At 38.9% G+C, this 144,179-nt stretch overlaps 2 protein-coding genes across 4 annotated transcripts; both read left to right on the top strand.

Moving 5' to 3' along the window:
• Positions 1-9,026: 9,026 nt before the first annotated feature.
• On the top strand, positions 9,027-18,849 carry E2F6 (E2F transcription factor 6). The gene is made up of 7 exons (XM_059835444.1): positions 9,027-9,173; positions 12,302-12,350; positions 13,835-14,051; positions 14,365-14,523; positions 15,585-15,699; positions 17,221-17,368; positions 18,100-18,849. The coding sequence occupies exons 1-7, from the start codon at positions 9,108-9,110 to the stop codon at positions 18,135-18,137; spliced, it is 792 nt and encodes a 263-aa protein (XP_059691427.1). The 5' UTR covers positions 9,027-9,107; the 3' UTR covers positions 18,138-18,849.
• Positions 18,850-36,469: 17,620 nt separating this feature from the next.
• ROCK2 (Rho associated coiled-coil containing protein kinase 2) lies at positions 36,470-143,268 on the top strand. Of its 3 annotated transcripts, XM_059835863.1 has the most exons (33): positions 36,470-36,587; positions 77,942-78,023; positions 89,474-89,574; positions 96,255-96,392; positions 99,699-99,959; positions 106,213-106,357; positions 111,887-112,025; positions 113,720-113,811; positions 114,617-114,776; positions 115,367-115,430; positions 115,588-115,599; positions 117,229-117,308; positions 117,670-117,718; positions 118,470-118,605; positions 118,735-118,826; positions 119,083-119,329; positions 119,660-119,766; positions 120,438-120,597; positions 121,640-121,800; positions 122,222-122,406; positions 123,657-123,726; positions 126,185-126,288; positions 126,446-126,632; positions 126,966-127,059; positions 127,179-127,273; positions 127,941-128,120; positions 128,354-128,522; positions 131,589-131,659; positions 132,631-132,719; positions 133,459-133,537; positions 133,752-134,013; positions 134,644-134,857; positions 141,199-143,268. In XM_059835863.1, the coding sequence occupies exons 1-33, from the start codon at positions 36,510-36,512 to the stop codon at positions 141,200-141,202; spliced, it is 4,107 nt and encodes a 1,368-aa protein (XP_059691846.1). In that variant the 5' UTR covers positions 36,470-36,509; the 3' UTR covers positions 141,203-143,268. The 3 variants fall into 3 exon arrangements, with proteins under 3 accessions (XP_059691846.1, XP_059691848.1, XP_059691847.1); XM_059835865.1 differs by lacking the exon at positions 115,588-115,599 and having other exon boundaries at positions 36,483-36,587; XM_059835864.1 differs by lacking the exon at positions 115,588-115,599 and having other exon boundaries at positions 36,483-36,587; positions 131,574-131,659.
• The last annotated feature ends 911 nt before the right edge of the window (positions 143,269-144,179 follow it).

Here is a 144,179-nt window from a genome sequence, read left to right as displayed (position 1 = left end):
ATGAAGTTGAGAATAACATGGAAAAAGTGAACTGAAAAGCAGTTCTTCCAATTTCTTATAACACAAGAATTACAGAGCACCCAATGGCATGATTAGGGACCATATATGAAACAAAATTAATTTGTTTTTTCAAACAACTTATAATTAAATTGTAGGACTCACTGCTGCAGAATGTAACAGCAGTCAAAACTATCAAAGGGTTCAGAATTAATTCAGTGAATACATGGAGTTTGGTCCATCAGTGGGCAGCTCAGATGCAGGATATCTGCAGGACAGGAATTCTCCAAACTGTTTATTACAAATGGATACTCCAGAGAGGGCACTACGTTACACTTCTGTTTCTTAAACTCTTCCTGAAACTGGATGTTCCTACTGTCCATTGTCAGGAACAGAATACAACCAACATACTTTGGTACCACATATTCTTAGGAAGCAAAGTTTTCTGTTTACTCTCCTGTGTCCTTTTAGTAAAACACATTTCTAGCAATTTTCTTAGTAAAGTGAGATGAAAAATCACATACATAAGATATCAATGCTGTAATTCAGTAGAGGCAACCAAATTTCATAAAGATTTCACAGAATCACAGAATGATAGGGGTTGGAAAGAACCCCTGGAGATCATCTAGTCCAAGCCCTCCGCCAGAGCAGGTTCACCTAAAGCAGGTTGCACAGGATGCTAAATATTTTAAAACAGTACATCACATAACATTTAAAGATACAATAATGTAGTGAATTTTTGTTTATTATACCCTGAGGTAGCCATAACATAAAGTCTTCAAATATCTATGCATTTTCATCAACCATGTTTAGCACGAGTCTTCTACCTCAAACGCTTCTAATAATCTCCACTGCTTCTTCATAGGACGTTTGTAAATCATATACCACTGCAAAGATGTAATAAATGGCATTGGTGTGGTGCTAGATCAAAAGTATCCAAGTTCTCAATGGAGTTAAATTAGCAAATAAATGGTATTTTCCCTCAAGGCTGACTGTTCCTTTCAACTTCCAATGATAGACAACCAAAGCAGGTTCTTGGCTTTGCTAGAACAGCTACACTATGAACACCAGAAGCAAAAGACAATGATTGCCTGTCCAACCTAAACAGCAGAATCAGATTTTTGGCAGAAGCCCAGGTTTCTGAGCAGAGCCTACAGCTCTGTGGAACAGCCCAAGGGCTGTCATGGCAGCCATGAGTTAGTCCAGAAGACTCATTCTCTGCATGAACCGAGCAAGTGCCTGCTTTACACATCTAACACCAACCAGGAGCCATATCATTCCAGCTTAGGCATCGATTTTAGCACAGGATTTCAATTCAGCTATAACCACTAAGCCACAGCATTCTCCTGTTTTATGCAAAATATACAGAAGCTTTTTCTAAAAGTTTACAGATACTCAGTGTGATTAAAATGTTCAAACAAAAGGCAAGTCTGCCTTCAAGAATTCACTTTCTGTATGAATCAATATTTATTTTGCATTATTGATCATAAGTAATCATTTTAGGTGCCTATCGCCTATTTTTTAATTCATATCTGACCGGGCCTCCAGTCTTCTTAAGCCTCTTAATAAACTAGCAAGAAAATTCTGTTACTCATGTTACAAACATTACCTGAGGTAATATAAATTATATAAGCAATAACATTTAAAAGAAAAATACTAAATATCCAATATATCCTTGACAGATAAAGAAAGAGTATCTTGGGGATGGGTTTCTGTGAATAGTGAGATATTTAGGTCGCTACAATTGGAAATGAAAAAAATCTGCATGGTGTATTCTGAAGTTAGCACTGGACTTAATCACAAACTATAAACCATGGAATCATAGAATTGGTTAGGTTGGAAAAGACCTTTAAGATCATCAAGTCCAACCATAAGCCATGACACTAAGCATCAGATTCTTAGTAAACGACGAAGTTTACCACCACTTAATCACCACCTTCCTAATTACAACAAAACTCAGTTTATGTTGAAATGCTAAGAACTAAGCCATCTTTGACACCCTTACAGAAACCATGCAAGACACTTCACAGCTGTTTCAAACATTCTAGTCATTATCAGAGGAAAGAAATCCTGTCCAGTTTTTATGTCTAGATGTTGCATGAAATTTCTAACTTGTCTCTTCAGAATCACTCTTTTTAATCATATGAATCCCAGGTACTCAATATACAGTCTACAGAGTGACCCACCCTAGCAGAACAATTAATTTGGCCCATAGCCTTTTCTTTCCCTCTCTTTCTAGGATACAGAGTTTTGCCCACTCCTCATCTGGAATAGCACTCATAACCAAAGAGCAGTTGTTTTCTAGTGCAGGATGGGTACACATTCAATCACTTCTAAAAAAAAAACCAAAACAACCAAAAAAACCAGCAACAACAGTCACCATAATATTTCACTGTGACAGTACAAAAATTAACGTCTTAATCATTTTCAGTCATATGGCATGCTTATTACATGGCCAAAATACAGGCATCCCCATGCATGTGACTAAAGGTAACCAAAACTTAAAGCACATGCCTGCATTTTAGTTAGGTAACATGCCAGTCTGATTATTCCTGGAAAAAGGTCATTAAATAAAGCTGTAAATCAATGTGTCTAAGAAACTGAGTGTGTCACCTCAGCTAGAACGATGGTTACAAGTAGCAGAAATTACCAGCTGTTCCAGAGTCAAGTTCAAAGACATAGTGTCAGACTACAAAGTCAAGGCAAACTTGTAAAGAGAGATAACATCTTTGTTAGATCAAGAAATGTAGTTAAAAAAACAGATTTTTTTTTTTTTGTGAAATGAGAGGAATGGGATTATGGTAATTCCATTTGGTGCAATAAAGAAGATACCTCTCCACTTTTTTTTTGGTTTTTTGCTTTGCTAGGATTTATCTTTAGAGAAACGTGACACTTACAATTAAATAATTTATTATTATTTATTAGAATTTGCATTTTGATCAGAACCACCTCAAGGTTCCTCAGTATTGTAGGCAAAACTGAATTTTGCCATTCCACAGTCAGCAATTATTTTGTTCTACCAGTGGTAATAGCTACTTTTTATTTTGCTTGTGGTGGCAAAGCGAGAGGAAGGGAAGGATAAGAAGAGGGTAGAAATGTCAGTTTAGCTTTAATGCTGTGGGGATGGAGGTGATCTAAACTTGCTGGAGAGCTGGGACCTGTTTACGAGGGGTGTTACTCCCCACTAACGGCGAAACACGGAAGCACTGGGGCTGGACAAGCACAGCACAAATGGTTGGAACGCAGGTGCCTCCAGAATGGAAATGACAACCTGAGTTTTTCCAGTGTTTTCTGGTTTTCCAGCATCCTCCTACAGTATGCCTCCCAGTGGCGGGTAACCCACCTTCCCAGAATCTCTTTCTCCCCTACCCTTCCCTCAGCACAGAACAGGTGCCCCAACATTTCTCAGCCATTTCATGTTCTCACTGCTATAAGGCAGAGTGAGAGAGAGGAAGAAAGGATGGCAATGGCCAACCCAAACACTCCCCCATTAGGCTAGAATGACTTTTATGCACCCAGAGACAACCCCGCCATCAGTGAATGTGCTAGATTATAAGCCTCAGTGCACACATAAGAGCAAGTTAGTCCAATTTCAAGTAGGTGTTATAGGACACTGCTTTATATTATGAAATAAAAATAAATAATAATATAAATTTTAAATAATACAAAAACTGCAATGGGGAATTCTTCACCTAAAGTAAAAAAAGTAACTTCAAAGATATTTTGAAAATCAAGATACAAAGCTAACCATCTTACGAGGACATATTTCAACTTTTCCATTCATTTAAAACTGACAAAATGAAATACATCAGGCAATTCTGTACCTCCTCTGCAACTCAAGACACAAACAAGAAATATAATAATGCCCTTTTGCAATAGGAATCTTCTTCTCTTTATAAACTCCTTAGCATGGATGCAAATTTCCAGCAAGCTCTGTTAAGACCTTTGCCTAGAAACCCTGAGACTCTTTCAGATGGGAAACGGCTTGCTGCCAGGTTTCAAAACCTTACCAAGAACATAATATTCACTGAACCTTTTCAATATAATGCACCAGTGTTCATATGCAGCAAGCACTTGTTATTTACATAACCCTAATATCACCTTAAGTGTACTTTTTCCATATACATAATTTCTTTTCTGGATTACAGGTACAAAAAGTAGGGGCTTCAGTTTATATCATGTCCTAATACCTATGTCTCCAACATGATACATCTATGACTTTTAATTTTATTTCAGGTGTCCAATTCAGGACATCACAAAAGAGAATGCTGTTTAGCACTGCACTGTTGAGATCTGATTAACTGAGTCGATCCTTCTCATACTCATAAAACAAAGTGAAGAAATAAAAGATTTGCCTTCTTAAATTAATAGATGATTATTCACCGTGTATACATGAACAATTTTTTTCAGTCAGGTTAAGCTGAGCACAGGTACTATTACCAGAAACAGATTTAAATCATTACATTTTACAGCATAAAAATCACATAGTTGTGTTCCACAACTTTATGCCTAATTGTTATGCAGTGGTGAGAACCTTAGTAGGACCTTAGGGAGGCTAGGAAGTTTGTACAGACAGACATATTAATATCATTCTATGAATCTATGCAGTTTAAACAGATACTTACAGCTATTTCTGTCTTTCATGATTTGGTACTTCTGCAGCTTTGCAGGAAAATATTTCCTCTGGCTCATTTTTGCAACAATACTTATGCACCTAATGGAAGACACAGTTATGAGATTATTATCATTAAGGGGAAGATTGCATTTGATACAGAATTGTACAGATCTTTACAGAAGGTGGCCTTGGCTTTAAATGCAGTGTGTTGGAAAGACTATGCACATAAATAAAATAAATACATATCATATAAGGATATAAAGGTACATATCAGGTGATATAATTCCCAAATTCAGGATTACGTATATAGGCTAGCAAATATTAACAGGACATTAGTGTAATAAAAAAAAATAAGAATAGGAAAGTAACGGCATTCAAAACAAAATTTAAAACATTACAATGGCAAAATAAAAACCACAAAAAATCCTATTTTGCATGAAATCCAAACTTTGCACCATTACAGTGTTGCATGAGGTTCACCAGTAAAAACTGTTACAAAGCAGTCTAATTTCAGCTGCTCAAAATAAAACCTACATGCCTAAGTAGTGCAGAGTAAAATATTAAAATATTAACATAATTGGCATTAAATTACGCAAGTGAAGCATTTCTAAGAAAATTATGTTTTGACTTCCACATAGAGTCCCTCAACAATTTTAACGAAACCGCTGTTCTAGTATGTGTTAAGGGTAAAAGATCAGATTTAGGCAATGGAATTATTGCCCCCTGGTGGCCGATTAAGAATCAATGCCACCGACGAAAACAATTTCCGCTAAATAAGCAGATCTTTCATTTTAAGAATCATCTTTAATTTTAAGAATCATGTCTTGTACGATTAATGTCTGGAGGTACTAAAAAAAATGCACAGCCATTTTCATATGCGATAAGATAAGAGTAAATGGGGTATAATTTACATTTTAATCTACAAGAGTAATGAAGACTGTGGGAGAAATTTAATTATCAGCTGTATAAAATGTAGATAATAACACACTAGAATCAAACTCTTTGATCAACAGGTTGCCACAGCCGAAACTCCTGATAGTCCAGTCAGTTACTTCAAAACCTTATTTGCATTTAAAAAAAGAATTAGGCTTCCTGAATCTGAATCCACGTGGGGCTTTTCTTTGCTCAGTTAGATACATCAGCAGCCAAGGACAGAGAAGCACAGGAACAACAGAATTTGGTCTTACGACTGGCTAGAAAAACAGCATAGTTAAATGTTGATGCAATGGTTTCCACGTGGGTTAATACAGAAATTCATGTATCCTAATCCTCAAATTACAATTCGTTAGCCTCCCTCCTAACATCTGACTACCCAACAACCATCAAAATCCTATTCAATGATTTTTTTACTGCATGGCACGTTCCATACATCATCCCAAACTAAGGCGGCTCAAGACATCTATTCCAAACCATTTTGCTGTTCCAGCTCAAAAAGTCCTGCTTTATCACAGTGGGTTTATACGATCTGTGATTACAATGGTAAGATACAACTTCCATTGTTGGGTTGGAGTGATCCAAGTTGGGACGGAGTGTTGATCTGCTTGAGGGTAGGAAGGTTCTGCAGAGGGATCTGGACAGGCTGGATCGATGGGCCCAGGCCAATTGTATGAGGTTCAACAAGGCCAAGTGCCGGGTCCTGCACTTGGGTCACAACAACCCCATGCAACGCTACAGGCTTGGGGATGAGTGGCTGGAAAACTGCCCTGCAGAAAAGGACCTGGGGGTGTTGATTGACAGCCGGCTGAAGATGAGCCAGCAGTGTGCCCAGGTGGCCAAGAAGGCCAACGGCATCCTGGCCTGTATCAGAAATGGTGTGGTCAGCAGGAGTAGGGAGGGGATCGTGCCCCTGTACCCGGTGCTGGTGAGGCCGCACCTCGAATCCTGTGTTCAGTTTTGGGCCCCTCTCTACAAGAAGGACATTGAGGTGCTGGAGCGTGTCCAGAGAAGGGCGACGAAGCTGGTGAGGGGTCTGGAGCACAAGTCTTATGAGGAGCGGCTGAGGGAGCTGGGGTTGTTTAGCCTGGAGAAGAGGAGGCTGAGGGGAGACCTTATCGCTCTCTACAGTTACCTGAAAGGGGGTTGCAGAGAGGTGGGTGTTGGTCTCTTCTCCCAAGTGACTAGTGACAGGACTAGAGGAAATGGCCTCAAGTTGCACCAGGGGAGATACAGACTGGATATTAGGAAAAAATTCTTTACTGAGAGAGTGGTGAAACACTGGAACAGGCTGCCCAGGGAGGTGGTGGAGTCACCCTTACTGGAAGTGTTCAAGGAACATGTGGACATGGCACTGTGGGGCATGGTTTAGTGGGCATGGTGGTGTTGGTTGATGGTTGGACTTGATGATCTTACAGGTCTTTTCCAACCTTAATGATTCTGTGATTCTGTGATTCCAGTTAAAAGTACAACAAAGGGGGAGAAATACTCATTCCTTATGGGACTGCATTTATCACCATGGAGTAGTTAGCAAGGGTCATGTTGCGCATACAAAAATGAGCATTTTTACATTTCAGTGATGTGTTGTTGCTTCCATGACAGGAACACCTTTTGCATCTGCAGCAGTCTAAGCTCTCCTTAAAATACTGACAAGCAACATTTGCACGACATCTTTAACTGCGCAACTCAAGGCTTCATGTCTCCTGAAACACAGACATCATGCCTTCGAGCAGCTGTAACATTTTCCCCCCTTTTTTTCTTATAAATTGATTAGAGCATGAGAATAACCCACCTTAGTTCTACACACCTCTACAAGGACAATTATTACCATGCAAGTAATTGATTGAAAATTGTTTACTATGAAGAAAACTCCATCCTCTATCAAGGCAGCTAATGCATCAGTGGTGACATAAGCTACTCCAAAGGCATGTCCAACCTGAAGGGATATGAAACAGCTGGTAAATTAAAATGAATTCAGTATTTTTTCAAGATAATAGAGTGTTATTTGACCTGTCCAGTCTGGCCTATTAGAAGATGAATGAAGTTCTTCATGGCTTTGAATTCCTCATACCAGAGTGGCAGTTTTACATAATGTCCTATGAAATTCACATTTCTTCAGAGCACCTGCCTTGAAGGCGGGGAAAGGAAGCGACTGGAAATTTCACCTAAAGTGTAGGTGGGGGAAGCAAAATAGTTCACAAATTCTTTAAGAACTCCGTAACAGACTTTAACCTTAAGACGGTAGAGGACTGTTAACTGCCATAAAGAGCAATCAATCAACAGATCAGCTATCTAACAAGGAGTTGTGTTTTAAAGAAACATTTTTGTCTGACAAACAGAAGTTACCTACTAAATGGGAAATTTTGAGACTACTGCTGATGCTGACAAATGAGCAAGGCAACAGTCAGTGCTTGTAAAAGGTTATCAGAGGTGTGGAAGAAAGGGCAGGAGCAATGGAGTTGGGATTTGGGAAAGGATCTGGGACCTCTTGCTGGGGGGTAAACGGACAGCCTTTGTTCAGACAAGCCACATTTGTTGGCTCCTCTCTGGCACTAGAGCCCTTCACCCACAAACCCCTCATAATTAACTTATTCTTGACATGGGCATGGGATCCTGGTCTCCCCAGTGAGTGACGTACTTCTCATACTAGCAAGCCATGACAGAAGCAGGTTATTTGACAAGAAAGCAAATACGAAGTATTCTCACACCTATTTACACGACGGTGCTTGGGCAGGGCGCTCTCTCCTTGCTCACGCTGTACACCGAAGGAAGAAAAACCTCCCTCCCTTGCAGTAACCACAGTGGTGAGAACTTCCCCGTTTTAACCCGCTTTAGCCCACTGCAGTGCTTAAGGGAGCTCCCCTCGCCGACAGCACCCCCCGGCAAGACAAGGAGGGCGGGGGCGAGCAAACCCTTTTCTCCGCCGCCCTGGGAGGGGGATGAGAGCGGAGGAAACGCCAGTCCGCGCGATACCCGGAGAAGTCTCCCTCCTCCCGGCGTTCAGAGGGGAGGACTCCCCTGAAGAGACACCTGCCCGCCGCGCCGAGGGGATGGAAGGGCGGCCGTGCCCCTTCCCCAGCGGCCGCTGACCGGCGGGCGGGAAAGCCGGGATGGGCGGGGCGGCAGCGGCGCGAGCGCGCCGCAGGGGCCGGTGGGTACGGGAAGCGGCCGCCCCGCCACCCGCGGGAGGAAGGTTCGTCGTCGTCACCTTCGCTCGCGCCGCAGCTCTGGCGGGAGGGTGGGACACGCGCGCGCGCGTGCGCACGGGCTGGGGCGGGGCGGGGCGGGGGTTCCGCTCTCCCGCCCAACCGTCCGCTCGCGGCGGGGGGGAGGGGAGAGGCGGCCATAACGGACTGCGGTGAGGGCGGGAGGGCCCCTGCCGCCCCCTCCTCCCGGAGGTGGGGTGGGGATGGCGGCGCCTTCTTCCGACATGGACTCGCAGGCCCGTCGCGAAGGCCTCTGAGCGTCCTCCCTCCGCCGCCTCGCTTTAGGGCGAGAGAGGCCTCCCGCCGCGCTAGGCCGCGGCTGGGCGGCCGGAGGAAGGAGGAGGGGCCGGGCAAACATGGCCAGCCCTGCCAAGTGGGAGCGTCTGAGGCCGCTGCGGCCGGACACGCTGCGTGTGAGTGAGGTACACGGCGGGCGGGGAAGGGAGGTGCTGCCTGTGAATGGGGAAAGGGCGGGACGGCACTGCAACGCTTTGCTCCCAGCGCGGGAGGTTTTGAGGGGATTCCCTAAAGTCATTCCTCTTGCCTGTCCGGCAGGAGATCCCCGAGTTGGAAAGATGTGGCAGGCCGAGCAGAGTGGCGCACGAAAGGGGCGTTGTGATGCTTCTCTCTTTCGCATTTTAGCCGGCAGCCCGGGAAAGGAAAATGTAGTGATGTTAGTTATAGTGCAAAGGGATGATTTTCAGAGCTGTGTTAGCTGTAGCCTCTTAATCGAGTTAAATAGGTTGTAGCTATGTTTGAGAAAATCAGACTACAGCTGCGTATTCTGTTCTGTGAGCATCTGTGATGTTTAGGCAGTCTTCTTACATGCAGGTTCCACTGCTACTTTTAGTAATATTATGAGGTAGGTATCAGAAAACAGGCCTACTTTTAATTCTGTGAAACTTCTTGAAAATGCTTATTTTAATTAACCTTGACTGTTGGGCTAAATGTTACTTGGTAGTATTGTCTTAAAGCCATGGAGAAGTTTACGTGAGTTTTTACACTGGTAATTGGAATTTTCATATTATTGGAGATGATCATTGTAAGAAACAAAGGGTGTTGGGCACAGCTTCTTATGTAGGTGTTTAGATGAGTCAACCAGGGGTGATGCTTTCCTGAATCTGCTTCTCATAAACAGGGAAGTCAAGGATGTGGTAGTCATTAGCAGCTTTGGCTGTAATGGCCATGGAATAGTGGAGTTCAAGACCCCGGGTGTAGCGAGGAAGGCAAGTAGCAGAGTACAGAACCTAGATTCCAGCTTATTCAGGCAACAGGTAGCTGAGATTTTAAGGGAGGTAGCTTTGAAAGTTGGAGGAGCTAAAGAGGTGGAGGTCTGTAAGGACGTGGTACAAGCACAGGGCCATTCCATCCTGATAGTCATGAAGACAAGTAAATGTGCTGAGGGATGGGCATATGCCTGCACTCTAGGGGTGAGGTGCAAGAAGAACATATGCAGGAGGTGGAAGCGAGGACAGGCTATAAAGGAGAAGGATAAATAAAAAATGTTGCCTGGACATGTAGGTATGATGCTAGGAAAGCCAAAGTTCTAGTGTTGAAACTAGCAAGGAATGTCTGGAGTGAAAAGAAGAACTTTTACTGCTACATTAGTGGTAAAGGGGGGAGCGTGGACATGCTGCTAAATGGGGCAGGTGATTTAGGAAGAGCAGACACAAATAAGGCTGAAGTACTTGGCCTTCTTGCGTGGGTCTTCAGAACTGATATCCCCTAGGCTTTGTGTCTAAGAGACAGGATTCAAGGAGAGGAACAACCAACAATGTGAAAGTGTCAAGTTAGGAATCTCTTGAGAAATCTCAACCCATATAAGTCCATAGGACCCAGCTGGGGTACATCCTGAGAGGGCTGAGAGCTGGCTGATGTCATGGTGAGGTTGCTCTCTTATCATCTTTGAGAGGTTGTGGAGGTCAGCTACAGCTTAGTCAGCCTCACTTCAGTCCCTTGGGAAATCATGAAGTAAGTTCTCTTGAAAGCTTTTTCTAGGCACATGATGGAGAAGGTGATTGGGAATAGCCAACATGACTATACTTGCAAACTGATTACCTTTGGTGATGAAATGACTAGAGCTGTAGATGCAAAGCCTTGGATGTCATCTACATTAGCTTTAACAGGACTTTTGAAACAGTCTCCTTCAGCATCCTCCTCTTTGAGTTGGGATGTTACAGATTGTGAAGTACTAGATGAGTAAAAAATACTGGCTGGATCGTCGGGCTCAAATAGGAGTGGTTAGTGGTCCATACTTTACCTGAAAGTGGATTAGAAGTGGAGTTCCTCAGGGGTCTATCCTGGGACCTGTCCTGTGGCTAGGAGGAGGATGTGGGATGCATCCTCATGATGTTTATGGGTGGGGAAGGTGCCATAGACAGCTAGGAATAGGTTGGAGGAATGGGTCGTCAGACACCTCAAACTTCAACCAAGGAAGCTGAAAATTCAAGTGTGAAGTCCTGTGCCTGGGCCTGTATGTTGCAGCGGTACAGGCTGGCGGACCACCATGCTGAAAGGACCTGGGGGGTCCTGATGGACAGTGGGCACCCAGGCATTGAGGCATATGAGGCTGTATTAGCAGGAGCATAGCCAGCAAATCAAGGGAAGTGATTCTCCTTCTCTACTTGGCATGTATTAGGCTGCTCCTGGAATGCTGTGTCCCATTTTAGGTCCACCAGTACAGGAAGGCTGTTGATAAACTGCTGAGGGAGCTTGTTAAGCCACAGCAGCCCTTCAGTACTTGCAAGGAAGTTAACAAGAAGCTGGTGCCAGACACTTCACAGCCATGCATGGTGGGAGGCTGAAAGGAAATAGCCATGAATTGAAACAAAAGAAGCAAGAGAAGTTGCAACTTGACATAAACTTTTTCACTGTGAGGATGGGCAAGCAGTGGAATGGGATGATCGGAGAGGTGTAGCCTCCATCCCTTGAAATTTTCAAGACCCACTTGGATAAAGCCTTGAGTAAGCTGCTCTTGATCTAATGGCTATTCCTGTTTGGAGTTGGAGGTTGGACCAGAGACCTTGTCAGGTCTCTTCCAACTGGAATGAGCCTGAATTTGAAAATATTCCTTTTGTTAAATTGGCATGAGGGATGGAATGAAGTACCTACTTAGACTCATCATGTCAGTTTCTTGACCAGAGCAGACTCTGCTGCCAGTCTGGAAGTCTACTACAAAATAATTGTAATGCTATGTAATAGCAGTGTATCTTTTGTATGTGAGCTGTTACATGGACTAGCTGAAGCTTGTATTTGCAGAGTTTACACAGGTATCTGTTTGTGTTATGACCTCTGCCTGGGCATTAGGGAGTCTGGTGGTGTTTCCTGCTTTCCAGGACAGAGAGAGATTTAAGAGCTGAAAATTCTGATAGGAATTAATGAGCATGTATCCCTTCTGTCCAGTGACACTGCTCCACCATAATATCTGTTGACTTGTCAGCACTCTGATGGCTGTAGCCATCTAGAGTTGATTTGGGGATTTCTTCTGAAGAAGATTCCTGTGTAGACAGCATTTTATGTCAGTTATATTTTTTTTTTTGTTTTTTCCCAGCCACCAATGATCAACCTGAACGTGGACGATGACGTACAGTTTGTGAGAAGTAAGTTGCTGTGTTCCATGTTGAAGATTATTCTTTAAGTATTTCATGCTTTTTTTACAATGCTGAGTACATGCTGTAAACAAATGAGAAATGTTTATATATCTAATGTAGGCAGAACAGGAGGAATGCTGCACACTAAATGAAATAACAGATATGAATTAATATATTCTTCATAGTTTTTCCTCTTTAAATGTGCTGCAAGTACACCTTCCCACTGCTATAAAGAAAACAACTGGCAAACATTGGTTTTCAACTGGTATTAACAAATGTAAATACAAGCTTGAGGGAATTTGCGTTCATTTTTCTTGGGTTTTTTTCTCACCAATTGCATAGTCTCACACATCTCACAGTCCAAAACTGAGTTGTTGAACCTGTCACTTCATGTTAAAGAGTGCACAATCTTGCAGCCGTGGAATGGGTGTGATACACTATGAGTAAAAGTGCATGTCTTATTCATCCTGGGAAAAATACTGAAGTCTGAAGTAGAGTGTTTCCTAGGGAAGTTTCCTTACACACGTACCCATGTGCACGAACACACACACACACATTCTCTTGAAGCATTAGACTGGAACATTACTCAGTGACAGAGTTTGATCAGATACGAAATACCTGGTTTGGTTTGCAGGAGAAAAGACAAATAACAGCAGGATTTGAGTCTTTCATTGACTGTAGCATCAGATGTGTACTGTGTCTTTTTTGTGCTTTAAAAAGACATACTTTTTCATGCTTTATGCATACATAAGTAACAATCTAAACTAAAACAAGCTGTTCATCAGTAACTTTTCTGCTGTTTCTACGAATATGCTGGTAATGGATACACATAGCACAGGGATCTCTCTTAAATCTGTGGTGTCCTGGTGTCTGTAGATCTTTGTTGCATTAGTAAATTAAACAATGGCATCACCAGTTCTTTTGACCTGAGGCCAAATAGTACAGCCAGAGTTTGTCCATATATTAAGTTCTCAAACTCCAGAACAGATCGGTCATGTCCAGGCTGAAATAGTCCCTGAAACCAGGCTAACTCCTGAACCATGCCTGAATGTTATCTGGGAGACCTACTGGTTAATCTGGGCCAAAAGGGTGTGAAAAAACATTTTAACAGTGTCATGGAGCAATTGATAGAGCTGCAGTTTTCTGGCAGTGCCCTGACACTATCTATAGTTAACCGGAGGTTTCATTGGTATTCATTCTGAGCTCCTACAGAATGTGCAGTTGCATAACTATTAGTGTCTACACTAGCAGTCTGAAGTCATGAACGTTGAAAACATGAAGATGCATGTTTGCTATTAAAATACAATCTTTGCAAACAAATGAAGGTATATGTAGTTAACAGATTTTATATGATGCCATTGCAATGTCAGTGTTAATAATGACAGTCTTTTCAGTCTTTTATCTTCATTGCTACTTCATCACTATCGTTTTTCTAAGGAACACTTCATACTCGTATAGTAGTTTATCCTAAATATTCTATCAAAACTTTACAGGAACTCTGAAAGTCAAAAAACCTCGATTTGATGCGTCGTTGGTTTACTTGACCCGAAAATTCATGGATCTTGTCAAAACAGCTCCAGACGGTGTCCTTGATTTAAATGAAGTAGCAACAACGCTTGGAGTACGAAAACGAAGAGTGTATGACATCACCAATGTGTTGGATGGAATCCACTTAATTCAGAAAAGATCTAAGAATCTTATCCAGTGGGTGTGAGTTGGCTTTGAAACTTCTAATTCCTGAAACAATAAAACCCAACAATGTTGAGTAATGTTTATAACTTTGAGAGTATTTTTAAGCATATTGAATTACTTTTAATAGATGAAAATATTTTAAGTTCTTCTATATCCTTAGGCTGTCTGAATTACTATATTAACAAGTATCAATTGCAAAAGCACAATGAAGCATATTTCAGCAGAGTAAAGGATGCCAGAGTTCCTTGTTGTTTTCTATTATTATACTTTGTGTTCAATAAACAGGGTCTTATTTATATAAACATACTAGACAACTTTCATATTCTTCTAGAGGTTCTAATCTTGACCAAGTTGTTGGAAAAGCACCAGAGCAGCAAAACCTTAAAGATGAACTTTCTGACTTGTCAGCCATGGAAGAAGCTCTGGATGAATTAATCAAGGATTGTGCTCATCAGTTATTTGAACTAACAGATGACAAAGAAAACGCAAAATATCCTTTTTAACTCTTGCATTACTTTAACACATGGTTTTGGTTGCAAGTACTCAGGTATCTAGTAATAGGTGTAGGCCGATAGCACAGGTATGCAGTAATAATTGATAACGAGTTTTATAATAGAAAGCTTATTGGTTATTTTATATTCTTATATACTAGTCATGTGCCCTGCTTTGCAGTATCATGCGCAATCTAGCCTGTTCTCAGAGGAGTGCTACTTGTGTGACCTTTCCACTGCAGAAGAACGAAGTGGGGAAATAGTCTTAGTAGCCTGACCATCACCTTGTTCTCTCCATTATAGAGTAAAGTTGTCTCAGGGGCAGGTCTTGATCTACCTGTGAGATTGAGTTGCTTAGTGAGATGAGAAAGAGGACCCAAACCAGAGTCCCAGTGGCCTGTTGCCAAGAAGATGCAATGGTACGTTGGTTGTGTCCTAACACTGTTCTGTCTCTTGGGAGAGGTTCCAATGCAGTCTTATCTTTCAGATGGGTTTTGATAACAGAAAAGGGATTTCTTTTAATGTGACATAAAGATTGGATTTTGGCTTTGGTTACAATAAAATATTACTTAGCTCCCTTGTCTGGCAGAATGTTAAGGTCTGTGCTCAAGTGAAATGGGCTCGTTTTCTGTATGATATCAGGAAAACTTTTCATTACACCTCACCTGTTCTGGTTAAGAAAATAATTCCATAGTTTTTCAGGAAATTATTTACATGCAGATTTATTACAAAACAAAGTAGTTTCTCAAGGGCAGCATTCTTTCTGCTTTGTAGACTTATGACAACATCTGTGAAAACTGTTAATCAAATGTGTTTGGTTTTTTGATATTGAATATCTCAAATTTTTTTTAAGCTTTTTTCCTTCCTAGAAATAAAGAAAAAAAGGTTTTCCACTTGTTAGCTAATGCTTAATCTTACAAAGTTAGTATTAAAGTAACCTCAGTTGGTAACTCATTTAAAGTAACCTAAGTTGGTATTCTGCTTCAACATATCTTAACATCATACTCTTTGCTTCTGCCCATTAGCAAATTACTTTACAGAATCCTTGACCAATGTATACACTAGCTTATGTGACATATCAAGATATCCGTAACATTCAGGCATTTCAAGAACAGATTGTGATTGCAATCAAAGCTCCAGAGGAAACCAAATTGGAAATACCAATTCCTAAAGAAGTAAGTTTTATACATTTCTGTCCTAAGGGAACGAAAGTTCTCAAATTTGATTTTTGCAGCAGCAATCATTAATTGACTTCCAGTTTCTTTGTCATGTATAGCAAATATTGGTACTTTATTGTTCTTCTGTTCCACTAAACAATGCTGTAGGGATAACAGTCTAAGAAACTTATTTTCAGTATTTTTTTTTGGTTTAGGTAAACTATTAAACAACAAACATGTCTGAGCTTTAGTTATTTGGTTTTGCTAGAGAGAATGGAACAGCTGTAATAAATGTTACTTATTTCCAGTATCAGTTTGATAATTACTAGGATTATGAAACTTGCAAGGGGCTGTTACTGTTTGTATACGAAAATCTACAAAAATTGTAAATCTAACCAAACAAAGCAATAAGCATGATTTGATAATGATCTTAACAGCATGTAAATGCTGTATTACTGCTTAATGAGTAGACAGATATTGTTACTATAATATTAAAGTATGAAACACACAGTATGGTTGACAAAAGAAAATGTTTTCGTACTCTAGTTGATTGTGTCAAGATGGATTTTTCATGGAGGTGGGGGGCTGTGCCCTGTCCTCACCTCATGGTACAGCACGCATCCCCCCCATTCGGGTCACTCAGAAGAGCTGTAGCTTTGCCCTCTGCACCCAGTCACATTGCACCTGGGCCTGTGTACTGGGAACCCACTGTTTAAAGTAGCGCTGTGAAAGAGGGGAAATACTGGAAGTAAGATTAAGATAACCAATGGAGCTTTAATTCTGTTTTCCTTTTGGGTGTGCATTTTTTATAATGTTCTTAATTGTGTAGTTGTGAAATTTGCCTTGCTGTGCACACGGAAAGGGCAGTGGTATCGTAGGAAAAGGAGATACAAATCAATAGAACCAGCACACTTAGATCCATTGCATAGATCTCCAGTGGTTTCACTGGTAAAAGGAGCTGGCTGTCATCCTGTGGAGATGAAAAAGATACGATTGCAGAGGCTTCCTGAAGCAAAAGGTGGCAGTATTTAAAAAGCTGTATTTTAGAGAGAACAGAATCTTCTTTCCATTGTCCATTAAATTTGATTTGCTCTGTGCCTTGCAATGTGATGTCTGCTGAAGGAAAGCAGTAAAAGTAATACGGTTTAGTTGCTTTGCCATATTATTAAAGCTGCTGTGTGCTCTGATTTGTTTTCTGATCCATGGCATTGACTTGTCAAGTTTTAAATTTTGTTATTCTTCCTAAACATATAGTAAATCTTGGTCGTATATCTAAAGGTCAGTAAAAAGACTAAACAAAGATTCGTTAAGTGCATGTTCATCAAAAATGAAACCTTGTTAGCGTAATGGTGCTTAATAATTGGCCTACAAATCTATGTAATAGTCATAATTTATGTAGAACTAGTAACACAATTTTAAATAGTTATGTCATTCCTGTGTTTGTTCTGTTCTTAATCTATTGGCTTTAAAATATGTACAAAAAAGGATAACTCGTGTAAGATTTGTTCTTTGGTTTATATGCAAGTCGCTGTTTTATAGGATTGCGTAGAAGTACATGTGAAGAGCACAAAAGGACCCATTGATGTCTACCTATGTGAGGTGGAACAAGAGAAGCCAGGTGGCAAAACTTTTGAAGATATGGATACTGTCACTTCTGAAACTGAGCCATCAGTTCCTCCTGATGAAGGTACCGTCTTCCATTTACATTTTTATCCCCATGTAGTATTTTTTTAAAGACGTTCATATCCTTCTGATAAAGTTGAAAACTGTACTGTACAAGTATAACTTTACAGGCATAGTTTGTAGTCCAAGATGTGTGGGAGTGTAGGAAATGCCTGAAAGAGAAGTCTATGCTGTTGTGTTACCTCACAACAGCAGGAGGTCAGAGAGTCAGGCACGTGCGCACACAGTGAGGCACTCTTGTTCCCTGACCCTTTCCTTCCTTTGCTCGTTACTGGTTTCCTGTCAGAGCTGTGCTCTGCGGATGGAACAGTGTGTCAGTTCTCAGCTGCCTCACTGCAGAGTCGGGCAGCTCAACTGAAATAGTTGTCATAAGAGTTAAGACGCTGCTTCAGACAAGAGGGTGTGCTGCTCTTGCTCATTACTGCCCTGCCTACGGGAGGACAGACAGAAGAGGGAATGTAGTATTTTCATCTCCTAAAACAAGATTGGCTGGAGTATAGCCTCTCAAGAGGCCCAGTGCTGCAGGATGTTGTGGTTTAAAAATAAATGTGGCGGGAATTGCAGTAGCTCAGAACACAAAAGATAATTATTTTTAGCGGTGCTGCTTTATAGTTGAGGGGAAGAGTTGACTTTTTAATCTTAGGCTTTTTTTTTATTTTGCTTGTGAAATGACTCAGAAGTCTATTTCCTACAATGACAGTAAGCATATTCTTTTTTTTTACTTCCTTTTCAAAGTGAGATCTCCGGGGGAAGAAGAAAAACAAACCACCTGAAATGACAGATTAATTACAACTCAAATCTAATACAGAATGTAAATATCTGTGCTATAGAGCTTTTCCAAAGCCGCTTGGATCCGCAAACTTACTAACCTGAAATGTTCCAAAGTGTTTTAAATTTAAAACAGCAGTGGGTTGGTTGAGTGCTTTCACAGGATTGCTTACCTTCCCAAGTCAAAAGACGACAGTTCTTAGAGTTGCTTTTAGGAGCTTTGTTTTCATAATTGCATGTGATCTGCAGAGCTTTGGGAAAATGGTATTTTAGCTTTATAAAGTAATTTTAATTGACAGAAAACATAAGCAATTAATTACTTCTAAAAATGAAGATTTGTAAACTTATTTCTGGAACGACCCACAATCCTTATGAGAATGTATATAATAAAGAAATGCACTTTTCAGTTCTGAGGCTGCACTACTACTAAGCAGGATTGTCAAATACGAGTGTAACAAAGAACTGGTGTATCAGAAGCCTTCACAATAAGGAACAAGATGTAAATATCGTGAGAGTTATGCCTTACACTGTGTAGATGCTGTTTGCATTGTTTGCATCCAGCTCTGCATGAACTATGGTATCAACACTGAAGTTAAATAATTGGGCTTTTTGTATATATCTGTATCATGTCTAGGTAGTTACTGATGTAGATTTATTGAGTTGGTTTGCATTTCTGCCTTTGTACAGCAAAGAAATAAAATAAGCTTATAAAAATATATTAAATAGTCTAATTGGTCAGTCTAATGTAACATGTTGGTTTGTCTTTGTTGGAATTCACTGGGTAACTACAAACATTAAAACTGATGTGAAAATTTTAAATCTGTTCTATGTGGTGCTGGCAGCTAGCAGTTAGATCTGATTCCTGCAATGCCACAATACCGTAGCAATTTTCAGAAGAAATATGATTATCAATAACTACTTAAACTGGTCCCTTCCCATTTCTAGAGTTCACATACGGCCTAGCTTTAGCCTAGTACCATGATCTCTTTGTAGCTTTAGCTTGCAAAAATACATAAAATACTTCAGAACTACATCTGTATTCATCCTTCTTTAGTATCTGTAAAATGAAGGTTCAGAATTTTGATACTGGCTTTTCTGAGTGAAGTAACTCACTGCATAAATGCCATACTTAGGGTCATTTCACTCCAGTACTGAAAAGACTACTTCATAGTTTTTTGTGTGGGGAGGGGTGGGTTGGTTGGTTTGTTTTTAAATCAGAACTCCAGGTCCTCGTTTTCCCAATCACACAGTATCAACAACCATCCATCTACTCATAAGTGAGAACAACAAAGCTAATAAACCCCTGAACATTTTAACCAGCAACTCTTACGGCTATTTTGGACAGATGCTGTGAAATTAAATGCCCTATGTTCTACTAATAAATACAAATAAGGTAGGGCAGTTGATACTGAAGAGTTTAAATATACCTAAATACAGATTGAGTGTTAATCCAGTTTTCTACAAAGTTGACTAGTTCTGTGAAATGCTTAGTAGTATACTATGCAAATTGGGAAATACACTGAGTACAAACTTGTGTCAGAAAGTAATCTTGACTTCTTGTGTGCGTGCTACCAACTTCCAGCTCCAGAACATAGGACTTCAGTGTTGGATACTATTTTTCTGCATCTCTATAAAATGCAAACTACAGGTTGAGCTGTTACAATAATAAATAAAAGCAAAGTGAAAGCACACTTCACATGTAGATCACAGTAAAAATGGGGAAGGTGCTCCTCTAGTGAAGCTGGGGGTGGGGGTTAAAATTAAGAAATATTTTCCACAGAAAGCTTGTCCTTTTCCTTCACTGGCTGGCTTCTTTCCAGATGGCAAACTTGCTACTTGATTTTTTACATGGCTGTTCTGTTTTGGTGGGTAGAGCGGCCTGTGCCTAAGAGAAGTACTGATCCCCCTATGCTGGTCCAACAACTTGGGATAACGTTTGCTGTGAAACGTGTAAAAATTTCCAGCACCAACAACTAATCCTGAATGCTATGCATTGGGTGGGATTTTGTTATGTGGTGATACACTGTTTTGAACTGTGGAGTAAGGAAGTATACTTTTACAAAATAACCATCTTATGTTATGAACTCTGTCTTCAAAAGCAGAACATACTTTATTTAACTGAAACATTAGGATTTTTCATTTTTAGTACATCTCTAGTGATTCTGGTTTTCCTCCCTCCTTTGTGAGGGTTTTCTAGCTGTAGAATTCACTTTTTAAATTCAAGCTACACAATTATCAGAGTGAAATGGGAGAAGCTGTAATATGACAGTTATACTATAATTATTTTCTTAAATACATTTACTAATAGTGCACTTTCAGTGGAACAAATAGACTTTCGAAGATGAAACCACTTTGTTATTACTACTTGGATACTCACAGTATTATCTACTTGCGATACTGGAAAACAATGTACTGTATAAGCTCTGCACGCTAACTAGCTGAAAGGATTAGACTTGGACTTGAGGAAAAGTTTGTGAGTGATGCTGAACCTAAATACAAGTTACAAGCTCACTTAAAAAGTAAATGTGATAGGACCTTACTCTAAATTTGTATAATAATGCTTGATTTTTTTCTGAAAGGTTATTAAGATGAAAGTGTTTTTGTTGAGTCCGTATCTGTCCATTTTCAACATATTTGTACGTGTAAGCACTTCCCTCGGCTATTTGAGGACTCTGCCTGGAATAAATTAAAAATCTCTAATAACGTTTTTGTCTTTCCTTCAATAAGAATGGCTGAGCATCTAAATGCATTAATCAGCAATAGCAACAGCCAGCATCCGTAATTATAAAATGGCCTGCTTTTGCTGACACTAACTGGAACGAATGCTGCAAGTCGCCAGTTCAGCCCTCGTTTGGTACGGGAAATTGCTCATCAGAGTTTTCAGATGTGAATTGTAGTTTTTAAATAATGTGATTTGTAAAGAAGATTGCTTTAAATTACTGTCTTTTGGAAAGCACTTAAAAGACAGCAAATTCCTTCATTTTGAATGATCTTTTTGCTGTGTGTGAAGAGCCTCATTTATAAGCCTAATTAAATTACGGTGATTTCACTTTGCCCCTTGTAACTTTCAGTGGTGAAGTTAGCTTGCTTGCGAGACCGTCGGCTGGCCCTGAGTAGCTGGAGTTGACTGCAAGCTTTAAACCCTTGGGTGTTCCGCGATCTCGCTGTCTAGGCTGGCTCTGGCATGGTGCTGGGACTGAAGTAACTGCTGAAGTGTTTATCCGGAGCAGTAATCTGCTATTTTTGGTTCCACTTCTGATCTGGCAATGGTAATTTGTGAGAAGTGTCTTGAGGCTGAAGTCACATAAATTATACGTGGTTGTGGACAGTTTATATAAATCTACACAAAGCTTCTCACATAAATGTTTACTGAAGGATTGGGATACTCGTTTGTAAAAAAACACGGTATATATTTGGAAGGAAATCTTAATGATGTTTGGAGAGAAAGAAGCCTGGTTCTCTCTGTGTATCTCACAGGTGGTTCCTTCCTTTCCTTTCATCCCACTGCAGTCTGATGGTGGGCTACCTGAGGGCCTGTAGCTGTGCTGTCTGCACACCCACCACGTATACGTGGTCTTACGGTAGCTGCTCACAACATGATCCATGAATGAGGCAGTGTTTGTAATTGCCCCTGGATTAAGTGATGGGGCTGCAGGAGACCATCCTAGAAGTTGTAACAGCAAATTCGAAAGATGCAAGCTCAAGACATCGCTAGCCTTTTATTGGCTTTCATTAGGCCTCTAAATAGCATCCTTCAAAAGGAAAATTTGGCACTTCAAATGAAAACTTAAGGAATCTTAAAAATCTGCAAGAAGCTATTCAACTTCCTGGAACAGTTTTGCTTTCTGTCTGTCTTTTGTAGACTCTAATGCAAATCCTGCACAGAACTGCTTTCGGATAATGCAATATTCTTTTCCAGACAGACAAGCAATTTTGATGTTGCAGCTGTCATTTCCTAAGGAATTCTTTTCCTTTTTCCTTTTTTTCCATCTATAACCATAAAAATTTCACAAGCAGGTTACAGCAGTAGTTGTTGCTTCTCTAACATGCAGCCAAAGCGCGTCGTGAAAAATGAAACAAAAATTGATTTGTTTCAAAATCAATTTGGTTTTTTTTCAAAATCAATTTGTTTCAAAATCAATGTTTCAAAATTTTCAAAACAAAAACCAAGTTCTCCTTGCAAATTAGGAAGGTGTCAGATCAGATACAAAGTTTCTGCAAGCTCAGAAAGGGAAAACCTGGTTTTATATATATCTTAATTACAGGCACACAAATTCTTAAGAGGCTTGCTGGCTCCTAAACCTAGGATAACATTTGTGTGCACAAACTGTGACCTCAACATTAAAAAGAGCTCATTTTCACATGATGAAAATAAAAGTTATCTGTCAGAAGAAAAGTTCAAAGTCCAGTAAAAACATTTCAGAATTTATTTGGATAATAAAGTTTTAAAGGGGACTGAAATTAGAGATGGGCCCAGACCTTTAAGCACAACTTAAGAAGCAAATACCTGCAAACTTGAAGAGTAAAACAAGGTCAACAGGCCCCATGTTTATTATACCAGTCATTAACGGTGAAAGTTGAAGCTAGACACAGACTTCGCTAAAGATCAGGATTTCTGGCTGAGATTTAGCGTGACCAAAATATTTGTGAGACAGCTGGGATTCCAACAGAAGAGTTCTGGATCTGGAAACATCAGCAAAGGGGGAATTTCCCTCCATTATTTGCAGCAGTAGCTGTTTGTAGGCAGTTACCTACCTCTTTATTTTCTTTACAAGCAGGCAAAAAGATGTTTTTGAACATGGTACCTGTATGAAACATGTCCTACTAAGTACTGCAAGTGGTAAAATTTTAGCATCGCATCTGGAACAAGGGAAGGCATTAATGCGATTTTGAAAAGGAGGACACACAGTCGGTATCTAAAGCTGTTATTGGTAAGATCCATCTTTCTGCAAACTGTCATGAGACTGTCTTCTGACGCTCTCATCTGCTAGGTGGTACTCTGCCTGTGTCCTTGTTCAGAAGCATCCAGAAAATAAATTGCATGCAGAATGAACGAATGAATGACTGAGCTGTTTTCCCCTGGTGAGACTCATGAACATTGAGACCATTTCTTCCTGACCATACAGCAGTGTGAAAGTATTCTGAGTAGTACCAGACACCGGGCACTCAAGGATCGAACCAAACTTCCCAATAGTTACTTGTGATGGTAGAACTTCCTCTTCACAATTCCCAAAACATGTTCAAAACCAGAGGACAATACCCACATGCTGCCTCCATCCTTTATGCTAAAGCAGGTTGCACAGAATTTGTAGTTGGAACAGAGAACTGTAATTTACTTGATAATGCCACTCCCCACAAATAGTCAAAGAACCTTTCTACCAAGCAATGTTCTCATCACCAACACAAGTAATACTTTAGGTTTGTGTAAGAAACAATTTCTTGTTGCAAAAATCCCCCTGGTATTAGAGACAGATTCAACCTTAACTGCCCAGCAATGTGTGCAAGGCCTTCAAACTGGTGAGAACCTACCAGAGATCATGATTTCTGTCCTTACTCAGCTGGAGGTAAAACAAACACCTGTGACATGATACAAATGATTCCATCCTGGGAGAATATTCAAGAGGGAAATACAGAGATTTGCCTCAAGAACTGCAGGATCAATTTTTCCTGTGATCAGAGGCTCAAAAATAAAAGCAAAACACTGTGAAAACATTAGTGTTGCTTCTCTTTTGAGATCAAATTGGTCTTAATTGCAGATTTTTCTTGGAGAACTGAAGGGATAAATACAAATGTCAGTCTTTGAATCGCCAAAGTTGACACATAAGTTTGCAGTCTCAGTGCACAGATCACTGGTTTTGATTTGTTTGGAAAGTATTGAAAACACTGGCAGCCCTGGGCCATTAAATAGCACAAAAGGAAAATACGGATTACTGTATATTTATTAACTAATTGTGTTTTTCTTGCAGTCTGAAAGACTCCAGACTGTATTAAAATTTACTGCAGATTGAAGCTCAGGAATTTACTTCTTTTTAAAAAGGAATTGAATTTGTGACATTAAATGCTCACTTCATAGATTCTTAAAAACAAGTATCTTCCACATGAATGTATCTTTTATTCCTGATCTGTAAAATACTGTTCCTTTATAAATGGAGACAATATAGACTGTTACAGTTGGACGGAAGGGGCTGGAAGGCTGTGCAGATATTGTCTGTATGCTATGTATGTGTCTCTGAGGATCTGTTGCCTAGAAATGAAAACAAGACAACAATAATTGTTTACATAGATGTTGCCTGAAAACGTCTCAGGCATTTATGCTCTCTCTGCTGGCTTTAAGCCAATCGACCATTTCTTAAATTGACAAGTGGGAGCTATTTTTGTGAGATAGGGAGGGAAGTCTGCAAAACGGCGTTTATGATTTGGAAAGAAAATGAGACAGCTGTAGAGGGAAAAAAAATCCTCTCAACACCACTTCAAAAGGTTTTTATCACCTTTGAAATCAAACCTGATCAGGATGGTGTCTGTTCATTCAATTAATCACTTCTGATCAGTTTAACAAAATCGAGGTTCAACTAGAAATAGACATTCAGCCGTGTGCTTTATTGACAGCAAACGGTGGCTTTGAAAAGGGCATGAGTAAGCTGAATAAATTATACTTGGAACTGAATTGTTACGCTTCCATATTTTATATAGGTAATTCTCAGTTTAAAAGCAATAATGGATTCACAATGGTAATGCTGGTAGTGCTGACAAATTACTGAGATACAGAACTATGATTATGAGAAGGATGGTATTTGGGGTTTCTGTTTCCATACAGAGAGAATCTCGGTGTGGACTGTCCTCTAAGGACAGTTTTACTTATATACAAACCCATACATCCTTTCACCACCACATCATGCTGCCATCAGGCAACTTGCTGCCTCTGGACAAATCACTCCTCTGTGCTGTGCCCATTTGCAAAAAAGGGGTGACTGCTTTGATCTCCGGTGCAAACTCCTATCAGTTCTGCTCTGCAATGACTCCTAAGAGCGAACCAGCTTCCCCAGGACCTGCCACAGGATGCTTGCCCTAAAAAGCCCAGCACCAACAAGGGCAATCCTTGGACTTCTGTTGTGCTTCGTGAAGCAATCACGGTCAGTGCTAGGTCCTCCCAGATGGCCCAGGAAGAGCATCCTCTCTGAACACAGCACTGGAAAGCTCCCTACTATCGTGAAAGATGCTGCCCCAGGGCTTATGGATACTCTCAGTCTTTACTGCATGTCCTTTAAGAAATTAAATGGCAAAATAAATTCAATGTTCCAAACACATAATCAAAATTAGCATCTTGTTGACAATTTCAATTGAGAAGCCAAAATGTACGAATGCACAAATAAATGTTTCTTATGTTTATTTTACATACAGTGGGGTTTTTTTTTCCTTTAGTATCCTCTGAGTCTTGTATTATGAGACAGGAAAATCTGAAACATCTGATTAATCTTCAGTATAACTTGCATTTTTTTCAATGATGACAAAATTGTTCCCTCTCTAGGTTAAATAATCTGACATTTAAAAAAGCTTAGAGATAGGATGAACCCTTTCCTCACCCCTTTTTCATCTCCCAGGACATCTTTTTTACAGTGGCCAGAGAGGAACTGAAATGGGTATGTCCTTCCAGCATCGTGGCTTGCGTGCAATAAACACTCTGAACAGCCTGAACTGGTGCGGAGTTTCAAGGGCAACTTTGATGAAAGGGAAAAGAGGGAGAAATTACCCACTATTTCTTACCCAGTTACATCAGACAGGTCCTAAGCCCCATGCTGACTGAAGCGCACAGCGTGCAAAGACCCAACCCAAAGGCCCGCGTCCATGCTGTGCCTGGGTAGGGCCAGAGCTGCTGGCCGGCTTCCCAAAGGCTGCGGGGCCACTAGAGGGATGTCTACAACCATCCTTCCACCCGCCTCCGAGTCGCCAAACCACCACTGCACATTTCTGGCCAGCTGCAAATTACACTCAGCAACAAACAGTAATTGAAAATGCTGTAAAGACTGTATCAGAGGGCTGCTCACCATGGCCTAGGGAAAGTATTTGGGAACTACCGATCTGGAAAGATGCGACACAACGCCGGTGTGCCACAAGGACCATGTGAGCTGATCAGAAATCTTCTGGTTGAAAAATTTTCCACCATAGAACTCCAATTCGGTGGAAAGCAAATGGCTTCCCCCTAGATCCCTAGCTGCTGCTTTCCTTCCAGCACATCAGACACCATCCACCCAAGTCTTTTTGACAGCCCAAGTTCAAGGGCTTCCAGGTCTTGGAAGATCAGGGGGTCTGGGCTGTGGCAGTACCAGCTGACTGACTCTGCAGGCTACGCAGCTGCCTGCCCGCCTGCCTGGGATGTCTGTTGGGGGGAATCTTGGACAGCTGCTTGGAAAATTCTGAAAAAGCCAAATTTTGTTCCTTTCTGTAGTGAAATCTCTCCTCTTACTACCACTCTGCAGGCAGTGTCACATCCAGCACTTGGTTCTGAGATGGAATTCTGGTTTACTGTAACATTTCCTACACTTTTATCAATTACAGCTAGTTATATCCTTTTTGTTTGTTTGTTTCCTATGGTGTAGCTTGTACTTTGTGGCATGGCATAATCTATTTAAACTATCAGCAAGTTAGCAGTATGCTCAGTGACAAAAGTACTTCTTTTTATTTTTTTAGTTCTAAACTAGTTAACTAGAAAAGGATGAAAATTTAATAGCAAAGAGTCCCGCCTCCTACAGCGAGCAGCAGTTGGAACTGACTGGATGAAAGGGGCTGCAAAGAGAGGAAAAAATTAGTAAGTTGAAGACATAAGCATTAGTTGTAAATGATATAACAGGCCTCATGTGCCCCAGAACAGCATAATTAATGAGCCCTAATTTATTACTCTGACTGGGTAGATGGGTCAAACTCTTATACTTACGAAAAGATAAAAATGTGTTTTAATTTAGGTGGAAAAGAAGCAGCATAGATTTTAAAAGTGGTAATAGTTAGAGTTGGATGATTTATTTATTTAATAATTAATTCCCCAGAAAATGCGGTTTCAGTCACGTCTAAACTATTTGCTTCAAATTTGCTGAATAGTTTTGGCTGAAAAAAAAACAAAGGAGGGGATAAACTCTGTTGGAGGAAAGTCCCCAATTACCCAACAGCTCAATGATCAGAGCACTTGCTAAGGTAGCAGAGACCCCTTAGCAGAGGCTGTTTTGAGGCAGGCTACGCTCAATCCTTCCTGTTACCACTTTGATTTTGTCCAGATGGGGAGGGATGGGGACACACCTCCCAGGGGAGCACGCTGGTTCCCAGGGTGGGAAGCCATGATTCTCAGGCTCCTCCTCTCTGACCCAACGAACTCAGTGCCTTTGTGCAGGGCAACAGCTTCAATACCAGGAAGAATTGAATTTTCCCTTTCTCCCACTTCAGGGATCCCCAGTCCTTTGACAGCTTCCTAAGATGTAGAATTCTGCTTCAAATTCCCTTGGACAAAAGTAGGATTTCCTTATCCTAAGTATCTCCACACTATGAGATAAAAAAGACACGACCTCTCTTTTTTCAAGCATCGAGAGCAAATATTCTGTATCGGATCAAACAGAACGGATCAAACAGAATGGTCCATGCAAAGAAATACCTTCAGGTTATTCTCTTTCAGCAAGGAAAACCAGCCAATTTGGTTATGTCCAAACAGTGCTGTTTTTTATTATATTCCATTATTATATTCAATTATATTTTTATTATATTCACTGTTTGTTATATTCACTGCTGGTTTTTATTATATTCAACCTCCGGAAAGTCTTTAACTGGTCGTGAAATAGTTTGGTTTCACTTTCATCCAGGCTGCACTACGTTTCTTACAAACTATTATGTCTGCAGCCACAGAAACAAAGAACTGAAAACGACATTGAGGGCTCCTGACTACCCCCCCTACGATGCCAGTCACCACATCGTACAACCCCTTCAAAATTACTGATCATGCTGCAGGTAGTTTTTTTCTTGCTGCCTTTACGTGGATGAAGGTAGCACCAAAGCCCCATCATTTATAGCTAGAAACTTTCTTATTTCCAATCTAAGTCTATTCATGGCCAGTTTACATGCATACGTTCTTCTGCCAGCATTGTTCTGTGACCTAAACAGCTTGTAGTCTCCTTGGTGTTGACTTCTTTGGTGTATCTACAAACACCACCATATTCTCAGTCAGCCCACTGCTGGACTTAGCAAATTGAGTTATTCAAGTCACCTCACACAAAGCAGGCTGCTTTCTTCCTTTATCTCTGCCCAATTCTCAATTTCGGTTCCTCTCCTTCAATACAGATGAATGGAACTATTTATGTCCCAGCAGTGTTTTCACTTGCTCTTGCCCTTACCCTATCTGACTTGAATATCTTTGTTACATTTTACAATACCATTTACCCTTTTTAATTGCACATTTCCATCCACTAATACAGCCTGAAGTCTTTCTCCTGAGCTGTTTCCAAACAATAAGTTCCCAAGTTATATCAGAATTTCTTACTAGTCTCCAAGGGCACATCCCTCTATAGACTGTACCATTTAATTACATCCTATTTCTATCATTCCCGTCATTGAGATGATCCGGATCTTCCGAGTAATATCCCAACCCTCAACCCTCTACTGATGTTTTCTTCTGACTCTGTGCAAACAGCCAGCATCATCAGCACACTCCTTGATTTCATGCTGGTAAACAAAAAGGTTCTAATTTCAAAATGTTAAACAAGACAGACCGAGACTGGTCCTTGCAATTCCTACCAATCCAAATCTTCAAGGATTCAACTAATATCCTCCTATTTCACCCCATAAGGCACTGCTGTCCTACCTACAGTCAGTTCTTTGTAGTTTAGGAATAGTATGTTACCCTCCAGAATGTTTTATGGATGGATCTCCTTCCTACAAAGAAGGTACATGAAAAGTTCCCTTAATAATTCCCATTAACTCCAGCCTCACCGTATCAAATTATTTACTGAAGACAAGGTAAATGAGATCAGCTGGACTTTTTTTTGCCATTATTTTATAGCTGTCATTAGTCCGGTACGATGTACATTTAGACTGTTTCCTATTTTCTTCCGTATCTTTGTTATTTGCTAGAAATGTGCTTTTAAACATTGTATGCTACTGAGGCCACAGAAGGAGTTTGGTAACTGTTCTATTTGTCTCCTTTTAAGATACAGATCTATACTTACTATTTTCAATCATATGGCATCATCCTGGCAATAGTAATTTATTTGAAAATCACCTGTTATTGAAATTGAGATGTAGTTTTAGTAATTCGAGAATTCTGATGCTTATCTGATACCAAATTTATTAAAATCTTCAACGTTTTTCTTCCAATTTCATTGTAATTACCACTTTTATGGCAATTTTCATTTTTATACCTTAATTCTGCTTACGCACATAGTGTTTTGTTTTAACATCACTACCCGTCACTAAAGCCTAGATGAAGTATTCATTTGGATTGGGGCAAAACTGAGATCATTTCTACGCTAGCCTCTTCACACAGCCATCCCATTTACTATTTGAGAGTCAAGTCGAGTAGTAACAGTTGTTAAACAAGACTGTCCTTCTTGCTGGACAAACTGAGGAGAAATAGGAAAATGGTATTTTTTCCAAACGGGAAGAAAAAAACCAGGGTTCCTGGATATTCTTTTTCTTTCTTTCTTTCTTTCCCTCCCACTCTGTGCTGAGTGTTTACTTTGCTGCTCGCCTCTGGTGTTGTTTAAATACAAAATGACGTAATTTCTCCAAAAGTGTAAACCCTTATCTGCAAAGCTATGTCTTCACTAGTGCACTCACGATTGTTCTTATTCCTATTTTACAGCCCCTGCAAGTTCCCCAAGAGTAGGCACAGCAACCATAGTTGTTTACACCCCAGTATCATCTAGACTGGCTTGTTTTCCCCACAATTAACAGCAGCTAAGTCTTGATGAAAAACAGATCATAGGAATGACAGTGCTAATACGGAGACACATAATGTGGGTATTCAGAGATGCACAGAGAACCACAGCAATAATCATCTTTATTTAGCCCATTCTATACCAGCCATCTTCTACTGGCATTTCCCCCTAATTGCAGGGAGTGTTCGGTGCCCAGGGTTTTACTGTCACTTTCCAAGCCAGTTCCTGCATACTTATGGCTAAAGGCCAGATCAAAAGAAGGATTTATTAGGAGCCTACAATGGTTCTTACACCAAAGTCCAAGATCGCAATCCAAAAATACTCTTCTCAATAGCCAGCTAACTGTGAAGGTTGCTAAGTTTGCTATCTACCTTTCTGCCTCCACCCTGCTGAGCACTCTCATCAGTAGGCTAGACAGCCTTTTCTTCCTGGCCTCTTTATCTTCTCATTAATGCATTTTTACTACATAAAGACTGCTTCAGCAGAATGCATCCTTAAAGAGGCAAAACCACACACAAACCTGCTAGATAGTGGCTAGGAAGTTTATTTGGAGGTGGAATACGCAGCATGAATTGACACAGGATGGAGAAACGAGAATACGTACATGGGGTTCCATTCTGCTAAAGAATTCCAGAGTGGATCAGGATGGCCATGCTGGTTCAGATTACATATCACCTGGGAAAACATAGGACTTTGGGCACACTTCTTATAACAAGTTCTGTTCATAACAACGTTCTGTTCTGTTCAGTTCTGGGCACTCCTTTCTAAAATGTCTGATTCTCCTCAGGTTTTCTATAAGGAACCTGTTTGTCCAATTGTGGGCTTTGGGTTCCATTTTGGGAAGCAGGTATTTAAATGTTTGACCTTAAATCCAGAATAAACTAGCATCAGAAATGCTTCTGTTCATCTGGGTTCACTGGAAGAGATGACAAGCATGCAAGTGGCGGGACTGAATTGATCCTTAGTACCCTTGTCAGAAATAAAAGGGGGCAGAAATGGCTTTGAGAAGCTCTGGCCAGCACTTCTGAGGGACTGCACGCTTCCAATTTTGCAACCTTTACAACACGTCATGCAAAGGAAGTGCTGGAGATAATGCTCACAGCAGAAATAAGAGCGGCAGAAACCCTCTTCTGCTCCAAGGTACTGTGAGGTATAAGCAGTCTACTGACAGCATGATGGGGAGGATTTCATAAATCAGAGCAGCCCCTCAAACGGCTGTGACTTATGCCTACGGGCCACAGAGCCCTACACTTCACCTAAGTGCAGAAAGCAGCAAAGGAAAACTTGAGGTCACTTTGTCCTTACTCTCCAAGCTACGCTCACTGCAAGTTTCCTCCTGAGACTTACAGCAGAGAATCCAGCACATCAGCATCACGTAAGCATTTCAATTAACCTAGATTCACAGTTTCACTTCTGTCTTCCCAATGCATCCAAGAAACTACGAAACTACCTTATTAACAAAAGCAATGTTAGTTAGCTGGGGAGAATTATGTAACCAATTAAAAGACAAACAGGCAGAGACCAAGTCCTGCATTATCAGGACACACCCAGGCATTATGCAGCCACTTTTGTTTCACACCTCCTTTTCTTGATCTGCTGGTATTTCTGTTTAAGATACTGAATTCAACACAGCACAGACAGCAGCAACTAATATTTCTGCATTTATCAGCTATAAATGCTGTTTGAAAGAGTGGGAAGCAATGATACCGGGCATACCTATCGGAGACAAAGATGTATTCCTTCCCAAGAAGAAATGGTAGATGTAGGCCTTTACCTATAAAGTTCACCATATGAAGATATTTTCTTTACCATTTGCTTGATTACTTTGGTTTGCATTTAATTATACAGATGGCTGAGTGGTTTTGTAATTTTATAGCTGGCCTGTGCTAGTGATTGATGTGGTAGTGTCATTCTTACTGAGGGCTGGTTTGGAAATACATGGGGTTTCAAAAGCTGCTTGTATTTAAAGCCGCTAGTTGCAATGCAACAGATGCTGTACCATGAATTAAATGAAAGAATGTTAAAATATGGTTTTTTGTGGCCTTTACATAACTATAATATTTGCACCAAGACAACACTGGAATCAGAAAATCAGCAACGATGATTGTGGCTGACTTTGTGACTCCTTTAAAAACATGTGCTTTCATATCTCCCATTTACAGAAGTCACACACCTTTCTTACCGTCTGTTTGCATTAACCTAAAATGAAGAAAAAGGGGTTTTCTTTTTAATCCACAAAAATAATTTATTAATAATTTATTAACCTTTAGAGTGATTAAACACTAGCATGTGAGAAAGGAAAATTAAAAAAACCGCAATCCCAATACACTTACATTCCTTTCTGTCCCTATTTCATATTTATGAATCTAAAAATAAAGAAACCCTTATGCTAGCGAAGTAAATGTATATTAGTTTTTGGAGGTAGAATGACAATCTTTAGCTACAACCTCCAAAGTCCAAAGACCTCATTATCTAAAAAAACACCTCTTGTCCCATTTCCATCACAACAATGATCAACTGTGATGTTCAAACTGTCAGTGCAGCGTCCTGGACCCCCCAGCGGGGAAGGACGATAGTTATGCACCTTTGCCCGTAGCAGTTTGACATGGCTGAATTTTGGCAGCTTTCAAAGACTGTATTTGCTGAGACTATTTGTTTTCTTGTCCTTTTTACTCTTTTGTCACAATTTGGTTCTCACTCAGGATGAGAGTCAATGTATGTCTCTAGGCAGAGATAGTCCATGAGTTCACTGACTTAACTTTTCTATGCATCTGTTATCCCATATGCAAAACACAGAAATGGACTAGACCCACGTGAGATGCTAAACCTGAATTTTAGGGACCCTACCAATTAGTAGAATCGACTCCCCCGCCAGTAGTGCTCTCTATACAATACCTGCAGAGAGTAGGAGCCTAAGAACAGGATTTGCAGAAGCCTTAACTAGCCAGCAGCAAGTGCTAAAAACATAGCAGCCCCTTCTCCTAAAACAGATGCACAAATGGGTAGTTTGTCTCCTTTTTCTTCTTTTGCAACAGCTAGTAGCAAAAGCATGCCTGAGGTCCAGAGCCAAATCCCTCTTCTTCCTGAGCAGGCTTGATCCCTATGTCATACCGTAAAGGAACGACCTGAAGCTGATGACTTTCAACCAATAAGCCCAGTTTACCAACTTCTTACAAATCTGCTCATAAAAATGCATCCAAGTCCTGAAAATGGTCAACAGCAAATTCCCGACACCTAAGACATATTTGGAATGTAGACACCTAAAGAGTTAAATGGCATTTCAGGGAGTAGAGAGGTGAAGGATCCAACTGTGGACTCATAGGCTTAACGCTGCAGCATGCATGCTGGAAGGCTTGGACTTTGCCTTACAAAACATGGTAAATAACATTCAACGATTCACTTCATCGGACTTCAAAACTACCATACGCAGATCAAGTAAAAACAGTTTTTCCTTAGATGGTCATTGTTAGGGATAGATATTATCCTAAGAGATATTTGCCACTATAGGCAGAAAAGGTAGAACTGTAAAAAGACCGCAGAAGGTGGTGTTATTTTTCCTTTAGGACATGTTAAAAGTGTTTTTCGCAAATACTAAGGCAAGGATCTGACTTTCTGGGTATTCTTTTTGCCACTTAATCACTTATAACCAGCAGTAAAGCTTCTGCTGATGATTTTGTTGAGGATTTGTGTCGTACAAAGGAATTCAGCTGACTCTGCCCTTGTCAATTTGCCCCTGTAACAGAGTAAAACTTGTTTGTCAGTAAACAGGTATGTCCTGAAGGCTGGAGGAACAGATCTCTTGGGCAAGAATTTCAAGAAGGTACTGTTTCTACACACTTGCTTTTGAAGTCACAATCACACTTTTTTTGTATGCAAAAAGGGCTGTTATGCTTATTTAAGAATTTCTTTGTTACCTTTGTTTAAATAGCACCCTGAACAATGTCACTAAATCATATAAGCTAGATAAAGTAAAGATTAGTTTTTACAAAGCTTATTTTATAGACAAGAAAAATGAGGAAAAGCAGCAGCTTGCCTATAGCCAAGGGGAAACTGTGAAGAGAGCTTAGATCTTCACATCACCGTGTGCTCTACTCAAACCTCATTGAAATACCCCCAAAATTGCTGCTGACATTAGCAAAACCCAGCATCAGCTCCACGTTGATCACTGCAGACACATTCCCCACATGTGGTCACTTGTCATTTTAAATCCCTTCTTAAAAAACCCAAAACACTTCTGCTGCGCTGCTTACAAGAAATTAGCCAATGAGTAGGCTGTACATGAAGAAATCATGTTTCTTTTAGGTAATTTAGAGCTTTTAATGGTTGACATGTAACTTCATGATCCTACTAGTACCCATGTCCTAATCCTACTAGCAACCCTACTAGCTGTTGCACCTACATGGGTTTTTTTGTTGGTGTTGCTGTAAAGCAGATCTTAATCTGTTCTGTGGATTAAGTAGTCCTACGATATAAATAAACAGTGCCTCTCCCAAACAGATTTTCACCAATTCCTTCAGAAAACTCACAAACTCAATGTGGCTCACTGAGAGAAGCGTGAGTCACGACAGCCAATTTGACTTTTCAAAACGTTCACATGTCAGGTTTGGGGATTTTGATTCAATGGACTGTAAAACAGAATCCAGTTATGGGGTTTGGGTTGGTATTCAGATCTGACCTTCTCTTGAGTTGCGGGTTTTTCAGCACCAGGGCCCTGACTCAGAATATCACAGAGAGTGATCTCACTCAAAACCATGCAAGTGACTCATGTATTTACTTCTCTTTGACTCCCTCTCCTCTTCCTTTCAAGTTAAAATATTGGCCCATTTTTCTGACATCAGCTCACTGACACCCAGCTATCAGCTGAAAGTCAACATAATAAAACAAAAATGTTAACCTTTCCTCCCTGAGGTCCCTCCACCTCTGTCAATAGCACTTCCATGGTCTCTGTCGCTCAGCCCAGTGACACTGGCCTCATCTCCGGGCTGCTGGAACCACAGTTTGGCCACAACCTCACCACATCATCCCATGGAGCATCCCTGCTCTCCAACTCGCCTCCTCCATCCCCGCAGCCACAACTCAAGCCATCAGTGTCACTCTCCCTGCTACAGCCTGCTCTTGCTTGGGTCTGATAAACAGCACCCTGCCTCCCTCGAAATGTCCGCCGAGCGCGGAAAGGTGGCCGTGACCACATCTGGCATAAAGCGTGTAGGTTTGTCTTCCTCAGGGTGAATGAGGGAGGTCTGCATCTTCCCTGACACAGCCCCTCACCTTCCAGCTCTCCATCCTCCCTCTTGTACGTACCCTGAGCACTCCTGCTCTACCTGTAACGCTGCTCACCCACCTTCTCAAGCATTTACTATTTTTTTGGTGTGTTTTACGCTACACGGGCAGGATGAGGTCTCAGCCAAAATTCACCCAGTCACCACACAGCCCTTTCTCTCTCTGGCTGCTGTGTCCAGGCCAGGCCCCTCCGCCGGGCCTTGCCCGCAGCGGCTGCCTCGGGGGCCGGCGACGCGGGAGGTCACCTTGGCGCTGCGGCCGGGCGGCGGGCTGAGCACGCCGCGGCGGCCCCGGCCCCGGCCCCGGCCCCGGCCCCGGGCCTCCCCTCCCAGCCGCGGGGCGCTGAGCTCAGGGTTATAGTTAGGCGGTGAGTGAGCGCTGAGCTATGCGCCGCCGCTCGCAGCGGGGCCTTGTGGGTAAGGGAGGCCGCCTCCGCGGCGCGGGGCCGGGGGAGGAGGAGGCCGGGCCGGGCCGAGCCGGGCAGGGGGCGGGCGGCGCGCGCAGCGGCAGCAGCAGCAGCGCTCCGCGGGCGGGCGGCGGCCGCACTATGGAGTGAGCGGCGGAGGCGGCCCGGAGGGCGAGCGGCGAGGCGAGGCGAGGCGAAGCGAGGCGAGGCCGGCGGCGATCGCAGCTCCCGCCCGAGCAGCAGGCGAGGCGGAGGAGAGGGAGACAAGAGTCCGCGGCGGCCGTTTGCCCCTTCCCTCTCCGCCTCCCTCCGCCCGCAGAGCGGGCGCTCGGCCGGCGCGATGGCCCGGCCGGCGGCGGGCAGCGGGCAGTGAGCCGGGGCCCGCTGAGGGACGCCCCGAGCAGGGGGAGAGGCGGGGGCACGGCGGGAAGCGCTCCCTCCCTCCCACCTCTCCCCTCCCTCTCCCCGCGCCCGGGCGGAGCAGCGGCCGCTTCCCCGCGCCCTTCATGCCCGGGCGGCCGCGAGGCGGCCAACGGCGGCGCGCTGCCCTCTGCTCCCGCCTCGCTGCCCAGGCCCGGCCCGCCGCGGCCGCCCTTCCCCCGGCCTCTCCGCCGCGCTAGGCCCCGAGCCGGTCGCCGGGCGACCCCGCTCAGTCCCCTCCTCCCCGGCAGCGGGAGACGGTCTCCCGCCGCCGCTAGGCGGGCCGGAGGATGAGCCAGCAGCCGGCCGTGAAGATGTCGGCGGCTCCCCTCACGGCGGAGGCGCTGCAGTCGGCGGCGGGGATGCTCGAGGGCCGCCAGAGGAAGCTGGAGTCCATGATCCGCGACCCGCGCTCCCCGGTCAACGTGGAGAGCCTGCTGGTGAGGGGGGCGGCCGGGCCGCGCCGCGCCGCGCCGCGGGGGGAAGCGCTTGGCGGGGTAACAAAGGGAGCGCTGCCCTCGCCTCGGGCGGGCGGGCGGGCGGGAGGGAGAAGGAAGGAAGGAAGGAAGGAAAGGGCTCCCGCGTCCTGGAGGAGCTTTCCTGGGGGAGGTCGAAGGCTCCTTCCCGGGGGTGGGGGGGCGGCGCCTCTGCACGCCCGCGGCCGGGCCGCCGGCGAGGGGCGCCTGGCCACCTGAGGGGAGGGCCCTGCCGGGCGGGGGGTGGCGGGGAACGGGCCCTCGCCCCCCGGGGCTGTTTTCGGCGGGGGGGTAGGCGGGAGACTGCGCTGTGAGCCGAGAGCGAGCGCTCTCCGTTTAGGTGCAGCTTATTTTGGGGAAAGTGAGAGAGAAATGCCTCTGTAAAGATCTGACCTGAGGAGGAAAGCGCCTTTTTTTTCCCTCCCAGCATAGTTTACACCGTTTACTTTCTCGCCTCGTAGTCATAGCGTGTCCGTTCCCAAAGTACTTGCCTTTGTGTGCGCTGCCAGGCACCCAGTACCCATCCTCTCAACCGCCCTGCAAAACGGTCCTCTGGTGAGGGTTTGCTGTGCGATGTGGAAATAATTCAGGAAAAGGACACGCCTAAGGGAGAAATGTAACTGGGGGGTCCTGCGGGGTCACGTTTATTTTCCATTGGGGCAAATTGATTCGTCAGTCTCCTATTTCAAATAGCATTTTTCTGTGTGAATGTATGAAATATAATTTCCTTTAGTAAGAAATCCATGCCCTCAGGAAGGAGTGGGAAGGGAGTTATATTTCCCCATTTAAAACATCCAAACCCTGGAAAGGCAGTGAGAGGGAGTCTTGATTATTAATACTGTTTTTTTTAACTGAACTTAGGGGTCTTCAAACCTTATATTTCCAGTCTGTCCTAAGATTTCCAATGTGTCCCAGTTATGAGGAACAGGAAAGGGGGAGAAAAAATCCCAGTCCTTCCAAGAGTTGCTCAAGGCACTTACACTGTGTCCTTTTTTTTTTTCTGCTTTCAAATGACTCAGTTCTGTTTGGCCAAAAATACAGGAACTGACTGAACAGTATGTATGCCTGTGCTGTGTGGAGAATATAGGAATTTCCTATAACATCTGAAAAATGTTCTTCTCAAGGCTGTAGTACTGTATTACTTGTCTCATAGATGTTTAGAGGCACAGTGACACCCATAGTAGTCAATGAAGGAGAGTGGGAAACAGTGCTACATATCTAACTGGATTCAGATAAGTTTTCACCTAGGCCAAAGCAACGAGCTGCCTCTGGGCTTCGCTCCCAGCATTTTCACTTTGGTATTTTGCTAGGAAAACTTTGACCTGTGGCCAAAAAAGAGCAGTTAAAAATAGTACAGTCGTTCTGAAAAATGCATCAGGTTAATACTTACCCCAGTAGACTTTTTTCACACTCTCTGATTTTATACTCAACAGCATGTTTCTTTTATTCTCTTGCCTCCCCTGCCTTGACACAGATTAGATACACTAAAATCTGTTTATGTTTCTAAAGAGAAATTCTAATTGCAAAATTGAGACTGGGCTGCTTACCACTTGATTTTTTTTTTTTTTTTAATGCTTTGTATGCTTACAATGTAGGCCACTTCATGTAATACATAAGACAAATTAGCAAACCATGGGAGAGTGTTAGCTGGTGTGTAAATGCATATTTTTTATGGTAAAGGTCATCACTTTGCTTTCTGCACTCTCTGCAAGTATTGTTTGAGAAATGAACAGCAAGTAAAATATAATGCTAATCAATCAAATTTCCTAGCTTGTGCATTTGACATGCCTAGGTATGAAATAATGAACTATTTCAGGTTTATTTATTTATTTGTTTATTATTCTTATGTAGGAAATCTGCAACAGATTTCCTGTAAAAGCCTTTTCTTTTGGGCTTTGGTATTGTTGCTTTATGCTATTTGACATTAATTTTGTATTGGCATTCTGCTAGGCAGTCTGAGTACGAAAACATACTCAAATTGCAAAATATACTTGTTTACTAAACAGCTCGCTTTCAGTGTAAATTATCATAAGTGGAAATGTGTTTTCAGTTAAAAGTAGAAATACAGCAACAGAAACTAGAAGTCAGGGAAAACATCTTAAAAAGACTAGCTGGAATGCCACTATTTTATCCTCCAAAAATAACATAACCAAGACTAAATATGTGGAATGGAATTCAAAACGGAATTCATTTCCTTACACTGTAAAAAGTCATAAACAGCTGCTATTCTGCATTTTGTGTGCATGCTTTATTTTTGGGAAGCTGTAAAAAGCGAAAAAGTAACTGTTAATCTACAACACATGGTGCAAATTTGAAAGATGTGAAAAGCTGAGGTAATAAGCTGTCTTTCTCTAGATACCAGTTCCACTGCCTATCAAGAGATAATTTATTCAGTGTCTCTAAATGAAGAGACTTCCTTTGTGTACCTTGTTGACCACATCCATCTATTTCTTTAGCAGGAGAATCTATGAAACCAAATACGTTGATTATTTTCCTCCCATCCCCCTTTAGGGCTCAGGAGAAACTGTTAGATTTTCTAATGTGTTTTTTGCTATACCGTACGCCTTAACAGTTGTGTATTTATGCCTGTGTTGAGCATAACCATTTGTGTTTGATTAAAATATATGTTAGAAAAAGACATGCAGTCTCAATTCAGAGGCTTAGTTTGTCCTGGTAGTTAGTTATGAAGGCAAAATTTTTAAAAAATGCAAACTGAAATGTGTGGCCTGGTTATCACTATCTTTTTTCTGCTAAATTAAAAAAAACCCTACTGTTATAGAGGACTCTCTACTCATTAGCATGGTTCAAATGCATAGCCTTCACTTGGTGGGTTTCTTCTGGTTTTGGTCTGATAAACAGATGAAAATGGGAATGCTATAACTGTTCCATGATAGGTTTTGGCAAAGACATCTACAAAGGGAAGTAGTTTTTGCAACCTCCTTTAGACAACCACTGAGTGCACTTTTTCTCATTGTATCATGTTGAAAGCCTGCGTTACGTTGCCTGTGCTAAGATAACTGACTTCTTTATTTGTCACAGCTTTCTATGATACGGTCTCTTACTCTTTTTGGTTGTGTAACACTGCATTAGTGGTTATGAAAACCTGTTTTGTGTATTATGTTTAGATTGTGCAGATCGCTTCGTAAAACTACTGTATTCTTATTATTTGTTCTTCTGCCAGTCTGTGTCATGCACTAATTTAATGAAGTGACATTTTTATGTGTACTACATGTACACATTAATGATAGCACTAAATGGTATTTGACCTTGGGTGATCTATAAGAAACCCTTCTATAAATACATTCCTACCGAATGGTTACTCATTGACAGCTACGTTTAAGAAGAGCTTAACCGTTCTCAAATACATTTATGTATTTTTCCTTTTGCATATATGCTCTGTCTACATTATTAACTGAGTTGTTTTATATAGTACTAAATACATGTTATTTAAGGGTGCGTTGGTAAGTGTTAGCTGAACACTTAATGTCTTCTAAAACTGGAGCAGATAGGTCAATGTAGGCTGTGTAAAACTAATCCAGATCTCCACTTCCTTGCCATGTGTAATTGTATCACTTCAGCACATGTTGAACTTGACTTTAGAGTTTTATGGTGGTGACGAACAGCTCTGATAAATCTTATCATCCTCCTCCCTGCAGTTGTCTGCCAGGTCCTTTTGCTGGAGCTGCAGTCAAATGCAGTTGGCTAGAGAAAGGAGCTGATGTCCGCCCTTGGTTTCGTTCAGTGCAAGCCTTAGGATTTTAGTGTTAAGCTTAAACCTTGACATAACACTAGAGATGTAAAGTGTTGAGTATCTTCTGCCTGTTCCGCTATGGTTCTGTCAGACTTTGAGAGAAGGAGTTCTTAAAACTGTTAGGCAGTGCAGCAGTGAAATTGTGAGCACAGTGCTGGGCTACACTGGGAACGCGTTCATGGTGGACTAAGAAATGGGGAGATGATTAGAAGGAGAGTGCTTAAGTGTCTTGGAATATTCATGCCTTAAAACTTAAAAAAAAAACCCAAAAAAACAACCAACCCCAAAACCAAAATCAAACTAATTTGCTATTCATTTCTTCATTAAAATAAAGCTGACAGGTAAACTGTGTATTTATACTAGTTTGAACATGAATAGATGTTAATCTAAATTGATCCTTGCCATTGAGACCCTAGAATTTTACTCTTAATGAAAAGTGGGTTGCAGATACAGCTGTGACTGATCCTTTCAATAGGTGCATCTGTCCACAGCAATCTCATCAACTGGATGGATACCAACTTTATACCAGAGTGTTAATTTAGCAGATCATTAGGCTGAGCTCTGTTAATACAGGGTCTCCATGTCATCATGGCTGACACACATATATCCCTTCGCAGGGTTTTGGCCTTATGGGCTTTCAAGGTGTTTCATATTTAATATGAAAGTTGCACATTTAATATGAAAGTTCTCTCATTTTCCTAAATTTATTGCCACATAATTTTGAATCAGTAAGAACAACCTGTTTTGTTAATTTGAACGAGTGTGCATAGGGAAGAGCTGAAAACGTAGCAGTTAGCAGGATCTGATCTGAAATTCATTGCCCACTAAGTAGTCAAAAGGCCAAATTATTCTCTGTTCTTGAGGAAATAATTTTTTTCTTGTTTGTTATAGTTCTTGTGCTGTTATTTCTCTCTTAGCTTCTGATTCTTTCTATAAATTTTCTATTTTTGATCTGTAATTTCAGAACATCTACTGCAGAGTTGAAAATGATGAGCTTGAAAGAAACAGAATTGTCTTTTGTTCATTGTTCCTGTGTGATGGATTTATATATAGCCATCTAGTTAACTGGAAAAGGACAGTTCTATTTTCTGACAGTTTTACATGTTCTTATATTCTTTTTTATTCCACACTAGGATTAAAGCATTTCACTTTTAGTTTAAGAAAGGAAAAAAGCCAGTTTGCTTAGCTTCAGTACTTTTATTGCCACACATTAGATGCATGCAGGTTTTGTGTGTGTATTCACAAGAGGAATGTTCACTCCCAGTATTTCACCTGTATTGATTAGATTGCAGAGTGTGTCATTAGTATCCTTTAGTTGTTCAGCCTCTGTAACAACTTAAGGGGAAAAAAAGAAAGACAGCCACACTATCAAATTAGCACAGTTCTCTTATCAAATCAGCACAGTTCTCTTCTGCTTTATATGTGGTGGAATAAAAATTCAGGAACTCTTCACTTTTCCAAATATTAGTAGCCTCAGTGTCGGTGAATGTGTGCAAATGCTGATTAAAACCTGTTTTTTTAAGTATGTTTTCAACTAATGGCAGAGCAATGCCAAAGCATTTGGCTATTTGTCTAGTAATGCAATCCATAACAAAAGCTGCCTAATTAAAAAAAAAATGCTACCACAGTAACCAGTCTCTCTGCAGCTATCAACTGATGATTTCTTGCCAGAGTTTGATCTATAAAATATGACTGGAATTGTATCACTACCACAGAGGAACTAACCTTGGATTTTAAGGATGAAGATGATTGAAACTTGGTAGTAGAGTTTTATAAAACGAAAGAATATAAAATTTTTTTAAAAAATATATATGTTTTTATGACCCATAAGGATGTGGGGGTTTTGCGGGGGAGGATGCTATATTGTGTCCGAGGTTGTTCTAAACTGTTATATTGAAAAGCACCAAATGTTTCTGGTAACATAAAATACTTTTTTCTTGGTACATCCCATTGGTTAAGAACAAGAATACTATGTTTATATTGGCAGCCTTTGCTAGTAATAAACTTACTTTAATGAGAATTTCGCTATGTAAACAGAGTGTTGAATGTAGTGCTGAGTTCCAAAGCCATACCTACTGTGCATGAAGCTTTTGTTGCTACAGTAGTGAAACTTCAAAACACTCCCCTTAACTGCCAGCAGCAGTGCATCTTCACAGCCAGCGACATTTAAGCTTCTTTAGTGCAGGTGAAGTGTCACTTGCATCCTTATTTTGGAATGTTATATTAATTACCTGCTAAGAAGTTTTAAGACCGTATGCTTAAAACGGTGGTTTGGCCACCCGCTAATGTGCAGAGGCTCTATATTTGGAAGATTGTGATTCTGCGTATTTTGTCCAAATTTCGCTAGGTTGGATAGTCTCAATCAGTAACAGCTGCTTATGTGGTGTGGACTTAGCTTCTTCTTTTTTTTGTATTCATGTGCTACGGTTACCGCTTTTGAGAGAGGGGCCTTTTTTTTCTTCTCTGAAGTGGGAGTTTAGTTGTTTTGTGTCACATGAAGGGATGGACGCAAATTTCTTTATCGGCTTCTGAAGCATCCCTCCTGTTCAATCTCTGCTTCAGTTGTTGTAGGATCTGGAAGGTGATAGACATGAGAAGAAAAACGATCTCGGTGCCACATGCAAGTGGTTTTTCATTATACTTGCCTTTCATTAATTTTGTTTTATGTAGAACGACTTACCTAAGTCAAATCTTTTGCAAACGGTCACCAATCACATATTTTGTGTTTTCTCTGTGCCCAGATGGAGACTACTGGGTTTTGATGTTAATGTGCAGTATTGCTGCTTTAATGCCATAGTCATATCATTGTTCATTTTTGTTAGTAGGTTGGTGTCTTTGAGGCAGTTCAGGCAGAGGGATAAATAAAAAGGATGGTGTGCAGGAGGGTATGAACCCTAATCTAGTGCTGGCACTGCATGTCATCACACAAATCTTTCTTCATTTCCAACACTATGAAATGGAGATGATGAAGCTTTTTTTTTTTTAAACCTGTACTGGAGAAGAATTTAATATTTAGAATGAACTTATGTGATAGAAAAAAGGAGATCACAAGGAAACTTTATGTCAAAGTGTTTAATTCTGAACTTCGCAGATTCAGATAACTGAATGGTTGCTTTATGGCCTCTTGACTGTTCTAAATCATGGGTACTGATTTTATTAGTCTGTATTTAAAGTACAGAATAACAGGATCCTGCATGAAGCAGGATAAAGTTTGGGTGACTCATCCAAACAGAAGAATTTTTTTTATAGTTTTCTTCAGGAGGAGATGAAGAGGAGGTCACATACAGACGTGAAAGAAGGTTTGAACCATGATGAAAGAAGAAAAGCTAATCTTTACCAAATATTCTTTTTATTTTTTTTTAATCTCAAAACAAATAATGTTGACTGTTACTATTACCAAATAAATAAATAACTAGAAGGAAAAAATGCTGAAGTTCCACACTTTCTTCCAAATGGTATTTAAAGTTTAACTAAAATCCTGATTACTATTTAAAGTCTGTAATGCATCATTGTTCTTTGTCCATGTCTGTCACTGCTGTTATAGGTAGTTGTCCAAAGTCTGTAGCCTAGTTGTTGATTAAATATCAAACATTGCTCTCTCTGAACAGCATAGATTTACCCTAGTATGGTATAGATACAGAGAAATACCTTTGGGTGTTACTTGGAAATTACTTTTTATTGAATGTGCTGTGAATTTGGAAAACTTAGTCTTCTTGTGTTTGTTGCTACTGTACAACTTGATTGACCCTCTGTATTTTTCTTTTGTTCAAAATGAAGAGTATTGCATCGATAAATTCACTGTAGTGTGTATGTACGGATCTTCAAAGAGATTATGCTCTAAAAACTATAATGGCACAGGTTTTGAGCGAGGGGTGTACAATCATTTGGCTTGCCTATGCTATGAAAATGTTCTATTTCATGCAGAAACTAGTTTTAAACTGGTTTTCCCTGTGGTTTCTGAAACTGGTTTGTTCTGGTCTCCATTTTCGGTTTAGCGCTGATTATGTTGAGTGCAAGATTAGGGAGACAAGCCTTGTCGTTTGTTGCATGTATAGGACACAGGTTTTTATTTGTAAATGACTTTTAGCACCATCTGGTATACAGGGAAGTGTATGTTGTGGTAGACTTCTAATATGTGCAGCTAAAGCCATTTGGAGCAAGCTGTAGTAAGTAGATAAAAGATGTTATGGGGTTACTTAATATTGTTTCTGTCCCTTCTTACACAATTCTATAACCATGCTTGACTTCCGAATGCTTTTTTGTGGAATTTTTAAACTTTTGTGATAGAATAATCATGAAGTCTCTCACTTTAGGAGTAGAGTTATTCCCTATAATAGTGCAAGGAAATGGAGAAGAGCAGGAAAAAATACCGTGTTGAAAGCTGTTGGTTTAGTGAATAGTGAAAACCTTTCTAATGCCAGCTGTATGCATGCACGATCTGTTTCCGTTAGTGAGTGTTTCAGGACCTCTTCCTCCAACAGTAAAAGTCAGCCCACTTAGGCATTAAGCCATAGTTTTTATTTCTTGGCCTATTCAATTTAATGACCTCTTTAGGATGTATAAGCCTGGATTGTAAAAGTACCACCCCCTCCCTTTTTTTTTTTTCTTTCATATGAAAAGTGCCTGAAAACAACTACTTGAATTACTCATGTGGCAAGGAGGTACTGACAGTTTATTATTCTATTGCAGCTACTGCTATTAATTTAAAAATTATTCTGTGTTTAATTTTTTCTCTGTGAGTACAAAGTAGTTAGTAGTTTTGTTAAACTTAAGATTGCATCCATGCTGGTATTTTAAACACCTGAACTAAGCTATAGATCTGATAGGGAAAGGTAAAAATAACTGCATTTTCAAGATTACAATTTAGTAATAGGAATACTTTTGTAAGTTTTGTAAAGCCCTGGTTTTTTATTTGCTGTCAAGTACACTGTTCAGTATTACCATGAGTAAATTACTTCAGTTATGTGAAATGTGCTGCTTTTTATTTTATTTTGTAATTTATTTTCTTTAATTCTCATCCCTATGGGTTTCCCCAGTGTTCGTCTCCCCAGAACTGAAGGGCTTGTCTTGACTCTGTAAATGGTGGCATTTCTTCACCCAGTGAGGGTGGGGAGCAGCGGAACTCTGGTTGCCAAAATTCTGGTGGCAATAGCTGAATGTAGCAGCAAATAAGGTCGCAGAAACTCTGTTTTGTATGTGCGTAGTGTTTGTTCTGTTTTGGGAATATTTTAAGCTTGAATTAGAAGATAAATATGTAAAAAATAATAAATATACTAATAAAAGCTGCGTCTCCTGAAAAATACTATGCTGGCAAATCCTTTTAATTGTAGACATCCAGCTAGCTCTCCCTTTTGAAAATAATTTCTGTTAAGATTATGAAGAAAATCTCTAGATATGAACATCATGAAGATGTTCTTCATCATGAAGAACGGTTCATACATGTAGAAGCCTGAAACAGTAGCACTATGAGGTGTGAATCACTTCATCTATTTTAATGGTTGGCTGCATCTGAAGAAAGGCAATTTAAATGTCAAAATAAACTTTTTCAGTGCACTTCGTTTTTTTAGAAGAAATACCAGTATTCTTTCCCATGTGTGCCCTGCAGTGTTCCTCAAGCGCCAGAAGTCCCAACTGTCCCCTCTCTACCTGTCAAAACATTTTTGCCAAAATTTAGCATATTAAAAACAAAAAATGTAACTTTAAAACCAATTCTGTAAAGTATTACAGTGTTCATTATTAAAAAACTCCTAGATTTATTTTATAGTACTCTGTTGCGGGACTTATTTGACTGAATCAGAAAGCCAGAAACAACATTGAGCCTAACTGTAGGTTTTAAGTTTTCTATAGAGTAGGGTATGTTTCAGTTAAACTGTATTCCTGAAAGTGTGTTTGGTAAAATTGTGATTTATTTTTTGAAATCACACTGTCTAAATTCATGAGAAAAGATGCACAACGTGTCTTTCAGACTTAGATGTAAATTGGTGAAGTAAACTTGCAATCCAAGTAGTTTCTTATTAAATCAAAACCAAGCAATGTACAATGAAGTTATTTCTGTTTATCAACATGTTACATCAAATGGATGCTGAATGGGGGGGGGTAGAGGAATGGCATTATGTGTGAGCTGTTAAGACTTTTTGTAGTATGTAGAAATCAGGATTGTAGAAAAGTCTTACACACATTTTATTCCAAGGTAAAACTTTTTAGCTACATTTTGATTTCAAGCTTAATTTCCAGAGCATAAATATCTGAAGAGGCTACCATGTGATCGGACTCCTTTCTTGGCTCATGGGAATTGTTCTTGGTTTTGTACACAGAGTAATTTTCTGAATTGCGGAATTGGTATTGTTTTTACTGTCATCATGTCTGGATTTATTTTCTAATGTATGAAATCTTATCACTATTGGGTTAATTGTCCTCTAAAATGGCAAAGGAAGAGGGGGGTAGAAATAAACATGTTTGATGCTGTAATATTGTCGGGTCAGTGATGCTGAAAGTACATACAGATCATGAGAGTATCGTAACTTTTTTTTTCTTTGTGTTTGATTGCATGCAAAATAGTCATGAAAGTAAAATATCTCCATTGTCTGTAAGTCTGTATCTATAACAGTAAACCAGACAGTTGTCAGGGTCCTGTCATGCTCTAGCTGGTATGGTCTAGCGTGAAGTTCTTAGCCTGTGGCTGTCCAAAAGTGTGCCATGGTTACAGTGTGGGGAATGGAGGTCTCAAACAGGGGCTCAGGTGCTGCTGTTGTTTCACTCGCTGCTACAGATGTGATCCTGGAAATCGTTATTCACCCTGAGCGCTGTCAAGGTTCATTTTAAGCATAAATTGCTGATTATCCTGCTGGTTTTGACTTAATAACTAGGTAAGACACGGTGTGACAGAACAGACTAAGAAATACTGTGGTCAAATTCAGTACTACCATTTTTTAAGTAGAGCAAGAGGTAGTAAAGTAGAAGCAGGAGATCTTTTAATCTAAAATAATGCAACTCCAATTATCTGGTCTTAGGTTCCTATGTTTGCTTTCTGAAAATGCTGGTCTGTGAGTAAATGAATGTAGCCCTATTCCATAACCATTTTTGTTCTGTGTTTGAACTCCCTTGAACCGTGAGGTGTGCATAACTAGTTGTACGCAGATTTTCTGTGAAGGTTAGTTAGGAATGACAAGAAACCCAACTCAATTAGGGACACAGCTTTGTCTGGAATGGCCTGAAACATTAGGGTCATGCTCTTACCTAGATGATGTACGGCGAAGCTGACAAACTTTTTTGTTGATGTGAGAACTTTGTTTCCCCAGATTTAAATGCTGCTTTAGTAGACAGCTAGTAATAGTCTCCGCTTGCTGTAGCACAGTGCCACACTGGTGTGACTGTCTGGTTTCTAGTTAACTCATGGATATGTGCTCTGTACTTGTGTATATACATATAGGATGTGTGCCACAATGCTCTTGCAAGAGACATATGTAAATTTTCTTCTCCCCCACAACATTTAGCCAAGTGCATACACCTCTTCTGACCCTAGTGATCTTGATGCACAGGAGTTTTTCCTTCACATGTAAAAAAAATTGATTCCTCGAGGAAGCAACTGATTCAGATGGCTCTTGTGGGAATTGATCTGCTCAGGTCTAACGGAAAGGCGAGATAGTATTTGCCTATCAGAATCGCTTGTTGCCAAAGCCTAAGGAAATTTATCAAGTTATTATCTATGGGAAAACTATTGTCCCCTTATGGAACCATGACAAACTTGAAATCTATTTTCTATTTTGCTTTGTTTTCCCAAGTAACTTGGGATATTCACTTAGCCCTGAATTTCTTGCTGTATTTTTGTTTCACATTCATGGGGTTTTTATTCTTTGTATTCCAGAGACAAATTTGTTCTGAAAGGAGTACTGATCATGTTGGAATAAACACAAGCTAAATAAACTGAAAAATATTCTTACATTTTAAAATTCTTTTAGCTACCATAATCTCAGGTGATATTTTTAATATCAGTATGTAAACAAATACTGATAGAATTGTAATTTAACTGTCTCATTAAAGGCAGGCACGTATGTCTTCTGTTAAATGATATGGTGATTAAAGCAACATTTCATTGTCCAAATGTATGAAGATAATACCACTACCTTGCAAAGCTATTATCTATTGGAAGAAAATTTTTATAGCTGGTTTAAGTTTTACAGTACCTAGGAGTCTTTCCCTGTAATAGCTTTATCTTGAAAAGACTGTGAAATAGTCCTACAATTCTGAAGATACAAGGTACTTAATTGTCAGATCGAGACCAAAGTTCCTGAGGATGTGGGTTCCTTTGTGAAGATCTCTATCAGCTGTAGACAAAGACCTTTAGAATGTCTTTCTGTCTCTTCAGATAAGTTCTTTCCTCATCCTTTCAGATACATGATTAGTCAGGGGATTAGGGAAACCTTAAAATGCTGTAGGATGCAGTATCTGTTTCTGAATGACTTCTAGAAGCAGAATGAGAAGAGATTTTGCAGACATGAGTTTACTAAATAGGTGTGTATGGTCCTTGGGTAGACAACTCTGATCTGCAATGTGGTGGTAAATACAGCAGTAATTAAGACTAGCCTAGCTATTTTCAGGTAGTCTATAATGCTCTGAAGAAAGGAAGGTACAACAAAGAAGGTGACCCTTTTATTTTTAAAAAGGTGGGCACAGCAGAGGGGAGACATGCATTCTCAGTGGTATGTATGTGCAAAAATTATTATTAATGGAGCCAACTTGGCTTTTCTGCCTTAGGAGTAGCACATTTAGAAGAGGAATAGACATGATGGTCTTGATAATTGAAATAAGGTTTTCTGGGTTATTCTTTAATAGTCTAGATTTAGGGTGGTTTTTTTTCAAAAAAAGGTGTGTATATTTTTGTATTTATTTAAGAGCTTCAGTCATTAAGGATAGTGACAATCAAGTTTTTGTATATTTACCAAAAGTATTTATCTTCCCAGAGTTTGTAAATGAACCAGTAAAATTGTACACTGTTGGAGGCAGATGCCAAGCAGCTTTTAATATTAGAACAATAAATGTTGAGAAGTATGAAAAGACATAAGTTTTTCAGTATGGGAAACTGAACCTGAGTGATCTCAGAAACTTTTTAACCTGTGTCTTTCTCCCTTAGTTATATGAATCCATTTAAAAACAAATGGCTAACAGAGTTCCACAAATAGTTTCACTATCAGTTAAAGAAGTAGCTCCACCTGCGTCCATGGGGTACCACCTTGATGGTGACACAAAATGTTTGTGCCGGTGTGTCGTGAATTGACTTGAGTAACTAATCTGGATTAAAACTAACCTGAATCATTTTACCAGTTAATCCTGGCAGATTTGCAGAACACAATGGTAACTACCACTATGACGTTTAAAAAAAACCAAACAGCCCACAATTCTAAACCTGTCCAAAACAAACTAAAAAATCCATGGTGTAGTTCCTTTCCTCAAAGAACTAAGTTTCAAATGAATGGTGCGTTTATTAATTAAAATACGCAGCCTACTTTTTTTGAATGCAGGCCATCATCTGTGTGTCCTACCACTATGTCAGTAATGAAACTTTGAAGGGAGTATGGGGACAAAAACAACGCTCTGTGCACTGCTGTGCAAATACTATAGCTACTTTCAAAGTTGCAGAGAACTTCAATTCAGCTAGAATCTGCTAATAGAAGCTTAGAAGAAAATTAGAATAAAAGAGTGAAATAAGTTCTGCTATAATTTTTAGACCTATGTAAGAAAGTAATGGGGCAATAGCACACTGTCTTACTAGCCTATGTGCGGAGAAAATAATAGAAACTGGAAAGATTTATTTTTTTTAAAGAAACTTGTAAAAGGCCAGTTCCTATTAGTACTTGTCTGTGTTTGAATTCAGGTAACTTAATCCTATTTTTTGTATTGTAGTCTGTTGCTTTAATGTTTTGTTTCTTCCCCTCTGTTTTAGGAAACTACAGGATTGCGTATGTAAACAAGCTTGTTTTAAAGATGAACAGTGGCTCATATTTTCTACTGAAAATAGCTGAAAATAGTGGAATCCATCAACATACTAAATGCCAAAATGACGAATTTGAGGTCTTAGCTGCCAGCGCTTATTTGGAAATTGTTCTTAGTGCCATGTTACTATTACTCCATCTCTAATACGCACGTTACGTTACACTGACACAAAGCAGACTGATAACAGTGCAGCCTGCTTTGATACCTGACTGAATTAAATTATACAAATACTAATTTGACCTCACACTTATGCAGTGTTTTCTGATTTCATATTCTTACACCGTCGCAACAACATCAACTACATCAGTAGTGTTATATTGAGTCAAGATTGTTCAAATTTAAAGAAGAAAGGGGTTACTTCTAGGTTGTTAATGGAGAGGTGGGTATGTTTATCACAGAAAAAACTATTCGGAAGGTTCCACAGAAAATAAACATTTAATTTTACAGTTGGTAAAAGAAAAAAGTATTTCTAATGATGGATACCATTTACAAATTATTAAGAAACCTGCTGATTATTGATGTAGACTGTCTTTTTCAGTACTGGTGACAGAAGTCTTTCAGAATCACAGAATGGTTTGGATTGAAGGGACCTTTTAAATCATGTAGTCCCACACCCCCACCATGGGCAGGGACATCTTCCACTACATCAGGTTGAACAAAGCCCCATCCAACCTGACCTTGAACTTTTCCAGGGAGGGGGGCATCCACAAATTCTTTGGGCAACCTGTTCCACTGTCTCACCACCCTCACTAAAAAATTTCTCCGTATGTCCCATCTAAACCTACCCTCTTTCATTTTTAAAATGTTACCCCTTGTCCTGTCACTACAGGCACTGGTAAAAAGTCTCTGTCTTTTTTTCTTATAAGCCCCCTTTAAGTATTAGAAGGCCACAAGAAGGTCTCATCAGAGCCTTCTCTTCTCCAAGCTGAACAACCCCAACTGTCTCAGCCTTTCTCCATAGGAGAGGTGTTCCATACCTCTGACCATTTTCATGGCCCTCTGGACCTGCTCTAACAGGTCCATGTCTGTCTTGTGCTGGGGACCCCAGAGCTGGACGCGGTACTGCAGGTGGGGTCTCACTAGAGCACAGCAGAGGGGCAGAATCACCTCCCTCGACCTGCTGGCCATGCTTCTTTTGATGCAGCCCAGGACATGGTTGGCTTTCTGGGCTGCAGGTGCACATTGCCAGCTCACGTCCAGCTTTTCATCCACTAGTACCCGCAAAGTCCTTCTGCTCAGGGCTGCTCTCAGTCCCTTCATCCCTCAGTCTGTATTGATATTGGGGATTGCCCCAGCCCAGGTGCAGGATCTTGCACTTGACCTTGTTGAACTTCATGAGAATCATGTGAAGGAATAGGCCAGTAGTTTACTGGAGTTACAACTGGAATTGGTATTCTTGATTCTTTGTCTGAAAATCTTACAAAACTGTGTCAATCAGGATTTATGGAGGGAACAGACACTTGCAGTGTCACCACTGTTCAATTTGTTTCCTATTTGTAGCCTCATATTAAGCAATTCAGAGACCTGTTTTGGTAATAAAACAGATTGAGGGTGGTACAAAAAATATTTTTTCACCATTAGAGTGCAGGAACCGTGACAGGATCACTTTCTGTAGATACTGGATCTCCTGGTCAGACATTCTAAAGGAAATTTTCTTTCAGAGAAATATGTATCCCAGGGGATTGTATTAGTCAGTTATTTTCATATAAGTTCCTTTTCTGACAACACTGATTTGAAAAATCAAATACAGGAAATCCAAAATCTGTATTGTTATACTGTGCAGATGTTCCCAAAATGTGAATTTATCATCTATTCACAAAAAAGGTGAAACAAGTTTCTCTGTCACAGTGCGGAGTTTCTTTGGGTGTTTGTATGTTCTCTCATATCTCTCACTCATTATAAGTTCCTTTCCCCAAGATAAACAGATTAGACAGCTAGACTAGCATTTTTTTTTAATTATTTATAACAAATCATGAAATTGAAATGAATCCTAGAGGGATGGGTTCCTGAAGGTCTTTTGAAAGGCACTTTGAGGGGAGAGGGTGTTTTTCAGAAACACTACGGTGCAGTTTTACAAGCACTTACATGCATATTTAGCTTAAAACATTTAATAGTACAGTTAAGTGGGTAGGGCTACTTACAGGCCCTGAATTAGACATGAGGTTGTTTTAGTCCAGAGGACTGTGGTTTGTGGTGATTGTTGCCAGTGACTATGTAATTTTTTTTTGTCATCTCTTTGATATGCAAGATACTTGTTGTACCCACTTCATTTTAATCTTTCTTCTCATCTTAGAGCAACATGGAGCCATTTCAGTTGAGACTAACAAATGAAGTCTATTTCCTAATAAAAATATGTTTTGTTTAAATGGATTCCTGACATCTTAGACTTAATGTTTGAATGTGTGTTTTGTTAGCATGTAGTTTTGTGAGCTTAGTCATTACTGCTTTGAAGCAAAACAGTTTACCTTATGTGAAATTTAGTAATACATTCAGTAATTTAGTAATACATTCAACTTATTTCCGTGCAATACCACCCCTTCTTTCTCGGGTATTTCATTGTCTTTTTGGAGTAAGTTTTGTATGGCTTACGGAGAAATAATTGGAGGAAGAGGAAAGGGCAGACATCCTCAGCCCAGTGATGATTTTATTTTATTTTTTTCAGACTCCAGGTGTTTTGTTCTGTTTCTAGAATATCCGTGTGAAACTTGAATTGGTGTGTAACTGGAATATTTGCAATTGTGCCACTGTGACGAAAATCACAGAATTAAAATTACTGATTTATGACATCTTTAAATATGAACAGGTTGATAGAACCTTTTTATTATTTTTCTTAAAGGGTTGTATTTTAAAGGCATTGAACATTTTCCATGGTACTGTCAGCTTTTCTTTGAGATCCTTAGTAGGAGCTACAGCATGCCTGATTATGCATATATGTATATGTACTTGGAAGTTAATATTTTTTTATATTACTGAACATGAATTTTCGCCAGAGATTTATTTCATGTGCATGACTTGAGTAGTTGCAAAAATCTGTTACTCTTCGTATCCCCTATGATTATTTAAGTGATTGTTTATTTTCTGAGTTACTCATCCACTTTGATAAATATGAATATGTAACACTGGAAGTAATAATAAAAATACTTTTCAATATTCTTAGTGAGGAAATACATACATTACCTGTCTTTTCTTTCTTCTGAGCTATTCAGTAAGTTTAATCAGGTGATATTGGCTGACGGATGTTCTGTCCTGCTCATCTCATTTTGCCAAGTGTTTAGTGAAAATTACGTCAATTTTATATATAGTTTGCTCATCTTAGTGTGAGCTGCACTACCTTTATTAGACTAGTCTTTGAAAACAATTTCAACCCAAACTGTTAGATAATAACCAACTATGATCTCTTCCCCCCACTTCTCTCCACATGCACACAGGCCATCTTTAAAGAATAACTAGATCTTAAAATTTTGAGATGAATTATGGTATTTCCTAACTGCTTATTTTATAAGTAATTGTGATAACTGCTAACCTCCTTACTGTATGTAGGAGAAACTTTCTGCAGCAAACTTCAGATGTGGTGGAAAGAACACACTTCAGCATTATGAAATGCATTTTAAAAATGAGCTTGACATAAGTGAAGAAAACTACAGTCTGTCTCAGACTTGTGAGGCTGGCTGCCCTTAGAGCTCCTGCAAGTTCTCTTTGTCTTTAGAGTTTGGGGAATTATATTTGCTTTTCCATAAGCTGTTATGCTGGCTTCCTCAACTGTGCTAATTGGAGACAAAACCTTGTAGCAAATAACCAGCATCTGACTAGGAAATGCAACTTAACACTGGAGAAGGTGGTAAGCTTTTCTGTGATCCTTAATTTGTGCGGAATTTCATTCCCTAGGTTTGGACCAGTCCTTCAAATCTCAGGCTTCTAGACAGAGATGATAAAACTCATCTCTGTTGTAGGAAGCCTCTTTGTTCAAGAGGAACATAATTATAGACCAGGATCTTCAGGTGGGAGATTTCACCGATGTCTTGATACTGTAAGGTGCAGTTCATGAACACAGTGTTTCTCAAAGAGTGCTAAGATCCGTCTTCAAAGTCTAGGTCAACCACAGGAGCCAAAGGCAAACATACTGAGACGGCCAGTCTGGCTGCGGAGGAATACTGCAGTGTTTTGTACAGCAGGACTAGGCTCCAGAAGTCTTCATGTCCATAAAATTGTATGGCAGTACTCCAGCTAAGATTTAAGATAAGTGAAAAACTGAGGCTTATCTGCAGAATGGGATAGGAAGTTGAGGAGGAAAACTGTCGTTCAGATTTTTGCAAGGTTTTTTTTTTTGTTTGTTTTTGTTTTTTTTTTTTGAGGGGTAGGGAAGGAAGAGCTTTTCTAGTTGACAGCGCAGATACACGAAACCCAGAATAAACATTCTTTCAAACTACTTAATATAAATCGAAATAACACTTTTATGAGAGGGGTCATGACCATTGTCTTAAGTAGAAAGAAAGAAAAACTATTTGAAGGGGTGAAGTGATGTTACCATTTCTCTATAGAGGATGGGTCAATTTAAAGTAGAATAATTTAAATGACAGTAGTTTGTGGTTAATCTTTTCCCAAAATATATACTTATTGATATAGCTGCGTGTGTTAATTTACAGCTGAATGTGACCTTTGTGCAGTATGTAAATATGACTTTCTTATGAATTACCTTTCTCTTTTTCACTCTTTCTAAATTTCCTGCTTTATTTTCTAAGCAAAAGAAGGTACTATATTCATGTTTGAATAGTTTTAGATTTAATTATATAAATATTCACTATTTTGACATTTTGCTTTTTTTTTGGTTTGTCAGGAAATAAAGGACGAACTTACTGGATGACTCTTCAAAATATGTAGGGAGTATTTTGTTCTTGAGACATCTATCTGTCCACTTGGATGTGAACCATAACTCAGCGAAATGCAGAACATTTTTTATGGATAAACTAATAGCTATTGGCAGCATGCTTAGCATATTTTTCTTAGAGTTATGAAAGTATTTTCTGTGCTTAAAATAGACTGATTAGTATGACCAGAAAACAATCAGTTCTAAAGACTCGATACATCTTCTTTTCAGTTGAAGTTGTATTGATAGAATAAGAGAGACAATTTCTTTCTCGTTTTGGGGTGTGTGGTTTTTTTTTCCCCCCCCTCCTCTCAGTTTTTCAAGTTTGAATGAAATTACATTTTCTCAGGAGTAATTCCCTGTGCATCTAACTGAGCTGTCTTGGTTGCTATATTTTTTCTGCTGCCTTTCCACTGATTATTTTACTTATCCGACCTGCAGTGGGTTTAAGGAGCTAAATGGCCAAAAATACCTGTCCAGTTTAGCTCCCTAAAGTAGCTTGCTCAGGATGAGAAAGGCATTGCTGCTGAGTCAAAGGAGGGGTAGGGATTTTTGTTTAGGGGACAGGGAGACTGGTTTAGACTGTCCTGGAACTTCATCCTCAGACCTTGAATAGATCATTGCTGTATGCAAACATATGCTGCTTGACTGGTTAATCTGCAGCCCTGAAAATTACCGTGGGTTGCTATAATTGATTTACTCATTGTTAGATGCCTGCAACATACACAGCTTTGGAAGCAAATGGTAATGTTAACCTGCTTTCGAAGTTTGTTTTGAGAAGTGAGGTGGAGTAAGTGCTTGAGACATCCATCTTAACTGCTGTGGATATCCCATTTCACTTAACTATAGCCTAGGCTTGAGCTTCTGATTTCTCTGAAGTTTTTATTCAAATGCTTCTTGATAGTGTCAGCAATGTAATGGCTGTTTTCTACAGTTTGGGGCAAATGGTAGGAAATAAGCTTGAAAAGGTTCTTTTACACTTGTCCTTGATACAGCATGTATATTAGAATGCCATGTAATGATAATTACTTTATATGAAAATTATCAGAATTGGTCGGTCTTAATGAAACATACAAGCTGTCCCCTAAATTCCATCTCAGAACCCCTCCCAAAGAACTACTTCTGATCATTTTTCTTCAGTGGATTAAAACAAAGCAATTACCAACATATTTTATAATTTCAACATTTTCACATTTGTTATTTGTGGAAGTCTTTCAGGCTTTGTTAAAAGATGTAGCAAATAACTACTTCATCACGTATTCCAAGAGTCACTTACTGTAACTTCTAGGCTTTTTCTCATTTTACCTTTAACACAATCCTATTTAAATTATTTTAATAGACTATAATATGTTTAGACATAAGTTTCAAATTTATTAACTTTATTTTTTAAACTTGCATTTTAAAACAACTTTTATATATTCTGTATAGTTAATGTGTGCAATATCTGTTATGATTTGTTTTGTATAAGCCAGATATTTTGAGATGTTGAGACCTGGAGGTAGGTGATATAGGAGGGATAGAGTGCATAGATTTATTTATAAATCTCTTAGATGCATTATTGTTAATGTCATGTTAGGGAAGGAATGTATAAGAGGGGAGAGCTTGTATTAATGTTCTCATGTACACAGCCTTTTTAATGAAAGGCTTAATTGGCCGAAAGCCGTATCTTGTTAAAGAGGTGAAATGACACCACACAGCTACAACTTAAAGATTGGAAAGACATCTGTGTTAAACTGTGAACTGCATTCCAAGAAATTATGGAAAATAAATACTACGAATGTAAAACTGCAACTTCATATGGCCACCCAGGCACTCTGTCAATGATGGTGTTCTAAAACTCTGGTGGTTTATGCAGTGATGTGTGTCTCCTTAGGCGATGGTGCCAGGCTAGACCCTCTTTTGCTCCCCAGTCAAGTTTTTGAACTGCTCTTAAATAACGTTTCTATCAAACATTTGCTAATTTACTGACAGCATTTTTCAGTTACAATGGGTACTTCTGTTGAATTTCACTGTGTAGTCTTGCTCACTCAGAAATTCTCTTTGAAGCATATGGAGGTTAAATGCTTATAATAAAGCTATAGCTTAACTAAGATTGTGTGGTAAATGTAATACTTTTACAGAAAATGCTGAGATAGTATAATTCCATGCAACAGACTTCCAGAACCTCTTTCTAAATGGTTATTAATAGTAGTTTTTTAGAATTTCTCTGCTTTTGTGAAGTTGGTAGAGTGCTGTTGTTTAGCAGTGAAGTAGGCTTGACTGGGGTTTTTTGCCATTGAGTAGTCTAAAAAATGAAAAACCTTCAGAGAGCAATCTAAAGAAGGCATTAAGTTGAAGGAAAAATTCCTGGTGTCCTCCACAGGCCTGTATGTGCATCTAGGGGAAAGAAGAACAGCTGAACTGTTGTAATGTAAAGAGAAGAATTCTGAAAATTACTGTTTAAAAGCTTGACGTTCCTAAAAAAGTCCCCAGTTTTCAAAAGTTTGTGGTCTTTTCAATCTGAAGGATTGAAAAAGTCTTTTACTGTGTGATCTGATGAGAAGAGCAGCATGCATTGTTAATACAGCAGACCTCTTCACATGTAACGAAAAAAAATAGTTGTAGGAAAAAATGGCATGGCAACCTGGACTGCGTAGATAAGATGAGCTTAAAAGCTGTAAACGTGCTGGCTGAGTAAGACAATGCAACTCTGAAGAAGACATACAACCATGGTCAAACATTTCGTATTAAGATCAGTTAATGACAAATTATGGAAATAATGCAAGATCAGTTTTGAGAGAATAAAATTTTGTCTGGGAATCAAGCTGAAATGGAGCTATAGCACGGAAAGAAACACCAAGAAGAAAAAAGCATGAGACAAGAGGGACACAGGAACATGGCTTTGTTAAATAACTACTTCTGACATAGTGTTACTGACAGAGTTAAAGCACCACTTTTTAAAAAGCCTTAAATATTTAAGTAAGACAGTTTTGCTGACTTCAGTCAAGATTCACTTTATTTCTACTGAAGTGCCTTATTGCAGCATGAAGTAGTAAGAAACTTTTAGCTTTTCCTCCTTATTTCTGTAGCATAAAGAGCTGGTGCAACTTGGTTTGCAAGTGGAAGTTGTGAAAGCACTTATCTCATTTTCATGCCCGCTGCACAGAATAGCTTACCTCTGCATTTATGGGGACAGTACTTCATGTTCCTCTGAGTTGCCAAAAAAAATCACAGCATAAATTTCCATTGATCTTTGTGCTTCTATCTTACCTTAAAATGTGCATTCAGTCCATTTTTGTCCAGGGAAGGACCTAAATGTTTTAGTGGGACATGAGGTGCCAGCAGGAAGGTTGTGCAGCTACGAGGCGGCTGTGTCGTAGGGCTTTCGGAGGGGTTGTTGAAGGTCTCTGAACGCCTCCTTGTTTTTGACTTGGTGAGAAAATTGAAAAGGAGGGTGTTGGTTTACTAAGAACATGGCTAGTTGGAAGAATACGCTTAGTTACAGTGTGCCATAATTATGTAGTCAGTCAGAAAGTGAGTTTGCATAGAGTGTTGTGATTTACATTGTCACAGCTACATTGAGTGTAGCTTCACTTTTTTCTATTGCGAATGTCAGAGTTTAACAAATGTATGATATCACACTTTAAGTTTGACATATGCATAGTTTGGATAAATTGCAAGTTATTGTAATACTGTTAAAAATTCCTACTTTTCACATGAACATTCACACAGTAGCTCATGCAGATGGCTATGTGTTATGTAGCACCTTCTTAAATTTGAGGCAGATCAGGAAATTAAATAATTTTCCCATCTAATCATGTGTTTACTAGAGGATAGTAATTGAGCAGCTGTTCATAGGGGTGGGCAGGTGCCCTATTCTGCTTTTGTTCAACTACTTCCTGTACTGAGTGGAAGATATTTTTAAAGTGAAGCAAAGTATGATTGTAATTTCCTAAATATTTTAGAGGATGAAAACGTCATACTGTTAACTTTGCACATACAATCTTAACTGCAACAACTGAGGGAATAGAAATTAATGTATAGCAAAGCATGGTTGCAGGTTTCTGTGCATATTATAAAGTAAGATTGGATTGCGAATTTATGGGTAGCTTTGGAACTTGTGAGACTTGTGAAAATGTCTTCTCAGTATGATTTCTACTTACTTACTGCTAATTTTGCCATAGTAGATTTTTTCCTAGCACTTTATTTAATACAAATAAATCTAAAATTGTACTAGTAAGGGGTTTCATATTTAAAATATTTCTCCATGACAAAGGGAATGAGTTAGTATCTTCACTAGCATTATTGTTAATTGAATAGCACAACTGTAAAGGTAAAATTGATAATGCAAAACAGCATGTCATAGCAAACAATTTCTGGTAACCTGCATTTTGGTAACGAACAGTAATGTTTGTTCGACTAGAATAGAATTCCGTGTCAGAAATAAGGACAAGGCTTCTGCTCTGAGGGCAGTGTTGGCTTTCATGTGGAGCTGAAGGACAGTCTCCTAGTTTTGAAAATGCTTGTCTGTGGGTTTGGGGATTTTTTTGTTTCTTCTCTTTCCTAGTTTTCAGACAGGCGGATGTTGCCATGAGGTAGAGGGGAAGAGCTGGCAAATACTGGCAGGGAAGCAGCTCTGAAGGCTTCTTGGCACAGGGGAGAATGCTGGTTCTTACTCTTGAATGCTTAAAGAGCTGTAAAGCCCACGGTCCTGACCGCACCTGTAGGCATGGAGGAACAGGACTGGAGTGGCAGACCCCTGGCCGTGGCCACCATTCCTGCTATGTTCTCAGCAGTGCATCGTGCGTCGCACAGCCCTGGCCGGCTGTGGGGGAATGGGGTGCTGCTCCCTGCCTGCTGCTGCTGCCGTGAGGTACGCTTCTGCACAGCCTCAGCTGGCGGGCATGGGAATGGCACTTGGTTTTGCTGAGTGCTTGATAAGGGTAAAGCAATAGATGCCTTTTAAGCATGGATTTGGATATAGTATATTTTGCATGTTTGTTTCAAGTTGTTTGAGGTTTTTAAAGCCAAATAACAATCTGTAAAATTTCAGTCAGCAGATGAATTATATAGTAAGAGGATCAACTTTCATGCACGGTTCTGAATGATGGTGGTCCATGAAGATTTTTCCCAAGTTTAAAATAAGTTACAGGCTTTATTACTTTGAAAGATACTTCATTAAAAGATACTATGCTTTCTTGGTTTGTTTAAAGTACTCTTACTATATACAGCATTTAGCATTTCTAACAAATCTATTTATACAACTATAGACAAGGCACACTTGAAATAAATACAAGGTTTCTAAGTCTGAGTAACTCCTGAACTGTAGAAATTCCTGCCAAAGTGGGAATAAGCAGGTGATATAACAGAAATGATGCTACTAAGCTGCTCTAGTTGTTTTCATTGCATAGGTAGATGTTTTCTCACTAATGGATGATACTGGTAAACATTTGCTTATTTTAATTTATGGCACCTCAAACTCATGAGGCCATTTGCTTCTCATTCACAGTGTACATTCTCCTCCTGGTTTTGGCTAGTAAAGGGGTGGAAATGCACTATTTTTGTTAAACTGATCCTAATTCCCAACAAAAGAAGTTAGTTGCTTACCCGAGTGTTGTGTTTGCAGCATGGATGAGGTATGAGCTGTGACGTTGGTACAGTGAAAATTAATAAGAGGGAGGAGAAAGGAAGTGCATCAGTAATCTTGTGTGGTTGTGCACCTACTCCAGGCAGAAGTCTCCATCTAGAAGTTTGCCTGTGTTTCAAGTTACAATGGGAAGTGCCAGTAACAGCTGTTGAGATCTTCCACCTTTTAATTTGCAATGCAGCGATAAGGCTGTGCTGGACTCTGGGTATAATTTTCGCTGCTGGTGTTGCTCTGAAACCTAGTCATTGGCATAAAATACAGCTACTCAGTCTGCATGGGGGCTGAGTCACTGCTTTGGGTATTTTCACTGGGGAGGACTTCATTGGGTTGTTGTAAAGTACCTTTGGGCCACTTGTGATTCTGCAATCAGGGCTGTCTTCTTGGAAGAAGATAGGACATTTAAAGTTGGGGGTTTTTTTATTTGACCTGTACTCTACGCAGCCTGTGCTGTGTCTGATGCCTGAAAGGCATCTCGTTTGTCTGTGCCTTCGTGTCTTGAGGTGCTACTATCCTTACTCTTGCTTTGTAAGCCTACTGGATTGCTTATCATATAATCATAGAATCATTTAAGTTGGAAAAGACCCTTAAGATCATCAAGTCCAACTGTTAACCTAACATTACAAAACAACAAACATCCATTTCCAGATTATTTATCCCCACATTATTCCCATGGATGTAATGTGGGGGATCCTGGAAACCATTTACAAATAACGAATCATATACTGTGTGATGTACACGTACTGGTGAATGACCTGAAAAAATCTGTCTTACTGGCTCAACAAGCAACTTTAAGGCACATGTGTTTTTCCCTAGTTGAAACTGGGAAGGACTCAGATAAGAGGTCGTAAAATCTGATAGTTAATTTATGATGCTTTATTGGTATACTATTTTTTATATGTGTGTGTAGGAGTACTTGCAAAAAAATTACATGGTCCTTTTACTAAAGAAATTAATGAACAAAAATTGAAAATCATTCTAACACAAGTTCTAGAATTCTAACACTAGTTTGTGTTAATAGTATTTTAAAATTTTATGGCAAGGCTCACTTTTGAAATAAGCAGCTTCAGTTTCTCCCACATTATGGTTCAATGGTAGTTAGGGAGTTAAATTTCCATTTAATTCATTTACTGACTTTTTTAAAAATTTTAGTATCTAATTACAATTTGTCATATAGTTTAGTAGCTAATGAGATTTAAAGTGGATGCAGAAACATTGGTTTATAATTTGAATTAAACAATTCAGCTTGAAAAGGCTGTAACAATTTTATCTGTTCCTCTCCTCCTTTTGCCCAAGTCTAAGTGATAACAATATTTAGAATTCCTTTCAAAATGTCTTTGGAATGATCTTTGGCATTTCCCTGTGTAATCCTTTTCTATCCTTTCATCTTTTTAACTGTTGACCCCCTTTCTTGTCTGCATTATATCTGTTAAAACTCTGCCCTGTTTTTTCTGGTCATTTTACTATAAACCTGGGTTTTCAGTACCATGATTTACTGTAGAAACCTGTCTGTGGATTTTCATTCTTCCAAATCCTTTGCATGAACAAGTGGGATCTAGTTTTCATGCCAAACTTCCATCAATATTTGTGATGATTAATGTTTCTGGTCTTAAATATCTCCTAATTTGATGACCGCAGTATTTCTTAGCCTTTTTAACATTTCTTCGCTTATCCTTTGTAAGAAGGGGTTTTACATTGCTGCTATTAGGCAAATACAGTTATGCGTACTTTTCAAACAGGCACTCCATGGTCAGTTTATTATTCAGATTTTCTTAAGTTGCTGTAGGGTCAGACACAATGGCAGGGATTGGTTGCACATGAGGAAATTTTCACAAATAGTTGTTACTGTGGTGAAAACAATAACTAAGTCAGTGTTTCTGAAAAGTGTACTTAAACATGGGTGGTTTGAGCACGTAATGAAGTTAGGTATATGCTTTCAAAGAACTGAAGTTATATTTTCAGATAAATGAGTCAGCATAAAGGATTACTGCTTCTAGGAGTTCTATTTTGGTATCTAACAAAAGTATTTCCACTGAGAGTGATGGCATTCTGAGTGAAGAGATGGCTTAAATATAAAACTGCATAGTGTGTAGTACAGGGTGATACCAAAATTTAGAAATAAGTATAGAAAGTAAGCTGCATTGTGGGTTATTGCACCTTTAAGTGATTAAAATCAACACACTGAATTTTTATAATGCTGGGTTTGTGTATTAGTATTGAAGTGTTTTCTTGTGAGTTGAAAGGAAAAAGGGGATCCTTTTTATCTCTCACCTGCATACCTTCATTTTTCCTGATTTGTGTACAGGAAGTTAGGGACCAGGAAGTCTCTTAAAGAGTAAAAGAAGGTAAAGATTCATGTTGAATTCAAAATGTAGTGGTTTTGGACGGGATATTTCTTGAGAGCTTGAAAACTTGTATGTCCATCTGAAAATCACGTTACAGGTCTCATGGCAAAAAGAATGAATGTGCATATGTACAGCAAAAACTTTAATTTTACTTCATCCGTAATGAACAGAAGAGTGAGTTTACAAGAGCTCAGGAACATCTTCTTTACTGTGAAGAAAATGTGTTTACTCTAGTACGTCTAATTTCAGAACAATTTCACAATATTGCTGTGTTAATAGAGATAAGTCGTCTTTTGAATTGGATTTGAAAATAGTAATTTCCTAGGTTGATAAAATTATGCAACTAACATGAAATTGAAAATCAGGATAGTAATTTTGTCTTAAAACAGTAAGACACTGTAGTTCTCTTACAGATAAATCTTATATTTAAAATATTGCTGCAACTTGCAACTGTTTCACTTGTAGCAGTAAAAGACTAAGGAACTGCATTATGGTTTTGAGTCTCTTCTAAAAAGACTACAGTTGCCTTTGATAATTTGATGTGATTCCTTTTCAGAAATGCAAACAAAAAGATCTTGTATACATAAGCACACCCAACTGTTTGATTTGCACCTACAGCTGGAACATTGGGAAGAAGAATGTTCTGGGAACTCATTATGCAAATGCAAGACCAAGTGTCCCACTTTGTTTCAGAGTTACCATCTAGAGTTTTACCACAACAAATAGCCTTTTTTAACTAGAATGAGGTTTAACCAGCTGTAAAATTGATAATCAGTCATGGTATTTCAGAAACTGCAGCGTGAGTGGTTTTTGCATTGTCTGTGCAGTAATGAAAATCAAATTCCTTGAACATTGAATGTACCTGAAATGTTGTTTTTAAACTACCAAAGAGAAATTTTAGACGCTTCGTTCCATTGGTTTTGTTTTCACTGAGCGAGTTGCATCCGGGAAAGAGGACACGAAGTAATATTGCACAGCCACCCCTTCCATGCTGGAAGGATTATCATCATGTGGAAGGGGAAGTGATATAAGGTTGGGCAGACAACCTTTATTCTATTATATCCTAAGTTTTGGAAATTTTTCCTCTTAATATAGCTGTATGTGTATGTAGTTGTAATGTCACTCCCAAGATTTAAAAGTTAGCTTTAGATAGATGCAGTATGACTTCAAACCATCACTAAATGGTAAAGTTTCTTGTTCTGTGTATTGCTAAGATTAGAAAAATTGTTTTATTCCACATAGGGCTGATATTAAGTCCTTTCAGATGTCTTCTGAAGGTCGATAAGAATCCATGTTGAATACCTTGCTGAAGTCCAGATAAACAACAGACACTCCTTGGTACTGAAACAGTCATCTCATTATAGAAGACAGTTAGGTTCATTAGACACAATTTGGTTGTGATCAGTTTATTCAGTTATCTTTTTCTTCATGTATTTGGAAGTGGTGTTCGGGGACCTGAAGTTAACTGGAATTCTGGCCTGTTGTTCTGCAGATCTTCCTTGTTGCACTTGTTGAAGATGAGCACGACACTTGCCCTTTTCCAGTTACCAGGAACCTCTTCCAGTTGCTGTGACCTTTCAGAGATGGTAGAGAGCAACCTGGTAATGGTTTTGACTGGCTCCTTCACCTCCTTCACATGGATCCCACCAGGGTCCCTGGAGTGGAGCTGTGTGTGTCCCAGCAGACAGCAGCAAAAAAGGCATCGAGTGCCTGTGTCTTGTCTCTAGGTCTCCTACCCCACTGAGAAAGTGTGCCCATATTTACTTTCTTTTGCTGCTGATTTATTCATAGATGCCTTCCTTCCTGCCCTTTGTACCTTTTCATTGCCAGGATTTGAACCTGTCTTTGTGTGCAAGGATGTACATGTATGTGTGTATATCCTGGTTTTCTAGGGGCAGTGTAATTCTAAATGCTTCCCAGTTTAAGAGAAACAGGTTTAATCACAGTCATTCAGACATTTAGCTGCTCTTTTATGATTGCCACAGGACGTTTTACAGTAACTAAAATGACATAATATGCTTATTTTATTATGGTCTTGTATGGCATTTGAATATCTCACAAATACTGATTAGGTGATGTTTTTTCCCCACTGAAGCAAAACTGAAGTGCTGTGTGTTAACATAAAAAGTATTTATTGATTATGGTTTGTCTGTTCAAGCTGCAATAGTTTGGAGGTTTTTTTATTAAGTGTGTAGTATTATGTAACATTTAGCTTATTTTTACATAGTTTCTTCTGATCTAACTTGCAGTTAGCATTAAAAGCTTCTGCAAATCAATTCATAAAGCAGAGGGTATAACAACACCCATTGACTGGAAGTTATGGCTAGATAAAGAGATCAGAAGTCAAGAGCCAGTTTGTGGTCAACTGTGGTAGAAATTTTAAATTTTGAAATTAATTCTTCTACTAGCAACTTCTAAAGCAAGGTTCTGCACTTATCTTGATGTCTTTTAAACCTTACCTTAAGTGGATTTTAGTGACTAAACAGGTAACCATTCTTCTGTGACTAAATGAGTTTATTGATGAAGTAGTTGAAAAATCCTTTGGAAGAAATTTTCTGCTCTGTTTTATGGCCCTTTTCATCACCTCCTCCTCTAAGAAAGAAGGCCAAAGATCCTAACAAAGCCTACCCACAACTTTGGGGAGCAGTTGTTTGCAATGTGAACTTGATCTTGTACGGTGAAAGTCTTGAATCTGACTGATCTTGTAGGTGAAATAGCTAATTAATATAGTTTTTTGCACAGAACAAACTTGTTGCTTAGGCAGTAAAAAAATGAGTAATTTCAGCAGCAGATTGCAATAGACCCTCGCTTCCTCAGGCTTTTTGAAGTAAGTCTCTCAAAATCTACAGAGAACAATTTCCTGTAAGCCACTTCTTTGCTATTGCTTTACTTCATACTTTTTTACAATAAAGAAATTCCTTATTTAAGGACCATCTTTATCTTCCACTAGACCAGAATTTTTTGGACCCGTTGATACAAAAACTGATTTTAATGGTGCCAACCTGCATATGCTCAGGGCAAAGGTGGTTGTAGCATCACAGAATAATTCAGCTTTGAAGACCTCAGGAGGTCACCTAGGTTCAACCTCTGCTCAAAGCAACTGCTTAATGTCTGTCCCAAGTGCGAATCTGGTCTTTTTTATACAGGACAGCCAGTTACGTGGATCTGATAGGTGGGGAGGGTTGGGTTTTTTCCCTATTTTTTTCTCTTCCTTTTTGGCAGTATTTCAGAAATAGGAGATTTCTTCACATTATTTCAGACAACAAAGACAATCTTATTCTTTTTTTTTCCAGAGAAAAACATGGGAGATCAAACACTTCTAGTTGGACTTGTCAGGAAATCCAACATGTTCCTTTCCAGTCCTAGAGGCTGAGGCTAGTGACCTCTTAAATACCTTTTTATTTTTGAAGTTGGTGAGAAAATTTCAATTCTTTGATAATACGTCATCATCGTGGATTTTACGTGTGATGAAATTATTAGTCTAGTCCCTATGTTATGCCTAGAAGTGTATGTATTGAGTTTCAGCAAAAATAATCTAGAAAAGTTCCTGTTCTGCTTTAAGACCTAGAATGTTGCATTAGTAGTCCTGATGCAGGAATCGGAATTGAAATGTTATTTCTGTTATTTTACATATTTAAACATATTTTAGTATTTACATATTTTAACATACTTACATGTAGGTTTATTTTATGGGAAAAGTTTGAGAGACACAGTTAATAGTAAATTTGATTGCAGTCTAGGGTCACCAGTGAAATTTGCTTCTAGGATGCATGTTGGACTGCAGAACAGGGTATTGCAGTATGTTTATTGGAAACTCCAAATGAATCTGATATTATGTATGAAATGGGAATTATGCTATGTGAACACACAGTTCCACTAAAAAAACCTAAAAAGCTTTTCATCAATCAGATTCCATAAAAACGTTTTTTCAAGTTTTATACCCTTTTTTTTCCAATAATAGGGAAGATCTGTATTAACTAAGATTGTGAACAGCTATAACTACTTTCAAGAATGTCAGTTAGACTTAAGGTACTCATACAATATTTCCTTGAAAGATACTTTATTAATTAAATAAAATTATTTGTAAATTTCCTTTATTGTCAAATCTGTTTCTGTTAGAAAAAATTTTTTTAAGTCTGCTTAGCTTTTTTCTTATGATTAAAAAATAATTTCCTTACCAATCAATAATGCACATGTTTACATTCCATTCATTTTCCTCCAGAGTCATTAGGTAGCTACTCATGTAAAGATACTCTTAAACTAATTGTTTTGTCCATATTCCTAGAGAATAGACCAACAGTGGTTTAAGGCTGAACAAGGTCTTTTGACTCATCAGCATTTAAAATTAATTTTTACCCCTTTTCTTTTTTCCGTGTATATTTAATCTTTCCTGCTGTCTCTTACCTGCAAGCTCCCTTTCTTACAGCAATCATTTTTACAACTATTGATTGTTCCAGAAGTTGTCCACAAAACACATTCGTGTCTTAATATGTGAACAGCAGCTAAATGGTAGGAGTCCCTCTATTTTGACTATTTCTATTTGACTTGAGTTGTTTCTCCCGTGGAGTAGAAACAGTGCCTTTTTCTGCTAGCATATGGATCAGTGCATCCTGATACCTGATGGATTAGTGTTGATATCTTGATCTTAAAAAAAAAAAAAAAAAAAAAAAAAAATCCGTCTGTGGCAATAAGTTTTCTGCATTTCTCCATACTGCATCCAAATTCTGTACTCTGAAGTTAGATGTGATTTTGATTGCTTCAGTTTTATTCATCACTTTAACTGGAAATTTGGGCTCATGGAATTATAGTGGAGTACAGCACTTATATTTTAAGAAATATGTGGTGCAGCTGATTACAGTATGCTGCTGACATGAAACTTGAAGTTAGGCAGGCGATAACGTGATAGGCAGGCTATTATTTATTAGGTTAGAAATGTTCTAAGGAGTGATTTTTAAACAGTTGCTGATATTTTTAGTACAGGGAAATTTTGTAATCATTTGTTCTGAACTGGTGATTAGAAAAAAACAAGTCCTCTTATTACTTCTAGTCAGTCATGCTTTTAGGGGAGGAGGATGCTAGATGGTACCTTGTTTTTCCTTTCAAGCCTTGTTGTTTGCAATTCCAGTTACTGTAAAACAGATTGTTAAAATTTTTATTATTTACTCTAATAAGTATTCTTTTTTAGTTATTAGATTGTGTTCTTGCATCTTACTTATCCAAGACTGCTACATAGATTAGTAAAAATATATCATGTAATGCAACTACTTGCATTATATGAAGGACTATATAAGAAACGTATTTATCCAAAAGTAAGTTCACAGTGGCATCGAGGGATAAATGACTCTGATGGTGCAGCACACAATGGCTAGTTGCCGAAACCAACTTCACAGACTGAACTGTTTGAGGGTACAAAAAGGTAGAACAATTTTCATGATGGAGAAGCAGAAGTCTTATTTAATATGAAACAAGGATGACCTTGTGGTCAAAACATGATTTTAAGAATAGACTGTACATCTGCCTCCTACCTCAACCACAGATGAGCTCACTGACCTTTTATCTGTGTTCCTGGTGTTACCTCTGATTCCTGCAGCTGTAGCCTTTGAAAGCCCTGATTAGGAAAAGAGAAATGAATAACAAGCTGTGTCTTGCATTTGGATTTTTATGAAACAGCAGATAATTCCATTTCTTCAGGGTGTCAGAGAAACAATTCCAGGCCGGGGTTTGTTTTCTGTGCATTTGTAGATAGTCTTTTTGCACTTCTAGTACTTGTACTATTCTGCTTGATTGCTTGGGAAATCTTCATCTGAACTGATGCATAAATGGCTTGCTGAAGGAGAGTAACAGTCAAAATTACCAGAATGGTTTTGCTCTCTTGCTAAGGAGCTGAGCTTACTATTAAAGGTCTTGGAGGATTCCAATTAATAGGAAATTATCTCTAGTGTTATTTTAACAGGTTTGGAATACTGGGCTTCAGGGCACATTGTTTGGATTTTTTTGAAAGCAATACGAATTCTGCAATCAAAGGTAACTAAAGAACCTGGAAATGTACAGTGACTTCAGATGAAAGCAGATTATGCTGAACTACTGAATTTTCCTTGGCTACAGTGATAATCAGCAAGACATGCAAGACCAGTTTTATTTTATTAAAGCTATTAAGAAAATAGCAACAACTATGGAGGAGAAAGTGTGCATAAGTGTTAATATATTATTTTATTAAAGTGAATAATATTTTAGAGATTAAGTTGTATATTCACATCTGCTGGCTTACTCCTCTTTCTCAGTCTTCTCTCTTTGAGTCAAAGAGTTTCCAGGTAGGCTTGGAAGGAATTTTAGAGGTCACTAGTGAAGTCCTCTTCACAGAGGTAGGATCCACAGCTCGGTCTACTGTAATAAATATTTCTCTAACTTGTGAATCTCTTGTGAAGGTGATTTATCAGCTTCATTGGGTAGGTACATTACATCAGTTCTTCACTGCTGCTATTTAGAAATTTTTTCCTAATCTGTAACCTAAATATTCACTTCTAATTCAGCTAATTTTTTACACTGTTTCTGGGGATGTGAGGAAACATCATCATCATCATCACTCGTAACAGCTTTTTATATTCTGAAAGAAGTTGTCCGGTCTCCTCTTAAGCTAACCTTTTTTAATACTAAAGTCTCTGGACTTGACAGTCTTATCACTTCCCTGCTCTTGTTAACCTCCCTTCAGTTCTTTTCCAGCTTGTCTTTTGCAATCCTCTGTATAGGGATTCAAGAAGCTGGACACAATGTTCTGGCTTAGGCTATAACAATATCAGCAAATGATTTCTGATCTTTATTTACAAAAGAACATTAGTTCTCTGTGAGACCTTATACAATGCAGCTCCTGTTTATGCATCCTAGATTGGACTTCTAGACTCCTATAACCCTCTGTCTTTTTTCGTTATCTTCCTGTTTACCCATTATTCCTATTTTCATGTTCTGTGCATTTAATTTCTTTCAAAAGCATATGTTAGTGGGGATTTACCTCTTTTTGTGCTTATCCTTTGAGTTGCATCTGATTGTATTTTTACCAGATTTTTCCCTTCATTTTGAGATAATTTTAAATGCAATAAAAAACATGTGCTCAGACCTCTGAGCTTGGCATAATTTGGTGATTTTTATTTCTTCTTAATAGATAAGTTTCTTATTCTGTTGCTTTATTGTTGTAATGAAAATATTCTGTAGAACTGGAACAGGACAAACCCAGGAGAATTTCTTTTTGACACACTTTTCCAAGTCCTGATAATTACCAAACTCTTGATAAGTACCTTTTGAACATTTTCTCCATGATTTCCTATACAGTATTTTTTTACTTTGCTAATGAGAATGGTGAGTCTTCTGTTTTATTCCTGTGTTAAGATGCTTTGCTTTATTGATTACATCATCTATTCTGCCAGAAATCAGTTACATGACAGTATTTTATTTTTGAGAAGAATAAAAAAAAATTAAACCCTGGATCTTACATGTTAATCTTCTAGGTGTTTACAAATTGATTAACATCTTGTTCTAACTCCCTTTCCCCAAGTATTATGACCTGTAGTTTGGAAAGCCCTACCCCTTTTAACGGTAGTGCTTTGATTTGCTCTTTTCAGTCCTGATGACCTCTCCTGTTCTCCTGAGTTCTCAAAGAAAATCGATTAAGACAGTCTCCTTAAATATTTTAGAGTGAATTTCAGTTGATCTTGCTGTCCTCAGCACATTTCTTAATGTATAGTGATTTTCTTTAGGATTTTTTTTCATTCTTATCCCTTGTAAATATGTCCAGATATCTAACATTTAAAAAAAACGGTGTTGAAGGAAGCATGGAAAAATCAAGCCTTCTGTACATTCTTTGCCTTTCTTAACTCTTGATGGGCTTTTAATCATTCTTATATAAAGTATCTTTCATTACTTCTTCTTGTTCCTTGTAAGCTACAACTCATTATACACCTTTGCCTTTCTGATCTTTATTTACATGCTTTTGCTGTTCCATAGTGGTGTTCCTTAACATTGTTCTTGTTGCATCTTGAACAATTTTGTGATTTTTTTTTTTTTTTTTTCTGTTGTTAGTATTTAAGGGCGAAGCTATTTTTGGTCTGTTATCATCCTATCATAACAACGGAACAGTTTGACACTGTGCCTTTTATATAGCAAGGTAAATTGTATACAGCCGTTAAAATATGCGTGTAGGATGTAGCACATGAGATGACGGTCCTTGAGGAGTATTGCTTGTACGATGAAGAAAAATTTGCATTTATTCAATAGCAGACACCATTAAAATCATTTCAGTCATTTGAATCACTTCAGTATTAGTTTACCTTCATATACAGAAATCAGATTGCAAGTAAAACCTGCTGTTAATTATTTACATACTTATTTGTGGACAGCAGCTGCTTTTAGGTTTCTAGACTGTACATCCTCAATACTGTTGAAACTTAAATCTGTTAATTAATGTAGAACTATTAAAGAACTTCTAGAATAGCAAGACCTCCCAACAGTAAATGTTGGCTGCATTATCATGCCCTGAATTATTCCTTCACATACTAATTATGCTTAAGTAAGAGAAAAATGAATTGCAGCGTATCCTAATGATCACTGAGTAGGATAAGTGTGGGAAAATGGCATATTTCCCTTGCATGTGACCTTTCAGTTGTTTTTCATATTGTATGCTCTTATTGAGATGTTCACCTTGTATCCAAAGGTAGCTTCTATGATATGGAAAGAAGTAATCGCTCAGGAAAGATCAGAATTATTTAAGGGTCCATGTGGCATGTGGAAGAATATAGTGAGGGTTTAATCCTGGTGAAGTCATTAGATGGTCAGTTCCCGTGTGTATAGATTAAGGAAGTTCTTCTTTGAAAAGCATGTAGGTCAAGTTAGAAAAATGTAATCTGAAGTTACAGACTTTTCTGTCCTTACTTTCCCCTGCAGCATAGTTTATTAAATTTTATTTGAGGATTTGGAAGGCTGGCAAAGGGGAAAGGAATAGTGTTTCGGTTTTCTTATATTTAATGGTTCAGTGAACTTTTCATAGAATCACAGGGGTTTGGGTCAGAAGGGACCTTGAAACATCATCTAGTCCAACCCCTCTGCCATGGGCAGGGGCATCTTTCACTAGAACAGGCTTCTTAAATTTCCCAGTTATTGCAGGATTATGAATTGTTTCCTGTGGGTACTAAGGAAGCTGCTGATACCTATTCTGTTCAGTCGTCTTACTTTTTGGTCTTGAGTTTGACTTTTTTCTCATCATAAAAGTGGGGAATAACTCCAGGTAGCTAAAGCCCTTGTGGCATGCTGTGGAGTTTACGTGTACATATCAATGTTGGACAGGTTCAAATAGCTATTTTAATTTTAGAAATTGGTATCAGCACAGCGTAGTTTAATTTGGTGAGGGCTTCAGTGGGATTGCCTGGAATTAACATTGAGGGTGGTTATTTAGAAGCTACCATTATTTTTCCATATTGCTGCCCCTTTTGTCAGAGAGAACATAAACATTTAGTTCCTGTACCTCCTGAATTTTTCTTGCCTGTTTTTTCTTAGGTTCATTCACATCTGTAACAGTACAAGCTACTTGCTGGGAAAGCCAGGCTCCATGTTGTCCCCAGAAGTGGTTGCGGTTGCCAGTGTCCAGGAGCTCTTCTCCTGGTGTAGGAGGGTGTTGCAAAAATATCTAGATTGGACTTGTCTCTTGGAAAACAATCTGTGGAGAATGTTTTAGCATGTTTGCTGTGAGCAAAAGGCTTTTAATGGGGGTGGAGCCATCTTTGCCAACAGTGCGTTTGTTTGGAAGCTGCTATTTTTGGCCTGTTAGCTTCTGAGCCTTTTTTAATGGCAGAAAGAGGAAGCAAACAGTGAAATCACTTTAATAAAATATTTCCTGGTTGAAGTGACGTATCTGTGAGGCCTAGACAGAGGGGATGTCATTTCCTGGATTACTTCAGTTTGAACGGTCTGTTTTACTGTGTAATCTTTTGACCCAGCTTCTTAATTGTAGCACAATTTTCATGTTAAGTAATGTAAACTAGGCCTTTTGATGAAAGTGTAAAGCTTTAAGGAAACACCTTTTGACAAAATGCTAATGTGCAAGACAAGTCTTTCATAAACTACATGTTGATATGAACTTGAAATCACTTACCTTAAAATTATGATCAAGTGCTTAAAATCTTCTATTTAAAAGAGTATGATAATAAGGTTTCTTCACAGGGATAAAAAAAAAAAATTGACACTCTTTCTATTCCTTGTGATGCTGATACTACTCACCTCTCTTTGACACCAACTGTAGCTGACTGTCCTCAAGAGTTAGGACGCTTCCAAATAGTTAAGAATAGACACTTGTGCTGTTCTCAAATTTCTGTTCATTAATAGCTACTTGTGAAAATTGTTACCAGAAGTCCATGAAAAGGAAACAGAAAGAGCTAATAAAAAAATCAGCTGCAAATATGGTTCTCAGTTTTTATAGCCCACAAAAAGGCTGTGGAATTGGAATGACACAGGGGAAAAAACAGTGACATCTGAAATGATAATATACAGGTCAGTTTAAATTGGAAGTTACGGTTGTTTTGGACCTTGTAATCCAATTTTACAAAAATGTCTGTTGGGGATGATAACTTTATTCTTTTCCCTGACTTTGTGCATAAGATGTCAGTAGAACAGACTGTAAGGACACGGAAGGAGGTTCCGGGGAACTACAGGCCTGTCAGCCTGACCTCGGTGCCGGGGAAGATTATGGAGAGGTTCATCTTGAGGGCGTTCACAGGGCACGTGCAGGACAACCAAGGGATCAGGCCCAGCCAGCACGGGTTCATGAAAGGCAGGTCCTGCTTGACCAACCTGATCTCCTTCTATGACCAGGTGACCTGCCTAGTGGGTGAGTGAAAGGCTGTGGATGTTGTCTGCCTGGACTTTAGTAAAGTCTTCAACACTGTTCCCCACAGTATTCTCCTGGAGAAGCTGTCGACTCGTGGCTCAGACAGGTGCACTCTTCACTGCGTAAAAAACTGGCTGGACGGCCGAGCCCAGAGAGTCATGGTGAATGGAGTGAAATCCAGTTGGCGGCCGGTCACAAGCGGAGTCCCCCAGGGCTCAGTTTTGGGGCTGGTCTTGTTTAATACATCCACCGATGATCTGGATGAGGGGATTGAGTGCTCCCTCAGTAAGTTTGCAGACGACACCAAGTTGGGTGGGAGTGTTGATCTGCTGGAGGGTCGGAAGGCTCTGCAGAGGGACCTGGACAGGCTGGATCGATGGGCTGAGGCCAACTGGATGAAGTTCAATAAGGCCAAGTGCCGGGTCCTGCACTTCGGCCACAACAACCCCAGGCAACGCTACAGGCTTGGGGACGAGTGGCTGGAAAGCTGCCCCGCAGAAAAGGACCTGGGGGTGTTGATTGACAGCCGGCTGAAGATGAGCCAGCAGTGTGCCCAGGTGGCCAAGAAGGCCAACGGCATCCTGGCCTGTATCAGAAATGGTGTGGCCAGCAGGAGTAGGGAGGTGATCGTGCCTCTGTACTCGGCTCTGGTGAGGCCACACCTCGAATCCTGTGTTCAGTTTTGGGCCCCTCTCTACAAGAAGGACATTGAGGTGCTGGACCGCGTCCAGAGAAGGACAACGAAGCTGGTGAGGGGTCTGGAACACAAGTCTTATGAGGAGCGGCTGAGGGAGCTGGGGTTGTTTAGTCTGGAGAAGAGGAGGCTGAGGGGAGACCTTATCGCTCTCTACAACTACCTGAAAGGGGGTTGCAGAGAGGTGGGTGTTGGTCTCTTCTCCCAAGTGACGAGTGATAGGACAAGAGGAAATGGCCTCAAGTGGCGCCAGGGGAGGTTCAGGCTGGATATTAGGAAAAATTTCTTTACTGAGAGAGTGGTGAAGCATTGGAACAGGCTGCCCAGGGAGGTGGTGGAGTCACCCTTACTGGAAGTGTTCAAGGAACGTGTGGACATGGCACTGTGGGGCATGGTTTAGTGGGCATGGTGGTGTTGGGTTGATGGTTGGACTTAATGATCTTACAGATCTTTTCTAACCGTAGTGATTCTGTGATTCAGGAAGTCCCTGCTATTCTTGGTTTGGGGAGCCTAGGAGTGGATGCTGCACTCCAGGCATGGCCTCACCAGTGCCAAGTAGAGAGGAGGGATCACATCCCTTTACCTGCTGAGAAGGTTTTCCCTAATGCAGCCCAGGATGTTGTTGGCCTTTTTTTCCTGCGAGGGTGCATTGCTGTGTCACAGCCACCTGCTTGTCTACCTGGACCCTCAGGTCCTTCTTTGCAAAGCTGCTTTCCAGCTAGTCAGGCCCCAGCCTGTGCCTGGGGTTATTCCTCCCCATATGCAGGACTTGGCATTTCCCCTTGTTGAACTTTGTGATATTCCTCTCTGTTCACTTCTCCAGCCTGACGAGGTCCCTTTGAATGGCAGCACAATTCTCTGGTATGTCAGCCACTCCCCCCAGTTTTGTGTTGTCTGCAGGGTGCAGCAGGTGTAATGAAAATGTTAAACAGTACTGTCCCCAGTGTTGAGTGCTGGGGTGCACTACCAGTGACTGGCCTCCAACTGGACTTTGTGTCACTGATCACAGTCTTCTGGGCCTAGTCTTTCAGCCAGTTTTTAATCCACTTCATTTGTTTAATCTGTACTTTGTCAGCTTGTCTGTGAGGATGTTATGGAAGACAGTATGTCTTACCAACATCGAGGTGAACAGCGTCCACTGCTCTCTCCTTGTTCACCTCTCTAGTCACCTCATCATAGAAGGCTGTCAGCTTGTCAAGCATGATTGCTCCTTTGTAAATCCATGCTGACTACTCACAGTCGCCTTCTTGTCCTTTGTGTGTTTGGAAATGGTTTTCTGGAGCATTTTCTCCATCATCTTCCCAGGGATCAAGGTGAGGCTGGCCTGCCTGCAGTTCTCTGAATCTTCCTTCTTGCCCTTCTTGAAGACAGGAGTGATGTTTACTCTTTTCCAGTCTTCAGGAACCTCTCCCAGTTGCCATTATCTTTCAGAGGTTGAGAGTGGCCTCTCAGTGACAACAGCCAGCTCCCTCAGCACTCATAGGTGCATCCCATCAGGGCCCATGGGCCTCTGTATGACCAGTTTGTTTAAGTGCTCCTAGTCCTAGAGCACTTGGTCCTGGCACCTGGTCCTCCTTCACCATGTGTAAGTCTTCCTAGCTCCAGAGTTTTCCTCGGGTCTGAGGTGCCTGAGATTCCTGAAGGCTGGTCTTACCAGTAAAGACTGAGGCAAAGAAGGGATTGAGTACCTTGGCCATTTGCATGTCCTTTGTCACCAGCTCCCCTGTCCCCTTCAGCAACAGGCCCACGTATTCCTTAGTCTTCCTTTTGCTGTACATCAACAAGTCCTGTTTTCCATGTGGTCTAATGACTGCTACTGATACTTCCCAAGATGCTTTCATTTGTTAGGAGGTAAAAAATAAATAAACAATTGGCAATCAAATCTCTTAATTTTGAAAATGTGCTTAATCGTTAATGTTTTTGTGGTGAAAAGTGACATCTCCACAGATGAGGTAGTCTTATTTGTGTATGTGCATGTTTAGGACGGTCTGGCATTCAAAATGTATTTAATAATCTTGGGCTTTGCCTTTACCTCTGTCCAGGTAGATACATTATTACAATGAGTATAATAATTTTAGTGAGATTTGCAACAGAAATGAACCCTTCCCAGATACATTAAGAAAAAAAATATAAAATCAACATGTTTTTAGCTATAGCATTGGTTATTAAGACGACTGAAAAGCTGTCTAGTTCTATTGGCTGTCTTATTAATAAACATGATGTGGTCTCTGACTTAAATCTCTGTGATGCCCTGTCAAGGCTCAAAAACCTGAGGAAATGATCTCAGGATTTTGTTCTTAGAGCAAAGAACAAAACTACCAGTTCAGGCAGAACACTGGAGATGCTGAGTATGAATGGAGTCTCTGGCTCTTCTTAGTATCTGAAACTAATTTTTATTTTTGTTCATCCTTGTGTAACTGGAAAGGGCTGTGTGTTTTTGAGGAGTAATTTTTTAAGTTTTTCTAGGTTGCTGAAAGGTGGAATTGAGTTAAGTTTTGTAACAGGCATTTAAAATACTATTTTTAGTTTAGATTTTTGTGATCTCATCCCTTACCATTTTAAGAGGTCTCAATTGTTTCTGTGGAAGCATTGATAATCGGTAGCGGAACGGCATGTAGAGTTCTGGCTTGTCTTCTGTTGAGTCACTTAGAAAAAGTAATCTAGTCTTGTGAGCTTGAACTATGTGGTGAATTGTCTTCCTAACTTTAGGTCATGTCTTGCTTCCGAGAAGAAAAATATGCAGTTGGTTTTTGAATATCCAGAACGAGAAGGTAGAGAGAATGTGATCAAAGCAGTAATATGGATAATACAAATGCAAAGTTTTTAAATATGCAGGAAAAGAGTAATGGAAATAAGAAAAACATTGGACTGAGTATCGTACATCAGTGTTTAATGAGTAAGATTACTTACTGGTTAAGATTAAAACTACTACTCCAGTTTAAGTACCAGTGCCACTAATCAGCAGTAATGTATCTGTACTGTTTATAGGCCAACTTGGAGCCAGTCAGTGTGTGTTAGCTCCTTTGCGGTGACTGGTTTATAAACATACTTGAGAGCTTGTTTGATTTGCCTACTAGGAATGTAATGCATGCTTGAAAAACATACAATCAATCTTCATGTAGTAGTTTTGAGAAAGTTGTTAATTATGATTTTAGAACTCAATTAACTTTTTATTTCTTTTCAGGATGGCTTGAATTCTTTGGTCCTTGATCTGGATTATCCAGCACTGAGGAAGAACAAGAACATCGATAATTTCTTAAATAGATGTAAGTTGAAAGTGGTCCTTAAACCATGACATTGTTGTGATCTCAGTCATAGGAAGATGGGTGGTCAGAAATGCATTGCTGATTTTCATTTTACTAATTTTTATAACTCTGAGCTTCTATATTCAGAAGGCTTTGGAGGACCATTTGTTACAGAGAGGTTTCATTTTGGGGAGTCATTGTATTGCTGAAATTATGTTGGAAAATACCAGCTGTAGATTGTAATTTTTCCAACTGCAGTTGGAAAAATCCCTTTATATTATTTTTTGTCTTAAGTATGTGCTGTGACATAATTTGCAAAGCATATCCCAGTTATTATTCTTTAGGAATTAATTATTCAAAATGTCAGCATTGTATATACAGTCTTATTTAATCTAGCAGAGAAGCCTTCTGTTGATTTTTAAAACTAAATTATTGTACCTTAAAGTCTGTTGGTGTATTTTTGAACCTTTGTGTAAATGTTTGTGATTCTCCTCAAATTAATTGTAGACAGAATCTTGGAATTTATTGAGCATGTGAAAATGTAAGACTGTTATATCAGAATAGCTGTATTTTGTATTTCTAAAGTGTTTTCTATCCATGTATATAAACAAATCTTTTTTTCTTTTAAAAATAGTGGATTATTTGCTTTAAAATGTAAGTTGCAGTGAGTAAGCCTTCTTGGAACAACTATGCTTTGTAGTGAGCTTATTTTGAGATACGTTTTTTTAAAAAAAAACCTTTTCTATTGCATATGTCGAGGTTACTGCAGATGCAGTCTTATCAACAACTCCTCTTTTGATACTTTACTGGTAAGAGCTATGTGTGTCTGTCCTCCATTGCTCTGGGATTCCTTTGAATATCCACTCATGCTCCCCAATTAAATGGTGGCTGGTGTAGTCATTTGTGGTGAGTTCTTATGTTTGGAATTCAGTGCTTCTCCATGAGGTTTAGCAGAGCCCCATAGCTGGACATACAGCTTTACAGTTGCCAGTAAAGTTTCATTTGGAGAAGTCACTGAAAACAGAATAAATAAGAAACAGCAGATTAGGAAGGAGAGGCATACCTTGGGATTTTTCTTAGTTTGCGTTCAAAGGAATTCAAGCAGATATTTATGAAACAAAGGTCAGGAACAGCATTTTAAGTAATTTTGTTACCTGCAACTGTGCATTGTAAGTGTGATGTGAGGGAAAAGCCCTATCTACAGCAAATATGAAAATGACGTAAATGAAGTATCAGTAAGTTTTATGAGCTGTTCAGATTCACCTTTAAATTGCAATACTATTTTTGCAGTAGGACAAAATTAGAAACCTTATTCTAATCAGAAGACCACTATCTTCTGGTATCTGGCTATTAAAAATACCAACTACGGGAAAACAATTTAACCTTGGAAACAGAGTATTTTCTGTAGCCCCTGAACATTTTTGCTGTATGTCTTCCCTTTTCTCAAGGCTGTTGCTCATTCTCCTACTCTAGCTTCTCTCCCATTGTTGTAGTAAATATTATTAAGCATCTGATGTGGCCTGCAGGCTACCAGCAATGACAGAAACCCAAAAATATACTTCGGTTCGCAGTTTTATTACTGCTTTTTTTTTTTTTAAATCAGCTGACAGTTTGCAGTTGAAATAGCCAGGTACTAGTTAAAGAAAATTCTGAGATGTGTTACAAAAAATTCACAGTAGCTAATTAAGATTTTTCAGGGGTGCACTTCATACTTACCTGTTGAACTTTAAAAAAAGCATGTAAGAGCTGACTGTTTTGGCTCACACACTGTGAGATCATGCATCTCTTTTAAGAATCACCCATGTAGCTTCTCTTCTGTTTTCATACTGCCTGGGGGAGAATGAAAAATAGTGCTGCATATCTTCTATGATTTACACTTTTTAAAAAAAAAAATTCTGAAATGAGAATTTTGTAAACATTTGAAGCTGGTAATATTTTGGCATTGCAACTGAAAGAATCAGTCCTGCCATAGCGATTTGTTTCAAGGTCCTTTCCAACACAGGTGTTTGTGTGGTTTGCTATGAACCGGTTTGGGAAACTGAGCAGAATTAATACGAAGAGTGGGGTGGTTGGTTTGTTTTGTTTCTTTTTGTTAAAACTAGTCAGGCAAAAGAAGAGCAAAGAACAGTTTCTGATTTTCATATTGCTTCACCGATGTTTGTGCCAGCAAAAAGGGAGCTGCTCGGGTGCAGGAAAAAACAGGAGGACAGCTGGGTTCTTATTGGTATTGCTATTTTATGCAATTTAAAGTTGCTGAACCCATAGCTCATGTCTTTTTTGGAAACTGTTTTAAGGGTAGCAAGTATCAGTGGAAAGGAAAAGTGTACACGTGCTTGCTGAAGCCTGTCACTACTGTGGACTTGGAAGAAGAGTTGGGAATAGTGTTAAGAATTTTATGGAACAGTAAGTTGTTGCTCTCTTAGGTTAGGGAACAGCGAGTTCTTGTCTCTTCTGATTTTTCTTGGCATCTGAAGAGCTGTAGCAAATGCCTAGATAAGAATTATTGTCAAAAGGTTCTGACAAACTCTGATGAGCGGTCTGTGCTGGGGGCCTGGAGCCTGCATCTCGCCTCAAGGCTTCCTGAGGAAACAGTGGAGAGGTGGCGGTGCCATCTTGTGAGTTAGCACTCCATAGTGAAGAGTGAAATAGTTGAGGCAGAGTCGTTGTTTTAATCCATAGTACACAAATGCTAAAAAATTGTGGAGAAAACTGCAATAATAATTATGTTTTCAGTCAATTTAATCACTTAGTTCTTCCACAATAACACTTTGAGAAGGAAATTTTTTTTCCTACCATATTCCCAGGGGTTTGAATACACCCTACTTCAGAACTACTGCAAGTCATTACTAATCAGGTTAATGTTTTAATAGCTTATTTTAATTTAAAAAAGAAATAGTTTGCATCTCAGCTGAGACATTAATGGATAGCTCAAATCATAGTTTCAAGCTGAAACACGGATGTTTTAACTCATTTCACAAAGCTATAATTTATTAATTGCCCATACTGTAGGAGTTTGGTATATCCTGTTTCTGTGACTGATTTGCGGAAGCAGCCTCTTCACGTGTTTAATATGCAAGACTGCTTTCCCTTACTATTTTGATTTCTTACCACTTTCTCCAAGGCACTGAACCGAAGTAGAGCATGTATTTATCATAAGAGGCACATAAATATCTCATACAAAAGTACAACCATTCCTTTTCAGGCTTCTCTATTGCTTTAATCAACTGTTAGGATTCTGGTTAAATTGCTGCTTTTTTGAAGTGTTCATGGGACAGGAAAGCATAACGTAATATTTAATTCCCAAAACAATGAGAGGAATCTCATAGTCCTCTGAGAGCAAAAACTAGCTTGCTTATTTTAGAAAAGAAGCTTGAGCTTTCCAGCATGGGCTTGGTGTAACAAATCTTTCTTGGTCTCTTCCTCTTCTGTCATCTAGGCTATGACAACAGGTTGAGTAAATTCTTCCATGTCACTTGTTCTGCCATCTGAGATTTGCCAAATGTTGACTCATGTCTTAGTGGCTTGTGCCTCTTTTGGTGGTCTCCCATGCAGGTACTACATAGCCTGTTAGCTGCTTTAACTTCTAGGAGTAGAAAGTTAAATAATTAAGCAATAGTTTTAAGCAACAGTTAAAAATATTTAATAATTTATAAACACAGAATCATTAAGGCTGGAAAAGACCTGTAAGATCATCAAGTCCAACCATCAACCCAACACCACCATGCCCACTAAACCATGTCCCGCAATGCCACGTCCACACGTTCCTTGAACACCTCAGTCTTATCATCAGGAATAGAAGGGCATGAAGAATGGATTTTGAGGGAGTCCAAACAGCAGCACAGGGAGTGGTGCCATCAGCAGGCCTGGTACACTTCAGAAACCTTGACTCTCTAAACGGATCAGTGACTTCCTATGCATTATACAGCATCACTCAAAAATTGGAAACCTCTATTGTTAAAATGATTTGCTGATGTTTTGGAGATTGGCAAGCTTCTAGAATGTAATGGCAATGGACATAATTACAGTAGAAGAAACTTTTAGTACAGGTGTGTCACTTGTGCAGCAGCTTTGCTAACTCCCTGGAAAGTTGCTTTTTCCATTTTCCTCTCCAAGCAGACACCACTTACTTAGAAGATATATCTGTTGAGATTAACATCTTGCAAAAGTAACAGTTCTAGTTCTTTCCCTTATGTTTTGTTACGTCACTTGAAGTTGCTGAATCATATGCCAGCCATGCAGTTACCAACAGAAATGTGTTACCTGGTATGGTGTTAATGCCTGTCATGACTGTAATTCTCTGTGCTCCATACTTCCTGTCAGTGACACAGGTGAAATGTCAGATGCCAGGAAGAATCTGAGAAATTTAGTGCACTGTAGAACTTACATTGAGTTAATGAGCTAATTGCCCCTCTGGTTTTCTCTTGGCTTCTTTAAAGCCACTCCTTGCCAGGTCTTTGCAGTCACCTTGACAGGTTGGGCTCCAGTTCCATTCTTAATGATATTGTTCTGGTAAGAGTAGCGATGGGAGAGGTGTTAAATAAGCAACTTTTCCCAAGCAGAGCATGAATTAGAGCCACAGTGTTTAAGGCAGAATGTCTTAGATGTATAAACAAGTTGTATGTCAGTGCTATTAACCACTTTCCACTTGGGTACTTGGTAGATATAAAGTAATTGACTTCTGCCATCAGGCTTACTTTCATTAAGTCAGGGATGTGTCCTCTGCAAGTCAGGACTGCTGCTTTCTGTTTCCCCATCTTCTGCACCTTTTGACTCTCTTTGACTCGACAAAATACTTCTTGTGTTCCCCTTTCTTTTCTCTGGAGGAGGAAACGCTAGCCTGTCTGAAGCTATCTATGCCTTCTAGTTTCTGCTGCTTCTGCAAGGTCTCCAGCAGCTTCTTGTTCCTCACACACCTTTGACCAGATATTGTGTATGCACCCCTAATTACTTCAGTCTTATTGTTGTGCTTTTTGTTTGGTTTTGGGCGCGTGTGGGATTGCAGCACTTCTTGGCTGTACTTCAGTTTAACTTCTGGCTAGACTTCTGCCCAGGGCAGCAACTTTTGACTTATGTACTCCATAGGAGCAGTCATTGACTGACTGGGTAAGGTCCGTGGGGATAAAATTGCAGTCCCTTGCATTTTTATTCCTCATATATACGCACCCCAGAACTGCCTGATACATGTTCTTTTTAACTTTTAAGAAAATAACCGGGATATGAACTTTTTTTTTCCTTAAAGAGTGGGAAGGCTTGGTTTTCTCCTCCTCCCCACCCCCCTGTACTCTTCTAGTCAGGTATTTATTCCATTTTCACAAGCACTTGTAACCTTCAGCCACATTCTTGCTGCCAGCTGTAAGTGAGTGATCCAAACACTCTGCCCTTTCAGAAAGTGAAGCTTCATTTGTTTAAAGGTTATAGTGCCATTTTCAAGTAGTAAATCAAAAGCTGTCTTTAAACACTTTTGCTGTCCAACATTCCTCATCCTTCCTATGTTACAGAAGAAACCTGAGTCATAGGTGATGACATTCTCACATTTTAGGACTTCTACTCAAATGTCACAATATTTTTATAAGATTCCATTGTATTCTGGGGTTGGGCAGTCCACCTAATGTTCTTTAAATCTGACATTTTTCTTTTGCTGGGCTTCGTGCTGTTGCAAGTTCACGAAGGCTGTAAGATACAATCTGTGTTATCTGTACATACAGATACCACAGATGTACAAACTCATCTGTGTAAAAACTGAAAATTCAGTCCTCTAGTAAAAGGATAATGTTGGAAAGGTCTCCTGCACCTTGAATTAGATCATGTTATGTGATAGATGAACTAAATCATATGATTCAGCATGTTGCAATTATGACATCGCTTCAGGGTTTCTCTGAGTTTGTCTTCTTGTAGCCTGGTTTTTGTTTCAGGTTAGTTCCATGCTTTGATTATCTGTTCCATATCTGTTAAATTTTATGACAGAATAGGCAATCCATATGTATAACTGATACCTCCGCAACACCTGCATCCCTAGATGATGATTATTATTTTTAGCTAAGATTATTAAATCTTTTATTAGAACAAGTAGGATTTCTCCATCCTCAGCATTTCACAGGGAAGATAAAACTGGTAACTGCTCAGCTGGTATCTCATTTGCTCACTTCATACATTCTTGGGTTTTTTGTTGCTTAACTGCAGTGTTTAATGCTTAAACAGTTTCACTGGAGCTGTAGTAAAATTGTTTATAATTTCTGTATTATATTTTGAACATAGAAGTATTCCTGTGAGTTTCTGACCAATAATGGAGCTATGCAAAACTGTACCCCACTCTTTTAATATGTTTAAATCCCTGCCTTCTCATCTCACACATCTGAAAACATTTGAAACATCTGAGAAACATTTGAAAATAAATTCATGTGATTCCCCTCCCTCGTGAGATGTAACATTGTGTTCAAACATGTAATTGCACATTTTCTCTGACTTGAAATTTGCTGATACTCCTTCTCTACTGCTTCTTCCTGTGAATTTGCGTTTGTCCTCCTTGTCTTGTGCCAAAGCTTCTGATTTGCAATTAAGTAAGTTTCCAAGCACAGTCTTCCCTTCTCAAAATGCAAAATTAGTTCACATCATGAACAAAATAATAAACTTGTTGTGGGTGAAGCACTGTTGCTGTCCTATACTTCCTGTCTAAGATTTCATGAATTACTTTACTAGCAGACTCTTTTCGCTGATTATTCATAACTTTTTTTTTTCTTTAAATCTCTCCCCTTCCCCTTCACACCTAATCTTTTCCTCAGAAGAAGAAACTTTTAGTTGCATTTTTGTGTTCCACAGGTTAGGAAGGTTAGTTTGGATGTTAGATCAGGTTGTTCAGGTCCTTGTGCAGTTAATTTTGAAAATTTCCAAAGATGGAGGTTTTGCAGCTCCGCTGGACAGTCTGCTGCATTCCCCAATTCTAGGGATTCTTTTCCTACAAAGTAGAACTTCTGATGTTCCAACTTTCCTGTTGCCTCTTGTCCTTTCACTTTGCATCCCTTAAAAGTAAAACCTCCTTTCAACTTCTGTTGAGGCCAACCATTTATAGACTTCCTTAAGCTGAACAATCCCAGTTCTCTCAGCTTCTCTATGAGCATCATGTGGTCCCACCCTCTATGTATCTTGGTGGCCTACCATTAAGCTAGGGAATGTTTTGATGTTTTATTTGCACTGAGGACCCCAAAACTAGACGTAGGATTCCAGATGTGGTCTCGCAAGTGACAAACAGCGGGGAAAAATCACTTCCCTCAACCTGCTGGCCGTGCATTTACCAACGCAGCCTTGTGTGCCGTTGGTGCAAAGGCTTGCTGCTCGTTCCTCTTTGTTCATCTTGTTGTCCACCAGGGCGCTCAGTTCCTCTTTCTCAAGGTGCCTTCTAGCTGGTGAGCACCATCCTGTACTGTTGTGTGGTGTCGTTCCATCCCAGGTACAGGACTCTGCATTTGCCTTTGAACTTTGTGAGATTCCTGTCTGGGTCCCTCTTAGGAGCAGCCCTGCCCTCCAATGTATCACTGGATACATGTGGGACATGGTTTAATGGACATGGTGGTGTGGGTTGATGGTTGGACTTGATGATCTTACAGGTCTTTTCCAACCGTAGTGATTCTGTGATCACCTTTGAACTTTGAACCACTGACCATGACTCCAGCAAGTTTTCCACCCACCTTGTAATTTCTCTGTGCAATCCATGTCGGCCTGCTTTGGCTACAAAGATATTTTGAGATGCTGTGTTGAAAGTCATGCTACAGTCAAGGAAAGGAAATGTGTACTGCTGTTCCCTTGTCCACCAAGACAGACATCTCCTCATGGAAGGCAATCAGGTTAATGAAACAGTTTGTCCTTTTTAGATACATTATGGCTGTTCCCATCCTTTCTTGTCTGTCAAGTGCTTCGAAGTGGATTCCAGAAGGATTTGCTCCATGATCATCATGGGCAGTGAGGTTAGGCTGCTGTTACAGCCTATAGCTTTCTGGATGCTCATTGTTGCCTTTCTAGAACACGGACATGTGTATTGGGTTTGCGTGGCAGTGTTTTGGTAGCGCGGGGGCTACAGGGGTGGCTTCTGTAAGAAGCTGCTAGAAACTTCTCCTATGTCTGATAGAGCCAATGCCAGCCGACTCTAAGACGGATCTGCCACTGGCTAAGGCTGAGCTAATCAGCAACAGTGGTCGCGCCTCTGTGATAACGTATTTAAGAAGGGGGGGGGGAACTGGGAAACAGCAGCCGGGGAAGGGAGGAGTGAGAATATGTGAGAGAAACAACTCTGCAGACACCAAGGTCAGTGAAGAAGGAGCAGGGAGGAGGTGCTCCAGGCGCCGGAGCAGAGGTTCCCCTGCAGCCCGTGGTGAAGACCATGGTGAGGCAGGCTGTGCCCCTGCAGCCTATGGAGTTCCACGGTGGAGCAGATATCCACCTGCAGCCCATGGAGGGCCCCACGCCGGAGCAGGTGGATGCACCTGAAGGAGACTGTGACCCTGTGGGAAGCCTGTGCTAGAGCAGGCTCCTGGCAGGACCTGTGGACCCATGGAGAGAGGAGCCCACGCTGGAGCAGGTTTGCTGGCAGGACTTGCGACCCCGCAGGGGACCCACGCTGGAGCAGTCTGTTCCTGAAGGACTGCACCCCGTGGAAAGGACCCATGCTGGAGCAGTTCGTGAAGAACTGCAGCCTGTGGGAAGGACCCACGTTGGAGAAGTTCATGGAGGACTGTCTCCCGTGGGAGGGACCCCACGCTGGAGCAGGGGAAGAGTGTGAGGAGGAAGGAGCGGCAGAAACAACGTGTGATGAACTGACCGCAACCCCCATTCCCCGTCCCCCTGCGCCGCTTGGGGGGAAGAGGTAGAAAATGGGGAGTGAAGTTGAGCCCAGGAGGAAGGGAGGGGTGGGGGGGAAGGTGGTGTTTTTTTAAGATTTGGTTTTATTTCTCATTATCCTACTCTGATTTTGATTGGTAATAAATTAAACTAATTTCCTCAAGTCAAGTCTGTTTTGCCCATGATGGTAATTGGTGAGTGATCTCCCTATGTCCTTGTCTCGACCTACGAGCCTTTCCTCTTATCTTCTCTCTCCTGTCCAGCTGAGGAAGGGGAGTGAGTGAGCGGCTGTGTGGTGATGAGCCCGGCTGGGACTAAACCACGACAACATGACATTTGCCCTTTACCAGCCATCAGGAACCTCCCCAAGTTGCCATGATCTTTCAAAGGTGATAGAGGACAGCCTGGTAATGGGGTTGACTGGCTCCTTCAGCATGCTCAGAGGCATCCTGTGTCTTCTCATGGCCCGGTGTATGTCAAGTTTGCTTTATCGGTTGTTAACTCTGACTTCCTCTACTGTGATACTTCACTGCCCCACACCCTGCTGTTAGCTTCAGGGAGCTGTGAGGCCTGTGAGCAGAGCTTGCCAGTGAAGTCTGAGACAAAAAAGGCATCGAGTACCTTGATCTTCTCCATGACCTTTGGCATTAGATCCCCAACCCCACTGAGAGCAGCAGGCCCGCATTTGCCTCATTCTTTCTTCTATTGCCAATGTATTTATAAAGGGTCTTGTTTCCCTTCATAACCCTGGCTAGTTTCAACTCCAGTTGAGCTTGGCTTTCCCAATTGCATCCTTACATGCTTGGGAGATTCCTGCTGGGTAGCCCATCCCTGCTTCCATGATCCAAACCTTCACTTTTTGTGCTTGAGTTGAGGCAGTGATTGCCCATTCAGCAAAACTGGCTCTCTGCAATGCCTGCTCAATTTCTAGCTAACTAGAACAGACTGTTCTTGTGCTATGAAGTTGTCATCTTTGAAGATCAACACACTCTTCTACCCTCCACAGCAGCTTCCCACGGGATCCTGCCTGTGAGTTCACTGAACAAGCCATAGTCTTGTTCTCCTGAAGTCCAAGGTCTGCTATTCTCCTTCCTCAGTTCTCTCAGGGTCTTGAATTCCACCATCTCAAGGTTGCTTCAGCCTGGGCTGCCACAGACTTTGTCATCCCAGGACAGTTCGTTCTTGTTTGTGAGTGTGATCAGAGTGTGTCCCTGGTTGGGCTTGTTGCTCACTTGGGTCAAAACAAATGTTCTTGATGGTCAGGCATCTCCTGGATTGCTTGCAGCCTGCCAGGTTGCTCTTCATGATTATGTAGGAATGGTTAAACTATTTACCAGATGTTTGTTATCATTAACTCCCCACTAACAATGTCATCTTTAATGTCATACTGAATTAACTGTGCTCTTAACTGGACCTCTGATACTTTTTTCCCCCTGTATTCAGATCTGAGATCCCCTTTAATGCCTTTCTTGGGATCAAATTCCACAGTCTTTGACCCTAAACAGGGATCATGCAATATACACCTCTACTCCCCTCTGAATATAAGCATCTGCAGCTCTTTATACAATTTCATGCTCTTTCCTGGTAGAGGTCTTGCTCCAGCCAACCTGTTTTGCTTTGTTTAGTTCTTCCTGTAAGCATCTGTGGGGGCAGTGTCAAAGCTTGTCAGGCTTAAGAAAGATTACCTCCAGTATTATGGATTCCATTCGTTGCTCCCATTATCTTTTGTCCTTGTAATAAGAATAGATTTTTAAAATGTATTTAGCCAGGAATGCATTCACTGGTATGCTACATTTACAAAATTAAAGAGTCCAAGACCTTGCATGTTTTTAGAATTTGTCAGAGGTCAGAATTTCACTGGTTTACCTTACAGATTCCCACCACTGCCAACAAGAAAAATACTGAAAGGCAGAGCTTATCTGCAGAATATTGCAGCAGAGGATACTTGAACAGAGCATTGTAGCTCTGATTTTAAAAAGCGTAGAACTACACGTGCAGTGAACACTAAAAAGTACTTTGAGATGGCCAGCAGTTACATTAACATACATAAACTGAATTAATATTTCATATGGAATAAATGAGTGGATCTGAAGTCATATCCTTGCATGATCTGAAGTTGTACACAAAAGTTACTGAGTTATATTCCTCACCGTTTGACTGCTGTTAAACCCTCCAGGTGTGTAGAAGCAGGTTGCACCTGCAGTGCTTTTGTGTGTACCAGGTACTTCACACTCCTGCGTTACCACTGGAGTGTCAGTGGATCCTGGCAGCACAGCGGGTGGCAATGAATAATTGTCTGAAAACTGAAGATAGGCATCTCTGGTTTTTTTCATTACCAGAGTCTTCCTGTAAGCTTGTGAATGCACAGGGTCATTTCTGTGCATGATTATTAGAGGTGTGAAAATCAGAGTCAGCAAAATCCAAAAGACATTTCCGTTGTTACAGCTAAAGGTAGATGGTTAATGGTTTCCAAACAATAATGAAAGGGGCTATTAATAGTGATTGCAGATTTCAAGAATTACCAAGAAGGCTCTAAATGTTTAAATAAAACTAGCTTATTTTTGACTCTAAATGAAAAGTGTTAGAGAAAATTCTTGTATTCTGTTAATGCATGCATTATCACAACTTTTATTTGATTTTAGATGAGAAGATTGTGGAAAAAATCCGAGCTTTACAAATGAAAGCCGAAGACTATGATGTTGTTAAGGTGATTGGAAGAGGGGCTTTTGGAGAAGTGCAGCTGGTAAGAGTGTAATAATTAGACAGATTTACGGATCTAGCCAAAACCTTCCCCAGTCTTGCATGCTTTATATCTAAAAATGTATTCTTATAAAGAATAAGTGTTACTTTCATTGTATCATGAGGTCATTTCTGTGCATACTAAACAGTACATCCAAGTTTAAAACATGATGGATTGGAAGGGAAGGGCTTGGGAAACAGTTTGCTATGCTTTGATCAAAATGGAAAAGGCAATTCATGGCAATTCAAATTTTTTTGGCTGCAAGCATCACTGTATAATAATATCTGAAACCTTCATATGAAAGAGCAAGCTAATCATGCAACAAAAAATTTTGGTTTGCTCTCATAATTGTGATGCTTGCGTTGTATTTAACTGATATGATTCATGTAAGATTTAAGACTCTTCTTATCATTGTCCACTCAACATTGTATCCTATATAGTATCTAATGTGAGAATGGGATTACTTTTTAAATTTATATTGCAGACAAATTATATTTTAAAAAGCAATCAAAATACAAAAAATAACTTGCTATATCATGCATACTCTGTTTTTCATTTAAATTTGATTTTTCCTGGGCTTCCAAGTCATTCTGTGTGATAAATAGAACAAAAATGTGAGCATGTGTATGAGATGACTTGATATGTCAGTTTTGAAGTACACTATGGATGTAAGCACCGAATAGAATCTGAGAATACAAACACCAGCCACAAGTTATCATGAGCTAACAGATAACTGTGTATCAGCTGACCCATGATAATTTTCTGTGTAAGCATTTTTAGAGGAAGAGAGATGTGAAGCAAGTCAATGGGAAGGGGAGCAACTAATTTTCAGCAATTGAAGCTTGTTATCTTGTTACCACAAGGTAACAAAAAATTACCCTTTTGTTTGTGCCTTTTGACATGGAAGTGACATTTTACTGTTCTGTGCTAATTTTGCACTAGGAAGCTGGGAAAATCATATTGTCTTGTAATGTATGCAGTTTTGGAAAATAGATGTTTTGGATTTTTGTTGAGGAATGTGGCAAGATTTTAGCTTATAGGATGTACACAACACATAATGGCAATAAATTTATTATCCATTTATAAAATTATTTGTATTTTCCATATTGGTATTCGTGAAATTGGTTGGAACTGGGGAAAAAACCCTCTGTGACTAGCCTAACACTATTTGCTTGACTCATGGGTAATTTGTAAATTTAGATGTAATTCATGTGGCAGTTAACATTTAATCAGCAATTTTTATTCATTTATTTCGTTTTTTAAGGCAACTTCATCTAAGTGTGGCAACATGAGACTGTAGCTCCCTCTTCCCTATTTCTTTCTGGGTCATTTGCACTTTGTTTTTATCCAGAAGAATTAACGAAGTACAGAGAGGAGTATTTCCAAAGATCCCCATTTTCTAACAAGACTTTAAAGAATTAGTATGTATCTTGCATATGCTTTTGTGTCCTTGCTGGCAAGAGATTAAAAACAAAACCAAAACCTTCAGCAGAACCTTACTTATGTGAGAAGGGGCTGCTGCAGGGAGCTTTGTAAGAAAGTAGTCTGCTCTCTGTCTTTTCACTGACAGTCACGTCAAATGGTTTGTTTTAAAGTCTTCTAATAGACATTTTTATCATTATATATATCTACTTATAGGAGCTATTAGAGATGCTCCTTTTTCATGGACTTGCATGGGAAGTCAGCAAAGAATCAAGTTGTGAGGAGCAGAGTTCCTCCTCCATTTATTGGCGGGGGGGGGGGGGGGAGAGATCAAAAAGAGAAGTCGTGCATTTTTTGGATGTCACACTGATATATTTGTTGGAAGCATCCAAGAGAATTGTATTTTTAATGTGCTTCAAAAATGAAAATACAATTTTAATTTTCTTCTTAACATTTAATTTTAAATGTAAGTTCTTAACTTGTTCTGGCTTAGAATGGAAACTTTTTCTTAATTCACTGTGTTATGCACAACTTATACTTTAAAGTAGAGATGATTTTTCACAGTGTATGTACTGCAGTTAGGTAGTTTGAGGAATCTGAAGACAAACTTTACTCCTCATTTGCCTCATCATAATGTAATGGTAAAATGCATAGTAACTTGGTCATATAATGATGGTTTTTGGTTTTGTGTTGTTGTTACGGGGTTTTTTTTTTCTTTAAATAAGCCCTTCAAGCCTCAAAATAAAAAAAAGCTAAGAATGCTTGGTACTGGAAGGGAACTTCCGTCTGTTCATATAGAGCTCTTCGGTACTTTGTGCCAATTTATAAGAACACTATTTTTCTGGAATGTAAAAATATAAGTAGAAACCATAAAGTTATGTAGTCTTACAGCTAAAAAGCTGTGGGTTAATAAATACAGCTGTAGATCTGAACTAACATTAGCTGGTGATGAGGGCATACATACCTAGATTTTTTGCCTCACAAGGTATGATACAAGTTTAAACTATTGAGCTAAGCAATATCTATTTCTATTCCATTTAAAATGTTAACACCACAGTTGCAGATGATGGATTTGCAGTAATCAAAATATTTTGCAACACATTCTGTGATCAAAATAGAATTTTGCTTCAGTGGGGGCTAAATGCAGAAAGAACCTTAAATAAAACATGATTAAGTACACGAGTTAAATTCATGAATGTCATGTTATCAATGTGTGCCATTGTGCATAAATATTTCTAGCACAAATATTTGTTAAATATTTGTAATACTTAAATATAACAAGCCAAAAAATGAGTATGTTAATATATAGCATAAAATAGTCAGCTATGACCTCCTTAATTTAATGTTGTTTCCCCCAAGCTTTCGGCTCCAGTATAGCATTTTCTTATGAAAGAAGTGGTGTGGGGAGATCAGCTGTCCAGATTCTGGCAAAAAAGGAAAACACATTCTCTACTGTTGTATCTTACAGCTAGATTTTTTTAAAAAAGCCTTGCTTCCCCCCCCCCCCCCCCCCCCGCTCTTCGCCCCCCCAAAAATAAAAAAAATCAGTCCAGTAAAGGGAGACCAGATGACTCTGGTCTAAGCATCTGACTTTGGTGGAAAAACAATTTCCTATAACTCCAGAAGTATTAAACTCTACTCTTGAGCTCTGGCCTCTGGCTTTGCTGGGTCTGTAGTGATGGGGAAAGCTAGGAAAATAATTGCCAGTTGCCAGAGCGCTGCTTCTTCTATGCAGTGCTGCGAATAAAAGTGACTGGTGTCTAGGGCAGACAGAAAAATTGAATTATGGTGCTTAATATGTTATTTGTGGTTTATGCAGAAACAGTAATTTATGAAAGCACATCATAAGTACCTCTTGTTTGTTTTCACTTGAGGAAAAATCCTCTTCATTTGAAATTGAAACATGTCCTCAGTCCCTTCTCCCAGGTCTAATCAGAAAGTACTGTAACGTTTCTGTGACACAACAGACTGACTTGATCATGTACTGGAATAGAAAACTAAACCAAGGCTAACTCTTTCTTGTATTTGGGTAGTAAAGGATGGTCTGGGTAACTTTCTTTACGAAGTGATTTCTTAGTGTTGCAAACCAGCGGTTGTCATGGCTTATGTAAACAGGTGCTTGTTTAGATTTTTTCCATTAAGTGCTTTGTTTATTAGGTTTAGTTCCCCAGCCACTGCTGATGTACTCTTCAGTAGTAATACAAATAAAACAATTGCAGTCTGTTACCTGAAAATTTGTCAGAACATGAACTTTGGTACCCTATCTGTGGTAATTTCTTATGGCTCTATTAAGTATTTTAGGATATTTGTGATTATCTCAAATCTTAGAGTTCATTTCACAACTCCACTCTAGCATCTTCATTTTCTTTTATCATAAAAGAGATGGTACCATTATCAACACTACGTACTTAATCTGATCACTTCAAATGGATATGTTATTTTGTTTGCCTACAGATTGTTTTCTGACATGAATGCTGTAGAAATTATGGTTGTATTTTGTGCGTACTTGTTTCTTGAAAGTCGTAGATTGATGAAGCAGAGTAGAGGGAAATTTTTATTTCTTAATACGTTTTCATGAGTTAAACAAGGCGATGTTACTCAGTGGTGATGGCACGAAGGGATTTTCCTACCTATTTTGAGAGTTACTCTGGTGAGCTGCAGTTTAAATTTGGCAGTTCATTTAAACAGTTGGAAGAAATTGAAACATCATGACAGTTTAATGCATGAATAATTTGCTATATGAGCCAATATATGTATGTACAAATATAGCTCTGGGTAAAGAGCACAGTGGCTAGCAGCTAAATAGGCTGCCTCCAGGCACCATTGTGGTGATGGGAGAAGTAATATCATTGGTAGGTCTGTTCACCTGTAAGGCATGCCAGGACATACTCAGCCTTTGTGGTGGGCCAGTATGCTAGTTACTGCTTTGGTTCCTTGATTTTTGTACAGAGAACAAACCTCTCTTGAATTTTTCTCAAGAAATCATTTAGCTAACTAATAACCTATTGGCAGTACCTTAGAGAGGTGCACAGATTGTGATTTCTAGTCCCCCTACTCCTGTTTAGTTTGCTTCTCCTATGCATGAGCTTGCTTCAGGCTGTGCTGACTTTTCAAGACTTTTTTTCCCAAGCAGTGGGAGACAATTATTCTTGTAAATGGAAGCAGCTATACTAACTACACCCAGGCAAGAGTACACAATGGTCTTAGGAATTGTAAACTACTAAATAAATTGCAGAGCTTTACGTGAACTTTCACAGAAAATGCATCTTCAATTAAACAATATCTTTTTGAGGTTGTTGGTCTTTGTGTTTCTTCTGGTTTTGAGCAGAGTTACAAATGCTCTACTTCATGGTATATACTTTGTGGTGTACCACCAAGTCTTCGTAAATAATCCCACATGGGATTAGTAAATGGGAAGGAGGTAGTTTTCAAAACCCTTTTTTAGGATACCTTCACTAGCTGGTTAATTGTTAATGTCTTAAAATATACGTGTTTATAAAGTTGTTAATGCATGTAGATAATGTGTTTCTGTTTTGGTGTTTGGCTGGAGGATTTTTAATATAGCTATACAGAAGGTTGTTGGTTAGTGTTAAACTATGCAAGGTGCTAATCCTAAAACTTTTGTACATGCATCTTGAGAACAAAAAGCCCCAAGTTCATCCTGTTCAATCCTGTTTCTGTTCATGTTCTCACTCTTTCCAAGATTCCCTGCCTGCCACAATGCTGCTCCTATTTCTACAGATCATTCTTGTTGGCTTCAGCAACATTAATGTTTACAGCTCCTCAGGAGCAGGAGACTGATGCTCCTGGGTTTGTAGAGCAAATAGGTGCCTCTCTGAAGCTTTGCGCTGCAGACATAATGGATGTGAAACATTTACAGCTGCTCAGGAAAAAAGCCTATTAAATGTCCTTTTAAGTAGTGTAATTAAACTTGGACATTGTGTAAAACTAAGAGGTTGGGGGATATAGTTTATTTTACTAAATGTGAGGTTTTTAAACGCACCAGAAAGTTGTAATCATTTGGTTCTGATTTCACAAATTAGTCCACTGAATTTTTTATTTTCATGTGAAGAAAATATGCAGAAACTTAAGATGCAGTTAATTTCTTTTTTTCTACTGACTTGCAGCTTCTACCTCTTGCAGCTGAATACTTCTCACCTTGATTTCTACAAGGAACACTCAAGAATGTTAAAAAACTGGTCCTTTAGAAGTTGTTTCGTAAAGTAGCATAAATCTAATGTTGTTGTATTAACAGGGTAATGACTTTACAGTCTGTGCTTTAAGGATTTTGTTCTATGTCCATATTCAGATGAAGTTTTCAAAAATATTTTTAGCTTTTGTCATAAAACTTTTAATTTCAGTTTTCCAACAAGATTTATGTTACTAATTTTACACCATTTAAAGGGAATTTAATAACTACTTAAGAAAAGAAATAGGAGCAATCTTTTTTGTGAAAAATAGAAATGTAAAAGGCTGAAGTGGACTGCTTGCAGCATTTCTAACATGAATGAATGCAACAAATAGATGGTGTTCAGAATAAGAAAACATAAACAGAGTTGCATTTTATTTCTCCTTACACAATGGAACTTTTGAAGGGCGAATCGACAAGCATTTCCTTTTTCTTCTGTAAACAGAATTATTTAATCTTTTTTTTAGTGTTTTGGGTGATTTGAAGTAGGCATGTTGACTCAGGAAATGTTAAGAAGAGCAGTCCAGTTCTTTAGAGAAAGATGGTACTTTCTCATTCTGAGATTTGGCTTGGTTTGTTTTTTGTGTGTTTTGGGTTTGGGTGGGTTTTTTTTTTTTAGCAGTTTCAATTTGAGTAAGCAGACTACTGGAGTCAGCTCTCATTTTTATGCTCATAGCCATAGTGAGGAAGAACATATGCTTGTATCAGTGCATCTTCAGTAAAACAGATACCTCTTAAGAGCTCCCGCAACTCTGAGGCACGTTCTTCTCGTGGCCCTGCAACTCCTCTTCTGGGGTTGCAGCAGCAGTTGGCAAGGCTCTCGCATATCTTCCTTCATTTGGCATCCTTCTTGTTCCACCCCTGCTGTGTTTTTTTGGAGCAGCTGTTAGGTTTTACTCTCCAGGTTTGGAAGTTCTCAAATCCTAACTGCGTAGAAAATTGGGTATATGAAGACCTGGATGCATTGCATCCCAGAAAGCAGTTTGCACGTAAGAGAAATATACTATGCTGGTATTCAATGTTTTTACAAGGCATTTTTAAAAAGTTGTTTCTCTTCCTTCTCAACCAATAGGTTCGCCATAAAATGACACAGAAGGTTTATGCAATGAAGCTGCTTAGTAAATTTGAAATGATCAAGAGATCAGATTCAGCCTTTTTCTGGGAAGAAAGAGATATCATGGCCTTTGCCAACAGTCCATGGGTGGTTCAGGTAAGGAAGATATGTAAAAGTAAAATAATAATAATAAACCCATAAATCTTTCCCAGCCTTGAGCTGATTTTGAATTTACATCTAAACTCAAATCATGGTTTAGATTCAGATTTTACTATTTAAAGATAGATATTTACAGCAATTTCACTGAGTTTTGTGTAATTGGCTGTATTAGAAAGTAGATTAATTTACATTTTAGTCACTACAGATGCATCATAAAACAGAATTAAACAGATTTTTGAAATATCCACATAATTATTTGGAATAATAGGGAGGTTACCTTTCCAACTAAGAAAAAGTCTGTATAGACCAGTAGGAACAAATGTCCACATTATTTCCAGTCTTTCCTCATGATACAGTCAGTTGATCACAGGCAATTAGTATTAAGAGTGCTTTAAGTAGTTACTGTCTTTTCAGCTGAGATTTGGTAGATGGATAACTGTACATGCCTGGTCTTCTGCAAGACAGGAGGTTGTAGCAGTGGTTTGCTTGAAACCATCTTCTGTTTAGAATCATAGACTTGTTCAAGTTGGAAAAGACCTTTAGGATCATCAAGTCCAAACGTAAACCTAACACTGTTAAGTCCACCACTAAACCATGTCCCTAAGCGCCTCATCCACACATCTTTTAAAAACCTCCAGGGATGGTGACTCAACCACCTCACTGGGCAGCCTGTTCCAATGCCTGACAACCCTTTCAGTGAAGAAATTTTTCCTAATATCCAGCCTAAACCTCCCCTGGTGCAACTTGAGGCCATTTCCTCTTGTCCTGTCACTAGTCACTTGGGAGAAGAGACCAACACCCACCTCTCTGCAACCCCCTTTCAGGTAGTTGTAGAGAGCGATAAGGTCTCCCCTCAGCCTCCGCTTCTCCAGGCTAAACAACCCCAGTTCCCTCAGCCGCTCCTCATAAGACTTGTGCTCCAGACCCCTCACCAGCTTCATCGCCCTTCTCTGGACACACTCCAGCACCTCAATGTCCTTCTGGTAGTGAGGGGCCCAAAACTGAACACAGTATTCGAGGTGCAGCCTCACCAGCACCGAGTACAGGGGCACCATCCCCTCCCTGCTCCTGCTGGCCACACTCTTTCTGATACAGGCCAGGATGCCGTTGGCCTTCTTGGCCACCTGGGCACACTGCTGGCTCATATTCAGCCAGCTGTCAATCAACACCCTCAGGTCCTTTTCTGCCAGGCAGCTTTCCAGCCACTCATTGTTTAGCGGACGGTTTTGCTGCATCTCAGCTCAGAAGTAATACCCAAGTAATGGAGAGCTGACTTCTTCAGCTGGTCTAAAACCCCATTGCTTGCAGCTGTCTCGTGACATGTATCATGATCATGTTTGTAATATGAAGTATGCCTTTGGGAAGAATTAGTACTGAATATTGCATTTTGTTCTAACTGGTAAATTACACCAATTAATAAAATGAGTAGTGAAAGCATATGCTTAGAGAAACTGTTAGTACTTCATTTTGTTAAATAATTAATACATTTAAATATTTTCACATATATTGCCATGCTTCTGTATATTTAATAAGTAAAGACTGGCTTTAAACTTTCCATATATTCTTCATAACGGTTTACCTCATGTGTGCAAGAAATGTTTTACAAGGTTTTTTTATTTAGGTGTTTTGCTTTTCTGAGCCTATTCTGTGTTCTTGCCTATATTCAGCAGAAATACTTAACCAAATAGATAATTTTTTATTTAGTTCTTTGTTTCTGTTCTAATGACAGTAGTTGTCTGGAATTATTTTTATTTTTCACATGCAGTTGAAAGTAACGAGAAATGTATGACACTCAATTTTCAAAGGAAAGTGTAGCAAGCATGATATGAATGTGTGTGTATTTGTATACAGCAAATGAATTCAAGTGTAGTTGCAACTGTGCCTTCTATGATGAAGTGTATTAGTGCGATATATTTACATAATGTGGTCCAGCGGGATAGGACATTGAGCTGGTTTTAAGAAAATGTAGGTCCTGTTCTGAGCTAGAAGTTGGGACAGGTCACATTGCTTCTCTGTGCCTTCTTTTTTATGTGAAAAACAAGTGAAACCATAGCCCTAGATAATTTTGATTTTTTTTTTTTTTTAAAATTAAACCCCTTGAGGCCAATAACGAAAGTGCTGTATAACAGCATAGTGTTGTTATTTATAATTGTATTATATTAATATCTTTGACTATTTTGGATTTTAATTTAGATTTTAATGACCACATGTATTATCATATTATATATTGTATATACTATCCATTTGTGAAAACAAATACAGTGCAATATATATTTATTAAAATATGTATTTATAATATAGGTCTTCTGTCACTAGTATACAATAAATTCTAATTTAAAGGTCAAATCTCCTTAATAATGTTCCTGCCTTTCATGGTTCCTCATCCTCCATAAACTCCCTGTTTTTGATTTCCTCCTTTCCACACATCCTTTTTCAATTCCCTTTTAAATTTTGTGTGAGTAACTTAAAGATGTGAGTGATTTTTGGTTTTAATGTAAAGGAGCAGTATTCCCTCAGAAATAAGGTGAGAGGCTTTCAGAGACTTTTTCATACCAGTCATTGAACATTTGACAGTAAGGCTTTTTGCTGGTTTGGGCCATTTTCAGACCTGGTGATCACTGGGTGAAATCTCTAAAACTTCAGCACTCTAGGTCTGAAATACATTTTAAAGAGACTAAACTTACTTTCACTATCATGCCAGTAGGAAACGTACTAGCTGCAACCGATACCAGACTGTTACGATTTTGTTAAAGATGATTTCTTTGTATTGTGTTACAGTTGTCTTCAGGAACATTTTTTTTTTTTTTTTCTTATTTCAATATACATGTTGATTTACGACAAAATCAGTAGTGACAAGTGTTTTTGTAAATATCTACAGAGATTTATAATACACGAAATATAGAAACAGTTTAAGATGCTATTCATTGTTGAGATATTTTCAAATCAATACGTGATGCTCCCTTTCTCAGATTTGATAGTTTGCATTTTGACTCAGTGATACTTTTTAATGCCAAGAAACATGGATATATAGAAGCTCATACTACTAAAATAATCAGGAAATCTTTTTTGAATTCTTAAAAATGAAAATGAGGGGGTTTTGAAGTTCAGTAAATTTCAAGGTATTGTCATAATTAATAGAAAATGTAGACTATCTGAATATAAAAAATAAAGTTACTTTACATCAATCTTGAAAACATGCTCAGGTTTAATGAAACTTCAAGATAAAGTGCTTTATTCTTTTTCCTAGCTGTCTCTGAAGAAGTAATTGTGCTTTTTTCTTTTCCTTTTTTTTTAATGTTGCAGCTATTTTGTGCCTTTCAAGACGACAAATACTTGTACATGGTAATGGAATACATGCCAGGTGGAGATCTTGTAAACCTTATGAGCAACTATGATGTGCCTGAGAAATGGGCCAAGTTCTACACAGCCGAAGTTGTTCTTGCTCTTGATGCAATTCACTCCATGGGCTTGATACACAGAGATGTGAAGCCTGACAATATGCTTTTAGATAAATATGGGCATCTGAAGCTGGCAGATTTTGGCACTTGCATGAAAATGGATGAAGTAAGTACACAACTGGGTGATTTATCATCTATAAAACTGTAATTCTAAGGTTATGTTCTTATGAATTATAATACCCAAAGGAATATTCATCAAATGGTCTGCTTGGTTGGAAAGCTGTTCCTTGTCTCCTAATTTTAAATACAAGGGTACTTTAAATAGTGTAACCTTGTCTATAATAAACTGTTCTGGCACACGGAAGAAGGATGTAAATTTACTTTTTGTTATTTTTGAAAGCATGTGTGTTTATGAATTTCTGAGGTTCATTTTTTTGCCAAATGTCTGAAAAGCTTATGAGACAACTCCTAGTTTCAACATTAGTAACCTTGGAACAGTTCATAAACTGACATTTTTCTGTAAATGAAATTATTTTATAGGCAAGATACAGTCCCTTTTTTTTTTTTTTTACTGTGTCTAATTGTTCTCATAGCATCCTCTAGTGGTCATTAAAATGAGGTCACAGTAAGGCAGCAGTGGTATGTGATATATTGATTAAAATTTATGTTAGCTATTTGTCAAGATGTCATACATCTTAATTGTCCAGATTTTACCATGTACAGCCAAATACACAGTTTTCTAATGAGACTGTATATTTTATTTTTCACAGGATGTAATACTTTATATTATTAAAGGAGACTTAAAAATAAAGCTACCTTTTGTAGTTTGCACTTCTAAAATCTTCCGTGCCAAACAGTGTTATGCTGTAATTTACACAATATATTCTTCCTGTGAAAAATTATAACAGATTCTAAAAAAACTGTGTATGAATGTGTGTTATGATTTGCTTGGCTTTTGGAAGGTTTCTGTATTAATGTTGGCCAGGATGAGCCTTTTAAGCTTATTTGTTTTAATGTGGTAGGTTTTTTTTTTTTCTGTATTATTTAGGTAGTGCTTGGTATAATCTCAGCAATCTACTTAATTTGCATTTGCATCATTAAGTTAATGTCTTTTCAGCTGTATCTAGAAGTACTGTCTCTGGTTAGGGTTGTTTTTTTCTTTCCTGTGACAATGTATTAACTTCATTGAACAACTACAGCTGTTTATTGAGGTTCAGTAGTCTATTTAGTTTTGCAGATACTGTAGTTGTTGTTCTAAAGGCAGATAGATTGTTTACCTCCATTTTGATGATTTACTTGCCTATATTTTAGGGGACAGCATTTACTTTAATTGAAAATATCAGAAGTAGTACTTGATCTCTCACTTTAGTTCTTAAAAAGTTAATCTTGGTTTTGAGCCAATAGGCTGTAGCTCTTAAGGGAATCTGATGTTCATCAGAAGAGACAATAAAAAAAGCATGAAAAAGTTCATAATATACATCTACAAAAAAAGGGTGATCCCTTATTCTATTTCAGGGATCCCAGAAATTGTGAACCTAAGCCTTTTTTTCCTTTTTTCTTTTTCGTTGTAGTTGTTGAAAGAATGGAATAGTAAAATGTGGTTGATCATATTATAAATGTGATGTACATTTCTCGTAAAGAGTTACAGTGAGCTCCAGTGGACACCATCGATGAACCAGTGATCTCCTAAAGTTAAAATGTAACCTGTTAAAAAATTTAAGTTCTTCATGTTCCTCAGACTCAGTGGAATGGCAAAAATTTTTTATACAGGAAGCTTTAGAAGTTGAGAGGTTCTGGATTGTCTCCAAATCTCATGCTACTTCTTACAAAACATGAACACATCCCAGCTGTGTAAATACAATATTGATGTTGGCAGGATGATTTCTAGAAAGTATATGCTTACCCAGTACTTGCTTTTTCTGATTCGGAGTTCTTTTAGCAGTTGTGCACATTAGCATCTTCCTTATGCTGTTGAGAACCCAGGAAAATTCTGCTGCAATTTGGTGAGAGACTTTTTTGACCTTTGCTGTGGAATTGAATTCAGTGTCCTCTTAAGTCTTCCAGGCCAGTAGAGACACTTGCAGCAGAATTCCTCCTTACCAGTATGTGAAAAGAATTGCTAAGTGTTTTAGTGATCTTTTCTAACGTAAAAGGAACTGGCCTGTTTATGTAACTAGTTGTTATGGTTTGGGGGTTTGTGGCTTTTCTTGATTTTTTGCTTTTTTTTAAAAAAATCTGCAATGAGGTGAGTATTTCTATAATTGAATAGAGTTGGTCTCAAAGGTTTAGTAGGAATTGTAGTTCCCTTTTAGTATTTAGGTATGATAAGGTAGCCCAGGGCAGGTTTCACCAGACTCTAATCTTCAGGTTTTCTGTAAGAAACTAGACAGTAGCATGGTTGGCTTTGGTAGATATCATAGAGCCAGGAACTGCTAGTGCTGCCAGGCTCAGTAGATAACCCTGTCTGCCGCTAACTGAGCTTTTAGAAGAGCACAGGTTTAGAGGATATCTGTTGAAAAGAGATGTGACCAAAAGAAGTGATATTTACTATTTGGGATTTTCGCCTCAGCTCAGGCAGTTTAGCTGAAAGATGGAAAGTGTTCCTCTTTTTAGAACTCAACTTATTTCTCATTGAAGCTCATCCAAGATTCTGCTGGATACTTCTTGCTTCAGTTCATTGCCTGCAGCATGCTGCTCAAGCCTAGCTGCAGTGTTAACACCTGATCTAAGCTATGCTAATTTTTGCGCACAAGCACTCTCCAGCTTTTGTTTACAGAAAAGAACTTCATGAGGGAATGAAAGCCTGATTTGGTGGATGAGGAATTGGTTGGATGGTTGCATCCAGAGTGTAGTGGTCAATGGCTCAATGTCCAGGTGAAGATCAGTGACAAGTGGTGTCCCTCAGGGGTCCATACTGTGACCAGTACTGTTTAATATCTTCATCAATGACATAGACAGCGGGGTCGAGTGCACCCTCAGCAAGTTGGTGGATGACACCAAGCTGAGTGGTGCAGTTGATACGCCTCAGGGACGGGATGCCATCCAGAGGGACCTAGACAAGCTTGAGAAGTGGGCCTGTGTGAACATCACGTGGTTCAACAAGGGCAAGTGCAAGGTCCTGCACCTGGGTCAGGGCAACCCCCAGTATCAATACAGACTGGGGGATGAAGGGATTGAGAGCAGTCCTGAGCAGAAGGACTTTGCGAGTACTGGTGGATGAAAAGCAGGATGTGAGCTGGCAATGTGCGCTCACAGCTCAGAAGGCCAACCATATCTTGGGCCGCATCAAAAGAAGCGTGGCCAGCAGGTCGAGGGAGGTGATTCTGCCCCTCTACTCTGCTCTTGTGAGACCCCACCTGGAGTACTGCATCCAGCTCTGGGGTCATCAGCACAGGTGTACTGGGTTTGCCTGGCAAGGTTTTGGTAGCAGCGGGAGCTACAGGGGTGGCTTCCGTGAGAAGCTGCTAGAAGCTTCCCCTGTGTCCCATAACGCCAATGCCAGCCGGCTCCAAGATGGACCTGCCACTGGCCAAGGCCAAGCCAATGTGCGATGGTGGTAGCGCCTCTGGGATAACATATTTAAGAAGGGAAAAAAGTTACTGCGCAACTGCAGCCGTAAAGAGGAGTGAGAATATGCGAGAGAAACAACCCTGCAGACACCAAGGTCAGTGAAGAAGGAGGGGGAGGAGGTGCTCCAGGCGCCGGAGCAGAGATTCCCCTGCAGCCCTTGGTGAAGACCATGGTGAGGCAGGCTGTCCCCATGCAGTCCATAGAGGTCCACGGTGGAAGAGTTATCCACCTGCAGCCCCTGGAGTACCCCATGCCGGAGCAGGTGGATGCACCTGAAGGAGACTGTGACCCTGTGGGAAGCCTGTGCTGGAGCAGGCTCCTGGCAGGACCTGTGGACCCATGGAGAGAGGAGCCCATGCTGGAGCAGGTTTGCTGGCAGGACTTGTGACCCTGCAGGGGAGCCCATGCTGGAGCAGTCTGTTCCTGAAGGACTGCACCCCGTGGAAGGGAGCCACGCTGGAGCAGTTTGTGGAGGACTGTCTCCCATGGGAGGAACCCCATGCTGGAGCAGGGGAAGAGTGTGAGGAGTCCTCCCCCGGCGGGCAAAGGAGCGGCAGAAACAACGTGTGATGAACTGACCACAACCCCTATTCCCCGTCCCCCTGCATGGCTCGGGGGGAGGAGGTAGAGAAATCGGGAGTGAAGTTGAGTCGGGAAGGGTGGGGGGGAAGGTATTTTACGATTTAGTTCTTATTTCTCATTACCCTGCTCTGATTTGATTGGCAATAAATTAAGTTAATTTCCCTAAGTCGAGTCTGTTTTGCCCATGATGGTAATTGGTGAGCGATCTCTCCCTGTCCTCATCTTGACCCACGATCCTTTTGTTGTATTTTTCTGTCCCCTGTCCAGCTGAGGAGGGGCGTGGTAGAGCGGCTTTGGCGGGCACCTGGCATCCAGCCAGGGTCAACCCACCATAACAGGAAAGACATGGACCTATTGGAGCAGGTCCAGAGGAGGGCCACAAAAATGGTCAGAGGGATGGAACACCTCTCCTATGAAGAAAGGCTGTGAGAGAGTCGGGGTTGTTCAGCCTGGAGAAGAGGATGCTCCGGGGAGACCTTATTGCAGCCTTATTGCAACCTTCTAGTACTTATGGCTTATAAGAAAGATGGGGACAAAATTTTTATCAGGGCCTGTTGCAATAGGCCAAGGGGTAATGGTTTTAAACTGAAAGAGGGTAGATTTAGACTGGATATGAGGAAGAAGCTTTTACGATGAAGGTGCTAAAATACTGGAACAAGTTGCCCAGAGAGGTGGTAGATGCCCCATCCCTGGCAACATTCAAGGTCAGGTTGGACGGGGCTCTAAGCAACCTGATCTAGTTGAAGAGGTCCCTGCTCATTGCAGGGTGATTGGACTAGATGATCTTTGGAGGTTCCTTCCAACCCAAACTATTCTATGATTCTCAGCCTTGATCCAAGACAGTGAGTCATTCAGGTCTGCTGGAGATCCTCCTGAGGATGAAAACTGAACTGCTTGGTCTTCAGCAATATAATAATTCTGAATGATGCTAGGAAACACTACAGCCTCACCACCAAGTTGTCATAAGCTGGGAGAACATGCTATGTCTTGTGGACAGCCTTTTTTAAAATTCTGCACTGCCTATCTCTCGCATAGCTGTAGGAGCCTTTAACTGAGAAGTTAAAACTTACTTTAGGTTTCAGCTTCAGCATGAAGTTGTAGAAGATGATAGACATTTGCCAGGAGGGCGTTTGAAGTACTCCTTAGGTCTCTGCAGTATTTAGTTATCACTTTAGTTTTTGCCTGCCAGTTCATGACTTTCCAGGATGCTGGTTTAGTACATAAATAAAAGGTTTTGACACTTCATATTTTGTGTGAAAATAAATATTCTAATATGGTAATTTTTAATTATATTGTAATATGAAATTTTTACATGTTAATACAGTTCCCAAAGCAAAATGTTTCTCTTCCTTTCTTTAAATATGTATTTTGACTTTAGTTGTTGCTGCTAGTATTCTGTATTAATATTCAGCCAAAGCTGATGGCGAAATGCATGAAGAACTTTGTCAGGTGACTTAGAAAAGATTTGAGCTTGAGAGACAATAAAAGATGAGTGTATTTTTGGTACTTCTCTAACTTCATCCAGGATTGTATTACATTCATCCATCTGGTCTCTCTGGAATGACTGCAGTGAATTTGATTAAAGGAAACAAGGTTTCTAAGTCTGAACCAGCATGCTGGCAGATCTGACAATGCTGCTGCGTCATTTAGCCCCTGCATTTTTAGTCTCTCAGTGTGAAGCAAAGAGGATGAAGAATCATTCCTTTAATACAACTGTGTTAATATGTTAATAAAAATAACTTTTTTTAAAAAAAAAATCTTTGCTATTCTTTAAAAATAGCTTTTCCTTTAATTTTTTTCCATCTTCAAATAAAAACCAAGGTGTGACTATAAAAATTTACCTATAACTTGATTTATTGTCTGAATTAGCAGATACATAACAGTTTTGTCTATGCAGGGCCTCGAACTCATAGCTTGTCAAAATAATTCTGAAGTTTGTCCCTGAATTCAGTGAGATAAGGAGCAGTCCGATATGGTGTCTAGCTTCTTACTGAAACCAATGGTAAAAATACTAAAATGGGTCAATTTTTTGAAAGATGTAATCAAGAAAAAACACTATGGAATAGGCAGGGGAGAGCACATTATCGGGAATTGTCATTTCAATCCATATTGCTTCTGGAGTAAAAAATAGAGACTTCCAAACACATTCCTCAAACCAAGTATTTTGGTCTATATTTTTTATGTTTTTCTGGTCTACTAATAGACTAAGTGTTTAAAGACTCAGCAGTATTTTTAATTGAGCTGTTTTAATTCTTACTGTTGCACAGACAGGTATGGTGCGCTGCGATACAGCTGTGGGAACCCCTGACTACATATCGCCCGAAGTTTTGAAATCTCAAGGGGGTGATGGTTATTATGGGCGGGAATGTGACTGGTGGTCTGTAGGAGTTTTCCTTTTTGAGATGCTAGTTGGTAAGTATTGATTTCTTCTACTAATGAGATTATTGTTGAGTTTTTAGTGTGCCTTTAGCTGTACTTTGCTGCAAGGGGGCTGGTTGTAATACACTATCTAACAGCTTCTGACTTTTGGCTGATGGTGTTGCTTCATTCCTGTTCCCTTTGCTCTCTGTCACTCTTATGCTGCAACAGCTGTTTGCGTGCTTGCTCAGTGATTAGTTCCCTGACTCGGTTCAGCTTAAAACTAATTCTTAGAATAGTTTTAACTGGGGTCAGCTACCTCACCATCTCATGCATGCTTCTGCCACCTCAGGGGCAGTGTGGAGTTCTCAGGGGTGCAGAGATGGGAAAGGAGTGGGAAGGGCAGGACAGAGCCTTCCCCCCTGCCTTTTCTTTCTTCTTTTTTTTCCTTTTGTTTTCCTTTTTTTTTTTCCTCCCCCCCCCCCCCTTTTATTCCCTGCCACTAGCAATGGCTTCTGTTAGGTCAAAATGACTGTGGAAGTATGGCTTGATTCTTTCTTTTATGCTTGAGTTGAGGATTTTCCAGTAAAATACACCGGACTGCTATGGCAACGAACATAGAATATAATCTGTTAAGGAGATGAGTCATCTGCGTCTTAAAATACAGTGACGATCAGTATTATAGTCTGTAGCAAAATACTGATTACAGAAGGATGGAACTGAGCATATAATTATTAAAAATCCAAATCAGCATGTTCTGGGAATATTGCAGATCTGATGTTTCTGGTATCCTGAGCCAAGAAAGATATTTGGATATATGATGCTATTACAATCTCTGTGTCTTTCAGAATTAAGGCATTGTGACTTACAAAAAATGTGTTTCATAGTTAATAGTTTCTCATAAACACTTTTAGCAATAAATCCTTCAGTTACTAAAATACTGGACATAGCTGTCCAGAATGTTTTCTCAGAGCCGCTTTTTTGTTCGTTCGTTCCCCTCCCCCCCGCCGCCTTGTATCTGAGAGGGAGTATTCTCCCCTTTTTATCCTTCTAATGAAAACATTTTTTTGAAATGAAAGTGGAAAGGTACAGTTTTTGCAGGAGCTAGATTATATGACAGAGCCTGTACCTGATCCTTGACCTTGACAGGACAAGAGGAAATGGCCTCAAGTTGTGCCAGGGGAGATACAGACTGGATATTAGGAAAAAGTTCTTTACTGAGAGAGTGGTAACACAGTGAAATAGACTGCCCAGGGAGGTAGTGGAGTCACCCTCCCTGGAGGTATTCATGGACATGGCATTGTGGGACGTGGCTTGATGGGCATGGTGCTGTGTGGTGTGGGTGGTTTTGTGGGTTTTTTTGTTTGTTTGTTGTGGTGTGTGGTGGTGGTTTTGGTTTTGGGGTTTTTTTTGTAATGGTTGGACTTGATGATCTTACAAGTCTTTTCCAACCTTAGTGATTCTGTGATTCTGTGATCAGGACAAAAATCCATCTACATTTCAGTGCAACACACTATGTTTTTATTCTGAGGTTTCAGTATGGGTTGCTAAGCTTAAGGGCTTTATTTGGTGTAGTTATTCCTAGAGTTCGGAGTTGTGTTAGAAAATTTTTAGTATTTCACAGGTCTCATGCATTTTTCCTCCCGAAGTGTATCTTATTTTAATATTTGAAGCTATGCTATTTTTATTACCTTTTTTTTCCTTTACTACTGAAAATAATTTTTTTTCCTTGTGTATACTCTAGACTGCAAACTTCACTTTCATTAACTCTGTGATTTTTCAGACACTTTTTTCTGGTGGGAGTGAAATAACAATTTTGTTTCTGTTTTGGTTGTAGCCATGCCATAATCCTATGTGTGATTAACACTGTACCCTTTCAGCTGAATTCTTATCTTCTTTCTTTGTGGTTTTCATGAAGCCTTCTTCCCGCTATTTTTTTTTTTTTTTTTTTTAATCTGAGCCTCTTTCTGCCTCTGAAATGGATATGTGATTTTCTGTCTATGCAGTCTTCTTGAATTGTTAAAACCTGCTTCACCTTTATGCTGGTAATTACAATTATAGGGCATAGTTATGCCCTGTAATTTTTTTATTTGTTGTTCTCAAATCGTCATTTTCTAATCTCAACTGGATTTCCTGTCTGACAGCACCAACATCGTTTCCTTCAATGACTTTGTTTACAAACATGGTATTTGAGGCTCCGGTCAAATTCAGTTGACAAAGCATCTAGAAAAACATACAGCTTTTCTTCAATAACGATGTAGCTTTTCTGGCCCGTGTGTTTTGAACTAGGAATAATGAGACTATTCAAGACAGATCTTCTACTCCCACATGCATATTGTTAAGAGACAGCCACCAATAAAATGGTTTGGAGTATTTGAGACAGGTTAACTTTGACCTTTGATTAAACTCTTATCCCTTTATTACCCTATGGTATTTTGACTATTGAAGATTTCTTCTTTTTCACCCTCAACAACGTGTAACATAAAACAACATTAGTGTTATCACTTCCGTTCTTAAATAGCTTTATGAGTTTCAAGATCCCATTAAAAACAATTGCTTTTAAAAGCCTTTGTGGACTTTCATACTTGTTTTTCTCTTGATAATCTTACTTAGTTTCTCCATATCCCGCACAGTGGTAGAAAGTATCTATTTTTGTTTGTGTTTACATATCAGTTTCTGTCTGTGGTCTTCTAAAAATTTATGCTCTGAAGGAAGCACAGAAAGTGTTCTGTTCTGGTTTTAGTAGACACAGTACTAATGAAAACGGTACTACTTTTTATTGTGCACTTAACTAAAAGCTACAATGTTGGTCAGAGGATGAATCCTAACACTGCTTTAGTTCAGTGACTTAAAGCAGTTTTGAGGTGTGGCCTAAATCAAAGCTGTTTCTGAGACCAAAGGCCAACTGAGAAGGGGAAGGTTTGGAAAGAGGGAGGCAGCAGCAAGTGTCAGTCATCCACCCCTCCAATGTACTGGTAAGGCAACCTAATGAATTTACTAAAAGTCTAGATATTTCATTCAGGCTGGTAATTACTAATTTCTTATTTTTGCCATAAAATGACAGAAAGAGGCTAAGGGTAGGATTATTGCATTTATATATTCTTTTTGAAAGCTGAATGGTTTTTGTCATTTTTTGTCTGTTCGTACATTTTTTTCACGTACGTAGCTTTTGAAATTTTCAGTACCTTGTTGGAAGCCTGCCTGTGCTGGGTGATCCCTGCCTGCATGCAGGATGGAGGAAGGAGCCTAGCTCATGCGATTGCTTGTTCACCTTCTCTATTAAACCTATGGATTAGTTGTGAGAAAAGAGGCTGCAACTTTTACATAAATCCTGAATACTGACCTGAACCGTTTATATATTCAGAATGTTGTCAGTTACCTTTATTGATACTGATTCTTCTCAGTTGTCCCAATTTTACCTTTCCTAAGGATATTTGCAAAGAAACTGGACTCAACTAAAGCCTATGCTGCAAACCTTCGGGTGAGAAAAGTCTACGGTTTTAAAAGCCACCTGCCCATGCTAATATGGGCACCCAAGCAAATATAATTTATCAGTCAAGAAGATGTATTAATATGGGTTTAACAGTGCAGTAACGCACTGTGAAGGCTTCTGCTCAGAGCTGACTTGCCTTAGGCAGTTCCAGGGGTAGGCAGGGTAGACCTATGTGCCTCTGAAATGGTCTTTGGTGGATTCCCTCCGACAAATGTGCATTAGCAAATCTTTAATGAATTTTGGTCCGTTTTACCCACGGAAGCTCTTAAAAATGAGGGTCTATGGGGGTGTCAACTGTCTTGCCAGCGTGACGCCCATCTACAAGAAGGGTCGGAAGGAGGATCCGGGGAACTACAGGCCTGTCAGCCTGACCTCGGTGCCGGGGAAGGTTATGGAGAGGCTCATCTTGAGGGCGCTCACAGGGCACGTGCAGGACAACCAAGGGATCAGGCCAAGCCAGCACGGGTTCATGAAGGGCAGGTCCTGCTTGACCAACCTGATCTCCTTCTATGACCAGGTGACCCGCCTAGTGGGTGACAGAAAGGCTGTGGATGTTGTCTACCTGGACTTCAGCAAAGCCTTTGACACTGTTCCCCACAGCATTCTCCTGGAGAAGCTGGCGGCCCGTGGTTTAGACAGGTACACTCTTCGCTGGGTAAAAAACTGGCTGGATGGCCGAGCCCAGAGAGTTGTAGTGAATGGGGTGAAATCCAGCTGGCGGCCGGTCACAAGCGGAGTCCCCCAGGGCTCAGTTTTGGGACCGGTCTTGTTTAATGTCTTCATTGATGATCTGGATGAGGGGATAGAGTGCACCCTCAGCAAGTTTGCAGACGACACCAAGTTGGGAGGGAGTGTTGATCTGCTTGAGGGTCGGAAGGCTCTGCAGAGGGATCTGGACAGGCTGGATCGATGGGCTGAGGCCAACCGGATGAAGTTCAATAAGGCCAAGTGCCGGGTTCTACACTTCGGCCACAACAACCCCAGGCAACGCTACAGGCTTGGGGACGAGTGGCTGGAAAGCTCCCCCGCAGAAAAGGACCTGGGGGTGTTGATCGACACCCGGCTGAATATGAGCCAGCAGTGTGCCCAGGTGGCCAAGAAGGCCAACGGCATCCTGGCCTGTATCAGAAATGGTGTGGCCAGCAGGAGCAGGGAGGTGATCATGCCTCTGTACTCGGCTCTGGTGAGGCTGCACCTCGAATACTGTGTTCAGTTTTGGGCCCCTCACTACAAGAAGGACACTGAGGTGCTGGAGCGTGTCCAGAGAAGGGCGACGAAGCTGGTGAGGGGTCTGGAACACAAGTCTTATGAGGAGCGGCTGAGGGAGCTGGGGTTGTTCAGTCTGGAGAAGAGGAGGCTGAGGGGAGACCTCATCTCTCTCTACAACTACCTGAAAGGGGGTTGCAGAGAGGTGGGTGTTGGTCTCTTCTCCCAAGTGACTAGTGACAGGACAAGAGGAAATGGCCTCAAGTTGCGCCAGGGGAGGTTCAGGCTGGATATTAGGAAAAAGTTCTTTACTGAGAGAGTAGTGAAACATTGGAATAGACTGCCCAGGGAGGTGGTAGAGTCACCCTCCCTGGAGGTATTCAAGGAGCGTGTGGATGTGGCATTGTGGGATGTAGCTTGATGGGCATGGTGCTGTGTGGTTTTTGGTGTGTTGTGGTTTGTTGTTGTTGTGTGGTGGGTGGTGGTTTTTTTTTTTTTGTTTTTTTTTTTTTTCCCCCAGGTTGGACTTGATGATCTTACAGGTCTTTTCCAACCTTAGTGATTCTGTGATTCTGTGATTCTGTGTCATGTAAATTAGAAAACACAGGGATAGTTTTCAGGTAGAACAAAAGATGTAGTTCACTGGGCAAAATTTTGCTAGTGATATGCAGGATGGAAAACAGTTTAGTTTTGTAACACAGGCATTTTGGGGAGGAATATATTTAGTGGTATACGTTGTTTTGTACCCTGCATTCCAATTTTTTTTTTAAAGACTATTTTAGGTAAAACTGCTTGTAGACTTTTCTTTATATCTTCTGTCTTTCTCAACTTACATGACTTGAACACAACTCAAAATCACAGTCAATTTACTATTTTATTTTCAGGCGATACTCCTTTTTATGCAGACTCGCTAGTAGGAACGTACAGTAAAATTATGGATCATAAGAACTCATTACATTTTCCGGATGATGTGGAAATCTCTAAGCATGCAAAGAACCTTATCTGTGCCTTTTTAACTGATAGGTAAGTGCATGTATTATTCTGGTACTGTTTTTATTTTGGATGGTATTGGCACATGTACATTGTAAAAATTAATTCCTTCCATTACTTCTCCTAATCTCTGTTCAAATCTCTTCTGCAAAACCTCCTGCTCTCTAGTTTTTCTTTTTGGGTGTTTTTTCCAGGTATTGTATTTTATTTCTATGAGCAGTTCTGACAGCTCTTGTTAACAGCACAATTTGTGCCAGACAAATCCTTCCATTTGCAGTGTATAATACAGGAACAAACCTGTAAGGTTGAAAGTAATTTGTAAGCTCCAAGGCAGGGACCAAATTGTTGTGCTCAGTATCTAAGCGGGTGTTACTTAAAAAAATGAAAGCAAATGCTTTTATGAAAATAAGCATCTATTTACTGAGTTTATTTAAGCTTTCTTAGAATGTTTTAACTTTTTTTCATTTGCTTTGTTGTATTAATTGACAAGTATAGCTAACAAACCAGCAAGGATATTGTTTTGGCTATAAATAGATCCTAGAGGTCTCCCTTTGTGAAACTGAGCTGTTTGTTGATATTAAGCTGTGTAAGCTTGTTCTTGACCTGAACACTTACATTTTCTTAAGTTCCAGAAAGCAGAGAACCTCTTCAATTTCTCCGATTTAAAAAAAGAATGCTGTAGGTCCATAGTTAGCTCTGGATTGATGATGCCTTCTTACACTTTCCTATGGTCACCTGAACTTGGCTACAGCAGAGCATCTAGCCTTTATCGAATGAGGTATTAGGAAAAAAATTGTCTTACAAGGCTTTTTTGCATTCAAAGAGACATTGTTTGCTCTGTTGAGCAAGATTGTGGTTACTCAGAAAGGATGTGCTTTAACAGTGTTTTTCACCCTTAGTAGCTGAAGGGTAGAGAGAAAATATGAGTAGAATTTAATAATGTAAATGCAACGAGGTGTACTTCCACTACGTGTGTCTGTCTTCCTGTTTATATTTAATACAGTGCTTGAGTGATTTATTTGAAACAGATGCCTTCTTTCCGTATGCGTGATCACTGCTGAAGCACTTAAAGAAGGAAAAGCATCGACCCTATCATTTATTAGTTCTTTTATATGCATTGTTTTTATGTCCTGTTCTTGTAGATAGTTTTAAGAGAAACTTATTCTTGTCAAACTAAAAGTTTCTTGTTGCACTTAAGATTTACTTCACTGCAAATATCAGCAAAAGATGTGTCAGGGTTAGTTACGGGTCAGAGGATGGAATTCTTAGAATATTTATTTTCAGTCCAGCTTTGAATGACTGTTCTGTGCAGTAAGTTAGACTGTCCTTCACTTGTGTCTTAAGGTTCGTCATGTGGTTTGGCAGACTTCAGCAGTGTTTTTTTTCCCCCAAGGGTGCTGGGGTTTTGTTTGTGTTTTTACTTTTTTCTTAGTTTTTGCCTCAGTGCTCTCTTTCTTGCTTTACTCCCCACGTGGCAGACTCCAAATTCTGGACATTTTAGCAGTTGCAGGGAGAGTGCATGCTAAGAAGCAGAGTACATTTTATATAAGAAGCTACAGATCAGTGGTTAGTGGTTTTAAATTTTTTTTTATTTGACTATTAATGTGGTTAACACAGACAGTCTTTACTGAAAGTTTCTTTGCTGCTTATAAGCAAGTCAGAATTTAATTTACAAAAAACAAGTGTTATTTTTCCTAATCTGAGTTTGGCTTAATTGCTATGTTTAGGGATGTGCGACTTGGGAGAAATGGGGTCGAAGAAATAAAGCATCACCCTTTCTTCAAGAGTGATCAGTGGAACTGGGACAACATTCGAGAGAGTAAGTAAATTAGCTTAAAAGTTCTGTTTTTATTCAGTATTTGCAGTAGTAGAAATTGAAAAAACTTTAGGTTTAAGTATTTTCTATCTATCAAGAATATTGCTTAAACTTCCATATTTATAATTTGTATTATAAAAACTCTACCAATAAGGGTTAAGAAATACACATTTTTCCTCCTGGAATGATCCTCACTTTTATCGTGCTTTCAATGTATAGATTTCCGTTTCGAACAACAGAACTGGATGTTTCCGAATTCTAACTAAAAAGAATGCATGTTAGGTTCTGTTTCTTTGTGGCTTTTGTTGTTTTGTTTTGGGTTTTTTTGGTTTGTTTGGTTTTGGGGTTTTTTGGTTTCTTTTAACTTTCTGTAGTTAAGAGGGTAGTTTGACAGCAGTCTTGTCAGTTTTACTGCTTTTTGTTTAAGGCATTGTGAACTTGGTAGCTTTAGGCAAAAGCCGAAGTTTGTCAGTTCAGATCATGAGCTTGATGGTAACTTCTAAAGTCATATATTCACTAAAGTTTCTTAAAATGATGATTGTATTTAGAGTTCTAGTCTCAAATGTGATTACCTTAGCAAACACATTTTGCGCATTAGCTTTTCTGTGCGTTAGGCAATTAATGTAAAAATAGATTTCTCTAGAAAAAAACTCTTCACAGTAATATTTATAGATCTGCTGCATGGTTAATACATATTTAACTAGCAGGACAACTTTAGAATATAGTCTTTTTAACATTATAGAGATACTAGTATATAGCAAGTGGCTGCATCTTAGAGTGAAGTTGATCTTTTCTCCCCTTTTTATAGCTGCAGCTCCTGTTGTTCCTGAGCTTAGCAGTGACATAGATAGCAGTAATTTTGATGACATTGAGGATGACAAGGGAGACGTGGAAACCTTTCCAATCCCCAAAGCCTTCGTGGGAAACCAGCTGCCTTTTATAGGATTTACCTACTATAGAGACAATTTGTATGTGGTACTTCAATATGCATTTTTAGAAATACACCTGCAAGTTTTTCTTATATCCTATCCTTTTTTTCCCTCTAGATACATAATGTATTCATTGTATTATACTCATTTAAGTCCAATTGTGAAGATACAAAATGTGGAGTTTAAGTAGAATATATAATTTGCTACTACTTTGGTTATTTTGATAACTCTGATTAAGCACAGTATTTTTATATGCACAAAATTATATAGTCTCTTAAAAAAATCTTTTAGGGTTAAAATACTGATAAGTTTGTAACTTAGTTCTCAAATGGTTTTTTATTAGTAGCTTTAGAAAAAAGTTTACATAAGATAATAGCTTGCTAGGACTCAACTTGAATACTTAAATAATTGTATTAATTAGAAAATTATAAGCTGCTGTGGAATTGAAAACACATGTTAAGCAAAAATTCAAATCAGAAAGATTTGAAGTAAAACAAGCTTCATTCTGAGAGTAGCGTAGGACAAATTAAGACTTGAGAGAATTGATGAAAATTAGTTGATTGGCAAGGTTGCCAGAGTTGTTGAAAACTTGAATAAGAGCTGGAGGGATTTGTTTTTGTTTTTGACAGGTTGCTAAGTGACTCCTCTCAGTCTTGCAGAGAAAATGAATCTGTGCAATCTAGTAAAAATGAGGTTAGTGTCTTTTTTTGTAAGTATTAATGGTATGATTAACTAATTTTGTTAAGTCTGTTAAGAAAAGGCAAAGTCTAAAATAAGTTTTCAAGTAATTTTGTGGTGGCCTTTTTGTCTTTTAATGATCCTCAATAAAAATGATATTTTCTATTTACAGGACAGCAAGGAAGTAAGTATATTATTTGAATTATGAAAGCAATAAAAAAATTTGTTTATAACTTCTGTGAATATCTTCAATGTTTATTCACCAAATTGTTAACAGTAAACCAGTTGTATTTTGAAACAGTTGTACTCAAGCATTAAGGTACTATAGTATAAAGATGAATGAATACAGATGTTTCTCGAATTCTTTTGGCATTTAGAATTTGTTTGGAAAACAAATGTGTAAGCCTCTGTTTGCCACAAACAGCATCACTCCTGGGAAGGCTGTGAATTTTTGGCTCCACACTTGCCTCAGTGATTCATGACTGATTTATTCAGAGTTCGGAAAAGTGAATTATCACCTGTGATAAAGGAATGTTTAAATCATGCTCTCAGTTGAAGTGAGTGCATGGAGCATGTTTATCCAGCTTTTGAAGATTGACAATTGAATTTGACAGGAGAATGCTATGGAATTTTCATGTACTTACTTCATTATGTTACTTAAACATTTGTATTATTCAAGTGTAGATAGTACATTGTTAACATTTCTTAAAACTTAAAACTCCTTTTCAAAGTTTAAAAAATAAGTAAAGGAAATGCATTATGTATTGACCAGCATAAATTTAAATGCAAATTTTTATTAGACTCCACTTCATTCCTTCCTGTCATTGCTGAATAGATGAATAATTTTAGACATTGCTGAATAGATTAATAGTTTTAGAGTTTTCCTTTTAAAAAGAAATGCTACGCTGTTTAAAATACATAGTGTCACATTTGTGATATTTGCTTTATGTTGTGATAGTAAATGTAGTTGGTAAAATTTTGCATTTCACTTCTGACAACTTTTTTTATTTGTATTTTCTCAAGCAATGAATCTCCGGTTTTGATGTCCTTTTCAGTGTCCCTGTTCTGGCAATCTTCCAATTGTAACAATTACAAAGTGTTTTAGAAAACCACATTTTTACATTTCATGTTTGGGGGTAGAGGAGGAGGGGGAAGGGAGGAAAATAAATACATTTGAAAGCCTGAAGACATGAGACAAATCCAAAATTTATTATTTATAATTTATTTCATGAATTATTTGGGTACTTGACTCACGATTTCTTTTTAATATTTTAGTAAGCAAAACAAAGCATTCCCATACCTGAAAAGTGTTTGTTAGCTTCTGTACGTGTTAGACTTAGGAAATTCTTCTTTCTGTGAGGTCATTGAGCATGCTTAGTAATATTCTCTGAATATTGTCCAATTTGGTCATGTGCCCCCTTTTCATTTTTTAATGTTATTTAGAAAAGATTATCCCAAAAATTCTGCTGCAGTGGAAAGTCTCTGTCTACAGAGAGAGAGTACAACAAAGAACCAGTAACAATATTCTTTGCCCACATAAATTTTATGACTCACAATCTGTGGCACATAATTCTGTGATGGTTAGGTTTAATGTAGCATGCAGCAAATTTTGTTGCTATGGATCTGTATCTTTAAAATCATCAGGATTAATACCTTGTAAAGATGTAACCTTCTAGTGATGGTTTTAAAATAATATAGTGGAAGATTGAATTAATTTTCCTCGCTTTCCCTTTTTTTCTTATTTAATTGAATTACACTTGTTTTATGTGATAGCATTTTTATGTGGGCCATGCTTTTTTGACATTTTACACAGTTTCAGAAAAAACTAAGCAAGCTAGAAGAACAGCTCAGTAACGAATTACAAGCCAAAGATGAACTAGAACAGAAGTACAGGTGAGACTGTTTTGACATGTTTTCTATGTTTATACAAAAGTTTTGTTACACATTTTGTTTTTGAATGCTTAAAAGCATTTTAATCCACTTTGGGGATTCCTGACCCTGCAAGCAGACCTCACTGTAAATTGCTGGCTTAATTCTTGCTACTCCTGTGACTACTGTTCTGTTTCTTTTTTTTTTTTTTTTGCCTTAACTCTCCATAAGAATCTCTCTATTTTTTGAGTGATTTCTTCAGTTCTTGAAGTTTCAAGTGATAGCTGAAAATAGAGTATCTTACCTAAAATTAATGAGAAACATCCAAACATTCTAATTTCTGTATAATCATCAAGGTTTAAAAATATTTTTCAAATGTCTTCAGGTCTACTAATACTCGTTTAGAGAAGATAGTGAAAGAGCTAGATGAAGAGGTAAGTCCATAGTTATTTCTTACTGGAATTAGAACTTTAACATTTGTGTGTGGCTTTTTTCCTTAGGAAACAGCAAATTACTTTTGAGTAGCTGTGTATTTATAGCAAGTAATACCAGTTAATTTCTTGATATTTACAAGCATGAAATTGCTGTCACTGCTAAAATATTTTCATTATGATTTCTGTACTACAACTACATGTTTGTTTCCAGAATTAAGTTTTTTACTGTGTTTTTAATTTGGAGGACAGCGTGATATAAATATCCTATGTACGATTCTAAAAATTAAAGATGTGAGAGTAATGTTGCTAGAAGAGGAAGCCCGTTCTTTGCATCGTTCAAACAGTGTCGGTAAAAGGACCCTATTTCTTGCCCAGCTTTGCACCTTAGTGCTACTACAAATTTATCATATCTTTAGTGGATGTGTACAACTTAATATATTGCTCATCCAGTTGCATGTCAAGTCTTTACATTACACGTATGTTTCTGTGCTTCTGGAGTGGCTGCTAGGCAGATTTACCAGATTCGTCAAATCCAAAAGATCAAACAGTCTTTAAATTGTAAAAGCTCCTGTCCATAGCTGTCCTGGGCTGGATTTGACTACGTGTTCTGATACGCTGTGTTTCTGGCAGGCAACTAGACTGTGTCTTTCTCCATTACAAACTAAATGGAGTGCGTGAGCTGTCTTTATATCATTTAAAGAATACAACTCTTCTGTATGTAATTAGTGGTGTTTTTTTAAAATATATCCAGATAACTTCAAGGAAGAATGTAGAGTCTGCAGTCAGACAGTTAGAAAGAGAGAAGGCTCTTCTTCAGCATAAGAACACAGAATACCAGAGAAAAGCAGAACATGAAGCAGATAAGAAACGCAATTTGGAAAATGAGGGTACGTTGAACCATACTTGAAGGGTTCCGTTTTGATGTGGGCTTTTAAAAGATAAAATAAATTAATTATAGTTCAAATTTAAGCTTTTTCGTGACAGTAATTAACAATGTTGAATTGTTTTTGTTATAGTTAACAGTTTGAAAGACCAGCTTGAAGATTTAAAAAAGAGGAATCAGAACTCTCAAATATCCAATGAGAAAATCAATCAACTACAAAGACAGGCATGCCAACTTTATATATATTTTAAAATAATAGCTGTTTGAAGTACAGATTTTGTTAGTAGTGGAGGGAATTGAAATGTGTAATGGAAGTTTAAAAGCTGTTCTTACTTGTCATGCTTTGGTGTTCAAAAGTAACCTTAAAATACACTCCTTTTTATTTCTTTAATCCATAAAATCTAGTAGTAGAAATTCTGTAGTAGAAATGGTAGTTGTTATATTTTAATTGTTTCTGAAGTATGTTTTTATCAATCTTTAGTTGGATGAAGCCAATTCCTTGCTGCGGTCAGAGTCTGATACTGCAGCCAGGTTAAGGAAGAACCAGACAGAAAGCACAAAGCAAATCCAGCAGTTGGAAGCTAATAATAGAGAACTACAAGATAAGAACTGCCTGCTAGAGAATGCGAAACTCAAACTGGAGAAGGACTTTCTCAATCTTCAGTCAGCTCTAGAATCAGAAAGGAGAGATCGAAGTCATGGATCAGAGATTATCAGTGATTTACAAGGTACTTCTGCAAATCTTCTGAAGTTTAACCTTGCTTCTTGTTTCAGAAATAAAAATAGGTTTTGGTGAGGTTATCTAGTCACAATCTGAAGCTCAAATTAGTGTGCTGTTCTATGCAATGTTATGTAAGCGTGGACACACATTTAAGAGAAAATATGTGATAACATTTATAAAATGTTATTGATAACTTTTAAAATCGCCCCAAAGGGAGATGTTCTTAATAGTCAGAATTAGAAACTGTTACATTTGAAAAAATTTATCTCTTAAGTAGATAAAGTACATTCTTTTTTCACACACTGCCCAGCCTTATTGATGTTTTGGTCATTTTTAGGTCGAATATCTAGCCTCGAAGAAGAAGTAAAAAATGGAAAGAGTTCATTAGCCAAACTGGAAATGGAGAAGAGACAATTGCAGGAAAAACTTACAGATTTAGAAAAGGTAACAGCATTTCTAAGTGAACGTTGGTGTTACATACTTACGGAATTTTTAAATTTGTGCTTTTATTACTTGATACATGGAGACAAAATCTATGCAAAAAATAAGCCTTGTTTTCAGTGTTTATTCTTTTTCTTTGAATTTTTTGTTTATTGTTTTTGCAATTTGAGAAGGAGGGGAAGACATAATTTCCCTTATGATCATAATACATTATACTTCTAAAGTACATAGTAATGTACTCCAATGTGTAGCTTGACAGTGCAGTAGTAGCCTTCCATTTCACCTGTTGTTTTTTGTTTTTTAAACTCTCCATATTGCCAGAAACAAAAAAGCTTTGGATAATATTTTTTCCAACAACTTCGTCATTGAAACAAAAGTATTGAAAAAAATCTTCAATAAACTTATTCTTTGAGCTGCTCTTATTACAGAATGTTGGTTGTTAAGGCAGTAATTCTGTCATTGTTTGCAACTTCGTACAAATCATGTGTTTTTGGAGCATTTTGCCATCCACAGAAAAACGTTGGTAGAAATGAGTTCTCAGTTAGCTCCGTAGAGTCTGAGCTCTCTCTTCTACTCTTAGCATAGCTCCAAGCAGCGTGTTACTGTTGTTCGAAATTTTCTCTTTAATCTGATGTATTTAATATTTTATTTCAATGTAATTTTTTCTTTAACAGGAAAAGAGCAACATGGAAATAGATATGACATATAAATTCAAAGTTATGCAGCAGAACCTTGAACAAGAAGAAGCTGAACATAAAGCCACAAAAGCACGATTAGCAGACAAAAATAAGATTTATGAATCTATAGAGGAAGCAAAATCTGAAGCCATGAAAGGTATGTATTTGGACTAAGTTGGACTTAGGTGTAAATTATACAAAGTAGATAATACAATCTTTTGATGTTAGTAGAAACCTAAGTGTAGGATTTTTTCCTTGATTCCCCTGTTGTTTTTAAATATAATTAGTGTCGTAAAAATCAGTCGTAGTCCCTTTGTCCTTGCTTTGCTCGATTAAAGACACACTGATTTAGTCTCGGAGTAAAACACGTTTTCTGTCGCACATACCACTAATTCATTTTCTGTGCTAGTGTATTCTGAACTAATTTTTCTTAAATTTATATTACTAAAACTGCTTAAAACATTTTTGTTAAGAGCTTATTTGTGTTCTTACTGGGTGTACTCATACCTTTTTGTGTCTTCCTAAATAAAAGATGTCAGCAACTTACCAACTTAAATAAGTAGACCAGGTAGAGCTAGAAATAGCCAGGTCTTTTCTAGGCTTCCGTAGTCACCGTGCATATTCAGGTGCATCTCATGACAATTGAAATCTCTTGGAGAGAGGGATAATTACCAAATAATTCCAGAAGATGGCTCTTACTTTTGAATTAAGTGGCTTTTGTTTATTGCAGCTACTTAAAAAGCTGCCTACAGATCCTGTCCTTCCAGATGTTCAAAAGAAGCACAAATGATTCAGTAATAATGGCTGAATCACTTGGCATATCAGCTTCCCGAACAGCTTCAAGTCTTTAAATGATTGCAAATTATCGTAGTCAAAGCAACACTTCAGTAGATTTTAGATGGATTATTTTTAAAAATCCACCCTTTTATCCATCTCAGATGTATTGCAGATAAACTGGAAGTTCTCTTGAAGCTCAAAAGTAGGAAATAGCTATCAGTCAGGAATGCTTGCAAAAGCATTCTCTAGAAGTGGGTTTACTGGGAAAATTTTAATGAATAACTTTTCAGCAATCTTTCTCTTCAGTTTTAAAAGGTTAAACATGTTGCTTATTGTTAATATGGGATAGACCTTCTCCTCCCCTTGCCCTCCAAAATCCCCTGGTTTACACTGACTGATGTCTTAAATCTCTTGCTTCACAGAAATGGAGAAGAAACTTTTGGAAGAGAGAGCTTTAAAGCAGAAAGTAGAAAATCGGTTGTTAGAAGCCGAAAAGCAGCGCTCCATGTTGGACTGTGATCTCAAACAATCACAACAGAAAATCAATGAGCTCCTTAGGCAAAAGGATATACTAAATGAAAATGTAAGGAACAATGACAAAGGGAGTCTTGAGTGGAACCTGGTTTTCAGTGTCGTAATATTTTCTCTGTTACAGCTATATTTAGGAATGTTTGTGAAAGAAAATGGCAGCAACTTTTTCCTTCTCGGTATTTGGAGCTTTAAAAAGTCTACTTTACAGAGTGTGATTTTGTTTTTCTGAAATAGTTCAGTGTTACTCATCTTTAAAAGTTTTTCTTCAGGAATGTTAAAATGCTGTGATATTGACATGGAAAAACCAGCTTATTTATTGTGTGCTAATGCCTTTATTCAGGAAACAGCTTTGACTTATCAAAAGATGTGAGCGTGTTGTACAAAAGTGCAGAGGAAGTCAGTAAGAGACACTGCTTAAATGTTGTTTTCCTGTGTAGGTCTGTAAAATTCAGAGGTTTCTTTTTATTTTTCAGGTAAAAAACCTGACATTAAAAATAGAGCAAGAAACACAAAAGCGCTGTCTCACTCAAAATGACCTCAAGATGCAAACACAACAGGTCAACACCTTGAAAATGTCGGAGAAGCAGTTAAAACAGGAGAATAATCATCTTCAGGAAATCAAATTAAGTCTGGAAAAACAAAATAATGAACTCCGCAAGTACGCAGAGTTGCTCTGTATTTTTTGTAATACAGATTATGTATTGTTACTGATGTAATGTTACTGATTTGTAGTTATTTATTGGCAAAAGCTGAGAGCAATATTAATTTAAAGACATTTGCTGCACAGAATATGCTATTCTACAATGCAAAACTTAATTGTTTAAAATAATTTACAGTGACTCTAGTTGAGATTTGCCCTAGTGAATCAGCAATGTATAGATTTGTAGTAAAAGATGTTTGTCATCCTGAAAATCTTAAAAAAACACAGCTTAAAAACATGAGTGTGAGGACTTCGGAGAAACACTTATTTAATAGAAAGCCTAGGTACTTTCTTTTTTTTAAATTATGTAGGGCTTCAGTGAAGAGGAAAATTACTGGCATTATTAGTCCAGGAGAGCTTATTAGAATTGGAAATGAATACTAATTCAGAGCTGTGAAGCGTAACCATTGGAAATATCTAAAGATGTTTAAACACATCTGTTGGGCCTTCAAATAGGAGTTGGGTTAAATCCCTGCAGTTTTTCAAGGTCTTACAAGCAATATTTGCAGCTCATAATAAATAAATAACTATTTTTAAAATATTTTTTTTTTTTACGTAATTGTGAATGAAAAGACAAGTTTAGCACATATATCAGATGAATCTCATTCTTAGCTCCTTTTTGACTTCTGATGGCTTACCTCCTTGTGCTTTATCTTTTCTGTCAGCAAGATGCAGTTACTCGCCTAGAAGGTTGCTACATGTGATGGTTCTTGCAATGTGAAACACTGGCAGAAATCTTTATTCCTACATTACTGTTCTTTGTTATGAACTGACTATTTGACTTTCTGTTTTAATAACAGATGAATTAAAGAAATGATGTGTGTCAAAGAATACAGACATATTTTCACAGATTGAGCTCTAGCAAACAAGAGACCCAAAACGATCTGTCAGATCAGTGACTTTTTACATTGAAATAAGATTCTGGTGGTGGCTGTTTGCTTTATCAGTGTCTCTTACTGGTTAAACTATGTGACACTGTTGTAGTTACTGTGTTAACAGCATTAAACTGACTTCTTATTAATGCAGTTTTCTCAGCTGAACAAGTAAAAAAGAGAGCCGGTACCCAGAGGAAGCCTCAGGTTTAATTGCTGACCATACTTTGGTCAGGAAATGACTGAAGATCTTAAGAGTGTGAATGCTGTCTTCTCTATTTACTGGTTTGGAATATCTTCATATCTTTTCTTTTAAAGTATGTTATTTCTTTCTAGGGAACGTCAAGATGCAGATGGACAAATGAAAGAGCTTCAAGACCAACTTGAAGCTGAACAGTATTTCTCGGTATGTTTTATGCTGCTTTATTTTTATAGTAATCCGTTTACTAAGTACAATGTTAGCTTTTCTTCTTCCTCCTCAGCCATAGGCGTTTCACATCTCCAACCTAAAGCTAATCCTTTTTCTTGTGTCTGTCTTTTAGTCTTGTCTGCAGCCTTGTCATCACTCCATTTGCTTGATCACTGAGCAGTATGAAAGAGCTCGGTTAAGAAATGTCGCAGCTTTGGAAGGGAGTCCCACACATGGTTTAGAGGGAGGGAGGAGTCAAGCAGCTTATTTTTCCACAGTGTGAATAATTTTCTGCATGTTTCAAGCCTTTTGCATTCAGCATCTCTTCCATGCAGCATGGAAGAGAAGAGCTGTATTTTCAGAATCACATGGTGTGACAAAACACCTGCATTTAAGGCTTGGAAGGAAATTTTTGCATTACAGCCAAACTTGGTAGAGATCTGTGGTGGGTTGACCCTGGCTGGATGCCAGGTGCCCACCAAAGCCACTCTACCACGCCCCTCCTCAGCTGGACAGGGGACAGAAAAATACAACAAAAGGATCATGGGTCAGGGAGAGATCGCTCACCAATTACCGTCATGGGCAAAACAGACTCGACTTAGGGAAATTAACTTAATTTATTGCCAATCAAATCAGAGCAGGGTAATAAGAAATAAAAACTAAATTGTAAAATACCTTCCCCCCCACCCCTCCCTCCTTCCCAGGCTCAACTTCACTCCCGATTTCTCTATCTTCTCCCCCTGAGCAGTGCAGGGGGACGGGGAATAGGGGTTGTGGTCAGTTCATCACACGTTGTTTCTGCCGCTCCTTTGTCCTCCGGGGGAGGACTCCTCACACTCTTCCCCCTGCTCCAGTGTGGGGTTCCTCCCATGGGCTGCAGTTCTTCATGAACTGCTCCAGCATGGGTCCCTTCCATGGGGTGCAGTCCTTCAGGAACAGACTGCTCCAGTGTGGGTCCCCCGCGGGATCACAAGTCCTGCCAGCAAACCTGCTCCAGCGTGGGCTCCTCTCTCCACGGGTCTACAGGTCCTGCCAGGAGCCTGCTCCAGCACAGGCTTCCCGCAGGGTCACAGTCTCCTTCAGGTGCATCCACCTGCTCCGGCGTGGGGTATTCCAGGGGCTGCATGGGGACAGCCTTCCTCACCATGGTCTTCACCAGGGGCTGCAGGGGAATCTCTGCTCCGGCACCTGGAGCACCTCCTCCCCCTCCTTCTTCACTGACCTTGGTGTCTGCAGAGTTGTTTCTCTTGCATATTCTCACTCCTCTTTACGGCTGCAATTGCGCAGTAACTTTTTTCCCTTCTTAAATATGTTATCCCAGAGGCGCTACCACCATCGCACATTGGCTTGGCCTTGGCCAGTGGCAGGTCCATCTTGGAGCCGGCTGGCATTGGCGTTATGGGACACAGGGGAAGCTTCTAGCAGCTTCTCACAGAAGCCACCCCTGTAGCTCCCGCTGCTACCAAAACCTTGGCACGCACACCCGGTGCAAGATCTGTTGGGAGTGTTTGCTTTGTTGTGATTAGGTACAACAGAATAAATAGGTATTGTACTTAAAAATCATCACTAGCATATGGAGGTTAATTTATATTAACAGTGCACAGCCAGTTGCATTGCAGGTAGAGCCCGAAACACGTTTCAGAATTAAGGGAAACTTAAGATTTTACTGTGGTCTTTAGGTCAGAGAGGAGAAGGATTATCTGAATTTTTAGTAGATAAAAAAGTTTGACACGTTAAAGGAGAGAAAGGGAGAGTTGAGGTCAGTTGACTGCTGTAGATAGGCCAGAGACAGTCTGTCTTGAAATCCCTGCACTAAATGCAGTTGTAGTTGTCTGTCACTTTACTGGTGTACAGTCATTTGAGTGTACCAAGCAATATAATTTTTCTTTCATTTCCTCTAGAGCTCTAGATTTGTATCCATTTCACAAAAATTTGAATTTCAAATGCTTTTCTAATTTGTTTTTTCCCTTCCCCCTATACTTCTTTTTGCTCTTTAACTGTCATGTTGCTTTAATGGATTTGTATGGTTAAAATCTAAATTCTACCTACCTCCCTCCCTCTGACAAAGATATAAAATAGTAGAGAAAAATAAATTGCTTATTTTCATTGTTTCTGATACTTCTGATTTTTTATTGAATAGTCATATTCACATTGAGAGTCTCTTTAACAATATGCTTACAAACATATAAAAAGTATATCATACATCTATCCATTCAGAAATACAGAAGTTTAAAAAAATAAAAACAACCACAAAACCAAAAAAGTAAAATAACCAAAACATGTTTGGGAATGATGATGATGTTTAGTTAAATTTAGAGAAGGCATTGCACAATTATACTGTAATTGAATGTGTGATTCAAGAATTGCATACGGTGTCATCTTGTATCATTTTTTTGTGTACCTTCAAGCTACAACATGCAAGTCACGTCCTTTTCTATCCAACTTTGAATTCTAGACTCTGTACAAGACACAAGTTCGAGAACTTAAAGAAGAATGTGAGGAAAAGACCAAACTTTGTAAAGAAATACAGCAAAAGATACAAGAGTTACAGGATGAGAGGTAGATTTTACTAGTTTTGCTACTAATATATAAAAGATTAGGAATGCATTTTGTTGTTTTATTTTTTTTCTTACACTTCACTCCCCTCCCCAACCCCCCACCATAACCTCCCATTTTTTAAGTTAATAGAGTTAATAGTTGTATCAATAATTTGCAGAGATTCCTTGGCTGCTCAGCTAGAGATTACTTTGACAAAAGCAGACTCGGAACAACTTGCACGTTCCATTGCTGAAGAACAGTACTCTGATTTGGAGAAAGAGAAGATTATGAAAGAGCTGGAGATTAAAGAGATGATGGCTAGGCATAAACAGGAACTTACTGAGAAAGATGCCACCATAGCCTCTGTGAGTAATATGAATCATAATTTTGGTAGAGGTTTACATGGGCTTGAGTTTTATTTGCAGTTTGAGTTATCCATACTTAGAGGTAACTGATATACAAGTACATCTGACATTTAAAAAATATTTATTTTCTATGAATGAAATTTTAAAAATCTCATATCATGTTTTTTCCATGCATCTCTCTGATCGTTCTTTCTTCTCTGCCCCTACCCCTCTTACAGTTAGTCCTCTTATCCTTAATCCTGGTTTCACTCTGAAGCATTTTCTTCTGTCCTGTAATGCTTTCATATGCCAAATGTGTTTTGTTACATAGTCACATATACTTTTTTTTTGTAGTTGGAGGAAGCAAATAGGACACTAACTAGTGATGTGGCTAATCTTGCTAATGAGAAAGAAGAACTAAACAATAAACTGAAGGAAGTACAAGAACGTATGTATTCTCTGAACCAAATATAATTTAATTTGAAACCAGTTTCATTCTTTAATAATACTATTTTCTTCTGTAATGAGCTTTCATAGATTTTTTTTGTTTTAATTATCTTGCTACAGAAATTGCGAAGCTAAAAGAAGAAGAAGCAAATGTAGGAAATATTAAAGCACAATTTGAGAAACAGTTGTTGAATGAAAGAACATTGAAAACCCAGGTGAGCAAATGTAGCTAAATGAATGAAGAGATAGTGTTCATGAATCAAATAATTTTTAATAGAAAACTTTTCATGGTAAACTATCTATATATACTGTTAACACTTTATTCTTTTTTGCCCCTGAAACAAAATATATTGCTCTGTTTTACTGCTTCTACTAAGTAGACTTTCAGTGTAGTGAAACTGCATCCGCATGATTTATCATAGAGGAACTCCTAATCCAGATGTAGTCCACCAGCAAAAATCTTCATTTCAGTCAAATGAATTCATATTTTACTGGTTTCCATCTTGATTTATGTTCCTCTGTAAGTTCCATAGAACAGTGTATTTCTGATTAATCTGGATTGTTTTTTAGAACAAGTGGCATTTTAATCCAAAGATACATTTTGTGACTAGCTAATGGAAACGGAAGAGAATATTTAAATGAGTAGAAATGTTCAAAGCAAATGCTTGCTTAAAGTGAAAATAGCATCATTACCTTCTTCTCAATTTTGAGTAGTACATTGAATTAAAGCAACTTTATAGTACTGGATATTCAGGGGTTTTAGTCACAGTTAGATTAAAACTGTCCGGTCATGGATAGGAGAGAAGACTTTATTTCTTCACAATATAACTCTATGTATTTATTAGTATGTTTTTTGTTATTGTTTTTCTTCCTCATGGGAAGGCTGTGAATAAATTGGCTGAGATCATGAATCGGAAGGGTCCAGTCAAACGTGGAGCTGACACTGATGTACGGCGGAAGGAAAAGGAAAATAGGAAACTGCATATGGAACTGAAGTCTGAACGAGAAAAGTTGACCCAAATGATGATCAAATATCAAAAAGAAATCAATGAAATGCAGGCAGTAAGATCCTTTTGCAAATATAAACATTGATAGCATTTTCTGTAATTCTCATTGCATTGATACTGGCTTTAGGGTGGTGTACACAGTCTCTATTCCTGAATTTCCCATGACCAAAAGAAATACACAGTATATATATTGAGACTGGCTGCAAAGTGTGCATGATTTTCTACTTACATTTTCTCTGAGTAACTGAGTATTGAGATAATAAGAAATCTTGTAACGTATTCTTACAGCAAATAGCAGAAGAGAGTCAGATACGGATTGAACTCCAGATGACTCTGGACAGCAAAGACAGTGACATTGAACAGCTTCGTTCACAGCTACAGTCATTACACATTGGTCTAGACAACAGTAGCATAGGCAGTGGACCTGGAGATGCTGAGGCAGATGATGGATTCCCTGGTATGTTAATTTTCTTAATATTTCTGCATTAACTAGTTTTATTATCAGTGTTTTACCATAGAAGCTGAAGTATTAAATTAACACTTTGATATTCTATGGCTTTTCATCTTCAGGTGTTTCTACCATCTTATTAATGCTTTGATAGTGATCACTATCCACCTACTAACTAAATCTGTCCGTAATCATACTTCATCTTACGTTTATTTAAAGAAATTACTTTAAAAAATTCTATTGCACCCCATTAAAACTCAGTATTTTTTCCACTTTATTGTGGTGGTTACTCTGCAATTACTATGTTATGTGATGAAATGTAAAACTAATACTCTCTTCTTAGAGATTCTATTTTGACTTCTTTTCTACCTTTTTCCTCCTTTATGCTTTATATTTAGTCCATATCACTCAATCCCACACTATGGAATCCATGTCTTTTACCTACCAACACTCTTCTACCTCTGTCAGTATTGCCACTAAGCCTTCCAGTTCTCACATGCTTCTCGATTCTGATTCTGACTCAGAGGAAGAACCTTTGTCTTGTTCCCACAGCCCTACAGAAGTTGATAGCACAGGTGACATCCCTGAGAACTGTTTGGTTTTGTTCTTACTGTGTCCTTTTCTCTGTTTCAAAACTAACAGTATTAATACATTATTTAAAAAAAAAAAAAAAAAAAAATCTGGCAGTAAACACACTGCAGCGGCAGTAAACGTTGCCGTCAAAGACATGAAAACATTTGCATGAACAAATAACTGGCTTGTTTTTGCTAAATGTTTACAGATGCTTGCTGCCATTTATAAAACCACTGTTTTTATTAAAGCAATGTATAAATGAGCCTTATGGCCTTGTTTTCAAGGTAGCCTCTATCCAATATCTGCAGCTATCTATAAGACCCTAAGATACTGGATATCAAAAAGTCAAATCTTCGTGTTTAAGTGTGGAGACATCTAACTCCTCACCATCTCAACGTACATTACTTGCTCGTAGAAATTCAGTCTTCTGAGTATTACATTGTTTTGCCTTATTTTGAATCTTATATTTGTTTCTTGTATGGTAAGGCAAACAAATTTTATTCATTTTTCTAGATACCTAAAGCATGTAATGAAATTATATGGCTCTGGTAAAACAGCTTTGTTTTGCTAATTCTATATTCATTTTATATGACTACACATACACTGTGTTGAACAAAACGTCTGTTTAGTGTTCATGTCAGAGGTGGGGTTTTTTATTACATTCAAATTTCTGTATTTCATTTGAGGTTCCTTTAAAGTGTGAATACCTTTCCACTAAAGGCAAAACTTGTTTTGGAATAGTGACATTACTTCGTCATACTAGAGGAAAGAATAATGCATTTCCTCTATTTTACTCATTCTCTGTTTTTTACTGTGAGGCTTCTGATAAAAGAATTAATCCTTGTTAGCTGCTGTTGGGCTATCTGCATGGTTTTGCTTTGTTCTAAAGTAAAAATCATATCTAAACTAGGACTCTTTTCTGACATAATTACAACAGATTTGAGGTATGATGGTTGTGTTTTGTTGGTGTTTTCCCTCCTAGTGCTTATAAGCATGTACTGTGAAAATTTTGGAATATCCTGGCCTTTCTCTGATCTGTTAGTATAGAATGGATGCCAAAAATGAAGAAGTGTAACCAGAAACTCTCATCTTCTCCAATTTCATGTGATAGCATTAGAGATTACAAAGGAAAATAGGAAAAATATCAATGCATATTTTTTCACAACATTAACAAATGACACATGCTTCCTGGATATGGGGAAGGATTTTCTGCATCAGCATTATGCTTGCTACCCTTTGTATCAGTTGTAGTTGAAAGGAACAGAACAATTTAAAGTGGCACGTATGAAGCAAAATACACATTATAGAACTGCTTCAGGTACTTGGTTTGTATATTAAAATGTGTCATCAACAGCAATGCTTATAGAGCAGTGAACTTTGAAGACAGCGCATATCTGAATAAATAGCCTTTCTTCAATCTCTTTAGACAAAACGAGATTTCTATGAATATCTAATAACTATTTGTTATGCTATGTTAAACATGAGCAGGAGCTTGCACATGCCCTCTGATGAGAAAGAAAATAGCTCTTGCAATTTTGGAGCATGTTTATGCTCCTTTCATGGTTTTGTGTTTGTTAATGCTTATGGATTCAGTATTTTTGACTTGGAGGTTCTTCAGCAGCAGTAGAGGTTATCTGCTAGGGTAGGAAACTCATTGGGAAAATATTATTGCAATTGAGTAGTTCCTCTTAGTAAAACATAGGGGAAAGAAATGCTTGTATTAAGTGAATAGGGTCAAAGGCTATGCGATACTATGTATTACCAAGCCCTAGGAAAGTGTGATCCTGGTGAGCTTTTGGTTACTACTGAAATGTTTGTGTCAAACAACAGCTGAGCTGTTAATACTGTTGAAAAATCCAATCTGACTGACGTGCCAATATAATATGAAATATTGCAAGTGAGTGAAAGGGCAGCTGAATTTAGGCAAGGCCTAAGGATTAGCCAAAAATTACTTATTTTGGATTAAAAAGCCTAGGAGATTTAGGCAGAATTAGAAAAAAGAAAAATTGACAAAGCAAAAAATATGAATTAGAATACTAAACTTACGAAATTTTACCCAGCGTATAGAGGATATAGGTTATTGGTGGTGGTACTTCGCCTTTTTTTGCCTTGAACTGGATGTTGTGTGGTCTTCAGATGCTGTTTTAAAAGGTAAAGGTTGATAGACATAAGCATTTTAAGTCTTGACAAAATTACTAAAGGGAATGTGTGTGCTATAATTGCAAGTTTGCTCTTCCACTTCTTCCTCATGCCTACTACTTTTTTGTGATTGCTTTGTTGGTTATTGGCTGTATTCAGGAATACACTATTTAATTTATTCCTGAACATTTAGTGTGATAAACTTTGCAAGACCTTGTAGTTTTCAATAGTTCATGTTCTTATGTTTGCTCTGTTGCTTTATTCTTTATTATTGATCTTTGATAACTATTTTAAAATGCACAGCAGTCTCAAAAATAATGTGTTGTGAATATTTATATTCTTTAATAGATACCTTTTTTTCAGAATCAAGATTGGAAGGCTGGCTATCACTACCTGTTAGAAATAACACTAAAAAATTTGGATGGGTTAAAAAGGTAAGAAAACCAGATTTTTGATCTTGTTTCATGTGTATTCTGGATTTTAAACTTACTGCAGGTTTTCAACACTTTAATTGTTCTTTGATGTATGTTCTTTCATTGCTTAAATGTATAAAATATGTTAGCTGGTATAGCTATGTCTGAGAGGAGCAGGTTAAGACAATTGTAATAGGTTAAGACACTTTTTGTCCAGCCAGAGGTGAGAATGGCCATTCATAATTTTGAAACTTTTGTACATTCAGCCATAAGCATTCCCAGCAGTATTATGTAGCTGGAATTCAGCAGAGTCTGGAAGCAGATGCCCTTTATGCATTCTTTATTTGGGAAATAAAACTAGCAACTACTCGTCTGCCTTGTGCAGCCTTGACTTGTTTACTGCTTTTCAGTAGCCTCTTTGATGGGTCTTTGCCCAAAGTTAACTACACAGTTTCATACCAGTTCACTTACTGCTCAGTCAAACTGTTCATTGTGGACAAAATTCTGGAAGTAGGAGATCTTCTAGGTAACTACCTTTTTAATGAAAATTGCTATCAGTGCTGAGAAATATAGCGGTGGTCTTTGTGACTATGATCCCTATTAGTTGCCAACTGCACATGTAAAATAGGCATCATAATATGACAGTTGCTCTCACTACCAGTCCAAGTAAAACAGAAATGAAAAACTTTTCTCTTACTTTCTTCCAGACATTCATATTTATCTCTTCATAGGTGCTTAAATCTGTTTAAATATCAATTAATCTGATAACATAAATTGATTTATCAGGTAATCAGAATTTTGTTTGTTGTGCAATGAACTTATTGGCAAATCATGGACTTAGAATACAGTACTATTATTGTCCATTTAGCTACCATATAATAAAACTGTAGAAAAATATTGCTGTGACATCTGTGGTAATTGCTGTGACATCTTTGACATCTGTGATGAGTTTGATTAAAACGCATATTTCATCCTTTGCTGTCTCTTAACAGTATGTAATTGTAAGCAGTAAGAAGATCCTGTTCTATGACAGTGAACAAGATAAAGAACAATCTAATCCCTATATGGTATTAGATATAGAGTAAGTATTATTATGTGAGATTCGTTCTTCTGATATGTAGGTGAACTTTGTTGGAAAGACTTTGGCAAAAGGCCTTTTGAGGTCCAGTCTGGGAGCGCAATGTCAAATGGGGCATACTTTTGCAATTTGAGCTACAGAGTTGGGAGCTTAAGTATTATCCATTGTAGGCAGTGGTGTAGCAGTAGTGTGGTGCTCAGTCCGATACAGGTAGCTCTAGTAAGTTCTGATATAACTGAACTGCTTCCACTAGCTCAGTTAGACCTACCTCACATACACATTGTCGCAAAAAAAACATTAAGAAAACTGTAGCGGAGAGGCGATAATTTTCAGTGTTTCTACATTGTCACTTACAACATATCCTTATGGGTGGGTTGTATAGTTAATTTATTTTCTTAATAAATACAGAATGTGCATATTCAGAGGTTGGAGCGTGGGGAGAGGATTGTGTTAGAAAGCTACCAGCAGTCGTTAAAAGTCACGTGATGGTTTTTCAGTGCTGTCATTTTTTTTTTGCAAATACAGCTGGATACTTGTGGCTTCTTTTTATTTAGGGTTTTTGGAATTTCATGTGCAGGATTGAAAGATAGGACTTTAATCAAGTGATTAGAAATTTGTACTGACAAATCTTTAATGGCTGTAAGTCTTAATGTGGTATGTTTTATCCTAACTTAGTCTGTCAGTTTAAATTTATCCTTTTGGTAACATTAATTTTTGTCCTTATTGAAATAATTTCCTGTAGCAAACTCTTCCATGTCCGACCAGTCACTCAGACTGATGTGTACAGAGCAGACTCGAAGGAAATACCTAGGATATTCCAGGTATTCAGTAATAAATTAATGTTTCTAATGTAACAAGGATGGTATTTCACACATTGTCAAACATATTTTCATAACTTTGTCTAATGGAATATTCACTAAAAAAAGAACTTGAAAAAGATCCCCTCCATTGTATTTCCTCAATCTTTCTACTTAATTACTCTGAATTTCCCTTTTGTTGTATAGGAGTACTGAGATTATTTTGCTTTGATTTTAGATTCTATACGCTAATGAAGGGGAGAGCAAAAAGGAACAGGAATTTCCCGTGGAGCCTATGGGAGAGAAGTCAAATTACATTTGTCACAAAGGACATGAGTTTATACCTACTCTTTATCACTTTCCAACCAATTGTGAAGCTTGTATGAAGCCACTGTGGCATATGTTTAAACCTCCTCCTGCTCTAGAATGTCGCCGTTGCCATATCAAATGTCACAAAGATCACATGGATAAAAAAGAAGAGATTATAGCACCTTGCAAAGGTAAATAGCAGGTATTTGAATATGCATATAGTCACTGGAGTCACAGGGCGTTGTAATAGATCAGAGGATTCTAGTAGTGGTCTGACACCAACTAAACATAGACAGGTAGGTTTTTCTTTTATTAGTATGTAGCCGTCGGAACCTTTCTAAAGGTGTCTACATGAGGATCAGCTCACTGCTGTGAGCCAATATATGTACATACCTGCTCTGTTGTCAGCATCATGCAGTAAAGCATGGTCATTGTGTGTGTTGTGCTGGATTGCTATATGAAACAATAGTGTGTGTTAAAAATAGATGATACTCAGTGAAGTTTACGCCTTGTGACTGAGGTTACATAGTTTCTTGGGCTCAGGCACACCTCTTTGTGTTACCCTTCCGTGTTTTTTTTTCCATGTGAGTGTGTATCTTCCGCAGTACTAAGTTGTTACCCTCTAAATGTAAGGAGGAGGCACTGTCAGCAACCAGGAAACAAAGTTTGGCAAAATCTGGTTCACTTTGCTTTTGATTCCTCTGCTGATTTCTCTTTGTGTTGACTGTGAGAGCATGGTAATCTGACAACTAATTTTTGATGTGGGGACATGTTTAGAATAATGTCAATACACAATTTTAAAATAAAAATTCTTATTACAGTGTACTATGATATTTCAACGGCAAAGAATCTACTACTGTTAGCTAATTCTACGGAAGAACAGCAAAAATGGGTGAGCCGACTGGTGAAAAAAATACCCAAGAAGCCTCCAGCACCAGACCCCTTTGCTCGATCTTCTCCCAGAACTTCCATGAAGGTACAGCCAAACCAGTCCATCAGACGACCAAGTCGACAGCTTCCTCCAAACAAACCAAGGTGACACAAGAGCTGCTATTTAGTTTATTGTTTTAAACAGTTCACTACAATTAATGTCGTATATGTTGATGAGGACAGTTGACCACAAATGTTGTTGACTACTGACATGTGATCTAGCATGTCATCTTATATAAACCTCAGTTATACGAAGAGCCACTATGTTTGTTTCCTTGTATAAAGGACCTTGCTTTACCTGTTAGTTAACCCTACCGTACTGATAATGTATCCTATGGTTCTTACGTGTAATAGGCAGAACTTGTAGCATCATCTGTAGCCTAATGGTTCCTGTGAACTGGCAGCTGGTAGGGAAAATGGGGTTGAACTAGGCAAAGGGTCAGTGAGAGGGTTGTGAAGATGTAAAAAAAGAAAAGAAAAAAGAAAAAAAGGTTTAACAGTTTTCAAGATGGCCACTACTGTACCTGATTTGAAGTTGAGCAATGAAGTTGTGGTTCTGTTGAACCTTCGAGAGAATAGGTGCCTTCAAAAAGCAGTTTAGAAGGCCTTACGCATAGCAAAAGACTACATGTCTTTTGTTTCTTACTGCTTGGTTTTGAGGCGTGCATTTGAATTCCTGCCCTGCTCTAAGGTTAAATACCTGATTGCAGGTTTGCATGTTAGAGTGTGTTTCATCTGACCAAATGTATCTATGTCTGACTCCATTTACAGTTGATACTTAGGAAGAGTTGTTTTCAGGATCCATGTCTTCCTAGTGTAGAAAAGGAGCGTACAGCATGTTTTTGGGCACCTACAGTGAAAAGCTAGTTCAGATGAATCTCACTGTTGCATCTCTGCCCGTGCACGTTCCACAGTGCGGAGCCCATTGCTGCAGCGGTAGACACCTGTCTGAGCATTACTTGCACTTTTTGCAAGAGAGCAGGAAGATGGGAAGTGGGGGATCACCATTTGGTCAAGTACCTGGAGCACTTACCAAAGGGTGAGAGAATCGGTTTCAATTCCTCATTCAGCCTGGAAGGACTCATGCTCATGTCTCATGATTCCTAAAAGAATAGTCTTAGTCAGGTTCCTCTGATTTGGGAAAAAAATGCCCATACAAAAACCAGTAGTCTATTACTGGATCAGTTTTAAGGGGCAAAATCCTATACTGTATTGTGGAAGTGATAGCATTCTGCAGGTAGTGCTTATATGATTGCACAGTACAGAGTTTCTCAGATTTTTGGGTTTCCTTTTTTCGTCACCTAGAGTACTAGCTAATACTTGGTTATATCAGTCCCCGATTGTTGACAGCCTGTGAAAAGTTTGGTGTGACTTGTTTTGTTTGTTGCAGTATTCCAGCAGCAATGGGCAGTTCAGCAAAGGCTTAACATTTTTCCCCAGAGAGGTAATTTGGCAGTGGCTAGGCGGTATTGCTCTCCTTGTTTCTGTGACCAGACTGCCAACAATATCTAAGCTGGCTGGCTGAAAACTGGGTTGCGTGAGTTGCTGGAGTTACAGTGGGGAATGCAGTGTAAGCACGCTCTTACTGTGATGCTGCTGTTATCCCAAAACAGCCTTACACTAAGAAGAGTTAGATCTTTAAAAAATACTGGTATTTTAATGTGTGGAAATGTGTAGTGAAAAGACTCAACTTAATTTCACTTCCCTCCTAACTTCCTGACAGTGTGATTTTTTGTGATTTACTTTACAGATTTTGAAAGAAAGTCTGACCTCATAATTTGCATTTTAAATAATTTAGATTTTTTTATTATAACCATGAAAGTAAAAACTTCTTTAATTACTACTTAGGGACTGATTATTGAAGGGTTTCTTTGTGCAAAACTAACCAAAATATCAATGATGGGATTGAAGCATGAATCAAGGAAACGTTCATGACAACTTGGGGAACAAGTAAAATGCTTTTCTTCTATATAGTGTTTACAATCTAATTCATTATTTTTGTTCTGTTTCTTATTGTTGACCTATAAACGGTATATTATAAATTCTGATTCTTCTTCGACAGCTGTTCTTAAGTGCTCATAAAATAATTTTTCTCCTTATAATACCCTTCTTTCAGTCTCCGTGATGTTTTTTACAAAATGTTTTCATAACACAGTATTTACTCTTACCCGTCTTTTTAGTTGTGGTCCTCCTCTAGTCCGAATCAGTCTTTGGTGATTTTTTTTCTACCTGTATATTTTTCTATCTGTGTATTTTGTAATGGTGGGAAAAGGAGGAGGACGAACGTTTTCATGTGTAAACCATTTTATTTTTGCAATTAAACTTTCCAAGTTAGCTTTGCAAATGTACCTAACAGATGGAAAAGTGTAGTTCTGTGAGGTCATCTGACCCATCACCTTACTAATGCAGGTTTGTCAAACCAGTGGAAATTTGTATGTATTTAAACACTTTTAATTATAAACCACATACTTATAAATTACTGTAACTGCTATGGCAAATTAATATCTGACTGGTACCTCTATGAGGCTTTTGTGCAAGGGCTTACCTTATGGAATAATAAATTTTCTGTTAGGAACTTTATGAAGAATGAGGGTCCAGTTGCCAGTTAAATCTGGGGACTGAGCGGCTGGCGACAAGCTGGGGATGAGCCAGCAGTCGGATCTGGCAGGCTCTGGGACTGCACCGAGAGGAGCACAGCCAGACGATTGAGGGAAGAGATTATCATCCTCTGAGGGAAGAGATGGGCCCCCAAATTTAAGCCAGACATTGACAAACTAGGGAACGTCCAGCGGAGGCCACCAGGATGGTCAGAGCAGAGGTTTGAGGGAGCTGGGCTTTCTCAACCTGGATGAAGGACAGCTCCAGTGGGGTTTCATAGCAGCCTGCCCTTGGCTGTGGGGAGGGTATTAAGGAGATGGAGCCAAGCTCTTCAGTGCTGCATGGTGGGAGGGTGAGAGACAAGGGGCTCAGTTGAACCAAGAGAGATTCCAACTGGATAGAAGAAAAAGCCAACGCAAACGGCTAGGCAGGGAGGCAGTTTGGGTGGGGCTGGACAGGCTCCATCCCCTGGAGGCTTTCAAGACCTGACAGGACAAAGCCTTGAGCAGCCTGGGCTGGCCTTGTAGCTGACCCTGCTTTGAGCAGGAGATTGGGCTCAGAGACCTCCTGAGGTGCCTTCCAACCTGCATGGTCCTGTGAATGCTGTCCCTGCTAGGAATTTCACACAGTGATTCTTTCTCCGGGGTTTTCATGGCTGTTATTCTTCGTGATGATTTAAGAAAGGGCAAACCAGTTTCTAATAGAGACCATACAGTTTCTGCTTATAGCCATTCAATTGGATTGTGCTGAAAGGATAATTCCAAATTGAAAAAAATCAACTTTCATATATTTTAATGTCTAATAAATTCTTCAAGTGTTTTAGAAATTACAATAGCCGTAGTTTATAATAAATGAATATTGAGCCTTTTCAGGGATATATTACATTTAAAAGTGTAAAAACTTTAAAACTGGAAAACCCAAAAAAACCCAGAAACCCATTTCATTTAAAGCACGTGATTTAACTATATTAAGCACTGTAGCATGTTTTAGTTAAAACACACTGAACTCTGTTAGGTAAGGTTTCTTTTGAGCCAACGGTGTGCCCAGGTGGCCAAGAAGGCCAACGGCATCCTGGCCTGTATCAGAAAGAGTGTGGCCAGCTGGAGCAGGGAGGTGATGGTGCCCCTGTACTCGGCGCTGGTGAGGCCGCACCTCGAATACTGTGTTCGGTTTTGGGCCCCTCACTACAAGAAGGACATCCAGGTGCTGGAGCATGTCCAGAGAAGGGCGACGAAGCTGGTGAGGGGTCTGGAGCATGTGTCATATGAGGAGCGGCTGAGGGAACTGGGGTTGTTCAGTCTGGAGAAGAGGAGGCTGAGGGGAGACCTCATCGCTCTCTACAATTACCTGAAAGGAGGTTGCAGAGAGGTGGGTGTTGGTCTCTTCTCCCAAGTGACGAGTGATAGAACGAGAGGAAATGGCCTCAAGTTGCACCAGGGGAGGTTCAGGCTGGATATTAGGAAAAATTTCTTTACTGAGAGAGTGGTGAGACACTGGAATAAACTGCCCAGGGAGGTGGTGGAGTCGCCCTCACTGGAGGCGTTCAAGGAGCGTGTGGATGAGGCATTGTGGGACATGGTTTAATGGGCATGGTGGTGTTAGCTGATGGTTGGACTTGATGATCTTACAGGTCTTTTCCAGCCTTAGTGATTCTGTGATTCTATCTCTGCCTGCTATGGTTGGCAAATAATCCTGATTTAAAATCCATTGAGCTCACTGGAGAGATGACTAGACTGGGTTTCATTTCTTGCAGTTATAGCAGTTGAGAAGTTAGTACTTAAGAGACTTGTCCAAGACCATCCTTTGATAACCACAGAAAGAGATGAATGCCTCTAGACAATGATTCATCCCATTCCAAAATAAATGCCTAAAATAGGTGAAATGACTCATTCACTGATAAGGTTTGCAGGCAGCAATGCCTAGAGAACAAGTTGCTATACCCTCTTTTTTGGCATTGCTTAGCTTTAAATAATGAGCTACAGAATATAGTGTAATCCCACTGTATTTGGGATATAATACAATCCTACTGTATTTGTAAATTCAGATTACACTATTTTATTTGATGTTCTATTCAGCAATCAAAATTGCTTGATTTTATTGGAAAAATTGTTAGCCCTGTGTTATTGTCTGGAAAGGAATAGCAGGAGAGCATAAAACTGCACCTCAGTCAACAAGAACAGCAGCAAAACAGAAAGTAGCTAATTCTATGAAATGTACATGTTGGTCTTTCCTGCTGAATTTTTTTTGGGAAAAAATCAATATGGTAAGTGTTCTACAGAATTGAATTATTTGTGAGATAAATTTCCAATGAATACAATATTCCTGGCTTACATGGACACTAACTGAATCTTCATACTCTATGACAGACGAAGGAAGGAACCCACCTGCCTTAACACAGTCTTTTATATAAAAGGGTTTAGTGATAACAAATGGAATTTTGAAGTCTTTTATAGAAGTGTGACACACATTAAACATCCAACCCTCCTGTTGCAGATTACTTGATCTGGCTTTTAAGGACTGGGATTGGTCATTTGATGATGTTGATGATATTGATGGTGATGATGATGACGATGTTTTTGATTTCTGAAGAAGTATAAGGGGTAAATCTAAAGAGCGAGGAATGGATTTGTTTGCCTTTGAATACAGCATGCTATGTTGGATTTTGTTTCTCAAAGCAGAGAAAATACAAGATCTCATTTTAATATTTTAAAAGCAAAAATGAGATTCTGTTCATGATGTCAATGAATTTTTGGAAGAGTCATTTTCGTTAAAACGATGTTGTTGCCTTTGTCAGTGTTTTTATTTTTCTAAGTTTAGATCTTTATTCAAAATTCATGTCTGCCTGCCTGAAAAGAAAGTATTTCCTGTTGTAAGAGCAGTTGCTCATCTATAGTGCTAATACTGCTAGCCTCTGCAGATAATTTTTGAAGGCTAGAAGGGAGATTGTAGCAGTTGGATGTTTAGCTGAAACAGAATTGGTCTTTACAAATACTTTTCATTTTTAAGCTTTTAACATAAACTGACTGGTCTATGGCTAGCAGACATGAAATCACCGGAGTTCTGCATTTTGCTTTTCTACCTGTGTTATGAAGTGAATTGAACTTGGCTTTCCTTTGCAGTGCTGTGCTTTTTGGGTACCTAACCATGCAATTGAAAACTACGTAAACAAATGGGCTTTGCAGCTTCTGTGATATAGTTTCCTTGACTGCCTTAAAAAAGATACAGCCTTTTTATTGATCTAATTTGTCCTCTGCCTTACTTAAATATGCAGTGTGAATGTACTGGAAATTGTGATAACTCTTTTATAGTTCTCAATGTTTAATCATTTTACATGTTTATGCAATGTTATATTTACACAGAAAAGAACCCAAAATGTTAAATTCCTAAGAATTCTTTTAAATAGTACGTAAGGTGTGTCTCAGCCTTATAAAAGAATGGGCAATGATAGCAGCAGTAGGGCTGTACCTCAGCTGTGTACTCGGTTAACTGAGATACCAGCTCTTGTAGAATTTAACTGGTTTGGTGTTTACAGTGACAAGCGTTACGTTAATTAAATATACTGCATCTTTATGTATTAAAAGCTTACAAATGACTGATCTTTTAGAAGCGACTATTACATTGTGCACATTGTACTTTACCCTCATATGTAACAAGGGGGTTTAATTGATTTGGGATCATTATGCATAAAGATGTATTATACTTAAGTAATGATGCTGTTGATGCAAAGGAATGACGCTTCTCCCAAGTATGCTGCTGAGCCCATCTTAAATGAAGACTTTGAGGAAGTATATTGTTGTCAGATTTACATTTGTTGCATTTACTGACCAAACTTCCTGCTTCTTTTTCAGCTAACTGCTTTCCATGAATGCAGACACAATTCAAGGTGATCATTTTCTTCCCATTACAGCAAGACTGAAACATATCCCAAAATATATTAAAAATATATATTTTCCTGAGAGATTGTGCTATATATATCAGAGGTTTACATTTTTGCTGCAATATAAATTACTAATCTCTGAGGGTTTTCCTGTATTCTCCTGAGTGACTGATCAAATGAGGAATGGTTGGTAAATAGTAAAAGGATATGTTAGGTAACCTTTTAAACTCTGTTCCACAAAAGCTTTCTTGGCAAGACACATACACTACATTTCATAAAAGGATCCAGAGGAATGAATATTAAAATGGAAGAAACTGACTTTTCAGCTTTCATAAAGATGCCACCAGCATGTCTGCAAGAAGAACAGGAGGAAGATCCACCATAGTGATATAGACTGCATCTGTAAGAAGTGACCATTATACTGTGTATATATATTGTACTGTAATACTGCAAGAGGGTTTTAAAAATCTTTCCACTTTATTTTTTTATGCTTATTAATCAGATACCGTTACTTATTGCAGTTGCAACTATGCACTTGTATAAAGCCATAATGTTGAAGTTTATATCATTCATATACGTCTATCAAAAGCTGCATGTCAGTGTTCAGCAGCTAGTATAAGTTTGAAGTATATACTAGTTTCAGCTACGTCATCATGGGCAGTCCTGTTTTACCTGTCTACTTGCCTTAATTTAATTTTTTTTCAAGTTTTTTGCCCATTCTCTATTTAAGGAAAAAAGAAGGTTTACCAGCTCTTAGGATGCAATTTTGCTTTGTGGCAGAAAAAATAGTGCACTATTTTTACACCTAGTAAGTATATCAATGTCAGCCTATTTTGAATGTATATTGACTGGTTTTAAGGGTGGAGAAGTGTTGGTTACAGAAACAATGTCTGGTACCATTGGAATTACTACACCCTTTGCTTGTACATGTAACTGCTCATCCAGCCCTTTTTACAAACCTCAATATTAGTTATTGACTTATATTAACCCTCATTAAGTGCTATGAAACTTCATTTTGCCTTGTTTTTGCATACTCTCCTAGATGTGTTTTTTATTTCTGGAAAAAAAAAAAAAAGAATCTGTGACTATTTTTACATTTCACAACACAATATCCAAGGACTGTCACAAACTTTAAGAAAAGTAAAACATACTGTAGATGTATTTTAAAATTTTAAATCTGGTTCTCTAGCACATAGCTGTAGGCATAGATAAATATTTCAGAAGTGTGTTTTGAGAACTGATAGCTGGGAAATAAAGGGCCTCAGAGGCACTTAATCTGACTTTTTTTTAACTTGGAGCTGTACAAAAAAGTATAATTTATGTGGGCTCATTCATGATGTGTTCATAATTATCCCAGAAAATGCATGTTTTATACAACTACAGTATGTGAAGTTAAACATATTGATAGTAAAAAATGTAGTCTCCTATTTGGTCTCTTTATATATATAAATATATATATATTTAAAAAATATATATATATAAAAATATTGTGTGGGAGTGCAGTAATTTAAAATATGATCTAACACTTCAATGAAGGAGGACATTTCACTTTAAAATTTTGTTTGTTTGTTTGTTTTTTTTAAAGAGTGTTGAAATGTTTGGAAGGATAGGACCATGATTTATTTAACACTATCATGAAAGGTGGACTTGGAAACACTGAAATACTGAAAATGAATAAATATATTTACATTTTGTAACCTCTACTACAGTTCAACTTAACAGAGCCAGAATGTGTTCAGTCTTCTATTTATGCACTCGCAAAGTAAAATGTTGTTTGTGGGTTCTTAAATTCAAAACTAAAACTTTCATATCGTTGCTGTTAGGTATTATAACCCAGTGCACAGCTACAGTGGTTTTTTCCCCTGCTTGTTTTGATTTACAGAAGTACGGTATATTTTTAGGTAATGCAGATTTGCATAGAGTACAACATTAAAATGTATACAGTAAAACTGTTTCCATTCACTGAATGCATAAATATTTTATATATATATATATATATATAAAAAATGTTACATTGTGGGAAGTTCTATCCTTTTCTGAATTGGAGAATATTATATATATATTTTTAAATAAACTATTTGAGTAAGGTGAAATAGTTCCTGAACTTGAGAAGCTGGTAATTAATCGAAATATTTATATAGGCAACTACTGCAACAGATATGGGAAAGGCAAGGGTTGCTCAAAAGGAAGCCAGGCAAAGGCTATGTGTGGAGGAAGGGCAGGCTCCAAGGGAGGTGTTTTGGCAGGCCATCAGGTGCTGGGGCTGGATCTGTTGCACTTTCTCTCCTTGGCTTGCCCTCATTTACTGTGAATCCCTGGAGCCCTGTTAAGCCTGACATTTTAAGAAATGTACTGTATTATCGTATTTACTAGCCACAGTTTATACCTTCTATACTTGTACAAATAGTTATTAGCTATACATACCGCAGGCTGTATTGAGAAGCTATTGTAGAACAATGTGGACTGATAGGGAGCACTGGAGGTCCCCTGGTCTGACCTCTACCTCAAAGCAGGGCCAATGTAGCATAGGTTCCTCATGGCCTTTGAGTTTTCAGTCCCTCTAGGGATGGAAGTATTGTAGCACTCCTGTTTTCCTTCATGCAGTTTGTCCCAAAACAAAGGAACAGCATGGGCTGTGTTGAGCTGTAATGTGGAGATCATTTGGCCGATGGTATGATGTGCACGAACCTTGTTTTGTACCCAGGACACGAAAGGCAAAGCTGCTCTTCTGTTCTTCTCACTTGTCCTTCTGCTCGAGATAGACCTTCCATCTGCTGATCTATAGCATGCAAAGAACTCTTCAACATTAGTTTCTGGAGATTGTGGTGCTTCCTTATTGTCCAGTGGTAACCTTTTAAAATTTTTGAGAGAAGAGCATATTCCTGAACTAAGGAATATTTGTCTTAAACTCACTGACTTTTAAACACTTTATTTTTGTAGCAGGGCTGTCCC

This window comes from Gavia stellata, chromosome 2, assembly GCF_030936135.1.
Source record: "Gavia stellata isolate bGavSte3 chromosome 2, bGavSte3.hap2, whole genome shotgun sequence".
NCBI lineage: Eukaryota > Metazoa > Chordata > Aves > Gaviiformes > Gaviidae > Gavia > Gavia stellata.
This window is presented reverse-complemented; position numbering and strand designations above follow the sequence as displayed.

Coding starts and splice junctions, on each gene's coding strand:
- ROCK2 (XM_059835864.1), top strand. CDS start 36,510: ATGCTCGAGGGCCGCCAGAGGAAGCTGGAGTCCATGATCCGCGACCCG. Junction 99,960..106,212: donor CTTGCATGAAAATGGATGAA/GTAAGTACACAA, acceptor ACTGTTGCACAG/ACAGGTATGGTGCGCTGCGA. Junction 123,727..126,184: donor AAGCTGAACAGTATTTCTCG/GTATGTTTTATG, acceptor TTTGAATTCTAG/ACTCTGTACAAGACACAAGT.
- E2F6 (XM_059835444.1), top strand. CDS start 9,108: ATGGCCAGCCCTGCCAAGTGGGAGCGTCTGAGGCCGCTGCGGCCGGAC. Junction 9,174..12,301: donor ACACGCTGCGTGTGAGTGAG/GTACACGGCGGG, acceptor GTTTTTTCCCAG/CCACCAATGATCAACCTGAA. Junction 14,524..15,584: donor GATGACAAAGAAAACGCAAA/ATATCCTTTTTA, acceptor ACCAATGTATAC/ACTAGCTTATGTGACATATC.